This window comes from Protopterus annectens, chromosome 6.part0, assembly GCF_019279795.1.
Source record: "Protopterus annectens isolate FY-2018-M chromosome 6.part0, PAN1.0, whole genome shotgun sequence".
NCBI classification, from domain to species: Eukaryota; Metazoa; Chordata; order Ceratodontiformes; family Protopteridae; genus Protopterus; species Protopterus annectens.
In genome coordinates, this window is record NC_056737.1 from 998905197 (window position 1) to 999049375 (window position 144179).

The 144179-nt window shown below is 40.8% G+C and overlaps 1 protein-coding gene across 2 annotated transcripts; it reads left to right on the forward strand.

The window, feature by feature from the left end:
• Positions 1 to 27816: 27816 nt before the first annotated feature.
• Positions 27817 to 117327, forward strand: VRTN (vertebrae development associated). 2 transcript variants are annotated; one of them, XM_044073741.1, is made up of 2 exons: positions 27817 to 28223; positions 114656 to 117327. In XM_044073741.1, the coding sequence occupies exon 2, from the start codon at positions 114658 to 114660 to the stop codon at positions 116680 to 116682; it is 2025 nt and encodes a 674-aa protein (XP_043929676.1). In that variant the 5' UTR covers positions 27817 to 28223; positions 114656 to 114657; the 3' UTR covers positions 116683 to 117327. The 2 variants fall into 2 exon arrangements, with proteins under 2 accessions (XP_043929676.1, XP_043929677.1); XM_044073742.1 differs by having other exon boundaries at positions 27817 to 27990.
• Positions 117328 to 144179: the final 26852 nt, after the last annotated feature.

Genomic DNA, 144179 nt, shown 5'->3' on the forward strand with positions numbered 1-144179 from the left:
CCACACCCTCTAACCACTCCTACTTCCTCACAAACTTTCCTATCACCTCTCACTTCCTCTGCACGCAGGACCTCCTCCTACATATAGACCTACCTCCAACTCCCTCTCCTCCTACCTCTACCTTATAATCCAACATGTTACATCTAGTCTTCACTACACCTCTGCTATATATTCTGTTTGTCTATACCTCCTACTATCACACTCTTATAAACACAGACATCACCCCTATACTCACCTACCCACAAATCCATCACTCAACCACTCAAACATTCGTTACTGCCCCTGCACTATTCAGTCACAATGACAACCAGTTACACAAAATAAAATTATTCCAACAGACCTTTCTATCACCCATATTTCAGGCACAGTATCACTAAGTTAACCCCAACTACCCATTAACTATACTAAACTTAATACACTCAGGTGATATACATCCCAACCTAGGACCTAATACCAGCTCCTTTCTTCCAACCCATCCCTCACCACCCACTGTCTCCGACACATTTTCCTCTTCTCAGACTTACTCCTCCAGATCAACCAAAAACTTAACTATACTATCTCTCAACACTCAAAGTATTCTAAGCAAAGTCGCTGAACTACACTACTGGATGACTCATCACTCCCCTGCCATTCTCAGCCTCTCTGAAACCTGGCTAAACTCCATATCTCTAATAGTGAAATCTTACCCCCTGGCTACAATATCATCCACAAGAATAGACTAAAGAAAAAAGGGGGAGGTGTAGCTATCCTGTATTCTGATAAACTCTCCCTCTACCCTTTATCTATCTCACCTCCCAGTCTCGATCCTACGGAAGTCCTCTTAGTAAACTGCAAAGTAAACAATCAATATATACACAGGGTTCCTATCACATAGTCAAACTTTTACAAGTTCGAACCTCATATGGTCGAGGCCATAAGTTCGAATTTGTAAAAGTTTGAATGTTACAATGGAAATCTCCATAAGCAGAGATTTCCATTTTGTTCAAAGGGGTGCAATCTCAGAATTGGTATATTTAAGTAACGGGGGTGGGGGGGGCACTGCCCCCCTGTGGGGAGTGCATGGGGGCTTGCCCCCTGCTTAAAACAGCTTATTTTGTTTTCCATTGGGTTTTTTTAGCCATAGTCGAAGTTTTGTAACTTCAAACATAATGGTTCGAACATTACATGTTCGAAGTTATAAGACTTCGACTATGTGATATAGACCCACATATATATATATATATATATATATATATATATATATATATATATATATATATATATATATATGGGTCTACTTTGTTTCATTGAAAGCTCATTTCACTGAATTTGAATTCACCCTGACAAAATCGCTGAAAGCTCAAATGACTGAAAACTCATTTCACTGAAGTGAAGTACTGGCACTGTGTAGAGTACTGTAAGGCAAGTAAAAAGTATATGCCCTTTTCCTCACTGTAGTGCAATCCTGTAGTTAGTATATATAGTTGGGGGTGAGGGGCATAGCCCCTACATTGGGGGCCGTGGGGTGTAGCCCTCCACCTAGTTTGGTTTTATATTATATTTCACCGAAAGCTTCAAAACAATACATTTTAAACCATAGACATGCATACTTACATCACCAATGACTAACTCTTTGCAGAAGACAATATAAACCCAAACTAATTGGGTGGCTACGCCCCACACACACCCCAATGTGGGGGCTGTGCCCCCACACCCCCCAACTATATATACTAACTCCAGGATCACACTACAGTGGGGAAAAGGGCATACACCTTTTACTTGCCTTTCAGTACTCTACACAGTGCCAGTACTTCAGTTCAGTGAAATGAGATTCGGTGAAATGAGTTCTCAGTAATTTGAGCTTTCGGCAATTTGGTCAGGGTGAATTGAAATTCAGTGAAATGAGCTTTCAATGAAACAAAGTACACATCTATATATATTTATATATATATATATATATATATATATATATATATATATATATATATATATATATATATATATATATTCCTCCAGAAAATAACATCCCTGCCCTTGTACCCTTGAACTTCTTCTTTCCTGGATCTCACAAACCATCTCTTATGAAACTATTATACGAGGAGATGTTAATATTAATTGGAAATCTATAATCACCAGTTCCCCAAATGGCAGTATTAACCTCTATGGCTTCTCCCAACTAATCACTTACTCCCACTCATTCATAGGTTCATAGGTGTGTACTAGGCTAATTGCCCTGGAGCCTTTATAAGCCTAACCCATAGGATTACCCTGGCATCATGCCACCCGACCTTAGTTCCTAATGCCTCTGTCGAGTAGAGCCACTGGAGTGACCCTCGGGGTGAATTTAATAAAAGCACTAATTCTAGCACTACACTTGACTGGCTCCTTATCTCCAGCCCTGTCCTCTACATACTGCTTGATACCCTTATTGATGACCTCCCCACCTTTATTCAAAGACAGTTCCCCAGTTGTACATATCCCTTCAATACAAAGACTGTCACAAACTTTCTAACTTCAACCAAGACACCTTTAACCATGTACTTGCCTCAATCGACTGGTCCTTCCTCCATGCCCCCCCCCCCCCCCCGGAAAAAAAATGTTGTTCTTCCTAAACATCCCTAACTCTCAAGCCACCCATCAGGAAAATTAGAATAAAATCTAATTATGTTCCTTGGATAACTCAAGACCCTCACTCCCTAATGTTCAAAAGAGATAATACTTGGAAAAACTGGATAAAAAGCAAACCCCTTCCAATCTACAATGTTACAGTGACATTTGTAATTCAACCAAAAAATAAGCCAACGTTCAAAAACGAAATTTCTGCCTAAACCCTCAAAATAACCCTCACATCAACACCCAAAAAATTCTGGAATACAATTAACAAGGTTCTACATCCAGGTAAGCCCTCTACTCCCTCCTCCAATACTTCTGACTTAGACACTGCCACTCTTCTTAACTCCTTCTTCCTTGACTCCACTCAGAAGTTAACTAAAATAGACACAAGTACCTATCCCACTACTTCCCCCTCCCTGTCCACCCAAGGAACCTTTTTCTCTATTAAGCCTGTCCCCACTGTTTATATTACATCATTTCACAGTAAATTCAAAACAGGCTCCCCATCTGCTGATAACTTACCTCATCTTTTTCTTAAACTAGCTGCAAAATCCATTGCATATCCCATCTCCATACTAACCAACCATTCTATCCAAGAAACCATAGTCCCAGACATCTGGAAGAAATTTTATGCAACGTCCTTACATAAAGAAGGTAAATCCACTGACCTCCCTAACTTAAGGCCCAAAGCTATTTTCTTATTTCTATCAAAGATTCTTGTAAAGTGCATTCGCAGGCAGCTAATAGATCATATTCTACAAGAAAATCTCCTAACCCCTATCCAACATGGCTTTCACCCAAACCACAGTACTTCCACAGCACTAATATCTTTCACACAGGCTATCTCCAGATCATGTGACAACAATCAACTAGTCTCTTGCCTATTCTTCGATCTCTGTAAGACCTTTGACACTGTCACACACAACCTACTTCTGTTTAAACTATCCAACCTTTATCTCTTCAACTCTGCTCTTTCTTGGTTTACTCGCTACCTCTCCAACAAATTTCAGTCTGTAAAGTGGCTCTCTTCATCCTACCCCTTCCTTCCAGTGCAAACCGGGATCCCCAAGGCTCTGTTCTTGGACCCTACTATTTAACATTTTCACTAATAACCTCTCCTCTAATACAATATGCTGATGACTCTACAATAATTTCCTCTTCTGACAATCTCCCCCACTTCCTCACCCTTACCCAAGAATTTCTCCTCTCAGTAGAAAAATAGCTGACAACCAACCAGCATCTACTTAACCCTAATAAAATTAAACTCCTCTTCGTCCTTCCTAAAACTCTCCAACATCTCAAATCTACCTTCACTATCTCCTCCCTCAACAATGTAACCGTCACAGTAGAACCCCACACTAAACTATTGGGGGTCAAAACTGATGACAAACTAAAATTCAATCTTCATATCTGAGAGTCCATTAAAAAGACTCATATAAAACTTCACCTTCTTTACAGAAACAGAAAAACCCTCACTAATACATCAAAACTCTCTCTTGCACAAACCTGTTTCCCTTCATATTACAAGCTGCCCCAATCCTTATCAACCTGCAAAATAATCTTTTAACTAAGTTAGAACTAACATACAATATCAAGGTTTGCATCAAATCAACCCTGCCGCTCACACCACTGACTGTCTCTAAAAACCTACAGTGGCTAGAATTGCAACAAAAACTCCTGCCTCAACTACAACTGACCCACTCCATTCTAAACCAAGCCAACTCCTGCCCTGCTCCCCCTACTCTCACCTCTCTCTATACTCCTAATTGTACGCTCCTTAGTTCTGACCAACACCTCCTGGAAGTCTATATGCCCAAACAATTCACTGGCAAACTTCTCTGCAATCATTCTGTTGCTAATGCATGGGATAAACTACCTCTACATGTAAGAATGATCACTAACTCCAACTGTTTTAGAAATACTTTAAATGCACACCTATTAAACTCATGGTCCTGCCCCTGCCATCGCCATACTTAATCTTCCTGTCTACTCTACTACAACTAACCCCTCCTTTACTCCTGTTCTTTTTCTTCCCCTCCCTGCTAGTTTCCTTTCAATCCTTTGCTTGTTCCAAAATATAGTCAACTCTACAGACTCTCTGCCCCGAAGTGTTGTTATACCTTATCCTAATCCTACCTCTTACCTCATATATATATATAAGCATCTACACAACAGTGATTTATTCATGGGAATTAACTGTATCCGATACCTTCACTACTTAATTTCTTTTATCCACATTATATTATGTAAGTATGTCATTTGTAAATATGTCAACATCAAAGTAATTGCATTCTGTGTTTGTAATTGTATGTGACAATACTAATACTAAATTATGTCATTTTATATCATGTATGTATCTTTTGGAGCTTTTCTCCTCAGGTGTCCACTGAAAAAGGGAATCTGCCCAGTCAGACTAACCTGGTCAACAAATGTCAAATAAATAAATAAATAAATAAATAAATAAATAAAGATGAGATGTTAAACTGAGGTCCCATCTGCCTGAATGGGTGGTAGCTCGGGTCGATGTAAAAGATCTCATGACACTTAATGAAAGGAATAAGAGAAACAAAGCCTAACTAACTAACCAACTAACCATCTAATTAACTAACTTACTAACTAACTAACCAACTAACTAACTAACTATCTAAAGTCTGTAAGAAATTACATAAGTAACCCCCCCCCCCAGATATTAGCAGTGTCCTAGAGTGTTCAACCCTCCATCCTTGGGGGAACAAATGGGCCAATGGACTCTTGCCCCAGGGGGGAAAAAGTGTCTGTAGCAAAAACAAGAAGAAGACCAAGAAGGAGGCTTGATGGTTGGATGAAGACCTGTGTAAAAACGTTGCTTGGTACAAAGGAGAATTTTGAGGACAGATGCAGTCAGCAGTCACTAGGATATGCAGTACCAAAAATGCTATTCTGTGTTAATATTCACTGTATATACTTTATATTTGTTAATTTTTTTATTTGCACTTTCTTGACTGGATTAGTCAAACTCGGCCAATGACCTCTTTTCAGGGGAGAACTGAGGTGTTATTCATACTAACTAGTAGAAATTTGGCCAGGGCACCAGGAAATTCCCCTATTCTTTTTATAAGGGGAAACTGTTAGCACTTCTGGCTTCTGGTATAAGCATGGAGGCACCTCGGGGAAGCTGGGAGAAGAGATTTTTTGAAAATAGTGTGTTAGATTCATGTAAAAAAGAGTGAATCATTTACGGTAGAAGGAGAAAAGGAGATGAGGAGTGAAGAAGTTGTGTTTGAGTAGCGAAATGACAAGGTAAAGGGGGGTGAGCCTTTAAAGGAAGAAGCCATAAATAATAATGATGTGAAGGCAGTCAAGCCTTCTCAAGAGCATTTTGTGGCAGAAAAGAAAAAATGGTTGTGCATGAGATGGATTCTGAGGATTTCTTTTAGCAGAGCCTTTTCAGAAAAGAAGATTCAACACGTGTGTGTTGTTCCAACCCTGCAGTTGGGAAGGTTGAAAGATGATTTACCAATGGACGTAGTGAATGTGAGGGAACCAGAGAGTGGAAAGGATATTTTCTGGGATGAAATTATGGACAGAATACAGCAAGAACATGGTCAATACGCAGAATCTACTGTGAAGAAGTTGTATGCAGAAATGGTAAAAATAAGAGAGTAAAAAGAAAAGGAAGAAAGATACTACTGTTAAAAAAGAAATTATTTACAGTAAGAATAGAAAAAAAAGATACTGAACTGGATAAATGCAAAGTATGGGATGAAATAATTACACCTTTATGAACTAAAGCAAATGAAGTAAGAGCATTTATACAAAGAGACTTATTGTGACATTATGTTTGAAACTGGTCAACTGATTGAGAAATTATTTGGGGAATATGAAAAAAAGAAAGATTGTTTCCCTTGGAACCAGTATGTTTTACAGACTTTTCAGAGAAAGACAAAGAAAACGATTCATATACAATTTAGAAATGAAGTAGAAAAAAGAGACGTTAAAAAGACATTTGTTAAAATGATGTAAATATGTATTAAAAATGTCAAAAGTGTATGATAAAAGAGGCCTATGGACTGGGGCGTGGGATTGTCCTGTGACACTCATTGTAAAAAATGAAAAAATTGTGCACATTCCTAACATTATAAATGTGGAAGAGGACGAAAGTATGGTGAGATATTGGGGTCAACTTAAAATGAGTTTTCTTTGTGGTAAATCAGATCATCTGATTAATAATTGTGAAAAAAGAAAATGTTATATATGTAGAAAGATGGGACATGATATGAAGAATTGTAAGTTAAGATGTTACAAATGTAAAAAAAATAGGGCATTGAGGTTCAGAATATGAAGAGATAGAGTCAAATACTATAGATATAGAAGCAGATCAGAAACAAGTCGATAATCTATATATAGATATAATTGGGGGGGTGTAGATACACAAATAAGACTAGTACAGATATATACTACAGAAGGTGAGCAAGAAAAGCAAGAATCTAATAAAGAACAATTTAAAAAATAATAACAGAAGGAGAAGCTTCAGATGTAAGTGATATGGAAGACATGAAATGGAATGTGGTTAAAAAAAAAGGAGTTCTATTAGTAAAATTGTACCGGGGAAAAAAAGAAAAAATATATATGGTCATAGTAAAGAAAAAACGAAAGGTAAAGGATAAGACAAATAAATAAGACATTGTTACTTGTAAAATCTTAGCAATAAATGTTAATAGTTTAAAATGTTTAGTAAGAAAAACAACCATTATTAAATGGTGTAAGCAACTAAATACTGATATTTTATTCTGGAAGATTCTAGATTTTTAACTTAAGAAGAAAGATGTCAAACTAAAATATGATGGTGAAACAATGTAATTTAGAATGTAGGGAAATAGACTTCTTCAGTGATTATTATGCATAAGGATATGATAAAAGTTTTAGATATTACTACTGTTGTCAAAATGGGCAGAACTTCTATTCTTGATATAAGATGGAAAGAACAGATTTTGAGAATTGTTGCAATTTATGCATATATAACAGAGAGAGAGAGAGAGAAGACATGTTTAAGAATTTAGTTCAGTATGTTGTCATAAATACTTAGATAATTGTGGTAGGTGACTTTAACCGTAATTTAGGACTTCAGAGAAAGAAATACTATGATGTTAAAAAGTACCAGATATTATAAAATATGGGCAAATGTAAATTTGGGATAAAAGCATGTGCACATATAGTAGAGGAGAACATAGAATGGAAATAGATTATTTTCAATTTTCATCAGGATTATCATTACTAGAAGAAGGTTTTTTTGATAACAGTTTTTTTCTGATCATAGAGATATTTGGATTTGAGCAAATGGGATTAAAAGAATATTGAAATTAAATGGGAAGAGATATGAAAAAATAATATATTAGAACTGTGGAAAGATCATGCAGAGATGAGAGTTTTTATATAAGTATTCTTCAAAATGGTGGTTCTATTTTAAATAATAGTATGAAATGCTATATACAATAATGTGAACAGGAAAAAAGAAGGGAAGAAAAAAATGAAGTATAGAAAATGAATGAATGAAACATTTGATAGTATAGAAAAAATTATGAAGATTTTTTTTTTTTTTTGTTAAAGAACAGGAAGTTTATCATTTGAATAAAGCCAAGATAAAACATTTTTTGTGTCAGCAAAGATATTTATGCATGGGAAAAAAGAAGAAATCATACCTTATTTGAGTAAGTTCATTAAAGAAAATAATTAGACAAATGAAGGATACAGATTTTGTAATATATAATATGCAGAATATGGAACTAGTAGAAAACTATATAAAAGATTTATTTAAAGGACAAAGTATACAAAGTCATAATGAATGGAAAGTAGGGTGTTTTAGATGCGGATAGCAAGGAAAATGAAAAGAATATTGTGATGGAGGAACTAGAAAATGTGTTAAAGGTGATTAAGTTGGAATCAGCAGCCAGTCTGGATGGAATAGAATACAGGATTTATAAAAATATGACAAGATCACAAAAAAGATATTTTTAATGCTGTTTGTTAAATGAATGCTTAAACAAAGGATTTCTATATAAAGAGTTATGTAGTGGGGTAATTAAATGTATATGGAAAAAAGTTGTAAACAGGAAATCCAAAAATTGGAAACCAATAGTTTTGAATAATATGGATTCTAAAATATTTATGAAGATTCTACAGAGAAGAATGGAAAGTAATATATATATGTGTATATATATATATATATATATATATATATATATATATATATATACACACACACACACACACACACACACACACACACACACACACACACACACACACAATATAAAAGGAAAAAGACTCCAAGAATTGCTCTTAATTAATCAGAAATTGGTATACAATGTGTTACATAGAAATAATCAAGTTAAAATTATGGTAGATGATGTAAACACAGCATTCAATTCTATTCAGCACAAAGTGTTATGGGAGATACTGCAAGCATATAAGTAACACGATTACAAGGGTATGTATGACAACATATAAATTTAATATAGTAAGGGCTTTGGTTAATGTTTGGTTAAGCAAGGAAATAGTGCTTCAAAGAGGTAAAAGACCAGGGTGTCCCCTGAGTAGTATAATACTTTCCTTAGTAAAGAATGCAGTATCTATGTATATAAACAGAATGGAAACAATGAGTTATATATCTAACGACAGGATAGTTGTGTCAATCTTATCTTCCATAGATGATATTATAATTATTGCAAAAAAACAAAGCTTGGGAATGAGTAAACTAATAAAGTCTTTGCAGGATTATTTAAATGTAATAGACTTGCATATAAATCGAAAAGCCGAGGATTAGGTTTTGATAGTATGTTGGGAGGTGTTAATTTTAATTTGATGAACATAAATGTATTTGGTATATATTTTGGAAAACAGGAAAATACGCAACAATTACGGAAAGAAATAATAGAGACTCTGAAAGATATGTGTAGGTTTTGGAAGACATTTAGATTGTGTTTTAGAAAGAAGATTTATTTGATTAATTCTATTTGTTTAGCAAGAATGCCATTTTTAGCAAATGTTTTCAGTATCCCTGTTTTGTTTGAAAAGGAAGTTTACAATATTGTCTTTTCCTTTATTTGGGTTTCTAGATTAAATCTGGTAAAGAGAGGTGTATTATATGTTAATAGAGAAGATGGGGATTTAAGACTGATTAATCTTATAGTTTATGCAGCATCATTACACTTATATAACATATTTCAATGTTTAAAGCAAAATGATAATTCATTAACACAAATACTGAACTTTAAATATAAAGAGGAATAGTATATTTTAAATAATAAAAGAAAGAGGTCATGGACCAATTATGAAATAAATAATTTCCAAGAGAAAAATCTTATTATGGAAAATAAAACTTGATGAAATAGAAGATGATAGAAGAAAATGATATAAAAATGTAATGACAAACATTTTTGCGTATACTCATTGAAGAAGCTGCCTAGAGACAAAATTGCAAAAATACAAGCTAAAATGGGAAGATGTAAGGAAATGGTTGAATGCGAAGATTTTTTAATGGAGACTTACTACACAAAAGCTTCCACCAAAAGCAAATGTGCCATATAAGATTAAAAAAGACAGTATGTGTATTTATTGTAAATAATTTGAGATTAATGAGTATGTGTTTTTAGGATATAGATGAACCAAAACATTATTGAAAAAGGTTGTTGATATGAGGTATTCAGAAGGAATTTTAAATGTAAATGAATTAAATATGGATATGCTTGAGTATGGTTATTAAAAAGGAAAAGGCAGAAACTATGTAACAAAAAATAATAAAAAATGTTTTGTATTACATGGTTGATTTGGAATCAAAAAGTAAAGGATCTGCTTCCTTTCTACACCTCACAAAACTGAAAAAAATAAAAAATAAAAATATACATAAAACAACACAAATCCATATACTATAAAGTAAATCATGCAAAGCCATTACCAGGAAGTTATACTTACAGAGGTGTATGCTTTGATCATGGGATTTTAATGATATATACCGAAGTACAAATTCCTGGCAAACTTGTTCTAGTAGTTATTACCGTTCTTATTTTGTATTGATAAACTAAGGATTTCCTGTCAGTTTACAACTACTCAAAAAGATATGAATATATTTATTTATTTATTTTTGATTGATGAGAAAGTGAATTGGTCCAAAGACCCTTTTCAGCCGGGCCACCTGGGCAAAGACAATGCAAAAGTCAATCAACAATACATCCAGGGTTACATACATCCTATGCAACAAGTGAAATAGGAATGCAGCACCCAAAATGTACAAAAATGTGTATACTGAAACTGTTCATGCTTAAAACAAAAGTAATTCTCTTTATGCTACCGGTGGATGAAGACTGAACTCTCAAGCTTCAGTTGCTCATGGTTCAACTCGCCGACAATCAGAGTTCCTGCACAGAATTTCCCCTTCTTCGAGTTGCTGTGACTGTGGAGTGGCCTCAGAGGTTTTCACTAAAAAAATACAAAATGTAAGAGGGTCTATATTCAATTCTAGAAAGCTGACAATGTTGAATCTGACACTGTCAACACGAGAATAGCGTAAGTGCATAACATCTAACGAGTAAATGGAAATCTCTGTAAGAGGAGATTTCCATTTACTTCAATGTAGTGTGGTCTTGGAGTTGGTCTACTGAAGTAGTGGGGGGTGTGGGGGGTGCAGGGGGCAAGCCCCCTGCCTACACCCTTTAGTTTTTTTTTTTGTTTCTTTTTTTTAATTTTTTACGAACATTCAATGTTTTCATAGTTCGATCATTAAGGGTCAACCTTTAGTGATTCGAACTATGAAACATTCAATGTTCTAATATAGACCCAGTGTAAGAAATATGTCTTATACAGACTGACTAAAGGCCATATCCCTTTACTCTATTTCATATTGTTTATTGAGAGGGGATTATGCCTTACCTACAAGGCATTGTCTGATCCAGCCCTGGTGAAAATGTTAAATATTCACAAAAAAAAAAAAAAATATATATATATATATATATATATATATATATATATATATATATATATATATATATATATATATATATATATATATATATATATATATATATATATATATATATATATATATATATATATATATATATATATATATATATATATATATACATACATACATTTCATGGACCTGAACCTTATCTGTGACTCTAACAAAACTTGCTGGGGAGATGGATTTGTATCCCAAAGGTCACTTTGTCTATGAAATAAACTTCCTATCTTCATAAAGCAAAGCACGTCCCTCACTCTCTTCAAAAAGAATATGGATAAATGGATGGGGAACTGTACATTCATGCTTGGAGTACTGCCCATGTCCCTTATGGACAGAGGCAGTCTGTAAAATGACTCAGGGCTCCCACACCCAAGGACCCACTATCCTGATCCTACCCCATCCCATATCTGAGAAATTAAGATATAATATTGTCATATCCTGGGTATTACTAGCTAGTCTTGTAAAGGTTGTTGTGCCATTAGCCTAGTAATCAACTATGAACCTATGGAGTTGTCATATATAAGTTCAGGAGTGTGTGGGCTTGCCTCCCACAGAAGGGAAACACTTAAAAAGTGTTTTTTTTTTATTATTATTTCAGGGAATGCAGTTCAGGGCATACCTCTCAACCATCAGCACAAGAAATCTGGACAAAGCCAGAAATAATGGGGGACAAAGGCTCAAAAACAGGGGCAATTTTTAAATATCTCTCTTATAAACTTAGTTGATAGAATAATAATTTTATTAGCAATCATTTTCTGAGGGTTATGAACTCTGAATCTCAATGGTCTGTCATTATTTATTGACTTCAGTCTTCAATGATTTACCTGAAAACATCAAATTTTATGAGGAACAGACCAAAAATATGAGGCAAAAATCTGGACATTTGAGGAGTATGGGTTGGGGATTCTGATTCTTGGTGCATTCACTTTGGTCCACTCATAGTGGAAGCAGTAATTCTGCAGATGTGTGTTAATGCTGAATACTGTAGGAATGCATCATATTTTTATGGTGAGTGCTAGAAAGACAACTGAACATATAAGTGTGTGTGTGTGTGTGTGTGTGTGTGTGTGTGTGTGTGTGTGTGTGTGTGTGTGTGTGTGTGTGTGTGTGTGTGTGTGTGTGTGTGTGTGTTTGTGTAGGGCAAGACCCATTACTTAAGGGTCTATATTATATTCTCGAAAGCCGACAATGTTGAATCTGACATTGTCGACACGAGAATATTAATCGCTCAGAATCTCGAGCGTGTAAATGTAAATCTCTGTAAGGGGAGATTTCCATTTACTGCAATGTAGTGTGGTCTCGGAGTTGGTATATTTAAGTAGCGGGGGGGTGTGGGTGGTTCAGCGGGCTTGCCCCCCTGCTTAAACTCATTAGGGTACTTTTTTATTTTCTTTTTTTTGTCTTTTTATAAGGTCGATGTTTGACGACATCGACCATATGGTGTCGACTATATGTTGTTCGATGTTTTCAAACATCGATCTTATAATATAAACCCTTACTTAAATAACACGACATAGCAGACTGTGTGTGTATGTGTTGTGCATGCATGTCTATATGTATAATATTTTTCATCTTAAAGTCCTTTTGTTATAAAATGTGGAAAAGATAATCTTAAACACATTTTGTAGAATTGCATTCCATAGAAACATTTCATATATAGCAAATTCACCTTTTTTGGCAGGGGAGCATGCACCCCCATTCCCCCTTACTTAAATGGTCAACTCCATGGCCCAACAACCACAAAGAAAAGAGGAAACACAATACACAGGGAATCACTGCTGCCGTACAAATACACACTTCTCCAAGAAGGGCACAACATCGGCTGGGAATTAGCAGTGTACAAACAGTACTCTACACTAATTTACTTTTTATTTTCTACATTTTACTAACTCCCTTAAGTACACCAACAGTAATTACTTACAGTTTGTTACACTTTCTAGGAAATGTGATTTTATCAACCATGTTTTAGATGATATGTGATGTAGATATCTTCAGCACTTTGTGATTAGATGAAATATATATTTATATACAGATCTACTTTATTTATCTATTACTACACTCTCTCTTCTCACAAAAAACGTACTCAGCTCTGGGGACATCCATCCCAACCCAGGCCTCCTTCACACTCCCCACAGCCACATACCCCTCATCCACCTCACTATCTCCACACACTGCTCAGCATCCACAGCCCCACACACAAAACTCATCATTATCCAAGCACCTGTCTATATATTCATTAAATGTCCAGAGCCTAAGAAACAAAATCACTGAACTGCACACCTGGACATCCCATACCTCCCCCCACATCCTTTCCCTATCTGAAACTTGGCTCAAGCCACATATCACTAACAACGAAATACTCCCACCTGGCTATAACATCTTTACATCTGACAGACTCCCAAAAAAGGGGGTGTGGTGTAGCCATCCTCTATAACAATAGCCTCAAGCTCTCTCCCTTGTCAGCACCTTACCTGACTTTCATCCAGCTGAACTCCTCACCCTAAAATGCCACCTTACTCCTCATAAGAAATTTGCTATTGCCTCCATCTACATCCCCCCTGGGAATAATTTGTCCATCCTAGAGAACATCTTTTCCTGGTTTTCCCACAATATACCATATGAAACCCTCATCTTAGGCAATGTCAACTTAGACTGGTCCAAACTTACAACTGACTTTCCTCAACTCAGTATCAACCTACATGGTTTCCATCACCTGATCTCTTCCCCTACCCACCTCCATACATGGTTTCCATCACCTGATCTCTTCCCCTACCCACCTCCATACATGGTTTCCATCACCTGATCTCTTCCCCTACCCACCTCCATACATGGTTTCCATCACCTGATCTCTTCCCCTACCCACCTCCATACATGGTTTCCATCACCTGATCTCTTCCCCTACCCACCTCCATACATGGTTTCCATCACCTGTTCTCTTCCCCTACCCACCTCCATACATGGTTTCCATCACCTGATCTCTTCCCCTACCCACCTCCATACATGGTTTCCATCACCTGATCTCTTCCCCTACCCACCTCCATACATGGTTTCCATCACCTGATCTCTTCCCCTACCCACCTCCATACATGGTTTCCATCAAATGATCTCTTCCCCTACCCACCTCCATACATGGTTTCCATCACCTGATCTCTTCCCCTACCCACCTCCATACATGGTTTCCATCACCTTTTCTCTTCCCCTACCCACCTCCATACATGGTTTCCATCACCTGATCTCTTCCCCTACCCACCTCCATACATGGTTTCCATCACCTGATCTCTTCCCCTACCCACCTCCATAAAAACTCAACATTCGGCTCTATAATTGGCTGGATTCTCACTAACTCCCTCCATCACTATCACAGCCCCACACCTTTACCTGACTCCCTCAGTGATCACCTCCCCACCGCTATCCTAAAACATTGCACCCTACCTCCCAAACCTCACCTTTACAGAGACTGCCGAAAACGCTCTAACTTTAATATATCCTAATTTAACTCCATTCTTTCTAGTACAGACTGGTCCACCCTTAAACAAGTTCCTCTCAATGACACAGTCAGCATGTTCAATACCATCTTCCTGAATACCCTAAACTTCCTGGCTCCCTCTAAGAAGATGAGGATTAAATCAAATTATGCTCCCTGGCTCTCCAAAGAAACTAGCTCCCTTATGCACAAAAGCGATAGCACTTGGAAAGCGTGGCTCAAAACAAAAGAACTACCCCTGCTACACAAATACAGACACCTAAGGAATCTTACAAGGAAATAACACCAAGAATGACAAAAAGTCCTACTATAACTCTGCTCAGCTCAATAGCAAATACAACCCCCGAAGGTTTTGGTCTACTCTCAATAGAATTCTTTCTCCTGGCTACCCCTCAAACCCCTGCCCTTGCCCTAATACATCCCCTCAGAAAACCACTACCCTCCTCAATAAACACTTTATTGATACCATTCAAACACTCATACCTTCCAGCTGTAGCACAACATCTCTGCCAACCCCTCCCAACCCCCCAAACAAAAGTCTGTTCTCCTTTCACTCTGTTTCAACTTCGTACATCAAAACTCTTCTCCTAAAGTTCAAACCCTGCTCTGCCTCCACTGACAATCTACCTCCTACCTTCCTCAAACTTGCTGCAGAATCCATTGCCTATCCTGTATCTATTCTAATCAATAGATCTAGTCAAGAATCCACAGTTCCTACCCTTTGGAAATCTTTCTTTACTATTCCTCTGCATAAAGGAGGAAAGTCTACTGATCCATCTAACTACTGACCCATCACCATCCTATCCCCCTCTCTAAGATTCTTGAAAAATGCATTCACTATCACCTTCTTAACTACCTCCTTCAACATAACCTTCTCACTCCCACTCAGCATGGCTTCTGTCCTAACCACTGCACAACTACTGTCCTCCTATCTTTCACTCATACCATTGCTGAGGCCCAAGATAACAATAAACTCATATCCTGTCTCTTCCTAGACCTTTCCAAAGCTTTTATAGGTTCATAGGTTCACAGGTAGGTACTAGGCTATCTGCCCAAAGGCATTTATAAGCCTAGCCAGAAAGTGTTGGCTTTCGACACCCCCTTAGATTAGTTCCCTGTGCCTCTGTCCAGCAGAGCCATTGAAGTGATCCCCGGAGTATACTTTCTGTTTCCTATCCACTCGTCAAGGTTTCTCTTGAAGAGGGTTAGCGAGGAGCTCTGCCTAATGTAAATTGGAATCCTGTTCCAGAGTATGGGAAGTCTCTGGGACAGGAATCTATCCCTCCGGCACGTCCTATTTATTGTTGTGGTGAGGTTTAGATCCCTAGAGCATGTGGTTCAAGGGGATATGGTTTTCTTTAGGTGGAGCATGTCCATCAATTCTGGGTTGGACATGGCCTTGTATGTCAGGCAGTGATCACCTCTGAGTAGGCGGTATGCAACTGAGTACAGCTGGAGTTTCTTAAGTCGAGCTGCATAGGGCATCTGTTTGAGGCCAGTGATCCTCTTGGTGAGGTACTTCTGTGGTCTTTCCAGCTGTTGCAGGTGTCTTGTAAGATACATCCCAAATGGGGCGTTGTACTCTATAATGGGTCTGATGAGTGATGCATACAGGGGCACAATGACCTCCTTTGATCTGGATGCAAACCCTTTTGTGATTAGGTGGGCCACATAGAAGGATTTTCTAACCACTTTGGCAATGTGATTATCAAAGGAGAGGTTACTATCTACTTGGGTCCCCAGATCCTTTATTACGTCTTCCGTATTTAGGGGGCTACCACCTATGTGGTAGTTTGTGGGTACTATGTTTTTTCCAAAGGGGATGACTATGCACTTTTTGGCATTTAGCTTGAGGCCATGGTTTTGACACTAGATGGCTGTGTCAGCTGGAGAGTCAATTACAGCTGCTAGTTTGCAGTAGTCTGCGAACTTGGTCAGCCATAGTCCTCCTGTGCATGCCTGTACCTCCGAGAAGTACATGCCGAACAGGAGAGGTCCCAGGACTGAGCCCTGGGGAATGCCACTTGTAACTGGTTTAGAGTCAGACCTAGCTCCTGCAACTCTTACCATGTGGGTTCTGTCCATGAGCCAGTTGGCAACCCATCTCGTGACATACGGGTTTATGTTCAGGCTGGTGAGCTTGTCTATAATACCTGAATGGGGAATGGTGTCGAAGGCCTTTGCGAAGTCTAGGTAGGCTGCGTGGACCACCTTTCCCTTGTCTATAGCCTTGGTAACTGTTTCAAAAAAGTTCACTAGGTTTAGGAGGCATGATCTGCCCTTAACAAAGCCGAACTGGGTATGGTCCAGTGTTTGGAGGTTCCTAATGTCTCTGTTAATGAGATCCATGATGATGTGCTCCATAGCCTTGCAGACCAAGCTAGTCAGGCTTATAGGGTGATAGTTCCTGGGGTCTGTTGTGGCTCCACCTTTGTGGAGTGGAATAACCATTGCTGTGCACCACTCTATGGGTACGTAGCCTGTGGAGAAGCTGAGTTTGAACAGTGTGTTTAGGTGATGGGTTAGTTCATCTTTGAGCTCATGTAGGACGCAGCCTGGAACACCATCCAGTCCCATTGATGCTGTGTTTTGTTTGGCTTTGGAGAGGGCTGTTTTAACCTGAGTGTCTCTGATTTCAGGGGCACTACATTCTTCTGGCATGGTTATGGGCCCTTTTTGGGGTGAGAGGGGGCTGAAGTTTGCACTGAACCTGTCTGCCAGGATGTTGGCGATATCAGTCAGTTCAGTGTATTTTGTGCCATTCTGCACTAACTCCGAACAGATCTGAGACTTGCCACTTAGATTCTTGACATAGCTAAAGAATGCCTTGTGGTTATCTTTGGAGTCCTTGGCAATTTTTCTTTCGAAGCTAGTCTTGGATGATTTTATGAGGGATCGTAGTTTCTTGCTAATACTGATCCAGGAATATCTTCCCTTCTTGGGATTTTACTCTTTTCTGTACTAGTTTCCTCCTTCTATTGTATAGCTTGTTTATTGCAGGGGTTCACCAGACTTGTTTCCTTTTCTTGGAGGAGTGAGTCTTAGTTTTGCTTGGGATAGCATGATCCATGCATTCTTGTAGGTGCCCATAGAGTGCATTTGTAAAGGATTTTGCAGCTTGGACAGCATTATTCTTTAGGATGGGGGCTTTGAAACTTTCCACTTCGGACTTAAGTAACATGAAATTTGCTTTTGAAAAGTTTTTCATGGTGGTTTCTTTGACCGGCAGTGGGGGCGGAATGTGGATATCCAGAGTGATTAGTTTATGGTCAGATCTAACCAGCGAGGGGTTGACCTCTGGTGTGGAACAATGATCACCCATGTTGGTGATGACCAGGTCCAATATGTTGTCACCTCTGGTGGGGGTGTTGACCAGTTGATCCAGGGCGTTAGAGTTTATAAATTCTAGGAAATGTTGGGCAAGGGAGTTAGTACTTGAATAGTTCTCCCGGTTAATATTTGGGTAATTGAAATCACCCAATATCAGGGTGTTTGGTAGGACCTTTATGTTTCCCAGTGTTTCCAGAAATGCAGAATGGGGGTCCTGGGATATGGTGGTTGATCTGTAGCAAGCTACAATTTGGATTGCAGTTTTGACCATTGTTAGTTGCACGTGGATGATCTCTGAAGCATCGTGCTGAGCCACTAACCTGGAGGTGTGGTTATCCTTGATGAATATGGATACGCCCCCACCTTTTGTATTTTGGTCCAGGTTTTGTGGCCAAAATTAATGGTATGATTTGTTGCCTGGTAGTGCTGGGGTGCTCTCTGCAGCCTTAAACCAGGTTTCTGTTACTGCACATATATTGATTTTCTCCATACTGAGGAGTGCCTCGAGTGTGTGCATTTTGAGGTTTAGACTTCTGGCATTGAGTAGCATTACCCTCAGTTTTTTGTTACTTGTGCTATTTATGGCAGTGGCTTTGTCTTTTGAAGCTTGCCTAAAAAAGGCACTATGGGGGTGGCAAGAGTCTTTGCCAGTATTTGAAAGCCTAAGGGTGACAGGTGCAAGCCGTCTCTAGTGAAGCAGCATGGCTTGTCGAGCATGTCATCCCAGGCTGACCGACACTGGATCCCCTTCCAATGACACCAGAAGCTTAGCCAATTGTTGAAATTGATCATTTTTTCTTTATACCATGGTATCATTCTTGGTGAGGGCAGAATGCTACTCAGGGTCAGGGTCATACCGGCCTGGGCTATGTGATCAGAGAGCTCCTCCATGTCTCTTTTCATGTAGTCCAGGGAGATATGGCTCAGGTCATTCACACCAACATGGACAATGACAGAGTCATATTTGTACTTGTTCTGGAGTGACCTGAGTGCTTGTGTTATGTGGCGGATCCTGGCACCCAACAGTTAGCTAACAGTAACCTTCTCCTTGTTCAACCTAGTGAGTGGGACGTCAGTGTGCCTGACTATAGAGGCACCTATTACTAGTGTATTGGGTATGTTATTTTGCCTTGGCACACTGGTTTTGTGAAGTATGTGTTTCATGGTTTGTGTTGGAGGGGTGGAGGTTGCTTGGATGTCTGCTTTGGAGGTCTCTGTTGCTTTTGCAAATTTTTATTTAGAGCCTCCGAGTATGTTTTTGTGTATTTATGTGTGTTTTTTGCTGATCCTGGTTTCATAGGTCTATATGAGACTGGTGGTGTGATGCAAGTAATTCCCTTCTCCTCTTGACTGTCTGGTCCAGTCTTGAGTTGAGAGAGCTTAGCCTCCAGTTTGGCTGTATAATTGCATCTCTCACATGTATTAGTGTTTGGTGGTAGGAGGAGAGGGTTGTCTGTGTACATGAGGCAGTTGTAACATTGCTTCAAAATGCCCAGATTCACTAGTGGGACAGGAGAGTACACCTGAAACTGTCCTTTAGACATGCCTGGATAGGTACAGAGAACTGTTTTACTGCTTGGCTGGTAAGGTCGAATAGAGAGCCTTGTCCTTCTCTACAGTATAGGGGGGGGGGTTTAGTGCTAAGGTTTATTAGTGCTTGCTATGAGTTTTGAGCCGGGCTGAGAAGTGAATGGTTTGAGTGCTTAAGTTGAACGTTTGTCTAGTTCCAAGGGAATAATTGAAGAGTAGACTTTGTGGAGCCAGGAATACAGTCTCCCACCCCCTACTGCTATCTAAACTGGCTAATCTCAACCTATCCTCTGCCTCCTTTCCCTGGTTCTCTAGCATGTGTGCCTGCAGGCAGGTTCAAGGGGGTGCATTTGCACCTCCTTCGATTTTCTTAATCTATCTGTGAATGATGTGTTGAAATCGAAAAATGTACTGGCAAAACCAGACATTTTTCGATTTCAACTTACTTTTTTTTTCCCATTAAATCATTTGGAGGAGATGCTATTGGGGGTTTCAGTCATATGATGCATATGGCAGCCTCAATTCCTCCTCAAACTGCATCTCCCTTCTCTTTCCGACCATTGACAGAGTTATCCAGATTGACAGAATGTGTGGCAGCAACTAGACTGAATGAGAATGAGTTTTGTGACCAGGCTCTTTTGCCTGTTTAGCTCAGATTATCGGATTTGTGTCGTGTGTGCAGCACTTAAAGTACGTCGTTGACATCATGTCATTGACAGTCAAGAAAGAAGCTCCTGGTACTGAAAGCGACACACCTGAGAGATGAGTGTGTCAGTAGGCAGTGCCAGTGTAAAATAAAAATATTTACAGATTTTATTACATGGTTTTATTATGTTTGTGTCACAGTATTTTATTTGTTCGAGCGCCCGGCCGCAGCCCCACTCAGAACCGTAGCGTGAAAGTGCTGACAAGAATAGAATTCTTAGGCAAGTACCAAAGGAACCAAAACATAAACGCATTTGACAGAGAGAAAGTGTACAAAACAACGTGGAAAAACAATCCCTGGTATTAATTATCTACTCTATTTTACATTAACTTCATTTTACTGGTTTCAGCAGCTGCAAATATTTTCCTGACAAAAGCGAGCAAGGCAAAGAAATGCCCAATCTGTTCCAACAAAACGTTCACTCTGTGCCTTAGCAATTAATTAAAATGGAACTCATTAACAGAACCACCAGCATAGCCAGCCTTAGACATAGGCCAACTAGGCGGCCGCCTAGGGCGCTGCTCTAGTAGGGGCACTTTTCCAGTATTTATTTGGTGTAGGTAGTCCAGGATAGGGGCACCAGTTGGTGTGATGGGGGCGCCGTGGAGCCCTTTTGCCTAGGGCACCAGTTGACCTAAGGCCGAACCTGACCACCAGGGTTTCTTCACTCAATGGTCAAAGTCTTTTGGGAATAATTTTCTCAAAACTTCTACCGTCTGGTCTGGTATCTCCATCGGTTATGTTTTATTTTAGACTAAATAACTAATCCGGGGTGATGAAGAACAAGCAAAAAGCGCTTAAGAAAAGCAAGCCAGCCCAGTGGGACATCACTAAATGATTTGTCTGAAACTACCAAGACAAAAGATGGAACTAATGCTTTCTATTAACAGGTTGTGTAAATCTGCAATTTACCAACTGGCACAGTTCCCCTAATGAAATCCTCCAATTTTCACTATCTGTGACTGTTTATCTTCCTTAATCTCCACTCTAGTAATTTTTCACTCACAGCACATGTGTAAAAGGAACACGTGTTCATGAGATGTGTGTGCTCCCGTAGCACTGCGTGGTAATAATGACAGTGCAGTTTGTATGAGCGAGGGAAGTGGCTGCTTTCAGCTGTACACCAATTTCATAAGAACAAATCTAAGCGATTTGCATGCACCTACCTGATGCTGTTTGGTTTATAGGCTGAGAAAAAGAAAGCCCACGCACACCCTCCCCATGCGTTGACAATTTGATTTTAACATGTGCAGGAATTCAGTATCAGTGCTTTTAATTCATTCGGGGCTGGATAATGAAGTTGACCCACGTGCTGCAAAGCCTTTTTGCTTTTTTTGTCTATCCATTTATGTCTTTATTTATTCATTTCTGTTGGACATATAACTGGATCTGGCCTGATCATTGGCCTTTACGTTGGTGACATGATTACAGTAATTAAAATATCAGGGTACAATCCTGCGATGGACTGGTGCAGTCTCTGAAATTATTTTCTCTGACTGGCCCCCACTGAATGCCAGGATGGTTTGCAGTTTCCCAAACCTCATTTAGAGATTTCCATCTTCAATTATTTTCCAAAAGACCACAACTTTTATAAGAGACAGGCTGAAAATGTGATGCAAAAATGTGGGCATTCTGTGAAAAGTTGGACATTTAAGAGGTATCTAGATTTTTGTCTAGTATTTTTGGTATCCCACACCCACTGACTACAGTGTGTTGGGTACAGAGAGACACAAAGTCATAAAATATCAGGATTTGCAGCAGAAATGAGAGCAATGTGGAAGAAAGATACCCAGACAGTTGCAACAGTAGTAGGAGCAACTGTTCTTATAAAAAATAATTTATAGTCATATTTAGATATGCTACCAATACATGTAATCCCATATGAATTGCAGAAGGAGTCATGACTGGGTACATCGAGGGTGCTGCAAAGACCACTTCTGGCTGACATCAAAGACTGAAACAATACTAACTTCATGAACTTTAATCGTACTTTGACTTAGGAATGGGGTCCATTCCCGTCATGATATTAGAAACCCAAAAAATTTGATCTATCTACTTTCTAAGGAGGTAGGGGGATTTACATGTGTGTTGTACCTGTCAACTGTACAGATTTTCAGAGAATGTCCAGATTTCTGCTTTATATTTTTGGTCTGTTTGTCATAAAAATTCTGTATTTTTTTTTTTTTTGACAAATCATTCGGATGAGCTAAGGATTAAAGTTCATAAATAATGACATGCATTTCTGTTTTAGACTTCATATCCTTCAGAAAATGCATTCTAATGCAAATCATTTTATTCTAGCAACTTTGCTAAATGTGTCACTGGTTTTGGGCCTTTGTCCCCAACATTATAACAGGCTTTGTCCAGATTACTTGTGCTAAGAGATTGACAGGTATATTGTGTGTGTGTGTGTGTGTGTGTGTGTGTGTGTGTGTGTGTGTGTGTGTGTGTGTGTATAAGAGGAAGGTAGTATATCCCTCAGCTATCCAGATTTTTGCAGAATGTCCAGATTTTTGCCCCATATTCCACCTAAAAAGGATTGCAGTTGCTAAATAGTGACAGACATTTTGAGTTTTAGGTGTCATCTCCTTTAGAAAAATGCATACTAACACATATCCTGTTATTCTAGCAATATTTATAACCTGACTGTCCCTATTTATTTTAGGCTTTGTCCAGATTTTGTGCACTAACAGGTTGAGGTGGGTGGGTGTGTGTGTGTGTTTATTTTAGGCTTTGTGCATATTTTGTGCACTAACAGGTTGAGGTGGGTGTGTGTGTGTGTGTGTGTGTTTATTTTAGGCTTTGTGCATATTTTGTGCACTAACAGGTTGAGGTGTGTGTGTGGGTGGACATTTAAGAGGTATCTAAGAGAGAGAGTGAAATGACCTACTTAGAGTTAGCAGGTGGAATTTATTTTCAAGTGCATTTTCAAGGAATTGTGAGCTTCAAGGGAGAAGTTTACCGCTGCTCATGCTAGGTCTGCTTAAACTGTGCAGCTGGTTTTGTTTAGCAAATGGTACCATTATTGTGGTATTGATTTTTAAAGCAGTGTTAGTAGCACAACAGGTTGCATACCTGTATCTTGATACAGAGGGCTGTAGCTTCTACTCCCACAGCATATAAATATGTATTTTAAGGGGGTGGGGTACTGCAGTCCTTAGTATGCCCTCCTTTGGATGAGATGCCTAGTAACTTTTAACCTCTTTTTCAGCTTGTCACCCATTCCCTATTGCAATATACCAGCTTACCATTTATTTTAATGTAACCTAGGCAATTTATTCTTCAAGGGCAACAGGCATTGACTTTATAGATGAAACTCTGAAACATAAGTTGTTTTATAGCAATAATTTCAAAAAACAACCCAAAGGTAAACTTAACCAGCCACTGCCCAGATGCATTCTCTTTGAATGTGGATTTCAGTGTTGCTTCAGTGAATGTGAGCTTCAAACGCAGAGAAGTTTTAATGCTAAATCTGTTTTCATTGTAAGACTATTGCTTTGTTTAGCAAATGTCTCAGTGTTTGTGCTATAAAATTTGAAATAAATGTAAATTAAATCCAAATACCTTTAGTCATTGTAGAAGTAAAGTATAAAACAGTATTGCATACTGAGTGTTTTGAACAGTGTTTATGGCAACTGGGAAGAAATAGCCAAGTAATGGGACACTGGAATGGCTGCATGTGTGTGGGGGGGGCTGCTTGGCGGGGCTCTGGGTTTGCACCCCCCTGCAAAAAATCCTGTGGGCTCCCTTGTTCTCTAGTTACCTATCCGGTAGACAGCAATCTGTTAAATGGCTCACATCCTTCTCTTCTTTCATTCCTGTCCCAACTGGACTATCACAAGGTTCCATCTTGGGCCCCCTCCTATTTAATGTCTTCACCAATGATCTCTATACATCTTGTAGACAATCCTCCCTCATCCAATATGCTGATGACTCAACTCTTATCTTTATTTCTAACAACATCTCTGAACTCTATACCCTAACCCAAAACACCTTTCTGTCCACCGAACAGTGGTTGTCTGATAACCTACTCATCCTTAACCCTAAGAAGACCAAACTCTTGCTCTTTCTCCCCTGTTCTCTTACTCACCATAAATCCACCTTTACAATTACTAACAATACAATAATCCAACCCGAAACCCACACAAAACTCCTTGGAGTCATCATTGACGAAGAACTCAAATTCAACCTTCACATACTCCAATGTATAAAAAAATTCACCAAAAACTAGGTTTACTGTATCATAACAAAAGATTTCTTACCCCTAATACCCGACTCTCCCTTGCACAGGAACTCCTTCTCCCCTCCCTACTATATGCTGCCCCAGTTCTTACTAATATTCAGGCCACAACCTTGAACAAACTGCAACAGACGTACCATAATATAGCTAGATTTATCACTAACTCCCCATACATTACACATCACTGCCTCATCCTAGACTCTCTTCAATGGCTTGAACTACCTCAACAACTTCTGCTATCACAATTTCAAATGCTACACTCCATTCTTTACAAACCCTTACCCTGCCCTACCCTCTCTTCCTTTGTCTCTATTTATTCTCCACCTCAGACCCTCCGTACCGCTAATCAGCAACTACTAGATACCTACCAACCCAAGAAAACAGTTAGCAAACTTCTATATAAATACTCTGTTGCCCAAGTTTGGAACAAACTTCCCCTAAACATTTGTTCCATCACCCACCATTCACACTCTAAAAATGAACTCAAACGTCTTCTATGTAATTCCAAAACTTGCCTTTGTCAAGATCCAACCTAAGCTTCCCATATCCCTTATACACATGTAAATAACCCATCCCATTTCATCTCGATCCTTACTGTGCTAACATTTACTTAATCAATCATGCAGTTGGACAGAATTTTTATTGTAAATATGTATTACAGCAGTGCTTTGTAAATACTTTAGGTGTACCTCTGTTGTGCATGCATTCTGTTTTGTGTGTCACTTGCTGTATAACAAGTTTTTTGTTGTAATATCTTAACTACTGTAAACTGTTTAGTGAATTGGAGCTTTCCTCCTCTGGTCTCCACTGAAAATGGGCCACAAGCCCAGTTGGACCAACCCGGTTACAAATGTCAATAAATAGATAAATAAATCTAGACACATCTAGATCTGCATATAAATAGGTGCACAAATAATGTGTCTAGATCTATATCTAAATATATATTTCATCTACTTGACTTACATGCATTTGATATACTATGTCTTACTGAAACTTGGCTAAAACCCTCTATTCAAGATCGGTGGAGGCATTGCTATTATCTATAATCTAATCTCCAAATCACCTCTATAACGAACTTCCATCACTAGACTCCAAAGCTGAAATATTATCTATCAAAAACCATAATACTGGTGTGACTTCAACATTGACTGGAAGACCTGTTCATCCCAGCACCCCCCAGTCTATAATAATTTTTGGCTTCTCTCAATTAATAAACACTCCAACCAGAATCCATAAACAACAAACTTCTAAACCAGGCCATTCAACTACTCCTACCCCTTCAGGCTTTAACGAAGCCATTCAAACACTAGCTAATTCATTACCCTCTTCCACTACCTCCTTACCTAATACCTCTAACACCTCATCCAATGCCTTTTATATTCAGCCAGTTCCTTCATCCCTTATTTATAAACTTCTTAAGAAACTTAAACTTGCACCCCATCCGCTGACCAACTCCCATCAGAATACCTTCAAATAGCTGCAAAATATCCATTCTTATTAATAGGACTGTCTCTGAAGGAAAAATCCCCACCTCATGGAAAATATCTTATATAATACCTCATTAGCTAAGATTATGGAAAGATGCATACACAAACAAATTCTCAACTACCTTCTACAAAACAAACTTCTAGCAATAATAGTCATGGTTTTAGACCTTCCCACAGTACTACAACTGCCCTCCTTTCCTTCTCTGATGCCATAAATAATAATAGGAACAACAATCTCTTCTCATCAGCATTATTCTTAGACCTGTCATCACCCAAACAGTCTTCCATGATGTAGAAAATGATCCACCCTTCCTTCCCAAAAAAAAAAACTCTTCTCTTTCCCCCACTACAACAAACCACCAACCTTTTCTTTCACTATCTCCTCCAACAACACTACCTGTATTAGTCCAGATATGACCACTGACTATTAGGTGTAACCATTGACAAAGTTAACAAAAAAATTACTTTATACAGAATTAAACCCTTGATTGGTGAAATCAACAACCAATTACTCTATCAACAACTTATTATCATTCATAAAACCCTTTACTTTTCCTGATGCTACCCCTAGCCTTACAAAACTGATTTCAAAGATCTGATCAACTAACTCCAGAAAATTACAAACCTTGACTCTATCATCCTTTCAAAAAGACATATCAAGAACATCTTAAAACTCAATGGCTGTGTCCTTATCTTGAAAATGCCGCTAACATTTTTCTTTTTCTCTCCACCATGTTATCACATCTTAAATTTGTTCGGATATTTGTCCAGTTAGACTAGCCCGGTCAACAAATGTAAAATAAATAAAAAATAAATCTAATCACAGTGTTGAAGATATCTACATCACAATGAATGTGAGAAAGCGAATCGTGAAAATTGTGCTTATTTTATTTATTTGTTTTAACCAGGGCTGAGCACTGACCCTGGTGGACTGTCTTCTGGCCTGTGTTTGCTTCCAATCGCAGAATTTCTAATAAAACAAAATCTACCTTCCCCAAGACAGAACTTAGAATGAAGACCATCTGCGAAGCACAATGTAAGGAAGGTTTCTGCCGGTTATATTTATTTACAAACATCGTGTAAAACGTTACCTGCCACTGCCTGTTTAAACGTTTATAAATGCTTATACTGATAACTAACTAACTGGCATGCAAGATGCAAACACATCTTGTCTAGTCACCTAAAAAGTTATTTGGTAACTGACTCTGAATGGCTGCTCTTTTAGAAATGTACCTCTGCAGAGGTGCGTCCATTTGAGCAGAAAGCACAAAAGGGCACATTTACACGCCTCCAATAATCAATAAGAAACAGCCCATCATGATGACTCTTTGCAGCATCTCAAAATAAATCAATAAATAGCTGTTTTAAGAACATGTTCCCCCTTGGATTTGTCTCTTTAACTACACTTTGCCTGCCCCCGCCCATGCCATTATCACTTAATCTTTTGGAAATGAATTGCTTTTGATCCCAAGTTGCTGAACAACTTACTGATGGGTTATTTCCTGATGGGGGAGGACGTTTAACACCAATTTGGAATCACTCTTCACCTCCCTTTCAGAGTGCAGATTTGGGACTGGGTGGTTTTAATCTTTATTTTTTTGGTGGATGTATATGCTGTCGCTGGTTAGTATGATATCTCCAGATTTAATTATGAGAGGGACCTCTTTTTAGACTGAACTTTACTTAAACGGGTGTGTCAGTGCTGAAAGGGGTGTTTTCGGTGAGATTTGGGTCGGACTGGACGTGTCTTGATTTTTGGTGGGGTTTGAATCGTACCGACTTTACTGATTGCTCCAAGCGGGTGTACACCCTCGGAAAGGATTATATTGGTGGTGATAAGGAAGTGTGCAACACAAGTGAGTATGTCGCTCACAACATTTTATATTGTTGTCTCATTAGAGTGTTATTGTTGGCTCATTTAGCTACCGACCCTTTAATTGTGTTGTAACGTGTGGTGGGGTGGTAGCTCCAAAGTGTGTACACATAGTGAATTGGTTTTGTTTTGGGCCCTATTAATGCCGGTGGGTGGTTGGTAAGTCATAGGAAGGTCTGAGGGTGAGGCACAAATAGTATGGATTGACAGTTAATACAAATGTTATTATGTCTGGGGTAATGAGTTAAAAAGGAACAGCTGATAGCTGCGTGCGCAAAAGATAGCAAAAGTGAGAACAATATCCCCCGCCCCCACATCCAGCAGATTGCGGGGTTTTATAGAGCGTTTTAGGGAACGAGTTTGGAGTAGGCAGTAACATCTCCTCTCTCTATTTTTTTTTTTTTTTTTTGCGTGGGCGGCATGTCTAAACTTGGAGACTTTTTGCGCACAGCAGGGTTTATGGTGACCGTTTCGGTTAGCAAGGATCCCCTTATGGTTTACTCTTGTATAAGATTCCCTCGCTCCTTAAAAAAAGCATTGTTAATGGAGCTTTTTGTTTATCTATGTGTTCGTTACTAATCGACTACTTTGGTTAAGGAAAAAAAAACGTATCGCACAATGCTTCCTCTCTTATGCGTAACCTGTTAACTTTTTGGCGCATTGGAATGTGGACAGTGCCTCATATGAACCAAAGACCTAAAATCTAAGACAGATTTTAAATGTTCTTTTCGGGTTGCCATCTCATCAGATTCCAAAAGTTGGACATTTTTTGGAACCGTGGTATTTTGTGCATCATAACTTTTCCACATCCAGTGCAGAGGATTGGTATTATTATGTCTAGGTTCATGGGTGTTTACGACCACAAGGGCCTTTTTAAGCTTGGCCATGCATCCCAAATCTCTAACGAGTTTTGATACCCTTGATAAGTGTAAGCATGGGCCTTGGAGATGAACCATTTATAGGCTAATTCTGTCCAGAGACATAGGTGCCAAACCAGGGATGAATTTCCGGTTTCCCATCCAGTTGTCCAAGTTGTACTGGAATTAGATTAGGGAGGAACTCTACTTCACATGGATGGGGAGGCCTGTTCCATAGACTGGGTAGTCTCTGGGATACATGCCTCTCTCTCCAGCAGGTCCTATTTATATCACAGGGAAGATTCAAGTCTTTAGAATGGGTAATTCTGGTACTGTTTGTTTTGTGGCTATGCAGGAGGCCCATCAGAGTGGGGTCTGACAATGCCCTGTATGCCAAGTATAAATCTCCCCTCAAAAGCCTCTAGGAGATGGATAGGGCCTTGAGGTGGTCTGCATAGGACATACAGTGGATATAAAGTGTACACACCCCTGTTAAAATGCCAGGTGTCTGTGATTAAAAAATGAGACAACAATAAAAGTTTTGAAATGATTTAATGTGACCTATAACCTGTACGATTCAATTGGAAAAAACTGTTGGGGAAAAAATATAAAAAAATAAAGTACAATAAGCTGGTTGCATGAGTATGCACACTTTTAAACTAATACTTTGTTGAAGCACCTTTTGATTTGATTACAGCATTGCCTTCTTGGGTAGGAGTCTATCAGCATGGCACATCTTGACTTGTCAATATTTTCCCACTCTTCCCTGCAAAAGTGCTCCAAATCTGTCAGATTACGAGGGCATCTCTTCTGTACAGCCAGATTGTCTATTGGATTTAGGTCTGGGCTGTGGCTTGGCCATTCCAAAACTTTAATTTTCTTCTGATGGAAGACATTCTTTTGTTGATTTGGCTGTATGCTTGGGGTCATGGTTGTGCTGAAAGGTCAAATTCCTCTTCATCATCTGCTCTCTAGCAGGCACCTGAAGGTTTTGGGCCAAAAGTGACTGGTATTTGGAACTGTTCATAATTCCCTCCTCCTTGAGTAAATAGGTTCATAGGTTAATACTAGGCTAATTGCCCCTTGTGGGCCATTTTAAGCCTAGCCAATTACCCCACATGAGAATCAAACCCTGCACCTTGTGTTTGCCAGGTAAACACCTAAATCATTATGCCATCCTCCCACCACTAAAGCTGCAGTTCCAGCTGAAGAAAAGCAATCCCAAAGCATGACACTGCCACTTCCATGCTTCACCGTGGGGATGGTGTTCTTTTGGTGATGTGAAGTGTTGTTTTTGTGCCAAACATACCTTTTGGAATTGTGGCTAAAAAGTTCAACCTTAGTCTCATCAGACCATAATGCATTTTCCCACATGTTTTTGGGAGACTTGATGTATTGTTTTGCAAATTTTGTCTGGGTCTGGATGCTTTTCTGTGTAAGAAAAGGCTTCCATCTTTCAGCCGTATCCCATAGTCCAGATATATGGAGAATATGGGAGATTGTCACATGTAGTACACAACCAGTACTTGCCAGAAATTCCTGCAGCTCCTTCAGTGTTGCTATAGGTCTCTTGGCAGCCTGCCTGACCAGTTTTCATCTTTTCATCAATTTTGGAGAGAAGTCCAGTTCACTGCAACTTTACTGCCCCATATTTTCTCCACTTTTTGATGACTGTCTTCAGTGTTCCATGGTATATACAAGGCTGTGGAAATTTTTTTGAAACCTTCTCTTGATTGATACCGTTCAACAATGAGATCCCTTTGATGCTTTGTAAGCTCTCTGAACCATGGCTTTTGCTGTAGCAGGCAACTGAGTAAATGTCAGGAAAATCCTGCTAGGACAGCAGAACTTTATTTGGGGTTAATCAGAGTATCTTTAATTGATAGCAGGTGTGCACCCAAGAAGACTGAATGCTGTAATTAAATCAAAAGGTGCTTTAACAAAGTATTAGTTTAAGGGTGTGCACACTTGTGCAACCAGCTTGTTTATTTTTTTATATTTTTCCCCTAACATGTTTGTTTTTCAATTGAATTGTACAGGTTATAGGTCACATTAAAGGTGGGAAAAGTTTTTTGAAATGATTTATTGTGGTCTCTCTTTTTGTATCGCAAAAATCTGGTATTTTAACAGGGGTGTGTATACTGTTTATATCCACTGTATTACTTATGCCCTGTATTGTTTTAGTGAGGAACCTCTGTGGACGTTCCAGTTAGATATGCCTGGTTAAGTACATTAACAAAGGGGGCATTGTACTCCATGATAGGTCTGATGAGTGATGAATACAGTGGAATAATGACTTCCTTGGACTTATGCCATACCTTTGTTTATAAGTTGTGCAACATATAATTTCCTCACCACTGTAGACACGTGATAAGGACACACCGATAGTAATCTAGCCTTTAAGTCCCTGACTACTGGGTCAACTCTGGGGGTGTGTGTTGTCAATATGATAGTAACCAGGGATGGATGACTTCCCAAAGGATACTATTATGCATTTCTGGCATTTAGTTTTAGTCCATGACTCTGACACCAGTTGTTTTTCTGCGTCAGCCCCTCCTGGAGACCATTTGTGTCAGTGTGAGATTCAATGACAGCTCCTCATTTGCAGTCATCTGCAAATTTAGTCAGCCAGAGACCACTGACATTGTCCTTGATTTATGAGATGTAAATGCCAAAAAGGAGCGGTCCAAGGGACTGATCCCTGAGAGACTCTGCTTGTGACTGGCCACTTTGTAGAGGTGGACTGCCCAATTCAAACTTCCTGGGTCCTGTCTGTGAGCCAGTTGGGTATCCACTGGTTGACATACGGGTTTGTACCTAACCTTTTGAGTTTGTCAACAATGCCTGAGTGGGGTATTGTCAAATGCCTTGGCCAGGTCAAGGTAGGCAGTGTGAACAATTTTGCCCTCATTTGCTTTGGTGACCTTCTCAAAGAAGTCCACCAGGTTGAGTAGGCATGATCTGTCCTTTACAAAACCAAACTGGGTTGGGTCCAGTGTCAGGAGGTTTACTATCTCTACTGATAATCTCCATAATTCTTTCCATGGCTTTACATATGACTAGTGGGTCTGTAGATGACTGTTGCCTTTCTCCATTCCTGAGGCATGAAGCCTATTTGGAGGCTTCAGTTAAACAATAATTCCAGAGGCCCTGATAAGTCATGTTTCATGCTATTTAGAAGGCATCCTGGGATATTGTCTGGGCCCACTGATGCAGTGTTCTTGATCTTGGAGCATTAAGGACCTGTTCCCTAGTGAAAGTAGGGGGAGTTATATTTGATAGTCCCTCAGGGAAGGTCGAGGGGGGGAGAGAGGAGTAAAGTTGGAGCTGAATTTATCGGCCAGAAGATTTGCCCTATCTTCTGGCTCAGTACAGGTGGCTATATTTACAAGGAGATCTGAACACAATTGTGTATTGCCTTTGAGGTTGCGGACATAGCTAAAGAATGCTTTGTGGTTGTTCTTGGCCTATAATAATAATTTTATCCAAATAAACAGCATTGTTAAATCAGAGCTATTTCTATTGCTTCATGTACATGGATGCAAAATAAGTATTTATGCAATTATTAGTGGAACCTTAGGAAGTAAAATACTGGGATATGTCACTTTTCTCCCCTTTTTGTATAAACTGGGATAGGTGGTAACCCAATGCTATGTACACTTGTATTTTTTTATTTTCTGTATGGTATCAAGTCTGAAATCTGTGGCTGGTAAGCAAACTTTAATAATAAAAAAAATATTAAAATAAACTCTGCCTTTTCATTTAGTGACTTAAATTCTCAGTGATCGGTTAAAAAAAATCTAAATGAGGAACAGACTAAAAATATGAATCAAAAGTCTGGGTGTTGTGTAAATTTCCAATACCGATATGGGGGAGGACCCTGCAGAGAGAGAGAGAGAGAAAAGTTTGGGTCAGAGCTGCATTTCCTACGTGAGGACTGTCGAACTAGTGGTGTCACCCTTGCAGGGATCAGCCTAGGACACCAAGGACAACATTTGATGTGGCCATTTTGTATTTGTTAATTGACAGTTGTGTGGAATGGCTGCATGGTGGGTCCTGGATAGGTTCTGCACCATAGAATGGTGGTGTCCCTCCTCCAGTTCAGTGCATTTAAATTCTTGGACATTTTAAACACGCACTTAAATCTGGAGAAACCAAAGCCAGTCTGTTTTTGATAGTAAGTAGGGGGTCTGGTTAGAACAGGTTATGGAGATGAGCTTGTGCTAACAGTATTACATTAATCATCTGTAGGACGATTGGTAGCAGGCCATGCACATTTCCATGGTTATAGGGGGATATTCCTTTCACTCTATTGTCAATTTTGTGACTGCCCCTTTCATAGCTGATATGAGTTATAAGGCAACATGAACTGCAACATCATTTTCACCTTGCCAGCATCCACCATTAAGCCTTACCCCCCCCAACCTTTAAATGTTAGGACAAGACGGTCATATCAGGGGTGAATTTATGAATACCCATCCAGTTGTCCTAAGGCAGTGTGTGTCTCACTACTAAACTTTGAGAGGAAGTTTATTCCAGAAAGGCTAGGGGATGTGACTAATCATCTTCTTATCTTGTTTTAATTGTTCGCATGGATTTAGATCTTTCACCCTATGGATTTAGATCTTTCACCCTACTGTTACTATAACTGTCTTGATATTTCAAGGTGTAAGAATTCTTGGGCTACTTTATCTCCTATGGCACTGTATAAGGGGGCACAGACCACCCTAAGGAGTCTGTATGTTATTGAATAGCTCCTTGTCTGTCTCTCTCTAGGCAGGTCTTTTAAGCACTTTATTTCTTTAGTTAAAACTGTGGCCTCTTTCCAGTTGCTTTATGTGCTTTGTAAGGTGCATCCCAAAGGGGGATTGACAGGTCTAATTAGTGCAGAATACAAGGTGATGTGGAGCCTCTATCTATTAAAAAAACACCTTTTGTTAAAGAGTTTTGCAAGGTAAAATGATTTATCGGGTACCATTACATCATGATTTTCAAATGAGGGGGCAAACCACAGAAATAACCATGTCTATCACTAACTTCTCATTTTGAAGTGGTGTGTTCGTAGGTGGGTACTAGGCTATACGTAAGCCTAGTCAACAAGGTTCTCTGGCGTACGCCACCCAAGAAAGTTATTTTCCTGTGCCACTGTTGAGCAGAGACACAGAAGTGATCCCCAGTGTGTATTTCCTATTTCCCATCCACTCACCAAGATTCTTCTTGAAGAGTACTAATGAAGAACTTTGCTTGACATAGATGGGTAGCCTGTTCCAGAGTATGGGAATTCTCTGGGACAGGAATTTATCCCTCCAGCATGTCCTGTTTTATTGTGGTGACAGGGTTTAGGTCCCTAGAGCGTGTAGCTCGGAGGGATTGGGATTTCTTTAGGTGTAGCATGTCCAACAGCTCTGGGTTTGACACAGCTTCGTGTGTTAGGCAGAGATCACCTTGGAGTAGGCGATATGTTATGGAGTAAAGCTGGAGTTTTTTGAGGCGGTCAGTGTAGGGCATTTGTTTGAGGCCAGTAATCCTCTTTGTGAGGTACTTCTGTGGCCTTTCCAGCTGCTGCAGATGTCTTGTAAGGTACATTCCAAAAGAGGCGTTGTACTCTATAATGGGTCTAATGAGTGTTGAGTAGAGGGGAACAATGACCTCTTTTTTTTTTTTTTTTTTTCCTGGATGAGAACCCTTTTATGATGAGGTGTGCCACGTAGAAGGACTTCCTAACTGCTGTGGCAATGTGACCATCAAAGGGGAGACTACTGTCCACCTGGGTCCCAAGGTCTCTTATCACACATTCAGTGTCAAGTAGATTGCTGCCTATGTGGTAGTTCGTGGGTACAGAATTTTTACCAAAGGATATGACGCACCACTTTTTGTCATTGAGCTTGAGGCCATGGCTTTTGACACCAGGCATCTGTCTCGGCGAGGCCCTTCTGTAGGATGTCCACATTTGGGGACTTGACTATAGCTCCTAGTTTGCAGTCATCTGCGAACTTCATTAGCCAGAGGCCTTCTGTGTTAGCCTGTACTTCAGAGAAGTAGATACCAAACAGGAGAGGTCCCAGGACAGAACCCTGTGGTAATCCACTTGTCACTGCTTTGAGGTCAGATTTGGAGTCTTCAACTGTGGGTTCTGTCAGTGAGCCGGTTGGCAACCCATCTTGTGACGTAGGGATTTACACCTAGTTTAGTGAGTTTAACTATAATTCCAGAATGGGGGATGGTGTCGAAAGCCTTGGCGAGGTCAAGATAGGCTGTGTGAACCACCTTACCCTCATCTACGGCTTTGGCAACTGCCTCAAAGAAATTGATCAGGTTCAGGAGGCATGATCTGCCTTTCACAAACCCGAACTGGGTGGGATCCAGAGTTTGGAGGTTACCAATGTCTTTGTGAGTTCCATGATAATACGTTCCATGGCCTTGCAGACCAGGCTCGTCAGGCTAATAGGTCAATAGTTCCCGGGATCAGTGGTGGCTCCCTGTTTGTGGAGTGGGATAACTGTTGCTGTGTGCCATTCAGTGGGCACAAAGCCTGATGTGAGGCTATTCTTGAGCATTGTGCTTAAGTGGGGAGCCATGTTGACCGGTCCCATGGATGCTTTGTTTTGGCTTTAGAGAGTGCAGCTTTTACCTGCGTAGTTGTGATTACAGGGACTCTGCATTCTTCCTGTATAAATATGAGCCCTTTAGGGGGTGGGGGGTAAAGGTAGCACTGAACCTATCTGCCAGGATGTTGGCAATATCAGTTGGTTCTGTAATTTTTGTGCCATTGTGCTGTAACTCAGAGCAGATCTGGGTGTTGCCATCGAGATTCTTGACATAACTATAGAATGCTTTGTGGCTGTCCTTAGAATTAGTGGCAATTTTGTTTTCGTAGCTAGCTTTGTGTGTTACTTTTTTTACTAGAGGGTACTTGTTGAATCAACAATGTTTTACTTTTTGGTATTGTTTGAAATTTAGTACACCAGCTATTGTGAAGTGTAAGCTCCAGTTGGAGTGCCTGTATGTTAGAGGGGGACTTGAGTATTCTATGCTTTACAGTCATCTGAGAACTTTAATCGGAGATCTTCACTGGACATGTGAAGAGCTGCAGATATCCTAGCAAAGATCTCTGAGGAACTCCACTGGTCACGTTCATAATCTCAAAGGACAAATCTCGTACTCTTACTGTGAAAGTTCTGTCTCTAACCACCCATCCACATATGTGTTGAGTTGGACCTCCTTCAGCTTATTTTATTATACTTATTATTATTATTATGCAGTCTATGGTATCGAACGTCTTGGCAAGGTCAAGATATGTTGTGTGGACAGCTTGCCTGCAGTATGGTATCGAATGTCTTGGCATGGTCAAGATATGCTGTGTGGACAGCTTGCCTGCAGTATGATATTGAATGTCTTGGCAAGGTCAAGATATGCTGTGTGGACAGCTTGCCTGCAGTATGGTATTGAATGTCTTGGCAAGGTCAAGATATGCTGTGTGGACAGCTTGCCTGCAGTATGATGTTGAATGCCTTGACAAGGTCAAGATATGCTGTGTGGACAGCTTGCCTGCAGTATGGTATCGAATGTCTTGGCAAGGTCAAGATTTTTGGTATCCTAGTTAATTTGTCACTGTAAGTGACACCCCAACCCCGTGTGCAGAATGAGGGAAGGGATGGATGGAGTTAATTAAGCCACATTTCATGGGTTTGCATACAAGATTCAGATTGACAGGGTTTATCAGTGGGGACACCCTTGTAGAGTGACATCACAACAGCTGTGTGCCACACCTCCTCGACAAATCCAATTGCTAGGCTAAGTTTAAATAGGTTGAGGAGCGAGTCCCCAGTGTCTGACCTGCATGGTTTTATTAAACAACCATATATGCTTTGTGACCTCCTAACAAAGTGTATTTCACACTGAAGTGTTTGTCCTTTTGTGACAGTTGGTGATTGTATTCTGTCTGGGATAAGCAGGCTTGGAATGGATATTCTAGGCTAAAGCTGGCACTAGATTATTTGCTAGTATGTTGTCAATATCCTCTGGATTGCAGTAGGCAGTGCTATTATGAATAGCAATGTTGAGTCATTTTCATACCCTAACTAAATAATTTGTAGTTGTCTTTGGATTCTTTAGCTAGTCTTGAGTTGATGGATACCTTAGTTTTTCTGCTTTTATTTCTTTTATATCTTATCAAGCTGCTCGTCCTCTCTAATTTGGAGGGTCTTTTGTTATGCTGTATAGGTTTATTCCAGAGTAGAGTTTGTAAGAATAATTCTTTGCAGTGTCAGCATTTTGACTGCTTTAGTCTTAACTTGGAGATCTCATCAAAAAAACTGTTGGATTTTTTTTTGTATGTATGTGAATACTTGAATTCTGTGATTTGCTTCTGACAGTTTCGAGATTTTAATGGAGAAGGTTACTTGTTTGTGGTTCAACTTGTCCACGGAGAAGAACAGTGGTACGTACATGTGCTAGGTTTGTTAGGACCAGGTCAGATACATTTGTTTATCTAGTGGCTTCCTTAATAATCTGGTTTAAGAAGTGGTTCTTTGTGCATATCTTGTTGGTGTTTGGTAGTAAAGTTACATAAGATAATGTTCTATTTTGAATGTTGCATGATTTTCTGGAGACCTTGAATGGGGTATTGCATCATTCTGTGATCTGATATCTCATCTTGTTTAATCTAATTCTACTTGGTGCGAGTCTCTGGGTATCTGTCTTGAGGTAATGTTGTCTCCAAATATAGATAAATCACCAGAGTTTCCATGTGGTCTAAACAAATGAGCACAAACCCAGGTACTGAGGGGTGTTCTTTGTGCTCCTAAGGTCAGGATTTCTGTAACCACACAAACCTGGATGTGCTGCACGTGCAGGAGGTCCTCAAGGTCTTGCAGTTGGTTTTAGCATTAATGCTAAAACCAACTGGTCTGCTCCAGTGACGGACTTGTTTTTAGAAGATAGATTAGAAAGTCCATTAGTCGAATCCTGCCTAAAAATGCACAATGGAGGCAGCAAAAGCTTTCACCAAGATGCAAAAGCCTTGGGTTAGGGGTGCAAACTGCCCTTTGTGTGTGTGTGAAGAAAGTATGGCTGTCGAGCATTTCACCCCATGTTGAATGACGCCAGGCATTTAACCAGTTGCCATTTTTTTCATTTATACATCAGCATCACTGTTCCAATCAGTACTAAGGCCTGCATTTGTGGCATGTGTGAAGAGCTGTGGCGTGTCTCTCTGTCTGTGTCTCCGTGAGTGTCTCCATTTCCCAAACAGGTGTGAGATTGAAAACAAACATAATTTTATTTTGAGTTTAAAATGATTGAAAGCAAAACAACTTTTTTTTTTTTTCTTTGCTGGAGGGGTAAGCCCCCCAACTATATACCAACTGTAAGATCGCTCATCCCTGGGATAAAGGCAAGTTTCCTTATCCCACGATTTCATACCAAAGACTGCTGGCAAACACTCCATAGAGGAGTGATCAGTCATATGAGTCAGTCAAAGGTGCAATTGGACTCCACTCAAGTACTTTGACCTAGGTGATGCAGGGAACCACTTTGATTTATTAATCTTAGATGTATTAAGTGCACATGACCCTGTTGGAGTAAAATCAAACTATGCCCCCTGGCTAAGCAGAGACACTAGAGCCCTTCTGAAAACTAGATATAAAGCCTGGGAACTATGGAGTAAGATAACACAGTAGTTTCTAAACAACAGTATCAAGAACTTAGAAATAATTACAAAAAAAAAAAAAAAAACATGATAAAATAAATTAAATTTCTATCCTAACATTCCAAACTGATATCAAAAAACCCCTCAAATTCTGGCCGGCTATAAACTCGGTCCTTCACCCAGGAAAATCGACTACACTAACGCCAAACATCCACAACAATTCCAATAGCATAGCTACCATTTTTAACAAACATTTTACTGAATCTGTATACAGCAAACCCCTACTTCCTGATACCAAACCAGCCAGGTCTACAACTAGCAATGCCTCATTCTTTCTCTCCCCAGTTCCTACAGCCACTATAAAAAAACTACTACAGAAACTAAAACCTACTACACTTGCCGTAGATAACTTAATCAGTGAATACCTCAAAATTGCAGCTGAATCTATAGCCTTCCCAGTATCAATCCTTGTAAATAGATCCATTCTTGAAAACAAGGTCCCTCAACTGTGGAAAATGTCCCATGTAATCTCACTTCATAAAGGGGGACTTTCCACAGAACTGACAAGCCATCGGCCAATTGCTATTCTTTCAACTCTTTCTAAGCTACTCGAAAGGTGTATTCATCTCCAGGTCATGAAATTCTTACTAAGAAATAACCTTCTTACAAACACTCTGCATGGGTTTTGCCCATCACATAATACCACTACAGCTCTCGTATCCTTCACTAATACCGTAAACCATCACAGGAATAACAACTTTGTATCTGTCATCTTTCTAGACCTATCAAAAGCTTTTGATATGGTCTCCCATTCCAAACTAATAGATGTACTAATTGAACTATCCTTCTCACTGTCTGCCACAGCATAGTTTCATAACTATATTTATCTGGCTGTCAACAATCTGTTCTATGGCAGGGTGACCTATCTCCACGCGGCAAGTGAAGTAAAAGGTCATTGTGTGTAAGCATCAGACAATTTTACATTGTTTGAAAATGTTATCAGTTATAACGCACTAGACCAGCTTGTCTCATCCCCCACAAGGGGAGATAACATTCTGGACTTGGTTCTCACTAACATGGGTGACCACTGCACCACTCCCATAGTATGTTCCTCCCTAGTGAGATCAGATCATTGGACTGTCTCTCATTCAAAGTTTCTATCCCCCCTGCTCCCCCAGCCGTAATCAAGCTAAAAACTGATTACAACCTCCTAAGGGAGAGTATCAGCAGCTTCACACTACCACCCCCCTCAGAGGATGTAGACAACTATGCTGAACAGTACGCCAATGCAGTATACAAGCATGTGGACAAGTGCATTAACTCAGCCATACCCAACAGAACTAAAACCTGCTCCTCAAGGAAAAACAAACCTGTTTGGTGGACATCCTGTATCAACAGTCTTGACAACAAAAGGAAGAAACTGTTGTCCAAAGGTAAAAAAGAACAAATTCCAAATTGGAAAACTTCCTCATTAGCCTCAACAAGCAAATTAGATCACTAGTGAAAACCTCCAAAGCCAATTATGAATCTATCCAAGGCAAAGAACACAGCTTCCATGCGACCTGATAAATATCCCAGGCTGTATTCTGCACCATCTCTAGCAAAAACTGGCTTTGCCATTGAGCACCCTATTTAACCACATTCTAAGTACATGCTTCATTCCAGCAGAGTGGAGAACTGCCAGTGTCATCCAGTTGCACAAAGGTGGTGCCACTACTGACCCTGGAAACTATCTCCCCATTAATTTGACAAGTCTGATCTGTAAAGCCATGGAGTGTATAATTTATGGATCTCATAAACAAGGACATAGGCAATCTCCAAGCACTTGACCCCACCCAGTCCAGATTCGTCAAGGGCAGGTCTTGCCTGTTGAACCTGGTTGACTTCTTTGAGACCCTCACCAAGGCCTTGGATGAGGGAAAGTCTGTACATACAGCTTGACTAAGCCAAGGCCTTTGACACAATCCCCCCACTCTGGCATCATTGAGAGGCTAACACAACTTGGCATAAATCCCTATCTCATCAGGTGGTGGCCAACTGGCCCACCAACAGGACCCTGAAGGTCAAAATAGGTGCCTTCACCTCACACCTGTCACTAGTGGAGTTCCCTGGGGATCTGTCCTAGGACCCTGCTGTTTGGAGCTACTTCTCAGAGGTCCAGGCAAAGACAAAAGGCCTGTGGCTGACAAAGTTTGCGGGTGACTGCAAGTTGGGTGCTGTCATTGACTCCCCAAATGATAACCTATACTGCAAGAGGGTCTCACATCACCTAATGACTGGTGCCAATGTCATTGCCTCAAGTTAAACGCATAAAAAATGTATAATCATTCCGTTCAGCAAAAACATGGCCCCTGCTGATTACCACATCAACAGCAACCCCCTAAGCACACAACCTGTGGTGAGAGACCTGGGTACTTGGGTTGATAAAAATCTCCCATTTGACCATCATATATAGCATCCAGTGGTCAGATAATCCTTTTACTTGGTTCATCTCATAAGTAAAGGGATTGCATCCAGCAATCAAGAAAAAGTTATCAACTCTATACTCGCTCATTAGACCAATAGAGTATAATGCCTCGTTTGGTATGTACCTCTCTAAATATCTGCACCAACTGGAATGGCCACAGATCATGCAGCCCAGGCTGGTATGACCCTGACCCTTTGTAGCATCCTGCCCTCACCAAGAATAATACCTCAATATATAGAAAAAAATGATCAATTTCAACAATTGGCTAAGCTTCTGGTGTCATTCAAAGGGGATCCAGTGTCTGTCAGCCTGGGACGACATGCTTGACAAGCCGCGTTGCTTCGCAAGAGACTGCTTGCACCTGTCACCCCTAGGCTTTCGAATACTGGCCAAGGCTCTTGCTGCTCCCTTAGTGCCTTTTTTAGGCGAGGCTCAAAAGTCAAACCCACCTCCATAAACAGCGCAATAAACAAAAAAACTGAGGGTTATGCTACTCGACGCCAGGAGTTTAAATCTCAAAATGCACATGCTTGAAGCACTCCTCAGTATGGAGAACGTCGACATCTGAGCAGTAACTGAAACCTGGCTCAAGGCTCCAGGGAGCACCCCAGCACTACTGGTCTACAACTCATACCACACGTTTTGGCCACAGAACACGGACCGAAACACAAAAGGAGGGGGTGTATCCATATTCATCAAGGATACCTACACTTCTAGGTTAGTGGCGCAGCATGATACCTCTGAGATCATCCATGTGCAACTAACATTGGGCAAATCTACAATGCAAATTGTGGCCTGCTACAGATCACCCTCCATGACCAGGACCACCACTCCACCTTTCTGGAGACACTGGAAAACATGAAGGTCCTACTGAACACCCTGATACTGGGCGATTTCAATTATCCTACCATTCACTGGGAAAACTACTAGAGTACAAATTCCCAGGCCCAGTGCTTCCTGGAATTCATAAACTCAAAACACCCTTGATTGGCTGGTAAACTCCCCTACCAGAGGTGAAAACATATTGGACCCAGTCGTCACCAACATGGGCGGTAGGTGTTCCACACTGGAGGTCAACCCACCACTGGTTAGATCAGACCATAAACTAATCACTCTGGATGTCCACACCCCACCACCACCCCCAACTAAGGAAACCACAGTAAAAAAAAACATTTCTAAAGCAAACTTCACCTTATGTAAGACAGAAATGGTAAGTTTCACAGCCCCCACGCTAAAGGATAACGCTGCCCAAGATGCTGAAACCTTTACAAATGCACTCTGAGCACCTACAAGGATGCAAGGATCGTGCCATCCCTAGCAAAACAAGACTCACTCCTCTAAAAGAATGAAATCAGTTTGGTGGACCCCTGCAGTAAATGGGCTTATACAATTGAAGGAGGAAACTAGTTCAGAAAAAAAGCAAATCCCAAGAAGGAAAGACATCCCTGATCAGTGTCCATAAGAAACTAAGGTCCCTCATGAAATCATCCAAGGCTAACTTCGAAAGAAAAATAGCCAAGGATTCAAAAGAAAACCACAAAGCCTTCTTTAGCTATGTTAAGAATCTAAGTGGCAACTCGCACATATGCACTGAACTATTGCAAAATAGCACAAAATGTACTGAACCTACTGCTATTGCCAACATCCTGGCAGATGGATTCAATGCAAACTTCACCCCCCTCTCACCTCCAAAAGGGCCCACAACAATACCGGAAAAGTGTAGTGTCCCAAAAATGAGACACACGGGTGAAAACAGCCCTTTCAAAAGCCAAAAATACAGTGTCAGTGGGACCAGTTGGTGTCCCAGGCTGCGTCTTGCATGAACTACAGAACTAACTAACCCCCCACCTAAACATGCTGTTCAACCTCAGCCTCTCCACAGGCTACGTGCCCATAGAATGGCACACAGCAATGGTTATTCCTCTCCACAAGGGGCCACAACTGACCCTGGTAACTATTGCCCCATAAACCTGGTCTGCAAGGCTATGGAACACATAATCATGGAACTCCTAAAAACATTGGGAACCTCCAAATACTTGACCCGACCCAGTTCGGCTTTAAGGGCAGATCATACCTACTAAACCTGGTTGACTTCTTCGAGACAGTAACCAAGGCCATAGATGAGGAAAAGGTGGTTCACGCAGCGTACCTTGACCTCGCCAAGCCTTTTGACACCATTCCCCACTCGGGTATTACAGAAAAACTCACCAGCCTGAACATAAACCCCTATGTCACGAGATGGGTTGCCAACTGGCTCACAGACAGAACCCACATGGTAAGAGTTGCGGGAACTTGGTCTGACTGTAAACCGGTTAAAAGTGGCATTCCCCAGGGCTCAGTCCTAGTACCTCTCCTGTTTGGCATATACTTCTCAGAGGTACAGGCAAGCACAGGAGAACTATGGCTGACCAAGTTTGCAGACTGCAAATTAGGGGCTATAATTGACTCTCCAGTTGACATAGACATCCTCCAAAAGGGTCTCACTGAGACAATGGCCTCAAGCTAAATGCCAAAAAGTGCATAGTTATCCCCTTTGGAAAAAACAAAGTAATGACAAATTACCACATAGGTGGTAGCCCCCTAAATACAGAAGACGAAATAAGGGATCTGGGGACCCAAGTAGATGGTAATCTCTCCTTTTGAAAATCACATTGCCAAAGTGGTTAGAAAATCTTATGTGGCCCACCTAATCACAAAAGGGTTTGCATCCAGATCAAAAGAGGTCATTGTGCCCCTCTACGTATCCCTCATCAGACCCATTAGAGTACAACTCCCCATTTGGGATGTACCTTACAAGACACCTGCAACAGCTGTAAAGACCACAGACGTACCTCACCAACAGGATCACTGGCCTCAAACAGATGCCCTATGCAGCTCGACTGAAAACTCCAGCTGTACTCTATTGCATACCGCCTACTCAGAGGTGATCTCTGCCTGACATACAAGGCCATGTCCGACCCAGAATTGATGGACATGCTCCACCTAAAGAAAACCATATCCCCTCAAGCCACATGCTCTAGATCTAAACTTCACCACAACAATAAATAGGACGTGTTGGAGGGATAGATTCCTGTCCCAGAGACTTCCCATGCTCTGGAACAAGATTACAGTCTACATTAGGCGGATCTCCTCACTAACACTCTTCAAGAGAAACCGTGACGAGTGGATGGGAAACAGGAAGTTTACCCTGGGGATCACTTCAATGGCTCTGCTGGACAGAGGCACAGGGAACTAATCTAAGAGGGTGGCGAAAGCCAACACATTCCGGCTAGGCTTATAGATGCCTTTGGGCAGATCGCCTAGTATCTACCTATGAACGTGGTAAGCCTTACAAAAGTTGGTTAGTTTTCCATTTGATGCTCTGCCAGTCTGGACTGTTAACTGTGTACTTGTAGATACCAGAGGCATTCTGCAATTATAGACTTAGTGGGCAGAACACCCCCAGATCTGTGGAGGGAGGGGGTCCACGGGCATACTTCTCCGAAAGGGGGGTGAAATTGCATGTTGCCCTTATTTTTAGTGTTCTTATTGGAGAAGTAAACTTCAGCAGTTAACATAAAGAGTTTTATCCTGTGTCTTTGCTGTACTGACTTTTTTTTAAAAAGGGTGTGGAATCGCCCTAGAAAATGTGTTTATCTCTGAGAAATTAAACACGGACAACTCATGATCCTCCTAACTCGTGTACTGCTGGTTGTCAGTTGAGCCACAGAGGGGACCAAAGTCTGTTTGCATAGACATTGATTTATGCCACCTCCCAAAAGGGGTTCCTGTAACTTCCTACAGGTGACACAACTAGTTTTTATAGAGGCTGGCAGCATAGACTTGTATACTGCAGGTAATGCACAACCTTTTTTACAAGTAAATGTAAAAGATTAATCACAAAGTATCTAATACACCTGCTTGAAATGCATCAATTTGCATGCGAAATTACTTTCTTTTGCCAAAGGAAGCTTCCAGTTAAGAGCTGTGGAATGAATCGGTAGAAAATGATATTAGAAGCTCAAGACCTTATACAAACATGGCTGTCGGCAGACTCTTGTATTGCACTTTTTTTCCTTCATACAGCCACGTCAAGGATGGATAGGGTGCATTATATCACTCTGTGCATACACAATTGTCTTATAAGGCATTTAAATAGGAAAAAGGACGGAAAAAAACAAGATGAAACAAATTACTAATAGTTGCGAAAATTTACTTGCACAGTACTGCCTTGGTAAAGAACCTGCGTGTTTAGAAAGTTAGTAATAAATTATGCAAGGTTATGGTGTGTCCTCTACTTCCCTTAAACTACAAGAAAGGAGAGGATACAGTCTTATTTTTAGTGTAGATGTTTCCAGCATTTCACAAAGCTGCTTGGCGCTTGCGTGCAGCAGCAGATTTACAGGAAACTGATGCGTCCCTTAGCTTGCTGCAGATAAAAAATGGCATAAAAGCCTGAGTTTGTATTATTGGGTTTGACCTACTCTTCTTCTTTAATGGCCTGTTTTCATAGGGCAAAAATGATTTTTCATTGCTAGTCCAGTAATGAGACCTCTACTAAAATCTTTTTGAGACAGAATATGCCATTCTATGCATATGTTTACATACTGTTTGGTAACTGACTAGGTGGGCTGGTCTTTGAGCCTTCTCAGCCATAACCCAAGGTCAAAGCATGAATGTAAATTACAGTTTATAGAAAATACCCAAGCATTTATCACAAAGGAGACTTGTAGCAAATTGTGCAACCAGCTGTTATTTTGGTACATTCACAGAAAGCTGAACAAAATACAGTTAATATGAATGTACACAATATAATGGTTTTAAGATGTTAGCATAATTCAGAGGTAGAGTACAAGCCATGTTTGCATGAGATGTGGTGTCATGGCTGCCAGGCATTGGGTGAACACCACCTAGGGGACTGCAGAGGTTTAAAAAAAATGGTAGGACTGTGAAGGGACCCAGAATAGCATAAGTCTCCTAGACTCCTTGATGAGTAGGAGTGCATCCTGTAGGTTGAAACAGCGCACACACATCATGGAAGGACACATGGCACCACAACCACCCAACTCTTCCGTATGAACTAGGTTTTGGACCCTTTGTCATTTTCAGGACCAGAAAGAACTTTAGTAATATCTGAGCCCTCTGTTTGGCAAGATCTCAAAAACAAGTGATGCATAGGACCCCCTTTCTGCTCACTACCTTCTGTCGGTGTAGTAAAGGGATTGGATAAGTGGAGGGGGGATAAATGTGGTAGTATAACATGTGGGTGCAATTTTCCCTTATCCACTTGCCCTGCACGAAGCTGTGATCCTGCCACCCTGGTTACTTGTCAGCTTTTTGATTACGATCTGCTTGTAGAGTTCTACAATGCTGTTTGTCATTTTTCTTTTTTTTTCTTTTATTGGCTAGGTTTGAAATGGTCTGCAGAATGATTGCCTGCTATTTATGAACTGATCAGTAAATCGACTGATACAAAATCATTTTGTAGCAAGATGTTTACTATTCAGAATAGCACTGACAGCTACTGGGATTACACAAGGATGAGTTTGCCATGGTAGACCACATGAAACCAAGCACTAGCCAGCTTAGGTGGTACTCTATAATCACAGCTCTAAACTGACAAAGATAATGCAGGCATCATCTATTGCCACATCAGACAATTAAATTTACATAGTGTGAGAACACTCTGAAATTTTCCTTTGCACTAAAAATGCTGCATTCACCACAGAACTTGCAGTAAAGGCAAGGACAAAATATATTGGCAGATTGTTGTGGCTTCTAATTGCTTCTCCTAGTGCTTCCCCTGTGTAAGCAGTGTTCTGTAATATTTATTTCTTTACCAAATAGAAGGCAGTCTTCTCCTTATCCCAACTCGCAACATGTAGCTACAGCACTGTCATGCAGAACACACACGTTTTCTGGCCTAGCTTGCTTAGAAATGTCTGAAATCTGCTAGAGAAAATGCACTCTGACACAAGTATTTCACCCCACTTACACTTGTAGTGTAGCTTTCCTGTTCAGGTTCCCATGTAATAACTGCTTCAATGTCTGATACGTGTCCTGTGTCAATGCACACTGAAAATGTCACATGTCTGTCCCCTTAATGTACTGGATGCATGTCCTTTCCAAAGCAGTCCATCACTTGGGATCCTTTATCCATAGGGTGATCCACAGAACTTTTTCCAAAGGGTTCCTTTTGAAAGGCTGCTGCCACAAGTGTTAACTCAGTTGGGTGAACTATATTCAGTATTCCCACTCCCTGGAAGCTGGAGGATCCTGTCTGATCTCCTTTGTAAGTGACACTATCCTGACTTAGATGGGGTCTACTGGCCAATCTTTCTGAAGCATTTAACTCAAGATCTCCCCATGTTCATGCTCCCTGAAGAGACTTGGGTGAATTCCTCCCACTGTCTATATTTGTAAAGAAATTGGCACCAATTAAAGATGAAAGGTCAAAAGGTTCATTAGTTTGGTTGGCCAACACTGAAGCTGAACCCATTGCAGGATCTGTCAGGGCATCTCAACAGATTGTCTATCTATCCATGGTCAATTTTAGAATCTGAAAGCTCTTTACCAAAGATTTCCAGTGATGAGGAAGGTCTTTATACTAATTCTCTCTGACCTCATAGAGGGAATCAATACCATCACTGCCTTAGATGCCAATGTGCTTAACGCAGACAGCAGTGACAGACATTAGTATCCAATGCAGACAGCAGTGACAGACAGTATCCACGGCAGAGTTAACTGGCTAGTGTTGACCACTTGCAAGAAGGATCCTGTAGCTACAGGTGCCGAGTAGATAAATGCTGACACCTGAAGCAGAGGAGCAAGTACCTATATTATTATTTCCTTCCCTTTCTGTATAATGCCCAGGTTGATCTGGGAGATTAGTGGAAATATGTTCAGCTCTTGAAATTTTAGAGGAGACGGTCTGTCAGAATATCTAGGTGATATCCATATTGTCACAGTTTGTATTTGTTTAGGGGTTGAGCACTTTTGTGCTCATCATGAGAAGGGGATTGTGCCCACATTTCAAGCACAGGCTATTTCTTCTGCAATTAGCTGGCATACAGTCTTGATGTTGAAAATGACTATACTTTGAAATTTAACTACGGTAATAATAAACTTGGCAAAATGACACAAAACTAGTAGGAATATCCAGAAAGACTACTACTAAATTTTAAAATGCTTTACAGAAAAATGCAACCCATTGGGTCTTAAGGTAGACAAAACTAGTAAACTTCTCCACATCTGCACATACTTTTGTAGTAATGAACGCTCTGTCTTTAAAGTGTTCCAAGTCTTCCAAAAAGTATCCACAGAAACTGAACATATTTTTCCCTTTGAAATATACATTTCAAAAAAGCCTGGATCATTTTCTCAGTACAGGTGGCTCTGTTTAAAAAGATCAGGAAAACAAGTCCTCTAACCGTGTGCAAGCTGTCTAGTAAGAAATCAGTCCTTTAATGGCAATTCAGGTTCAGACTCTGTGGTTTACTTCCTGCAGGTTGGTGCATGAGACAGATGTCCTTCATTCCACCCTAACTCTATGGTGCATGGGACAGGTGCTATTCATTCCACCCTTCCTGTGGCACAGTGTAATCTGTCTGGCCTCCCTTTTATTATTAAAAATAATAAGCTGTGGCACACAGACTCCAGGCAGCTAAAGGCACTTCCTTAATCCACTCAGTCAGATGCAAAGTTCTACTTCTCTAAAGGGAGAACAAAATAATGTGGGCTGTTTTTAAAAGATAAGTGCAAATGCACGTTTGCAGCTAATGGTGTATAAATAGACTAAAATATTTCAGTAGTTTGTATTTTGTTTACCAGCTTTTGGAAAGTGACTCAGTAGATGCCCTGACGTTGTATAAGACTGTAAGGCAAATGCAGAAAGACAAGTCATCCAAATACCATAAGAGACAATACCCCTCAAGTATCTAAAATTTCACAAGATGTCTAGATTTTCTCAGTTTAGATGACTGTAAGTCACTGGATAACATTGAATTTCAGACTTCATGTCCTTCAGAAATGCATTTTTAAATCTGCTAGGTAGACTATGTAATTTTATCCAATTCTCTCACTGAATAACACTACCTGACTATTTAATTTGTGCTCTTCTAATCACTGAAAATATTCTGTATGTAATTTGTATCGTCTGCCCATCTAATCTCTGTAAATAATATATTTTGTTATTTGTAATATGTGACATGTTATGATGATTTGTTTCTCCCTGGGCCTCAGCTGAAAATGGACATGCATCCAGTCAGACTATCCCAGTCAACAAATGTAAAATCAAATAAGTTTTAACACACAGCCTGTTAGTCTACCAAATTTACAAGTTTATTAGTGTAGTTCCTAAACTGTGTATACATTTTGGGCCTATTTTTGGCTATGTCTCAGAAAAAATTCCTTTTTATTGTATTTTCCACAAATACAAAGTAAAAATAAGCGTACATAATAACAAATACAGCATGTATTGCATAGAAGAGTAAAGGTAACCAGACTTTCCAATGAAAGAAAAAACATTTAAACAACATTGAGACTAATAGTTGACATGATTCCAGTAGAGCAGAGTTATGGTAAAATGTTGTGTTTGGTTTGTACATGCAGGGTACCTTTAATTTCCAGAATGTAAGAAAAAGAAACATAAAACAAAAAGAGAAAACTTAAAAGCTAAAAAGGCTAATTACATATTTACAGTATATACAATGTTGGAAATGTCTCATATTATCAAGAGATATGAATTGTTAATCTAATATGAATTTAATTGAAGTTACTAAATTTGATTCAGATAAGGAAGCTTACCTTTAAGAAGTTTCATTTCAAACCTCAATTTTTGAGGAGAGGTTTGTTTTTGTTTTGTTTATTTTTTTAACCTAGTCTAATATTAGTTTGAATTAATTGGTTGGAATAAAAGCAAACATCCCCAAGATACAACATTCATTCTAGCATTTCAAAACATGAGTAATTTAAATTGAGAAGATTATGAATTTTAAACAGTTTGAAATCCTTTCTCATAAAAGGAAGGGAACTAGATTTCACCCATAATTTTGAAGCGGTTAGACCAAATGGATAATCTGATTGGACTCCTGATCATCCATGGAAGGATAACTGACTTAATTTCATTAACTGTCTTTAGTTTTACTATGAAATAATAGATATTAAGTAGTCCAACCCCACAAGTAGTTTAGGTTCAGTAAGGAGCCCAAGATTTAATAAGGGAATAAGTGATGGACATAAATTGTTTGTACATTACTACTGCATTACCAGCACTAAATAGCTTTTGAGAAGCTTGTATATCTGTGTTTTTTTTTTCTTTTTTTTTTCTTTTTTATTATAGCAACTTTGATTTTTAGATAATCTTGTATTTTATCCCGGGTTTTAATAATATTAAGTATATTTTTTGTTAAATGTAATGCCTAAATATGCCATGCATTGACTTTGCTATATTAAAAAGAATAAAGCTTAAGCAACTTATCTACAACTCTGATTTAAAGGAAATAATATGGATTTGTATCATTTTAAATTGAAAACTTGAGCTTTATGGAGTTTGTAATCTGGGGTATATCAGAGGGCAAATTAGATTATAGTTTTACATCAGCAAAAGCTTTCAGTGATATTTTTTAAAATTGAAATGTTGTGGTTTGTGTTTTGGGGGGGCAACTTTGCTTATAACGGTCTAGTGGGGTTGGAATGTTTTGTAAACGAGGCTGAAAAGACAAATTTAGACAACTGCATATAAAGCCATGTATCTTGCTGAAAGCGTTGGCATCAAGGGCGATGCAAACACTTTATACAAATCTTATCAGAGTTCACTAAAGTGCTAGAATTTACTTCAGATCTGTCTGAACTGAAGAATACCTGATTTGAAATAGAGAATGAGGTAATACTGAGACGTGTATCTTGGATCAAAATTAATGAATAATTTGAGGGCAATAGGCCTATAATGTTTAGGGTCACATTTATCTACATTTGCCGTGGGAATTGGAGAACGAATTGGAGAACAATACAACATTCCTTTAATTCTAATATTGAAAATCCAGATGAGAATTTGAGCTTTATTTGGAAAGCTTAAGTCCAGCAGTGAAACTATTAGGACAGGGATCTTTGCCATTTTCATATTTATAATGCTAATTTTGTTTAGAATCTGGACTATGGAGGGTCAATTGTTCTAGAATAATAGTAGCCAAGATCACCATTAGAAACATTTTAAGTATTGAGGTGTGTGTGTGTAATATGTACAAACAGCTTATCTTTTGAATTGAGTATTTTGTATAGTTTTGTAATTGCCTTTGGTGGATTGTACATTTTTCAGACTTGCTAATACAAGGCTTGATTTACCATCAGAATTAGAGTACTAAGCCATATTTGTTTCATACCTAGATGTAAAGGATTGAGCTCTTTGTATTTTTAATTTGTATGTATGTATTTTTATGTTTAAGTGAATAGCTTGCTTGACTTCTAAATTGAGAAGCTTTTTATTATGTAAAGTTTTTCTTGTAAAAAGTCTTCTAAGCAATGGCTTGAGTGTTGCCCATTGGATATCCTATCATCTCCTCCTCTTCATATTGTGAAAAGATCCAGTAAAGATAAAAAGTCTTCTAATTTCTCTAGTAGTGTTATTTCTTATCTTTCTATTATCAAGGATAACTTTCCAACATAGGTTTAATTTTATTCTGGAGTGATCCGAAAATTGGCTAGGGTCTACTATGTAACTTGTTTGAGCACATGATGATTTGCTTGAAATAAGGAAAAAGTCAATTTCTGGACTGGATTGATGAGAGTAAATATCTACATTTTCTGACGCACTAGTTTTGTGTAACTTAAAGGGATCAGGAAGATCACATTCTGTTACCAGGTCCAGAATAGCCGAGTATGCTTTCAAATTTTAAATATCTATCACTAACTAGGGCTATGACTGTCCCCCATTTACCTCCATTGTAAGATTTTGTCAATTAATTTAAAAATTGTGTTTATAAAGTCGTCATAAATAATTTTTGCCAAGGTGCACATGAATTTCAAGAAAAGAATGGTGCGCACACTCAAAAATGGCATGGCAGCACCGCTGGAGTTTTCTGGTTACCATGTGTGACATGCACCATGGCTATGTACAAATAACTTATACAAAGGAGTTATTGCTTTAGTCATCATAAGCGAATATTTAACCACTTAAACTTGAGCCTGAGTGGTTCTGCAGAGACATGGGTCAAAGGGACTTCGATGTTGTGTCTCTGTGTTTGTGGGAGGCTGCCATGGGGCAAAATGGCTATAGTACTATTCAAAGTGTAAATGTGCTGCAGCTGCAACCACTGGGGAAATCGATGAGAGGGTCAGGAATTATTATAAACTAAGAATGTTTTGTCACATCTCCAGTCCGCTGCACCAGAAATTGACTTCTCAGTATGTCTTGCCTCCATTATTCAGGGCATGTATACAATATGCTGCAATCATCATAATAAGCAACTCTGGTTTTGCAGACAGGTGCACAACACTAAGGCTTGCCTTGGTTTTACTTTATAATACTGCTTTTGATTGCAGTTCTAGTTTAACTAATTCCAGTTAATTTAAGTCTCTAATCAGATTTGTACTTTAGATATTATATTTAGATGTAGATATGGTGTTTTTGTGGGGGATAGCAAAGGGTTTTAGATGGCATCCTTTAGCAAGGGAGTTGGAGTGCAGAGGATGTGGATAAATGTGACAACAGTGTGAGCAAGTGTTAAATGTATGAAATATGATTTTAAACTCTGATATCAAGGCAAGTTAGTATATATGTACACATATACCTGGCAATGAAGATTCACAAAAGGATGTTGTGAAATAAATCCTATTTATGATTGCCAAATAACCAAGGTATTTCATGCATGTGTGTGTCTGCACACAATAATAAGTTCTTACTAAGCTTATAGACAAGACCATCAGGAATCTCTGCCACATCACCCAGTACTAGTGGAGAAATTAGCAATGCCCCCATTAAGTAGACTTACATCCCGTGTTTCTTTAGTCTTCCATACTAGCTTTATAGGTTGCTAGGGAAGTACAGTGCTTGATGGGCAAGGGTAGCTTATAGAGAAATTGGATATATGTTGTACTAGGTATCTGATGCACACTCTGGTCTTATGATTTATGTGTTTTTTAGGTCTGTAGAATGGACGTTTGAACTCCTTCACCTAAATAGATCAAATGGTAAAGCTAAGTGATTCTATGACGCACTGGGCAGTGTAGATTTTGGCACAACTCCAGTGTTAGTCCTAACTGAGCTGAATTATGCCTGTTACTAAGGTGAATCATGGTTGTCAAAGTAAGGCATACAAGTGCAATATTATTGCAGTACTACATCACCCAAAAACAAAAAGTTCCATACCTTGCGCTTAATGGCAAGAAAAAGCCTGCTTTTGTTACCCTGTGGACACAGATTGACCGAAACAAGTGCACATACCTGACCCGTACTTTGCATTATCACTCTCCTCATTCATCCTAAACCATCTCCTCCAAGATATTTTGGTGTTTAACCTGTTCCACTACTTCCCCATCTGTCTCTGTGTTCAGTTTCTTCAGGTTTCTGCCAGTGCTGCAATGACCACTGTCTTCTGTGTACTCTTTCATCTCTTGTGCCTTTTTTGCATTCCATTCCCCTATCTTGAAGTTCTTTAGAGTCTGCAGAAATGCTACGTCATCTCCATATAGTAGCTTTATCTGCCCCATACAACCTGTTAATGTGTCCAAGCTGAGCGCAGATGGATACCTACTTCCACTGGGAATCCCTCTGCGAGCCCAAACGCTGTTCAGTTTGCATCATTGTGTCCTTGTGCATAACTTGCACTAATTCTACAAATGCTTCTGGGACTTTTATCTATTTCACTACTGCATAAAATAAGCTTTGTTGAGATCTTGTATGCTTTCTAAAAGTCTAGAATGCCCGTTTTGGAACTTTCTGCACCTCCATGATTTGTCTTGCTGCAAACATCTGAATCCAAACTGCACCTTTAACATTCTCAATCTCGCACGTGCATGCAGTGTGATGGGACTTTGATCTCTGTATTAGCCACAGTTGTGAATGTCCCCTGTGTACTTTTATATTGGTACAAGAATGCTTATTCTCAAGTCATTTGGGTATGTCTTGGGTACCCTCAGAAGCTAGTTTTTACTGATGCACTCAACATCATCCATCTGCTATTACTTCATTTTCTGTAATATTTTTGGGTTCTTCCTCTTTCATTGCAGGTAGTGCATGGGGTGGTACAGTTTTGGTAGTTTTTTTTTCTTTTGTTTTAAGCATCTTGAGATATTCTTTGTTTGCCTTTTTGAGCAAATAGCTGCTGACATCTGCCAGCATTTTAATTCGAGAATCTGAGAAATGGCCAAATATATAGGGGCAAAAATTGCACTTACAGTGCAGGATATCCATGTTAGTTTGTCTTATGAAGTCTGAAATTCAAATGTCTGTCATTTATTTAGTGACTGCAGACATTTCCATCATTTAGTGAAAGCAGACGGAGCAGTGGTGCAACGGTAGTGTTGTTGCCTCGCAGAAAGGTTCTCTAGTTCGATTCTTGGCCAGAGTGCTTTCTGTCTGGAGTCTGCATGTCCTCCTTGCATTCGTGTGGGTTTCCTCCAGGTGCTCCAGTTTTCTCCCACATTACAAAGACATGCATCTGGAGCATTTCTCCGTGGGCTTCCACTGAAAATTGGCTTAGTTCCAAGTTGGACTTTCCTGGTAAACCAATATTAAATAAATAAATCAGTTTGCCACAAGACCACAAACTTTGAGGGACAACTAAAAATTGAGGCAAAAATCTGGACATAATGGTGTCTGACAACCGTCGTGTCTTTCTATACTTATTTTTGCTACCTTAGAGCTTTTTCATGTCATCTGCGGAGGCATGTTCCAGAAGTTGGTAGTGGTTTACCTTGGCAAACCAGTACAAACACACTTTTATAGGAATTGGAACACTGTTTAATGTGCAGTGCTTGCATGTAGTTCAGAGTCCTGAGAATGTTGACATTTTTTTGTGGAATTTTATTTTTTCATTTTATTTACTTCCTTGTGGAATGCAGTCATGTAATATGACTTGTCCCAGCTACTACAGATTATAATGCAGGTCAGATAGAGGACACCATTATCAAACTGGTTTGGTGTCAGTAAATGCATTTGCTTAGCATTCGGGCTTTATTCAATGTTGGACTCTGAGTGGAAGGAAGTTTCAGCAGTTTATTGCTTTAAGCTGCTTGAGGTCTGTGAATGGCAGTATGCCGCACCTTCCTCCTTTAATAAAACAGAGCCTAGATAGATTGCAGGAAGGGTGAGGTGAATGAGATGCCTACCCCATGCACCAACCTGCGGGGGATAAAACTATAGAGTTTGACAACTTAGCTGCCATTAAAAGAATTGTGATTTCTTACTAGACTACTTGCATGACCTAGTCCATCCACTTGAGCCAATTAGTCCTGTGACCTTATTTTATTTTCCAGGATCCAGCTCCTCCCATTGTCCCCATAATGCTCTGCACCTCCCAGACTCTCCAGTCCTCCTCTATTTAGGATATCACACTGAGATATCGATCCAGGCTTTTGTTTTCTAGGATCCAGCTCCTCCCATTGTTCCCACAATGCCCTGCACCTCGATCTCCTCTGTTTAGGATATCACACTGAGATATCGATCCAAGCTTTTGTTTTCTCTCTCATGGTGATACACATTTCAAATGTTTCAGTTTTTTGCTGATCCTTTTGGGAAAGACTTGGATTATAACCCTTCAGGACAGAGCTCTCTTTTCCTCCACCCCCGCATTGAAATTTTTTTGAAGTGATTAGCTTACTTGGTTTGCCTCCCCTAAGGCACATTGGGCTGACACTTTAATTTGAGACATTTTAGAATTTATTATATTTTCAGAGTCCTGTGGCTGTGTATGTAGCCATATTTGCAGTAGTTTACAGCATTGTGATTTGTGTGCCAGCTAATTATGGAAGAGTCTGAGAAGGCAGACTTAAATATTTACCCATCCAAAAGGAAGTGAAATAATGCCTCCAAATGAAGTGTGAAGTATAAATAGTCCAAATAGTTATGTTATTTATGGCCGAAAGTGCTTACCTTGGTTAATAAAGGAGTATACAAGTCAACTTCGGCAGTGGTTTGTGTTTTTTGGATGGTTATCCTGCAACTATTTAGATTAACCCACAGAAATTCTGGGCTGCAGTGAACAACATCCTCCAGCCTGGTAAAGCCACCACACCACCCCCAGATATCACAGGTACTGATCCACACATAGCCTCTAGTTTTAATAACTGCTTTACCTCTTAAATACTGAACCTGGTAAGTGCAATATCACCCACAACCCAACCTCAACCCTTAAAACTACCAGACTTAACTCCACCCCTTTCACTTTTAAACCAGTTCCAACTACAACCATTCAAAATCTCTTAGCTAAACTCAAACCTACCACCCTAGCTGCCGACAGTCTCCCAGCTCAATATCTCCAAATTGCATCCAAGGCCATCGCCTACCCAGTCTCCATAATCATTAACAGCTCTATCTCCTTGCATTCCATTCCTTCATTATGGAAAACCTCATATATCATACCTCTCGACAAGGGAGGTCCATCTACTAACCTCTCCCAACTACCATCCCACTACTAACCTCTCCAACTACCGTCCCATTGCTATCCTATCACCCCTCCCAAAAATTCTAGAAAAATGTATCCACCACCAAATCCTTACCCAGCTGTTAACTAACAACCGTCTAACTAAAACCCAACATGGATTCAGACCTTCCATAGCATCAACACTGTTCTAATTAACTTCTGCAATACCATAAACTCGCATAGGAACCAAGGGAAGCTGGTCTCTGCCACCTTCTTAGACCTACCCAAGGCATTTGATACAGTTTCCCATAGCAAACTCCTCACCTGCCTAGCAGAACTCCACCACGATGACTCCACCCTAAAATGGTTTTACAGTTACCTAAACATCCGGTCACAATCTGTCAAATGGAGCAACTCCCTATCCTCCCACTCCCTGTCACATGCGGTATCCCACAAGGTTCAATCCTTGGTCCCCTTCTCTTAAACATATTAACAAATAATCTCCACCTAGCTACCACTAAAGCCAACATCGTCCAGTATGGGGATGACACTACTTGCTCAGCACCAAACATCCAATTACTACAAAGTAAAGCCCGGGAATCCTTCACTGAGGCAGAGAACTGGCTAAACAACTACCAACTAATACAAACCCCCAAAAAAACACAACTAATACTATTCTACCCAATCAGTCACTCCTCCGCCACCTTTGCCATCACCAATGGCACCCTCATCATCCCAGTAAGGCCAAACTCTTAGGCATCACTGTTGATCAACAACTTAAATTCAACAAGCACGTATCCCAAACTATCTCTAAAGTCCATAAAAAAAACTTGGTTGCCTGTATCGTTGCATACTATTCCTAACCCCCGAAACTAGAACAATAGCAAGAACTCTTCTCTTATCAACACTACTATCCGCCCCTCCAGTCCTCACCAACATTAACAAAACTAACCTGAACAAACTCTCCACATGCTACAATAAAATAGTTAGGTTCACTGCCAGTAATAGATCACATTCCCACCACTGCCAATCCCTAATTAAACTGCACTGGTTAGAATTTCCAAACCGCCTGTGCTACCACCAACTGATCATAGCCCAACAAATACTTTTTCATCCGGGGAAGAGCCCTGCCCTAGCTGACATACTAAACTTTCACAACCTCAAAAGGGAACTACATTCATGTAACAAAAACCTGATTGAAATCAACCCATGCAATAACAGCGCTGGGGAGGCCCTATTATCTTATGATGTTGCTAAAGTATGGAACACTCTCCCACTTGAACTCAGGCTACAAAATCACACAAGCACCTTCAAGGGCCTTCTTAATTCACACCTCTATGCTAACCCTCTCTGCAACTGCAAAGAACCCCCTTGAAGACGCACTACTCCATATAAGTGACCCGCTAAATGCCTCCATTGCATACACTATATTCTCACCTGATATGTACTTTTGTTTGTAAATATTGCAAATAGGGGTTCTACTCTGAGTTACAAAATTGTTCTTGTACTTCTGTTTCTCTTACCTTGTACACCAATTTTTTATTATCTAAACCATGTATGTACTCTTAACTTCCTTGGAGCTTTTCTCCCCAGGACTCCACTGAAAACGGACACTTTGTGTCCAGTTGGATTTATCCTAGTAAAATAATGTTAAAATACATATTTAGGCTCCAAGAAGCGCTTGAAATGTGAGTACAGTTCCCTTCAAGATGAGAACACTTAGTATTACAAACTATGACAATATGCTGGATATCCCCTAGATATTCTGCCAGTCTGTCTCTTCTGTCTCAAGAACGGAGCATATTTCCACTAATTTCTCACACAAACCTTCCCTTTCTGAATTTCCAAGGTTGAAGTATGCATAGTGGCAGAGGTTCCTTTTGAGGAAGAGTGAGTAGTCGTTCCTCAGTTTGTGAGCAGAAGCTATTTTCTTCAAAGCCTTCAGCGCACTCATTGAATTCCCCCCATTTTCTCTGTAACACTTCTGTTATTCTGGACTTGGGAGATGATGAGAAGGAACAGAGAGGATAACTTTGAGAGCTGTGATAGAAATGGTGCTCTCTCCTTCCTCTGTCTTCAGGGCAGCTGGAGAGTTGTCCTTTTGCCCTGCTTGCCATCCCCCCCCCCCTGCCTCTCATATGCTGGTACTTTCTCCTTCTCCTGTGTTAGCTTTGATCTTCTATTCGCTGCTCGTGGCCAAACCCATCCTTTGTTTATTTCCTCTGTGAGGTCTGAGAATTGGTTTCAAGACCTATATCATTGTCAGTTTGCTCTAGGACTTCAGTATCGACAGCTGAGCAAAGAGGGTTGACACCAGAGCAGTAATCCATTGAGATGCATCTCCAGGGATCCCGCACTGGGTTCAGCTGTGGTACTGGTTACCTAAGTTGAGCCTTTTAACCTTCCATCTGGTGCTGATTACTTTATTCCCCAACACAGAGACACAGAGACGCACCTTGAATGTCTCACCACACTAATTCTGAAGAAGTGATGGTGTAAGAGGAAACGTTTGACTCCTGTATGTAATTTCCACCCTAGATACAGATCTGTATACTGGAAGGACTACATCACACTCTGTTTGGAAACCCTGAATGTGGGGAGATCTGGAAGTCCTATCAGAAAGGAGATTAGGTGGGGTATACTGGCCAAAGAGAGTCTGAGGTTTTCCATTCTGTCTCCCCTTTATTGTTGGTGATAACCAAGCAGGATGGTGTCACCTGTACAGAGGTCATAGCAGGTACCAGGTGTCATGGATCCCTGTGCAGAGATGACTGGGAAGGATCCTTCAGCTTCCAGGGAGTGGGAGAACTGGCATAAAGCTCCCCAGCTGATTTGATGGTTGCAAGAACATCCCTTCAAAAGGAACCCCTGTGACAGGAGTTCTGTGCTTCACCCCACGAATAAGGAGTCCCGAGTGATGGACCATGTTGCGCATTAGGGGTTATAGGGGTGATGAACTGTTTGACATGTGACCCATTTTCAATGTGCATTGACAGAGGCTATTGCCTAATATTTGAAGCGGTTATTACAAAGGGAACCTGAGAAGAAAGCTGGAGCACCAGTGATGGTGGAGTGAAATACTAAAATGGAAGAGTCCAGAATGAATTAACTGTTTCATTTTTCTCTAGTAGAATAACTTATAAGCAAGCTGGTCCAAAAAAATCTTTCTGTTCTGAGATGTGGCGCTGCATATACATGTTGCGTATTTTGGATTAGGAGATGCAGTGCTGCCTTGTTATATTATGTATATAATATGGAACGATTTTGGAACATTGCTTGCCTAGGAAAAGCAGTTCGAAACAGGACAGTCTCCCATTGTATTTTGTCTTTGCCGTTATTGCATGTCCTGTAATGACTGCAGCATTTGTGTAAAGGAAACTTTACAGACAGAGTGTGAGAACATTCTGAAATATAGCTGTCTTGTTCTGGCACTAGAGGATGATTGCATTGTTTTCCTGTCAGTTTAGAGTTTGTGAATTATAATTGGAAAAATATTCCAGAAAGTATCGCCTAAGCTGGCTAGTCCTTTATTTTCACGTTGGTCATTCTAGTCTGCCATGTTAGACTTGCCTTTGTTTACTCTGTCAATACGATCCTGAATGATAAACTTTTTGCTACAAAACTATTTCGTCACCATCTGTTTTTTTTTTTCATCTGTCTGCACATCTAATTGGAATGCCGACAGTGACCAGAGTGACAGGGTCATGCTTTCATGCAGGACAACTAGATAAGGGGAAACTATACCATTCCATGGGAGAAAAGCTCCAGAACAATTGCTAACATAATATACATAAGATATTTATATGAGCATTATGGTTTACATACACAGTTATAAAATATAGCAGATATGTGATTGCATAAGATATTTACATAAGCATAAATGGTTTTGGTTTAGACATGTAATTAAAGGTATAGTGGGTGGTAACATGATTGTTGTATATTCCCAAACTAGAAAGGGTTGGCATGCTACCCAATGTTATTTCTGGTACTGAAAAAGGGAAGGAACCCCAGACCTAGTTTCTGCATTCTTTGTCAGATCAGTTCATATGGGTGGTGGTGATGGTTTTATTGCAGTCTATCATCCCATGTGTAGAGAAAACAGCCTTTGTATATTTGATGGCTAGACCTCTGGAATGCATTCCTGCCTATCATGATTGGAAGGGAGTTTTGGTGTTTTCTGCTGTTATGGGTTGGAGACGGTCACTTTAGGTTCAGAGCCCTACCATTTTTTTCTTGCTGCAGTGCCTGGGTCTTTACCAGGTGCATGGCAGTCATGACTGCACATCTCGGGCTGGTTGATAGCCAGTGCAGTCCCAAGTCATGATGACATTTGTTTCTTGGTTGCCCCACTAGAAGTCAGTGGTTGAAGAGAGATGGTCTTCTCCCGTTGTTTATATTCTTTGGAATCCTAGTTCTAACTTCAGTCTTGTGCAGGTCAGAATTGTTCCTTTGCTAGATGATGATTATCATTTTCATGTCCTGTCGGTCTGTCGTGGCAGATGCATTCCTGGAAGTTCTTTCCTAATGGTAGCAACTGTCTCCGTTATCAAATGAGGATATTGCAATGAACCCTCAAAGTTTAGGGATCTCTAGTTTTTGATCCCATGTCCATCCACTCTGGTGGGGGGGTCAATGTTTTGGCACACAGTCTTTCCTAACGAGCAACATTCTTGGACTGATTTACACATCTTCATCCTGGAGATGAAGGCAAGACTTGTGTTGCAAGATCTACAAGATTTCTCACCTCCAAATGTTTTCACGATCCACGCTCTGTGGTGGTGGTTGGTCTGGATTTATGGAGCACAGACAAGAGTGCCCTATTTGTAACACCGCGTTCCATTAGCAGTTCTGACACTGAAGGAACCATAACTGTGAGAGAGGAGTGCATGTGCAGAGCTTGCTTTAAGGGGGACAGTAGAGATGTGTTCATTCGAGGGGCACATTATCCGGGAAATGCCATGGGTATGACTGGAAAATTATATCCTCCAGGACATTTTTTGCTAGTTTGCTTCTATTTGGAGAAATGAGGGACAGCCTATCCCTGAAGCTCATTCATACAGCACCTGCAAGTTGCTACTAAGCATGGATAGGAAAAGTAGGAGCATAAAGCTAGAAAAATACGGACTCCCAGCACCGATGATTGGTCCTGCTCCTGTTGTGAACCCCACACCTTAAAAATCCTACAGTATGTATTGCAGTGATCTGGTATATCCAGCAGGTGCAGGTGGACTCTATTCTGTGCCTTTATATTACGAAGCTGTGGGTGTGGGTTATGTTGCCTTATGTTATGAAGCTGTGGGTGTGGGTTATGTTGCCTTATGTTATGAAGCTGTGGGTGTGGGTTATGTTGATTCTGTACTATCTAGTTGCACTGCAAATGTCCATTAAATTAAGCCCCTTAGCAGACAGGCTTGGGTCAGTCTCTCAATTATCCCCTGAGTGGTCATCAGTGGCAAATGCAATTTTTCACATCTGGGAACAAATTGTGACATTGCCCCCCCCCAACAATTTAAAATCTAGCAGGGTCTTTTCCCTCGTTCCTCGTGGTTAGTCAGACATCCCAGGGTAGTCTTATCCAGGAATATCCTTTATGAATCTTCTACACTGTTCCCCAGTTTTTTCTTGTGATGATCATCAAGAAAGCCAAACAGAACAAAGCTAGTCTTTTTATTTTTTCATGGGTCTGTCTTGCTTCTCTGCAAGCCTGGCTTCCCCTGCTGTGGTTGCAACTCTAGAGAGAAAGCTTTGTCTCGGATCCTGCAAAAGTATTGACTTGTCGGACCTGAGGTCACTGACACTGCAGATGGCATGATTTATCTCCAATGCTGCTAATGGGCAGGGGACCCCAGTTGTCCACCCATTGTATACCAGATTCTAGCTTCTGACAGAAGCTGTCTACCAAGCTATCTGCTTTCTTTATGCCCTTATGGCCCATTCTCTCAAACCTTCCCTGAAAAACTTTCTTGTCTCCTATTCCTTATTTTTACATTTATCCTTAACCTACTCACTCACTGCATATGAACACTACACTCTAAAGCACAATGTGACCTATCTACAAACACTCCCCACAGCCTTTTTCATAGCAACATCACCTCTACTTCAGCCTATTTGCTTCCAAAGTTTCATAGAAACACCCATGTTTCTTACCTCCCCAATAAGCTTACCCTACCCAAGTACTATAAATACTTAAAGATTTCATCCATTCAAACCATAAACATTCTAACAGGTGGAGATATTCATCCCAATCCTGGCCCATCCCCATCCCCACCAAATACCAATCTACAGAATCCATCATTTAATAATGCCACCTCTTCTTTAATAACTCGGAACTCCCTCAGTATAGCACATCTTAATATTCATAGCATTAACAACAAAATTAGTCAATTGCATGCTCTCCTTCAGGTTTATCCATTTGATATCCTTTGCCTTACAGAAACTTGGCTAAAACCTTCTACTCATGACCTAGAAATAACCCCTCCTGGATATAATATCCTAAGATGTGACCGTACATCAAAAAAAGGTGGCGGTGTAGCTATCTTCAAATCTGATCTTCTGGTTTCACTCTATGATGTATCACTACCCTTAAATACCAATGCTGAGACCCTTACTATCAAACTCCAAATGAACAGCTGTAAAGCAATCTATATAATCTGCTCTTGCATCCCTCCAGGAAACAATATTAGCACCCTTAAACATTCTCAATAGCCTTTCTACCCATTTATCACAGGAAACAATTGTATTAGGCAATTTTAATGTAGACTGGACCTTATGTAATTCCCCTACCCCTAACACCCATATTAATCTATTTGGTTTCAATCAAATAATAAACTTCCCCGCTAGGATCCACAAACCAAGTAACAAAGAAACTACTCTTGACTGGATCCTTATAAATAGTCACCCGGATACCTATAAGGTAGGATCTCTCCCTGACGACATTAGTGATCACATTTTAACCTTTATTACTAAACAAAAGAAATATAGCCCAAAAAAGTTTTTGTCACCTATCGTTCTAAAAAACACTTCCAAGCTGAGAACTTTATTAATGAACTAAAAGCATGTAACTGGTCATCTCTAAAACTACTTAATCTAGAGGAAGCAATCTCTTACTTTAATTCTACTTTCCTTCAAATTCTAAATAACCATGCTCCTTTCCGCTCCTCCAGAATCAGGACAAAAATAGCCCCCTGGCTCACAAAACAAACCAAAGAAAAAATGTTTCTACGAAACAAAATATGGGCAAGATGGAGAACCTCTAAAAGCTCTGTAGATCATATATACTTTAAACAACTAAGAAATGCTGTCAAAAAGGATATAATCTCAGATAAAAAAAACTACTACTCTCACCTGCAACATTCACACTCTAATAATCCTAAAAAATTCTGGTCTAGCATTAATAAACTTCTCAAACCAGGACATGCCACAACTCCTTCCCCCTGCTCTATTCCCAGTAGTAATCCTCTGCAAATAGCTAATGCCTTTAACAATTACTTCATTGAAGCTATTCAAACTTTAACTCAAACTCTAGTTCCCATGACCCCCAGTCCTACACTACACACTAACAGTCCCGTTCCCTCCCTTCATTTGCAACCTGTACCAACCTCCTTTATCTGCAAACTCCTTCAAAAACTCAAACCCTGCACTCCCTCGGCTGATTGTCTCCCAGCAGAATACCTTCAAATTGCAGCCAAAGCCATAGCATACCCTGTTTCTATCCTGATAAACAGATCCATCTCCGAAGCCTACATCCCCTCTATATGGAAATTCTCTCATATAATCCCTTTGCACAAAGGAGGTAAATCTACTGAAATCTCCAACTACCGTCCTATTGCTCTACTCTCCCCACTAGCCAAAATTATGGAAAAATGTATTCACCATCAGCTACTCCAGCACCTTCTCCAAAACAACTTGCTTTCTAACTGCCAACACAGATTTAGGCCCTTTCATAGCACTACTTCTGCCCTTTTAACTTTTACTGATTGCATAAATAGGAATCGTAACAATAACTGTCTCTCAGCTGCTCTATTTATTGACCTTTCCAAAGCCTTTGATATGGTCAGTCACCACCTACTTATTAATGTGCTAAAAGCCCAATCTATTGAAACACAAGCAATCCTTTGGTTCAAATCTTATCTGGAAAATAGACAACAAGCAGCACTCTGGGACAATAATCTATCCACACACCTCCCAGTGAGCACTGGAGTTCCTCAAGGTTCTATCCTAGGCCCTCTTCTTTTCTCCATCTTTATTAATGATCTCCATACTGTTTTTCCACAATCCACCTGTATACAATACGCTGATGACTCGACTCTTATCTGTACTGCCAAGTCTTCTTCCTCTCTCCACACCCTTACACAAAATGTATTTAACACAGTTGAAAAATGGTTCACCCAATGCTGCCTTCTTCTTAACCCCAAGAAAACTAAGCTACTACTCTTTACTCCCACCATAAAATCTCCTCAGTTCCACTTCACTATTACCTCTGACAATGGAACCTGCATTTCCCCTGATTGTACTGCTCTACTACTTGGTATAACTATTGACCATAACCTCAGCTTCGATGCCCATGTTAATAATATTATAAAACTGTTAATAAAAAATTAGGCTCCCTGTATAGAATAAAACCCTTCCTTACACCACTAGCTAAGAAATCCATTGCCCAGACTAATCTTACTTCCACCCTATTCTATGCTTCTGCCATTTACACCAATCTATCAAAGCATAACCTCACCAAACTTGAAACTAGCTACAATAACATAACCAGATTTGCCACTGGCTCTCCGTACAGAACCCATAATTGCCTCAACCTTAAACAACTCAAATGGTTAGAACTACAAAATCAACTACAATACAATCAACTTGTGATTGCACAAAAAATCCTGCACCACCCTACTAATACTCCCATCCTCACTAATCTGATCTCCCCTCATAAAAATCTTTCAACACTACACTCAGCTAATAAGCTACTTATTGCCAGCAACCCTTCTAATAACAAAGCAGGCAATTCCCTCTTCTCCAATGTTGTGGGTAGAATCTGGAACAAACTTCCTAATACACTCACCTCACTCTCATCCTCTCTAATATTTAAAAAACACCTTGGAGACCACCTTAAAATACATTGGCTTTGCCCCTGCTCAAAGCCTGATTTGAATCTACTTTTCTTCTCTTCCCTCCCGTGTTTCTTTTTCTCCTGCTTCCTTAACAATTACTCCCCATATCTTATGAACAACACTACTAAATAGTTTTGCTAATGTTCTAATGCTTTAGATTTTGATTGACTTCACATGAACCCTACTAAAGCATTAAGACTTGTTTATTTCTTACTTCTACTCTAATGAAACCTTACATTGTTCACAATTTATTAATTTTTTTTTTCTTATGTCTTATTATGTAATGTGAAACTAGTCATTCTTAGAATATTTTGAATGTATTAAATCACTCATGTTGGAGCTTTTCTCCTCGGGCCTCTACTGAAAAGGGATATGTATCCAGCTAGACTAGCCCGGTCAACAAATGTAAAAAAATTTATGGACTCCACTCTCTCCCTTGATCTTTCTTTCACTCTTCAGTAGCGCTGAAATACTATTAACATTTTAATCATATTTAGTTGCCATGTATAGGAGTGTGTGGGCCTCTTTTTAGCAGAGGAAACATTTGCATTTATCTACATCAACAAAGCACAAATTGAGTAACTGAACTCATGCTCTGAAAGTATCCTGTGGCTTTGCAATTCTACATGTGTAGATTCATTGACTACATTCAGAACCTGTCTGAGTATGTATGACCCATGCCAAGCAAGGACTTGAGACAGTTGTAGAAAACCATGGTGAACTTAAAACATTGGCCAGGAGTACCACAGCAAGGATCTAAAATGTGTCATCAGTAATGCAATAATAAGAATGTAAGAGACAAGCAGTGCCCATGATGTTGCAATAATGCATTTCTTCTTCCTAAAGAATGGTTGGCCAGAAAAGTACAAGGACTGAATGAAACCATTGTTTCCAAGGTAAGTAGTAGTCTCATGGACTCTAGCTGTAAGCGTTTATAGGTCCTTGTAATGCACCTCGTTGATTAACAATGGTTATCAGAGGTGTGCGTGTGTGTGAGCATGCGCACACGCATATGCGTGGTTTCTTTAATTCACTGAAGATGGTAGTCTGTAGGTAGTTGCTAGGCATGCAGTCCAGGACACCATTAATGAACCTTGGCCAAATTTCTAGTTGTTCCTAAAGTACTGTGGTCACATGACTTGCTGCAGTAGACAGATGAAGGCTGAGGAAATCAAGTCCCATACTACACGAAGTAGAAATGAAATTTATTCTCCATGTTTTTAGCTGCCATAATGAATTTTTACTTCACACCAGTCTAAGGAAATATTTTACTAAAGAGAGACACTAGACTGCATGCATCTTATGGAAATTAACTTTGTTCTTTCACACTTCTAGCAGTTCCAGCAAACTTTTATTCCAACAAGACTAAAAAATGTGCTCACAGAGTGCACGCTAGAACATGTGTGGCTGGAAGTACAGTGCAGAACTTTGTTCTCCCACTCTTCTAATTGCAAAAACAAGGTTTTACTTCTCACCAGACTAAGGAAAGATTTTTTAAATGCACACTGGAATCTGTGTAGGTGGAAGTAGAGAACAAAATGTTCTCCCACACATCTGGATAATAAGATCACGGATTTAACGAGGCAACTCAGCCTGGAGGCTGTTTCTGCCTTGCTAGTACCCACCCTTGGGCCTCCTGTCATTGCAGTCGGGCCAGTAATACTGTGTGTGAATTTATGAACACCCATCCAGTTGTCCACCTACTTTTTTAATAGGAAACGGTGTGTCATACTGTGTAACTTGGAGACGGTTTGTTGTGGGGTGGGGTTGTAGGTGCTGCATGACAAACCTATCCCTTCTCTCGATCTTACTTTTGTTTGTTGGAGTAGATTTAGATCTCTGGCTGTAGTGTTAGGACTATTTGCTTTATTGCAGTGTAAGAGTTATTGGACTACTGGATCCCTTGTATTCCAGTAAGCAAGACATAGGTCACCCCTTTGGAGTCTATATGAAACCAAGTAGAGAGAGAGCGCGCACCTGCAGTCTTTTTGTAGTTTAGATAGGCCCTTGATCTTTAGTTACAAGTCTTTGAAGTCTTTCCAATTGCTCGATATGCATAGCCTGGTCCATCTCCTCTATTTCCTACTTTTTCCTGCACTCCTCTAATTATTTCCTGGGCTTCTGCATTCTGCCACCAGCTTTCCTTTTGTATCTTCCACACGTATCTGTTTTATAGGCCTCACACATGCTTTGAGGCTCTGCAGTTCTTAGTCTACTTATTTTCTCCTCTTCCTAAGGTACGAGAGCCCTGAATAATAACTTCTGTGCTTTCTCTACAGTCAACTTCCAGGTCTTCAGCCTGGCCTCTGACCCTTCTGTGACCATTGTTTGCATCTAATTGTGGCAAGCAGTTTATGCTGTGTGCTGACTGTTTCATTGGGGGATAACTTTTTGCAGTCACTAATTCTACCCTGTGCCCTTCCTTTACTAGTAGGAAGTCTGAAAGTCACATGTTGGCCACTCTTGTATGTGATCTTGTAACTGACTCTCTTTCTGAATCTTGTGTTGGCTACTATCAAGCCATTTGTCAGAGAGAAGTCTAAAATGGCCTTTGCTTTTTTATTCCTGCTGCCCCATCCATGTGGACCCAGGCAGTTCTTGTCTCCTGTTACTTGTCCTGATATGTGCATGGTCACCCAACACCAATTCACTTTTTCCTGCTTTATCTAGTAGGTCTTGCAGTTGCTGTCTGAATTCATTCTTTCCTCACTACCACAACCCTGTTGTGGGGCATAGGCTGAGATTGACTAGTGCCCTGTCCTTACACTGGAGACTGGCTTCAGTCTGTTACTAATTCTCACATCCCCCACTGTCTTCAGAAGCCTCTTTCACAATTACTAGTTTGTCCTCCTCGTAGACTCTGGATCCCAAGCCAAGTGGCTTTGTTGCACTGCCCTTCCATTTTGTCTCCTGGATGCAGAGTATGTCCAGCCCCTTCCTTCCCTTCATGTCATCCACGTCCAAGCGGTGTCCTGTCAGTGAACCTACACTGAGTGTAGCAATCCTTAGTTCATGTTTGGCAGGTTGACTGGTTTTATGTCTAGCTTTCACTCAGAGCTATCCCAGGTAACCCAGGCTGGGCAACTAGACACCAGCCAGTAGCTTTTTGACCCAGGACTACAGGGCTTTATGGTGGGCACATACTGGCAACAGAGGCACACATACCCCTCCCACTGTTGACATGGGTCCCTGAAATGGTTCAGACTAGGCCAGGTCCAACCCACTTATCACTGGTAAATACCCATTGAATCCCCTAGAGACAACTATTAGCTTGTCAAGTGGCTAACCCTGGCTCTACATGCAGTCTGATCCATGTTCTTGTATCTGGAGAACAATGCACATCAGAGTTGATGCTTAAAGTGGTTGGTCTATATAACTCTCTCTTTTTTTTTTCCCTATAGGGCACCATCTAGAGTCTCCTCCTGGCCACAACTCCATTCTTGGGTGAGTTTTTGAGGTGGAGACACGGCATGTTTTACGAGGTGAGAGGCACCCCAGAGGGACACTGGGAGGACATGTGAGCTCCATTTGGGTATTGTCCATAGGTCAGGATCAAACTTTACACCTTGTGCATGAGAGGTGAAGACCTTGGCCATTATGCCAGCTGGTGTATTATAGTGTGTGTTTTGGAAAATGGCCACCCAGGCTAAATCAATAAAACACCACAAATCACTGACTACAGGATAAGCAATTGGGAACATATACTTTGGGCAACATATTATTATTATTTTCTTATCACCTTTGCCACATGTTGGTCAAAGGCCAGATTACAGTCTATACAAGTATGGATATGGCATTCTCTTCCTTGGACCTGGATGCCATTTTTGACCCTTATCAGACCCATCACTGAGTATAGTGCCCCCTTTGGCATGTACCTAACTAGACATATGCAGCAGTGTGAATGTCCACAGAGGTTCCTTACCAGGAGAATCCTGTGTAGAAATGCATTGTTCTATACAGATCACCTTAAAGCCCTTTTGCTGTACTATGTCTCCTACAGGTTACTGGGAGGTGATTTACACTTGGTGTAGAAGGCATTCCTGGATCCAGTTTTGACTGACCTTTTGCACATCCACAAAATGAACAGCATCAGAACCACTAGATCCAAGGATTTAGATGCTTGTCTCAGAGGATCCCTATGGTCTGGAACAGGCTGCCCATCCATGTGAAGCTGAGTCCATCCGTAACCCTATTTAAGCATAACCTTGACCAGTGGATGGGAAAATATGAAATTCACCACCGATCCAGCCTTCATGTCTCTGGGCATAGTCTCTGTCTGCCTCTAACACCCCCCCATAACCGTTAGAAACTTCCTAATAAACTCCCGTGATACATAGGGACACATTTGGGTTGGGTTGCACTGCTGGGCTTAAGGACCTGGTGGTCATTAGCCTAGTATATACATATGAACCTATAATGTTCTTGCTGGACTTGCATGCATCTTAGGGGGGGGCTAATAATTCCTCACTTTTGTCCACAGACTATATAACTAAAGATTCTCTTATCCAATGCCTTGGTGGTGTCAAGTTATGCTGTGCAGTCAGCTTGTCCACAGTCTACAGCCTGAGCAAACCTTACCAGAGATGTTTTTGCAAGATTTATTGGACAAGCTCTACCCTTGACAAAGCCAAACTGCAGGGGTCTGAGTATTGCAATGCAGCTCAACTCTAGAGCCACGTGACATTCTGAATGGATTTCAGTGGTAGTGGCAACTCGCTTTAAATTTCAACTAAAACTCCAACTATCAAATCAATGGATCTGCTTCTGAACATTTCCGGGAAAAATACCACTATAATCTTCAGTTTGCCATATCAAAGCATTTCGCTTCACTTGTCCCACAAGCAGTCTTCAACAATACCTGAATATTTTTACTAGCCTTTTCCTGTCCTATACATAGGTTTGTGATGCAGCTCACCACCCCACATCTTTACTTTTAATATAGACCATCTAATAGCCATTATGTTTGTGTCTTTCGGCTTTTCCTGGTTAGGGGTTGCCACAGCTGAACTCCGGTCCGCTAATGATTGGCAGTAGAGTTTTATGTGCTGGCTTGCCGGGCCTAACACACAACCTTCAATGAAGGAACGCCCATTCACACATGTTGCCACACAGAAGACGCTCTAACTGAGAATCGAACGGGCAACGTCTAACTGTGAGGCGACAGCGCTACCGCAGCACCACCACCGCAGTATATAATGTTCTTTAACCAGAAGATCTGTTATCTGAAAAACCCACTAATACTTCAAATGCTCAATGTTCAGCACCTACTAAATACATAAGTATCTGTTATACATACGCTTTCTTTGTTTCCTATGAATATAATCCAATAGGCAAATGTATGTGTAATTGTGTGATGTCTGTTCTTGTAGATCACCAAATGTCTTGTTTAAAAATGTGTTTTCTCCAACCTCATTTGATAAGGGTTGTTTGACAAAACCAAAGTAAAGCAAAAAATATATTGGGTCAGTTATAATTCATCTCATGGCTTTGCATTTATGACTAATTAGGTTGATTTGGCAGTGGGGGGCTACCCTTGTGGAGTGGCATTGTAGAGGTTTAGGAATGGAATCACTAATGCTTAATGTTATTGGACAATTGGGTATCTTGTCAAACCTCATGGGTGAGGTATTCCTCATTTTGGAGAGCAGCACCAATACATGCCCTTTCATGATGGATGGTGGGTTGATTCCATTAGAAATAAGTGAGTTTGGAACAGATGCCTTTGTGTGATGCCTAAAGCCTTCTGGATCTGATAATTTAGTGCCAGTTATGAGTAACCTGCAACATTGCACCAAGCTCATTTCTTATTTTCCTGACATAACTAGATAAGGATCTGTCTTTGGCTTCTTTAGCTAGTTTGTGGGATGCCTTTGTTTTTCTCCTGTGGTATTTTATTGTAGAACTCGAGTGAGTTTGGAAAAGGATTTTGTTAGCTTGTAAGGTGATCTGTCAAGTTGTCATCTGCATGTATGAATGTATGTAAAGTGTGTCTGGATTCAAAACTATCTGTGTCTGCTCACACACCTGTAGTCTGCTCACAGCTTGCCAAGAGCAGCAGGTCAGATATTTCAAGAGTTCAATAACTGACTTCCCCAAAGCCATAGAAAGGATATGAACAGGACAAGGGTAATGCATATTGCCGCAGTTGGGAAAGCATACAGTGCAATGAAAAAGTATTGCCCCCTTCCTGATTTCTTATTATTTTGCATGTTTGTCTCACTTAAATGTTTCAGATCCTCAAACAAATGTAAATGTTGGACAAAGCTAACTTCCAAGTAAAATGCAGTTCTTAAATGATGATTTTATTTAAGGGAAAAAACTATCCAAACCTGCATTGCCCCATGTGAAGAAGTAATTGCCCCCTAAACCTAATAACTGGTTGTACCACCCTTAGCAGCAACAACTGCAATCAAGCTTGTGTGATACTGGCAAGGAGTCTTTCACATCGCTGGTGAGGAATGTTGTCCCACTCTTCTTTGCAGAATTGTTTTAATTCAGCCATATTGGAGGGTTTCCGAGCATGAACCACCTTTTTAAGGTCATGCCACAGCATGTCAATTGGATTCAAGTCCGGACTTTGACTAGGCCACTTCAAAACCTTTTCTTTTTCTAAGCCATTCAGAGGTGGACTTGCTGGTTTGTTTTGGATCATTGTCCTGCTGCAGAACCCAAGTGCACTTCAGCTTGAGGTGACACTTATGGCAGGACATTCGCCTGCAGGAATTTTTGGTAGAGCAGAATTCATGGTTCCATCAAGCACAGCAAGTCTTCCAGGTCCAGAAGCAGCAAAGCAGCCCCAGACCATCACACTACCACCACCATGTTTGACTGTTGGCATAATGTTCTTTTCTGAAATGCTGTGTTACTTTTACGCCAGATGTAACGGGAAGCACACCTCCCAAAAAGTTCAACTTTTGTTTCATCAGTCCACAGAATATTTTCCCAAACGTCTTGGCTATTCGACGTTTTTTGAAAAAAGTGAGATGGGCCTTTGTTTTTATTAGTCAGAAGTGGTTTTCGCCTTGTAACCCTGCCATGCATGACATTTTTTCCCAGTCTCTTATGGTTGTGTCATGAACACGGACCTTAACTGAGGCACGTGAGGCCTGCAGTTCTTTAGATGTTGTTCTGGGTTCTTTTGTGACCTCTTGGATGAGTCGTCACTGCACTCGAGGTAAGTTTTGTAGGCCGGCCACTCCTGGGAAGGTTCACCACTGTCAGATCAAACAAACCCCCTTCATCAGTGTACTTCTGTATGTTTGTTTGACCTGAAAGCTTTGTTTTATTAAACACTTGTTCAGTATCAGCATTGCTTGGTTTGTTTCATACTACAAGGTTCACTACTGTTCCGGGTTTGTTTCATACTACAAGGTTCACTACCAAGTTTTCTCTATTTTTGGATAATGGCTCTCACTGTGGTTCACTGGAGCTGCAAAGCTTTAGAAATGGCTTTGTAACCTTTTCCAACTGATAGATGTCAATTACTTTTTCTCATCTGTTCCAGAATTTCTTTAGATTGTGGCATGATGTCTTCCTTTTTGGGATCTTTTGGCTTACTTCAGTTTGTCTGACAGGTTCTATTTAAGTAATCTCTTGATTCAACAGGTCTGGCAGTAATCAGGCCTGGGTGTGGCTAGTGAAGTTGAACTCTGCTTTCCCAAAATGTAATTAACCACAGTTGCTCCTTGATTTAACAAGGGGGCAATTAATAGGGTCATGTAGGTTTGGATAGTTTTTTTTTTTTTCCTTAAATAAAATCCTCACTTAAAAACTGCATTTTGTGTTTACTTGGCATATCTTTGCCTAATATTTAAATTGCTTTGATATAAATAAGTGTGACACATATGCAAAAAAATGAGAAATCAGGAAGTGGGCAAATATCACTGTATACAGTTCAGCATCCAGCCATGTGTATGGCACACATGGTACACGACATAAAACTCTCTGGAGTCTAGGGTTGTGGGGAGAATAGGAAAAAAAATGCAACAGCGTGGGTGTAGTGGGGGCATAGTGTGAAAATGCAATATGGAGGGGTAATGGGGACATAGTGTGTTTTTAAAAAAGGCAACATGGGGGTAGTTGATGGCATAGTGGATAAAATGCAACACATGCTAGGAATATATTGTTACATTTAGTATAGCTGTTGTCTAAAGCTCCTTAGCATATTCTGTTTTTCATCCTGGCAGCCTCATTTTGTCACTTTTGCACTGCATAGGCTAATGATTGAATTGCTTTCATTCTTGTCTCCTGATTGGTGTATTATTTGAAAATATCTAAAAGTATATAAACGGACTCCAATTATCCAAGTAGGATTCCCTGTGTTCTCGTACACCAGCAGTAGATTTCCCTGTGTTCTCGTACACCAGCAGTAGATTTTCCTGTGTTGTCATACACCAGCAGTAGTATATGCTTATTCTCCACTTGCCCTCATGGGGGGTTAGAAGCCCCCTCATTACTTTTTGTTCATGCAGGTTCCTTTGTGATATCGTGTTTGGTCTTCTGACCTGTCACAGTGCCCTTTGTCGACAAGTTTTGCATTGGGATTATAACCCCAACCTCACTTCTTCCACCTAGTTGCTTAACCGCTACCACTTTGTGCATCCTCCATTCCTCCCAAAAGATTCTTTTTTTGTCTGACATGACTTAATTTTCAGTTACTTGGATGTTTTGTCCAGCCCAGACACTGTAGTGCAACATGAATGATGATTCTGTGTTTTGGTGCCATGATGCCCTTTATCGGTGGCTAACATGGGTATTAAATATCCCATGGCAGTTGAGATAAGGTCATTTGTTAGAAATTGTCCACCTTCAGTAGTCCTATAATTGGAATAGACCCTGCCTTTACTCTATCAGCCGGCACTAATGACTGCAAGAATGGCCACCCCTAGTAAGTGTTCATTATTCATGTCAGAGTAGCGCACCCCACATGCCTATAAACCTGTATCCAAAAGTCCAAAGCTGGCACACAGTGGCAAGGTCGTTCAAAACTTTAGTGGATTAATGCTAGGGTTTCAAGTCCCCAGGGTTTGTGGTCAAGTCCTTTCCTCCCTTTTTGTCTCCCTAAGCACCTAGTCAAACCATTTCCGTGTGCTGGTTTATTAGATGTTTGGTTTGAGAGTAGATGGAAGTCTGTTGGCAGAAGGCAGGGTTTGAAGCCTTGTACCTCTGGCCTGCTACCCATGTCTGTATTGGGAACAAGCAGCATATACATGCTGTGCCACTCTTCCCAAGTTATACCCGGAGTAAAATTAATGGTATAGTGGTGCCCAGGTTATACCTGGAGTAAAATTAATGGTATAGTGGTGCCCAAGTTTATATCCTGAGTAAAATTAATGGTATAGTGGTGCCCAAGCCATAAGAATGCATATTTGTACCCTTTTGGGAAGTCAACAATCCCGGCCAATTACCATGTTGATAATACACCCCTAAGAGTAGACTCTGGTCAGTGATCTGGGTATGCACATAAACAGTAGCCTTACCTTTGACCACCAGTTGGCCACAGCAGTGAGGAAATCCTTTTATGTTACACAAATTATAAGTGCATAGCATCTAGATTCAAAGAGGTTATTTATCCAACTGTACTTCTCCCTTATCAGATCAACCATAGAGTACAGTGCTCCCTGTGGTTCATAGGTGTGTACTAGTCTAATGGCCCTGGAGCCTTTACAAGCCTAGCCCATAATGTTACCTGGCCAGGCATATGCAGCAACTCTGAGGTTCCTTACAAAAAGAGTACAAGGTGTAACTAAACTGCCTTGTGCAGAGCACCTTAAAACCCTTTCCCTCTACTCAGTCTCCTATAGATTGCTGGGGGGTGATCTATGCCTGGCTTACAAAGCATCCGCAAACCCCCCACTTATGAATCTCCTACATATTCGTAAGTAAGAATATTCAAGGTCTAGGCTCCTGAATTGTATGTGTAAGCTAAACAGAACATGAAGAGAGAGGTGTGTTCCAGACACCATCCTCCTTGTGAAGTTGTTTGCTTACTGGTTTAAGTACAAGCTAGACCAATGGATGGGGAATGGGAAACTGAAGGCCAGGCATTTATAAGCTACTTATCAACATAAGGGACATGGATGCCAGGCCCGGTGTAAATTTCCTGTTTGGATATAGGACATCATTATTCTTTTGGGAAAACCTGGCTAGGCTTAGAACCCCCACACACACACACACACACACACACACACACACACACACACACACACACACACACACACACACACACACACACACACACACACACACACACACACACACACACACACACACACACACACACACACACACACACACACACAATCATTAATCCTTATCTATGAATACGAGTCATAAGCTGTGCAATACATTTGGGAGGCATGCCTAGGTTTAAAGAGGTCCCTTTACAGTTGCTGACCCAGTAATCCCCTATGAACCTATATAGTGTTTATAGCGGACTAAGATAAGTAAGTGCAAGTCAACAAAAGCTGCTTAATTCAAGCACAAAGTCCTCTCATTCCATCCCCCACTGGCAACGCTGTGCTTATAGTAAGTGATTCACAACACAATAGCACACAATGGGACATGAAGGTGCTAATGGGGGTGTGAATGCACATCAGAAATGTGCATACATTAAGCAGTTAAAGGATTGGCAGATGTTCAGTGACAGTTCAGTTAGCACTGTTGGCCAGGAATGCAAGTAAGCCATCATTTTACTATTCTGTGATCATAAGAAGAATATCAGTCGTGTGTTTCCCTTGGGAACAGAGGCAGTACATTTGCCTGGCTTGCATACTGTTTTATTAGAAATGCAATATGTACTGTGTACTGCAGTTCCTACACCAATTATGGTGGTCACTGATTTCTAAGCATTTCCATGTAGACTGCACTGCCTATTTCTACACTTCAGCACTGACACCCCCTGATATTCTTGTGCTTTAAACTTGGGCATGACTACCTCTTGAACCTATACCCTCTAAACCTGGAGGCGTGTTTAAATCACTGTGCCATTCTCCCACCATATTTGTTGTTAGGGTTACTACTAAGTACTACTTTTGGGTCCTGGTTCTAGTGACGAGAATATCCTGTACATTTAGGCTCCAGTATCCCAGACATACTACAGATGTACACCAATAATGCTGATATGTCTACCATCTTCACCAGTACAATGGCAGCTCAACTTCTGTTACTTTACTTGGCCTAGTAAATGCCTGTGAACCTAACAAGGGGAATGTGTGCTTTCTAAATATGGGTTTTTAGTGTTCCAGCAATCTGTACCACTTCTACACCTGGGCAGCTGACCTCAAGGGCTACTTAATCCTTTTGTACCCTGCATTTTTGCATATATAGCGTACCCAGAGTTACATAATGACCTCTTGGTACTGCTGTGGACGTGTACCTTTTAAGCCAGTGCCGCACACCTCTAACCCACTAGTGCTCCTGATGTCTCCCTCTCGTATTGGTAACCCATAATTCTTAACCTTTTTGGCTTTTCATAATGGGGAAAAACTAGCACCTGCATTGTGTAACACAGCACTTCTATCACCGGACGTGCACTTTCACCACATTGGTACTAATGACCCTCACCACACTGGTACTAATGACCCAGTCCTGTTTCCTCTATCCCTGAAAATGGCTGCTTATCATATTTTTTGAAATTTACTTCTGGAGTATATTTTTATACTTGTACGCTTTTGACTGCGAGCCAACTGGGCAAACAGTTTTCTGCAGATGCCCACAAACATCCTGGTACATGCATGAATAGAGTATTGAAATGACTATACTGTTGTTGTTGTTGTGTCTTTCGGCTTTTCCCGGTTAGGTGTTGCCACAGCGGAACTCTGGTCCGCTAATGATTGGCAGTAGATTTACCGAGTTGCCGGCTCTGACGCACAACTTTCAACGAAGGTACGCTCATTGACGCATGTCTCAACACAGAAGACGCTCTAGCTGAGAATCGAACAGGATGTCTTACTTTAAGGCGACAACGCTACTGCAGCACCACCACCGCAGTTGAAATGACTATATAGCAAATTATTGAAAGTAATGCAGTCCGTATGAGACTAAAAGTACTCTTGTAGAGCTGCAGCTGTACATAAAGTCCGACGACACTGAAATGGTTCTACTCAAATTAGACTTAAATGCAGCATGACAACACTGGTAGTAAGTTGCTGAACTAATCCTTATAAAGCTTGGTGTACTTCGTATTTTTTCCATCTACATGATCCTGCCCATTGGCTCACTTTCTTGCTCTCAGCTGGCTTACTGCTCCCTACATATATGGGGTGGGGCAGATAGTCCTGTCCCTTTTCCGTGAAGAGCTTGCCTACATTAACAGTCCAGTTGTGCCATAGTGGTGAGAGTCGAGAGTTAATTTGAAGGTCAATCTGTCAGGTTTTGTTGACCCCCTTTTCCCACTGTGTCGCTACTGTATGTTACACCTGGGTGCCCTGGTTTGTGCTCCAGTGCAGGACTTCTGGTTTCCTACTGAGTCAGTGTCCACTTGATACTGGTTTCCTACAGAGTCAGTGTCCACTTGATATTGCAAAATTCACCCATAATTCTCCTGTGTGGGTATCTGTCAGCAGCCAGTCCAACAGCCTGCCTCCCCAAATTAGGAAGGGCAAGCCATCAAATGTTCAGTACCACCGTACCCACTTTTATTTATCTTTATCAGGTTAGTTGAACCAGGCTAGTGCCTTTTTTTTGAGAGAAGACTCTAGTGAGTTTTTCAAAAAAATCACTAGGAAGGTGGAGGATAAAATCAAACATGGAGAGACCAGTTGGATGAACTTTCTAAGGGGGAGAACAAGGTTTTGTGCCCATTCATCTTCAGCCTGCAAAGCATGCATCCTCCCTGTGGCCAGCATCATTACTGGTGGTCTAGTCAGCAACTTGGGTGGGCTTAGGAGCTCCACGGGGTGTCCAATAAGCCCTGAAGTCTGGTCTGGGCTACCCCAGCCCCTTTCTGGAGGAAGAAATGGGCTGATTAGGCTGTATAGCCATGAAATGGACTGCGGGGCTCTTGTCTGGACTGGATATTGCCCAGCTGTTGATTCCCAAGAGAAGAATAAATGTCAGTTGGCTGACAGAAGCGGGACCACTGGATTGGGAAGAAGAAAGTTGGGAGAGGGGAAAGTTGAGGGGCATAATGCATTTCAGGGGAATCCATAGAGTGTAGTTGGGTATTATATTTCAAAGATGGATGATAACTGAGGGCAGTGTGAGGATAAAAGATGGGATAAAGGAAAGTGGACAGCATATTGCTTCAGATAAAGGGTTGTGGGTGATTTAAAGTAACCTTTTTGAACAGATATACCGTGACTAGTTCCACAAATCCATACAAGCACAATCTGACGCTATAAGACTGGTGCTTCAGGTGAAGAGGAAGAAATATTTTACATAGTCTAGTGTGAAATTGAATTAGCCTTCCTGAAGATTTGTACAATGATTGAAAAGTGTAAGGCACAAGCTCAAGAATCCCCCTTACAAAGCCTGTTTGGGGGGGGGGGTTTGCATGACTGCATACCCAGAAATAATGGGCAGACTGCATGGGTCATGGGATTCCTATCTGCTGTAGACATGCATGCATCTTTGTTCTCCCTCATTTGGGGCCTTATGCTTAACTGACTTTTGTTTCACTTTGCTTTAGCAACAGTGCTAGAGTTTATTTATTTTGTATCTCGTCTGTGCCTTAAGCAACGACTGCTCTAAACCTTTTCTAGTAGCGTCAAGCATACCATTCCCATAAGGAGAATGGGGCAGTCTTGTATCTTAACATGTGGGCAGGCTTCTGTGAAGTAGTGTTTCTCGCAGTAAACACAGGTGTTACAATCACATCTGCAAATTGTAGTACCAGACATTAACTGGATTAATATTTTATCATATGGGAGTCTGATGAATCTGCTGAGGGTGCCAATCTCGCTCCTCTGTGATATAAAATAAGGTTGCTGTAAAGATCTAGACAGACTTGGAATACTGAAACAGGTAACTGCAAAAACAGGAATACAGGCAAGAGGGCTTGAGGCATGCACACAGTAGTAGTTTCCAAAGCTTATTCTTCAGACTTTACTTCAAACAAACGATAAAAGCAATAAAAAACAGTAACCATAAAGCGCTTTTCGTCTCACCCCTTAGTGAGACTTGACAGTTGCAACAAGAATGTTTCAAACAGTATATACAAGTTCAAACCACATCAGCTTCCTCCAAGCAAAAGGCAAACCCGCCCCCAAGGTAAGCAGGAAAGAACAATTAACCCATTGTATGCTTTAAAAATCCAGCTTCTTCAAGTATGTAAGCAGTAAATATATTTGTAAATATAAGTATAGCTCATCAGTTCAAAAACACTCTTAAAAGACATTTTAAAAGTATATTCAGAAAAATTTAAAAACCTTGCTAACATTAAAACCAATAGTTAAGATAACAGTAAAAAGTGAGAAGTCAAGAATGAAGTGTAAAATTGAAAACAGTATAAAATAAAATACTTTACCACTGTGTGAAAAAGTATTAAAATCTTAAATAACTTTCAATAGTAGTTAATAATGACAGTTCTAAAAAGTAGGAGAAAGAAATATATAACGAAACATTTATATTAGCCCCATGTTGTCTGAATTTAAAACCATCACGCTATAGACTGGAGCAGAGAAAACCATCCTGTAAAGGGTGAATATGATAAAAGATGAAATGAGTGTACACATTCACATAAACAACTCTAAATGCAAACACATTCATGTATTAATAACAACTAAGTGAATGTGAATAACCATGTATACGTATAAACATGTATATACCTAACTGAACAAATAAGTACATTTTTGACTATTTAGATAAATATTTAACATACCCTGTTTAAGCAAAAATATGAAGCCTTTCTTGCAGGCTGAAGTGAATAAGGTATATATTCACCTCCTTAAACTGTTTAGCTTAAGGATGCAAGATATGGAATAAACTTCATTCAGTCCTGGCGGGTAGCAGGCCCTAGTACGAAGTTGCCATATTAATTCCAGTTTTTCTAGGAATAATGAACTAGGGCCATCCCTTCCATCACTTGTATCCTGGTCAATCACTCTAAATTTAAAAGAGTGTAATGGGAAAGCACTCGCATGTCTAGCCCCAGAGCATTTTCCTGCTTTGATGTTCTAATGCTGTAAAGGTGTTCGTAAACCCTTTATTTTAGTTTCCTGTCCGACTTCCCAATATAAAAAGCTGGGCAGGCTTGACAAATAGACTATACTTTTAGTATTACAGTCAAATTTTCCCTTTGACGCATAGGGCACTCCTCTGATCGAGAAGTTAAATATTTATGTAAATAGTCAAAAATGTACTTGTGTTTCGTTATATATTTCTTTATCCTACTTTTTAGAACTGTCATTAACTACTATTGAAAGTTATTTAAGATTTTAATACTTTTTTTCACACAGTGGTAAAGTATTTATGTTATACTGTTTTCAATTTTACACTTCATTCTTGACTTCTCACTTTTTACTGTTGCCTTAACTATTGATTTTAATGTTAGCATGGTTTTTAAATTTTTCTGAATATACTTTTAAAAGGTCTTTTAAGAGTGTTTTCGAACTGATGAGCTATATTCATATTTACACATATACAAATATATTTACTGCATACATACTTGTTTTATAAGAAGCTGGATTTTTAAAGAAGCGTACAATGGGTTAATTGTTCTTTCCTGCTTACCTTGGGGGCGGGATTGCCTTTTGCTTGGAGGAAGTTGATGTGGTTTGAACTTGTATATGCTGTTTTGAAACATTCTTGTTGCAACTGTCTGATGAAGTCTCACTAAGGGGTGAGACGAAAAGCGATTTATGGTTACTGTTTTTTTATTGTTTTTATCGTTTGTTTGAAGCAAAGTCTGAAGAATAAACTTTGGAAACTACTACTTTGTGCGTGCCTCAAGCCCTCTTGCCTGCATTCCTGTTTTTGCTGTAAAGATCTGTTATGGACTCGTGATGTCCTTGACGGAAGCTCTTCATTTGCCTTCATCAGGATCGGAAAGCTTTTACTACTTCCATTGCTGCTCATCACAAAAGGTAGATAATGTTTGGTTAGATATCTGGTACACTCCTGAAGAAACCTTTAACTGGAAACCTCTCGGGCATTCATATGGCTATTGTGCATTAGTAGTATCCAGGCCTCATGTTTGCAAGTATTAGGCACCATATCCTATTGCACAATAGTGGGATGGATGTCTAATGGCCTTGATACAGTAAGCAGCTGTTCTGTAAAAAGGATTCAAAGGAGTCTCTGTCCATCCTAGCCAGATTGTGAGGAACACCAATTGTGGATGACTGGCAACTTGACAGTTCACGGAGTACATTATCAAAGGTGAAAAATACTGAATGAAACATGGCTGCAGTATGCTTATCTTGGTAGCTACAGATTCCTGGCAGAGTAACTTTTTCACTGTAAGGTTTATTTAAAACAACTTTGACTTGAACTAATCCAGAAGAAATGAGCTCTTGGCTTTCAAACGGGGGGGTTTTATCTTTAAGCAAGGGGGTGGAATTCTTTGTAAACTTTTATTCTTTTGAAATCTTTTGTAAAATTTTAGATATTTCCCTTTTTTTTTTATTTCTTAAATTTTGGTTCCTTCCATTTAAATTAAAAAATCCCCCCTGTCATCCCAAAAACCCCAAGTAAAACTGGGTTTTTTAACTTGTAAAAACCCTTTCATTCTTTAATCTTCCTGTTCCTCCTAAAACCTAAAAGTCCATCCCATTTAAATCCAAATTAATTAGTTTTTTGTCCCCCATAAATTGGGTTCCTCCTACCATGCTCCCCATCACACCCCTTTCTGCTTATTAAAAAAAAACAAAAACCCCCTGAAAAAAATTTAAGAAAAGGGATTTTGTCAAAATCTCAATAAATTTTTTGGGTTTTCCATTTTCCTCCTTTTTTTTTTTATCCATCTTTTTTGGCCCTCCCAAAAAACCCCCCAAATTGGGTTTTGGAAAAAAACAATTAAAAATGGGCTTATCCCCTTTCCCTTGGGCTTCTCTTCTGCCCCCATTGTCCCCCAAAATTCTAAATTATGAACATGTTTGTTGCCGTGGCTCCGATTTCCGGAAGTCTTGGGGGTTGGATTCCCCTTTCCCCTTCTCCTCTCCTTTTTTCTTCTAATCCCTCTTTTCTCTTCCAATCTGTTTTTCAAAAATTCTTTCTTCCTCTATTCTTCCCCTTTTTTCCTTTTCCCCCCTTTTCAAAAAAAAACCCCCCCTTTCCCCTCCTTCAATTTTTCCTTTTTTTCCCCTTCCAATTTTCTTCTTTCTTTTCTCTTTCCAAAAAATTGTCCCCTTTTTCCCCCCCCTTTCCCTTCTAAACCCTTTCATTCCTTCTAAAAAACTTTTTTCCCTTCCAAAAAAAACCCTAAAACCCGGTTTTAAGGCTTGCATTAGTTCTCTATACTTTTCCTACTAAAAGGATTTGCCTGTGTCAACTCCTTTAAGCTTCAAAACCTTTGTCTTTCAAAAAAATCATCCTTTATGTTGTAATTTTTTCTACCAAAATTTTAGTTCTTTAAGGGGGGGGGGCCCCCCATCCCGTTGGGTTCCCACCCTCCCTAACGTAACCCCCGGGAATACGTCAACCGTAAATGCTTCCTTCCCGGCCCAATGTTGGGGGTTTTTTTCTTTGTCCCCCCCTTTTGGACGCTTTTTAATTCACTGGGCCCCGCCCCCCCGTCCCTCTGTTCAACCAGCCCCCTGTTTGGGCCCCCTGGCCCCCCCCCCCCCCTTTCCCTTTTCCTCATTTCCCCCCCCCTTGTTTTCTGCCTTTTTTCCCCTTTTTGTGCCCTTGGGGCCCCTTGCCCCTTTTTCCCCCCCCTTTTGGTTTTTCCTTTTTTTCCCCTTTCCCTACCCCTTCGTTTTTTGGGGTTGCCTTCTCCCTTTCTTTTCCCCTTTTTTTTTTTCCCCCGGGGGCCCCCCCCTTTTTGGGGCCCCCGTTTTGGGCCCCCTGCTTCAAAACCCCCTTTTGTTTTCCTTTGGGGTCTTTGCCTCTCCCCGTTTTCTCCCCTTAAATTTCCCTTTTTTTTTTTCTTTCTGGACTTTTGTTTTTTTCCCTTTTTGGGTTAATTTTTTTTTCCCCCCTCCCCTTTTTTTGGGTTTGGTTGCCTCCCTTTTTTTTTTTCCCCGTTTTTTTTAAAAATTTTTTTGTTCCCCATGGTTTGCCTTTTTTTTCTTTTTGCCTTTTTTTTTTCCCGGGGTGTTTTTTTTTGGTGTTTCACCCCTTTTTCCCCCCCCGTGTTTGGGGGTTTTTTGGGGTTGGGGGGGGGGGTGGTCCGGTTTTTTTGTGCTTTTTTCCCGGGTTCTTTGGGTTGGTTTTTGGGGGGGGCCCCCCCTTTTTGGGTTTTGGGGGGCCCCCTTTTCCCCTTTTCGGTCCCTTTTGGCCCCCCTTTTTTTTTTTGGGGGCCTGTTTTTGGGGTTTTTGGGGCCCCGGTTTGGGTTCGTTTTTTTCCCGGCTTTGTTTCTTTTCCCCTTTTGGGGGGCCCCCCTTTTTTTTCCCCCCCTTTTTTGGGGGCTTTTGGGTTTCCCCGGGGTTTAACCGGGGTTTCCCCGGGCCCCAAATTTTTTCGGGGGTTTTTTCCCCCCCCCTTTTTTTGGGGCCTGGGGGGTTGTTTTTTTTTGGGTTTTGGGTTTTTCCCCCCCCCGGGCCCCGGGTTTTTCCCCGGGCCTTTGGGTTTTTGGGGCCCCTTTCCCCTTTTGGGGGTTTTTTTCCCTTTGTTTTTTGGGGGTTTTTTCCCCCCCGGGGGCCCCTTTTTTTTGGGGCCCTGCCTGGCTCCGGGGGCCCCCCCCCTTTTTTTTAAACCCTTTTGGGGGGGCCCCCCCCCCCGGGGGGGCCCCCCTTTTTTTTTTTTTTTTTTCCCCCCGCCCCCCCCCTTTTTTTTTTTCTTAAGTTTTCCTTGGCCCCGGGGGGGTTTTTTTTTCCCCCCTTTTTTTTCCCCCCCCCTTTAAAAAATTTTTTTAAAAAATTTTTTTTGGGGGTTTTTTTTTTTTCCCCCCCTTTGGGGGTTTTTGGGGGGGGTTTTTTCCCCCCCCTTTTTTTTATAAAAAAATTAAAAAAAATTTTAAAATTTAATTTTATTTTTTCCCCCAAAATTTTTTTTTTGGTTTTTTTAAAAAAGGGGAAAACTTTTAAAATTTTTTTTTTTTTTTTTTTAAATTCCCGGTTTTTGGGGGGGCCCGGGGGGGTTTTTTTCCAAAATTTTTTTTTTTTAAAATTTTTTTTGGTTTAAAAAAAAAAAAAAAAATTTTAAAAAAAAACTTTTTTAAAACCAAAAAATTTTAAAAAATTTTTAAAATTTAAATTAAAAAAAAAAAATTTTTTTTTTAATTTAGGAAAAAAGTTTCTTAAATTTTTTAAATTTTTTAAAATTTTTTTTTTTAAAAAAAAAAAAAAAAAATTTTTTTTTATAAAATAAAAACCCCTTTAAAAAAAAAAATTTTTTTCCCCCCCTTTTTTCCCCTAAAAAAACAAAAATTTAAAAAAAATTAAATTTTAAAAAAAAATTTTTAAAAAAACTTTTTTTTTTTTTAAAAATTCCCGGGGGGAAAAAAATTTTTTTTCCCCAAAAAAAACCTTAATTTTTTAAAACCTTTTTTTTTAAAATTTTTTTCAAAAAATTTTTTTTAAAATTTTTTTAAAAAAATTTGGGAAAAAAAATTTTTTAAAAACCCCTTTTTTTTTTTTTCACCCCCCTTTTTTTTAAAAATTTTTTTTTTCCTTTTTTCCCCCAAAAATTTTTTAAAAAATTTTTTTTGGGGTTTTTTTTTAAAAAAATTTTTTGGGGCCCTTTTGTACCCCCCCCCCCCTTTTTTTTAAAAAATTTTTTTTTAAAAAACCTTAAAAATTTTCCCCCCTTCAAACCCTTTTGGTTTGGTTTTAATTTAATTTTTTTAAAAGGCCCCCAAGTTTTTTTTTCCCCCCAGGGGTTTTTTTCCTGAAACCAAATTTCCCCCCGGGTTAAAAATTTTTTCCCCCCCTTTTTTTCCCTTTTTTTCCCCCCCCCCCCGGGGGGGAAAAATTCCCCAACTTTTTTTCTTTTTGGAAAAAAAATGTTTAAACCCCCCTTTTCTTTTGTTTTTTTGGGGGGGCCCCCTTTTTTCCCCTTTTTTTTTTTTTGGGGGGGCCCCCCCTTTTTTTTCCCCTTTTTTTTTCCCCGGGGCCCTTTTTTTTGGGTTTTTTTTTCCCCCCCCCCGGGGTTTTTTTTTGGGGTTTTTTCCCCTTGCCCCCCCCCTTTGGGGGGGGGTTTTGTCCCCCCCTTTCCCATTTGGGGTTTTTCCCCCCCCCCCTTTTTTGGGAAAAACCCCCTGTTTTTAAAAAAAACCCCCCCCGGGGGGCCCCAAAAAAAATTTTTTTCCCCAAAAAAAAAAAAAATTTTAAAAATTTTTTTAAAAATTATAAATTTTTTAAAAAAAAATAAAATACATATTCTAAAATATTTAACTTTAAAATACTGGTAATACTAATAGCTTCATTGATCCCTGGATGTACAGTGGCATTAAGTCTCAGTTGCCATCTTTAATTCACTAATATCTAAATGTACATCCATACATTTACCCTGTGGGTCTTTTTGTAAATAAGTATGCCTGCCATGCTTAATATCTAATAGGTGCCCACCTGTCCGATTTTTTTTTTTTAAATGCCTACTAGCTTTTCCTGTATAAAATCCAGGCATTTGGCTACATGCACTATATTCTGAGTGTTGCAATTGTAATGTCCATTGATCATTATAGTTTTTCCATTCAAAATAAACTTATCCCCGTCTCTAAAATGTATGAACAAAAATTACATAGGTAGATACTAGGCTATCTGCCCTAAGGCATTTATAAGCCTAGCCAGAGTGTATTTGGCTTCCGCCTCCATATTAAATTAGCCTACTGTGCCTCTGTAAAGTAGGTCACAGAAAGTACCTTTTTAAGATTAGTTTACTGTGCCTCTGTCTAGCGGGGACACAGAAGAGATGCCAGGGGTGAATTTGCGATTTCCCATCCACGCGTCAAGATTTCGCTTGAAGAGGGTGAGCGAGGGGCTATGTCTAACATGAATTTGGATTCTATTCCAGAGTGAGGGGAGCCTCTGGGAAATGAATCTGTCCCTCCAGCATGTCCTATTTATTTTTGTGCTGAGGTTTAGGTCCCTGGAGCGTGTAGCTCTAAGAGACTTGAATTTTTTGAGGTGGAGCATGTCCATTAATTCTGGGTTTGACATGGGCTTTGTACGTCAGGCATAGATCACCTCTAAGTAGGCGGTAAGCAACTGTGTAGAGCTGGAGTTTCTTTAGTCGAGCTGCATAGGACATCTGTTTGTAGCCCATGATCCTCTTGGTGAGGTACTTTTGGGGTCTCTCCAGTTGCTGCAGGTGTCTGGTAAGGTACATCCCAAAAGGGGCATTGTATTCAATTATGGGCCTGACGAGTAGAGGGGCACAGTGACCTCTCTTGATCTAGATGCGAACCCTTTCGTGATGAGGTGGGCTATATAGAAGGTCTTTCTAACCACTTTGGCAACGTGATTATCAAAGGAGAGATTACGGTCTACGTTGGTCCCCAAATCTCTAATTACTTCTGTACTTAATGGATTACCACCTATGTGGTAATTTGTGGGCACCTTGTTTTTCCCCAAAGGGGATGACTATGCACTTTTTAGCATTTAGCTTGAGGCCGTGGCTCTAGCACCAAGCATCCGTCTCTGTGAGACCCTTTTGGAGGATGCTTGTGTCAGCTGGAGATTCGATTAGGGCCCCCAATTTGCAGTCATCTGCGAACTTTCAGCCATAATCCCCCCGTGTTAGCCTGAACTTCAGAGAAGTATATACCGAACAAGAGAGGTCCCAGATTGTAACTGGTTTGGATTCGTACATGGCACCTGCGATTCTGACCATGTGGGTTCTATCTCTGAGCCAGTTTGCACCCCATCTTGTGATATAGGGGTTGATATTTAATCTGGTAAGCTTATTTATGATGCCCGAGTGGGGTATTGTGTCGAAGGCTTTTGCGAGGTCCAGGTAGGCTGTGTGGACTACCTTGCCCTCATCTATGGCTTTGGTAACTGTTTCAAAGAAATCAACTAGGTTTAAGAGGCAAGATCTGCCCTTAAAGCCGAATTGGGTAGGGTCCAGTGTCTGGAGGCTTCCAATGTCTTTGTTTATGAGTTCCATGATGATAATACGCTCCATAGCTTTACAGACCAGACTAGTCAGGCTTATGGGGCGATAGTTTCCGGGGTCCGTTGTGGTACCACCTTTGTGGAGTGGGACCACTGTAGCAGTACGCCATTCTTTGGGTACATATCCTGTAGTAAGGCTAAGTTTGAACAGTGACTTAATGTGAGGGTTCAGTTCTTCTTGGAGCTCGTGTAAGACATAGCCTGGGACACCGTCCGGTCCCATAGATGCTGTGATTTTTGCTTTGGAGAGGGCAGCTTTCACCTGTGCATCTGTGATGTCAGGGAGGTTACATTCAGTTGGGATAGGCATTTGCTCCTTTGGGGGGAAGGGGGTGGAGAAGTTTGCACTGAATCTGTCTGCCAGGATGTTGGCTATGTCTGTAGGTTCGGTATATTTTGTACCGTTATGCAACAATTTAGAGCATATCTGGGAGTTTCTGCCCATGTTCCTGACATAACTAAAGAAGGCCTTGTGATTATCTTTAGTGTCTAGGGCAGTTTTTCTTTCGAAACTAGCCTTTGATGATTTTATGAGGGATCGAAGTTTCTTGCTAATACTGATCAGAGATGCCTTCCCTTTTTGGGATTTTGCTCTGTCATGTAATAGCTTCCTCCTTCTGTTGTATAGCTTATTTATGGCCGGGGTCCACCAGACCAGTCTCTTGTTCTTGGAGGAGTGAGTCTTTGTTTTATTTGGGATAGTACGATCCATGCATTCCTTCAGGTGCTCATAGAATGCATTTGTAAAGGGTTCTGCAGATTGGGCTGTATTATCCTCTGGCCCAGGGGCTTTGAAGGATTCCACCTCAGTCTTGAGAAGTGAAAAGTTGGCTTTTGAGAAATTCTTTACAGCGATTTCCTTGGCTGGGGGTGGGGACGGGATATGGATGTCCAGGGAAATTTGTTTATGGTCTGATCTGACCAATGAGGGGTTTACCTGTGGTGTGGAACATAGAGTCCCCATGTTGGCGATGACCAGGTCCAATATGTTCCCTCTTGTGGGAGTGGTGACCAGTTGTTCCGTTGCGTTAGAGTTTATAAATTCAAGGAACCATTGGGCGAGGGTGTTTGGGCTTGTAGTTTTCCCAGTCAATGTTTGGGTAGTTGAAGTCACCCAGTAACATAGTGTTTGGAGAGACCTTCATATTCTCCAGTGTTCTCAGGAATGCCAAGTGGGGGTTCCTGTAATAGGGAGGGTGTTCTGTAGCAGGCTACAAACTGAAAGGCAGTTTTGCCCGCTGTTAGTTGCACATGGATGGTTTCCGATGCTTCGTGCAGTGCCACTAACCTGGAGGTATAGGTACCTTTGATGAATATAGATACTCCCCCTCCTTTTGTGCTTCGGTCCGAGTTTTGGGGCCGAAACGCATGGTATGAGTTATAACCTGGTAGTGCTGGGGTGCTCTCAGGAGCCTTGAACCAGGTTTCTGTTACTGCACAGACATCGATTTTCTCCATACTGAGGAGAGCCTCGAATGCATGCATCTTGAGGTTTAGACTTCTGGCATTGAGTAGCATTACCTTTAGTTTTTTTTTATCCTTGGGTTGTCTATGGAGGTGGGTTTGTCCTTTGAGCCTTGCTTAAAAAAGGCACTATGGGGTGGCAAGAGCCTTGGCCAGTATACGAAAGCCTAAGGGTGACAGGTGCGAGCAGTCTCTAGCGAAGCAACGTGGCTTGTCAATCATGTCATCCCAGGCTGACAGACCCTGGATCCCCTTTGAATGACACCAATACTTTAGCCAATTGTTGAAACTGATCATTTTGTCTTTATACTGTGGCATCATTCTTGGCAAGATGCTACTCAAGGTCAGGGTCATACCAGCCTGGGCTACATGGTCCGAGAGCTCCTCTGTCTCTTTTCATGTAGTCCAGGGAGGTGTGTCTCGGGTCATTCATACCAGCATGGACAATGACGGAGTCATACTTGTACTTGCTTTGGAGTGACCTGAGAGCTTGCGTTATGTGGCGGATCCTGGCACCCGACAGGCATCTTACAGTGACCCTCTCCTTCAGTCCGGTGAGCAGGACGTCAGTGTGCCGGACAATAGTCCCCTATAACAAGTGTATTTGGTGTGTTGTTTGGCCTTAAGGGCTGTGACTGTGAGGCACACTGATTTTGTGAGATATGTGATTCGTGGGTATTGTTGAGGGGTGGCTGTTGCTTGGATATCTGCTTAGGAGGTCTTTGCTGTTTAGGCAGATTTTTATTTAGAGCCTCTGAGTATGTGTTTGTGTTGGGTATGCAGATGCAATAGGTCTATGTGAGACTGGATTTGTGGTGTGGGTGGTTACCTTTTCCTCCTGACTGCCAGTCTTGGGTTGAGAGAGCTCTGCCTCCAGTATGGCTGTGTAACTGCATCTCTCACATGTATTAGAGTTTGTTGGTAGGAGGAGAGGGTTGTCTGTGTACATAAGGCAATTGTAACATTGCCTCAAAATTCCCAGATTCACCAGCTGGACTGGAGAGTAACCTTGAAACTGACCCTTGGACATACCAGATTAGTATAGGGAACTGTTTTTTTTACTGATCAGATTAGGGAAGGGAACTGATTTTTCACTTGATCAGGAAGGACCAATCGGGAGCCTAATACTTAAGAAAAGTCAAGGAGGGTGTAGTGCTTTAGTTAGTGTTTCCTTATAAGAGCTGAGCAAGTGCAGGGCTTTAAAAAGAGAATATAGTGATTACTTTGAGAGTTTGAACAGTTCTAAGGGAAAAAGTGAAGAGCAGACTTTGTGGAGCCTGGAATAGTTTAAACCTGTTTAGGCGGCGCTGTCTGACGCTGCTCAGTCTTAAAACCGTGCAAAAAGAGAGTTGTAGGGTTTTAAGAGAGAGAGATCAAGGAGTTTAGAATTGACCCAAAATGGCCTTAAAACTACAGCTTCTAGGTAGTAACCACTCCTCCAGGGACAGGCAGGCTGTTCAGTGTTGACCATTGCCACTGGTGAACACAGGGACTTCCCTTTAGCCCAAGTAAGCACTGGCCTTCTAGAAACTTCCAAACAGTTCAGAACAGCAAATCTGTAACTGAACTTTCTTAACTTTCAGAAAGTGGGGAAAAAGTAAGACTTTTTTTTGTTTTTTTTTCTTTTTGCTGTAGTTTAAAGGTAACAGAGATACACAAGCAGCAAAATAATCACAACAGTGCAATAAATGACCCCACACTTGAGTGCTGGGCCAAAATCAGGAAAAATGCAGTTTTTAGGGAAAAAAACTATTTTAAATTTAAGTGCAACACAGGAAATGCAGTAAACAGGCTCTAGATGTGTTCCAAGTACTGTTACTGTTACAGATATAAACTTTAGCAAGCCGGAAAATGCCAAAAAGTAGGCATCTCTTACTTTTAAAATTCCCTTTAATTCTGTTGTTGGAATGCTGACTATATTTGCCCATTTCCAATATGTTTTTAAAGGACCTATCTTTTTTTATACACTATTTTCGGTCTCTTTCCAACCTTTTGTCCCACATTTTGGTCAAATTGTAATATGCCCCAGTTATGAATTATTTAAACTACTTTCCATGCATCTTGATTTAAAAATAGTTAACCCTATATTAAAATATTCGGTCCTATTTTATGTTCCCCAAAATGTTGGCCACAATACTAGCACTGTACGTATGATCTCCTTACTGATGTCATCCAGTAATTCTGGAGGGTACCTCTGGCTTTGAACATTTTCAAAATTAAATTGAATTTCATCCATAAAGGTGGCATCCGAGCTGATCATCCTGGCGGCCCGTACCAACTGTCCCTTTACTATGGACTTTTTTGAAAATATGGATGTCCACTAGTGAATTCTAAATATGAATTCGAAAAAGTTGGCTTTCTATATATCCCAGATTCCAGTTTATTCTCCCCAGTAATAACTAAATTCGCATCTAAATATGAGATGTTAGTTGTACTGTGTGTGGGTAAACTGTAAAAAAATAAAACTCCTGGTATGATAGATATATTCATCCAATTCATCCTCATTACCATTGCAAATGATGAGAGTCCTCCAAAAACCTAGCCAAAGATATCTGGAATGGGGTCCCTGCTAAAGCTCTGACTGGAGTAGACTGCCCAAGCAAGTAGTGCTCCTCTGTAACCATTGCAGACTTCACAGTAGTTACGTCGATGGCTGTGTCTTTCTTGGCAGTGGCCTCTTTTTCATCCACTAAGATAGGATATAACTTCTTTTGGTAGTTTGCTACCCTTGTTGTCTTGAGACAACTCACTCCTGGCATTTTGTCATTCCCACTTACTGGCTCTCCCACCTTTTGTTCCCAGCACTGCCTCTGTGGACATCTATATGCTACATGGCACCACTGGTTGCATTTAAAACATTTAACCCTTGGTCCTGGACATGTACCTGGACTAGTGGCTTCCCTTGCTACTGGTGGACTCTGGGGCAGTCTGGGTTGCCAACCATGGGTTCTCAAGTGCTTAGTTCAGCAATATATTACCACGCACTTTCATCTGCCTTGCATCTGTGCTCATGAAACTTTCTTCTATAAGCTTCAGGTATTCACTTAAAACATTCTAACAAACAACATTTTGACTGTATTTTAATTTAAGCAATCTGTTTCAGACTATTTAGAAAGTGCAGTTACAGCTTTACCATGGGGTAAGGGGGTCAGGAACCATACCCAGAGCCCTTGGTGAACATCATACTGCTTACATACCCTCAAAATTACCCCCCCCCCCGTAAATTGTGGAAGACATTTACTGACCTTTGTTGCTTCTGGGGTTCGGTTACTCCCTTCCCCATTACCTCCATGATCCTGGTAGAGAGTCAGCATCTCCTTTTCATCTTATCTCTGCCTGTTATTCTCCTCAGCTTCCAGGTGTCAGTTTCTCATTTTCCTCTGCCTCTGTTTCCAAAAGCTTGACCTCCAGCTCAAGTCTCTTAACTCCAGATGCATTTTTAAGTCCTCCTGTGGAAAGGCTGACCTGTCAGTTTTCTGAGAGATGTACATTTCCAAGGCCAGTCTGATTGTACTCCTTGTTGGTGTCCTGTAATGCAGCTGTGACTAAAGCTTCAATCATGTCTGCCTTAGTCAGGTTTCCATGCACAAGTCCTTTTAGCTGGTATATCTCAGCCAACTGACTCCTTGCCAGCTTACCATACTCCTCTGCTGACATGCTTGCCCGCTCTCCCTGACTGAGTAAGCTAACACAAATAAATAAAACCATTGTGCTTGCCCGTTCTCCCTGACTGAGTAAGCTAACACAAATAAATAAAACCATTGTGATGTTGAAATTCTGTACTCTCAATCAGCCATGCAATGAACATTCAAAACACCTTCAGTGACCACTGTACACAGACTACAGGAATTCAATATTCAAATCACTACAAGCCAATTAATATGCGGTGTAGCTATCTCACCACTGTCAAACAATTAATATGTGATGTGGATATCCATATCCCACCACTGTTCGCAATTAATATGCGAAACCCCTGCACTGGCCCAGTAATCAAGGAGCCTCAATCCTCACTAGTGAGGGACGTACACACTGGGAGGATAAGTACACACACAGTAAAGTGCAATGTCTGTTAAGAGCACACAGAGATCAGTCACTCTGGGGCTTGTTTCTCCCTCTTTCTCCAGATCCTCAATAAGACTCCCCACTGGCGCAGCTATAGGGTTGAGATCTCAGCTGAGTGGCCAAACCAAAACCTCCAGCACCCTCTTTGTCCAAACCAGTGCTTCGTGTCCCTGCTCAAGTAGCACAAGCACACACTCGCACACACGTCGCAATTTGATATATACACAAACACACACCTGGGGAAGGCTGGCACAGGTTTACTAGCTATGCCCCCTTCTGGCCAGACTATATGGTAGTTCAACTGCCACCAGCCACCCTTATCCATTACTATAAGGCTCTTAATGAAGGGTGTCCAATCCTACTGTGCAACGTTACTATTATCCAAATGGTAGTTTTGGCCAAGACTTGCAAGGTTATTTAGGAGTGGCCTTTACAGTATCACCAAATACATATGCAAATACTCTAATAAATTTGTCTCACAAATACCAGCCACAAAGATGGATTTAAATATATTTAATAATAATAATAATAAAAGAACAAGACAACACTCAGTAACTTCGACACAGTTACGTCAGAGTTCAAAATCACAGGAAATATTTTAAAACAACATTGCAGGACAGTCTCTGTCTGAAATAAATACAGAAAACATCTAAACTAATCTTTACTATATTCCTAACTATATCTAAAAAAAATTACTGTATCCTAGTTACTATTAGCAAGGTGAGTGCAGATGATGAGTGAATGTTCTTGCTAGGTCCAATTCAAAATGCCCAGTCTCTCTGTCAGAGAGTTCTTAAATAAATATCAAGTATTACTGCTGAGTTAGCCTGGATGACATTACTTTGCCACCTGACTTCTGGTTTCCAGTCTAACCCAGAAAGTTAATATAATTTTAACGTCTCTGTGTTAAAAATACATATCTCAGATGTTTGCCAGATCTTGGAAGTCTTAAAACGATAAAACACTTTACATTTTAAAGCCTAGTAATTACTTTTCTTTTCAAGGCAATAGAAAAACTTCTAGCTCTAGACATTGTCTGCTATTGAACTGAAACTGAGAGATAACTCTTGTTTATGGCCCAACTATATCTTAACCTCAACTGTTAAGTTTTGCAAAGTTAATCTTCTGTGTTCCAGTAGGGTATGCTGTTACATTCTTGAAGCTCAGTACATAACCTGCAGTTCTGTATAAATCAGTATTCAACAGTGACATAGAATTATTTAAAAAATTCCAGATAGCTGGACTGGCAATATTTCCCTACATAATCCCAGAAGGTTTGATTCTGTTAGCCTTCATTTTCCTTTGGTTAAGTGATTTACAATAGGTCACAGACACTGCTTCTGGATTGCCCCTGAAAAGGGGACTGTGTGCCTAGTGGGCCTGTCAGATTAACTGTTGGATATATGTGGCAGTTTGCACAGAGGACTAAAGCTCTGACCTGATAATTGGCTACTTCCTGAGGGTGCAAGGTTTGAATCTTTGTGGTTCGGGGTTGGCATAATGGTTACAGTGTTTACCTGACAAACACAAGGTAGAGGATTTGATCCTCAGCTTTGAGGGAAATTGGCTAGGCTTAAAATGGCCCACAAGGGCAGCAAGCCTAGTACTTGCCTATGAACCTGTAAAATTTGCTTGGTACATAAATAGAACATGTAGGTGAGAGAGAGAAGTTTCTCGGAAGATTGCATTTTCTGGAATTGGCTTCATTCATGTGAAGCAGAGTCCCTCCCTAACCATATTCAAGCTTGACCTTTATTGATGGTGGGGAAATTGGAAATTCACCCTGGGTTTGGCCCCTATGTCTCTGGACAGAGGTGGACAGTAAATTATGTCCAAGCTAACATACTCTGTCTATATAATGTCCTAACTGACGCACGCCCTCATAATATACAACATACAAGGGGGACACATTTAGGTTGCACAGGTAGGTGGTAGGCTTATAATGGTCTGAGTGGTCGTTTGCTTAGACCTGTGAACCTAGGATTTTGTGGAGGTTCTCCAACTAAAGTGTATGCAGGGTTTCCCTTCCTTCTGTAAAAGCAAGGAATTTCTACTTCCAAGTTAACAGCATTTTTATAAGTAATAGTACATTTTTCAGATGCATCAACTTGATGTCTTTCACATAAACAAAAGTGACACTGCAAATGCTAGTTATACCTTTATTGAATTATCACTTGACATAGGCAGGCTACATTTAAATCAAAGCAATAAAACCATATTAAAAGTTCACGTTTATAAACATTATATATAACATATTATACTGTTCCATGCAATATAATCAAACTGACATTACATAAACTGTTCAGTTCTTGCCTTCTCATAAATCTCATTCCTCCTTCAAAACATTTTTCTGCCTGCATCGTTCCACAATTTCCACTTTTTCTATGTAATTTACTTCCACCCCTTTCTAAAGAGCCCATTACAGTATTCACTACTCCCAAGTATAGTTTGTTTAGACATTGATTTCAATTTTTTAGTAAGGGCTTTTTTGGCAGCCACCAGAATTGAACCCAACAAGGCCTTACCATGTCTAGGCAATTGAGATTTTGTATCCCAGCTCAAAATCCTTTTCTTAAGTTACACTAATTTGCTCACTCAATATTTCTGACAGAGTACTCTGTACTGAATTTTTAGTCTGCCGACTTGTTACAGTCTGAACTTATGCTCCCAGGTACCTCTTTCTTCCCTCACCACACCAAGGAGTCTGTTTTGTTGTAAAAGATGCAAACACTCCAAGCAAAAATCTTAAATCTTATAGACCAGGGGTGTTCAACCTATTTAGCTCCGGGGCAACTAACTATACTTGGCAAAGCTGGAGGGGGGGGGGGGCACATTACCATGTCCATCATAAATTTCCCATTCAAAGCAGTGTGTTGTATGACGTACTGATGGCCAATTGCAGTGGAACTCCTATTTTAGACATTGTTGCATTTTTGGGAGCCATAGATGTGTCCTCCCATTATTTCTTTGCAAATTGTGGATTTAATCTCTCTTGCCAGTCTTTTCTAACCACCTCTGATGGATTCCTATAGTTACTGTGGGATATTTTATATGGCCTACTAATTATTTTCTGTTCTGGAAGCCTTCCACTTAGGATTCTCCTATCCTTTTCCCTGTCTGTACTTTGCCTCCCGGTCAGGGATTGATATGTCTATAACCCATAGTCCAAATGTCTCCTGACCTCTTTCTCCCAGTCTGTTGCCTTTCCTCTAATTATTTTTCACAATACTTTGGTTCCTTTGCCAGCTTTCTCCAGTAAATTCCAGCCTCCATTTTGCCTATTCTGTGTGCTGCAGTTGCAGTCATCAGTATCTGCAGAATCCCTTTTCTCCATTCCCATGTCGGTGCAGTTCTTGCTATACTTTCTGCTACTTAATGAATATTATGCCTGCTCTTATCCTTGAGGATCTGTATCCCAAATACCATTCTTGAATCCCCCTGCATTTCATCATTGAATCTTCATCATGTACATCACCCTTTCCACTTTGACTGTTTGCTTTCTGCTTGTTATGTAAAATAGCCTCAACTGTGGTGCTGTAAAATATCCCATCAGATCAGGTAATCCTAAATCTCCTTGTCGTATTGGAAGTATAGACTTATCCGACTTATATTGCGGAATCTCAAACTGTGAATGGAGATTGTCGTACAGTATGGAACAGGAACTTTACCATTCTGTCCACTGTAGTGCAATCTCAGAGTTGGCATATTTAAGTTGCCGGGGTGTGGGCGGCTCCCTCCTACAAAAACAGTTATTAGTGATTGTTTTGTGCGTTTTACTTCGAGATTCTGCAATCTCGACACTCTGGGTTTCTGCATTCAGAGAGTCAGGATTGTGGAATTTCGATATTTAGTACTGAACCTGTGTGTGTGCACACATAATGCATATTAAATATATATTTTGTATTACCTGCGTATGAAACTAAAGCAACCAAATACTGCTTATATCTTGCTATCCATAAACAAAAACTGCCAGTTCCTCAGTTTTTGTATCATCTTTTTAGTCTCTTCCCATGTATCCTTAGTTGCCATAACAGAATCCTTTTTAACCCATACTCCTGAATACTTCACTTTAACATGTCCCCATAAATATGGGTGTTGCTGAACCAATTCATATCCGAGTTGAGAGAGAATCTTATTTGCCATAAGTACTGTTGTCAATTAATTGTACTGGCTTTTCCAGGTTAAAATTGCCCTACTAACAAGATTATTAACTGGCAAACTCTGAAAGACCATTTATTTTAGTGCTGTCAGATTTTCACAAGGAAGGAACCAATGAACTGGCAAAGCTAGACAGTCACGGTCAAAATCAGAGCAGCTCTCCTAGTGACATGATGTTTTGGACACAAAATCCAACAAGGCCAGTTATGAGGTCAGGATTGCCTCCCAGGCTAAGGACAGTCCTAAAGCTTTCTTCGGCTATGTCAGGAATCTTGGATAATACTCGGCAGTATGCAGAACTGGTGGAAAATGGCACAGCCTTCACTAATTAGGATGACGCAGCAAATCTGGCTGATAAATTTAGCTCACCTTTCACCCCTGCTAGCTCCTGTCAAATCCCTTCTAATATTTCCTTACCCAAGGGGCAGGTCCTGGAGGTGCTCAGTAAGGCCAAAAACACTGTTTCAGTGGGCCCTGAAATATCCTCAGTTTCCTCCTGATAGTCTAAAACATGACCTAGCAGGACCACTTGAGGCACCCTTCAACTACATCTTCAAAACAGACTATGTGCAGGTGAATGCAGGGCCAAAATCATCATCCCTCTTCATAAGGGTGGACCATAAACTGACCCAAGGAACTACAGACCCATCAATCTAACAAGTCTAACATGCAGAGAGCCATGGAACTAATTAATCTTGCCAATGTCCTTGTTGATTATTTCCAATTTAGACTCTGGACCCATCCCAGTTTGGCTTTAAGGCAAGGTCTTGCCCACATAACATTGTAGACTTCATTGAGGGGGTCACCATGGCTACACAAGAGGGGAAATTGGGGCATACCACCTGCCAAGACATTGTCAACAATACTGAGTGGAGTACTGTAATGAAACTCTCAGAACTAGGCATAAATCCCTACATTATTTGCTGGTTTGCCAGCTGGCTCATAGGATGAAGAAGTCAGGCTCAATAACACCACCTCCACCAAAATTCTGGTCTCTAGCAGAGCACCCTAGGGCTGTGTGTTGGGCCCCCTCCTGTCCCTAGGGCTGTGTGTTGGGCCCCCTCCTGTCCCTAGGGCTGTGTGTTGGGCCCCCTCCTGTCCCTAGGGCTGTGTGTTGGGCCCCCTCCTGTCCCTAGGGCTGTGTGTTGGGCCCCCTCCTGTCCCTAGGGCTGTGTGTTGGGCCCCCTCCTGTCCCTAGGGCTGTGTGTTGGGCCCCCTCCTGTCCCTAGGGCTGTGTTGGGCCCCCTCCTGTCCCTAGGGCTGTGTTGGGCCCCCTCCTGTCCCTAGGGCTGTGTTGGGCCCCCTCCTGTCCCTAGGGCTGTGTTGGGCCCCCTCCTGTCCCTAGGGCTGTGTGTCGGGCCCCCTCCTGTCCCTAGGGCTGTGTGTCGGGCCCCGTCCTGTTTGGAATCTACTTCTCTGAAGTCAAGGCTAATGTCAAAAGCCTCTGGCTCACCAGGTTTGATAGCTCCCACTTTACAGTTACTTGCAGAGTTCCCCATGATGCCAACATTCTACAAGAGGGTTTAATAAATGACTGGTGCTAAAGCCATGGATTAAAACTCACTGCAAAGAAATGCCTTATAGTGCCCTTTGGGAAAGCATCCATTTACTTCATTGATAAAACACCCAAAGAGTTGACCTGATCTGTGAACATGTGTATACAGTAATCTGGTATTCACCCCAACCTGTAGCTAAGATGGTAAGAAAATCATTCACAGTCACCCAACTCCTAAGCAAAGGTATTGGAAGGTGCAGGGAAGTAGTAGTACCACTCTATGCAGCCCTGCTCATATCCGTAGAGTACAATGCCCCTTTTGGCATGTACCTAGCCCGGCACTTGCAGCAGTTGGAATGCCCGCAAAGGTTCATCACAGATTGCCTTGAGGTCCTTTCTCTGTACTCAATCTATGCCTAGTGTATGCTCTAGCTCTGATTGGCTGTCTTGCACATCCACAAGACACACCACACTAGACCAAAGGACCTGAACTTTTTCTGAACCATAAACAGAACTTGCTGGAGAGACCAATGTGTGCCTCAAAGGATCCCCACATTATGGAATAATCTGCTCATCTGTGTGAAGCAGAGTTCATCTCTGACCCTTGTCAAAAGAAACCTTGATCATTGGATGGGAAATCACACACACCCCCCGGCCTCTCCCACATGTCTCTGGGCAGAGGTCAACAGTAAATTAATCCCCCAGTAATATACATGTGCGTGCACACAGCCTTTAGCTACCTCTTTACTAACATACCCCACCATATAGGCATCCAAGGAACTTTGGGATGAAACTGGGTTAGGTTGCACTGCTCCGCTTGCAAAGAACGTGGTGATCATGACCTTTGGGTATAAACCCATTAAAAAATTACTTTGACTTTTGAAACTTCTGTGGGCTATTCCCTCCTCGACTAGCTTGATCACAGCAAGATAGGTAAGAGGTAATATCCCTTTCCCCGGGACCTTTTGGCTGTTTTCAATATCTTTCTGGAAGTCTAATATCTGCTTGAAGCTAATCCTCCATGTTTTGAATGCCATGTAGCAGAGATCCTTATAAGTAACTTAGTGGGTAATGCATACTACTTAAAGCACTCCGAGATGAAGCCAGCTGAAGATGAGATGGTTCAGCAAGGAACTTCAGAAGAGAGGCCTCCTAGTGTGTCACAAATATGAATATCTGAATAATCCTAATCCTCCCTCTCAAAAAAAAAAAAAAAAAAAAAAAAAAAAAAAAAAAAAAAAATATCCACCCCAGGGTGACTGTTAAGCAATGTGAACCAGTCCTCTGAATTAGTTTAGTAGATGTTTACCTTGCTTCAAGGCCATGTTTACAGAAATTTTCCTAGGATTCAGTTAACAAATGTGTGTAGTCTTTCAAAGTACACCACAGGTCAAGGAACAAGTAGTTCAAAAAATTTCAGTTTTAATCCACAGAGTCGAAATACAATAAAAAGTTGCTTTTAATCCACAAACTCAAAAATCAGTAAGCGCTTTCATCCAACTCTGACTTCCTCAGACTGAATTAGTGGGAGGGCATGTGATAACAATACAAGGAAAATATAGCTGCAAATTGAGATTTATTGTTTAGGCATATGTATGTCCTGCAATTCGTTTTATGTGGGGTGGACAACTAGAGAATTAAATAGACGCATTTATGAGCATAAATATGCAGTATCTGTGAAAGATGAAAAAAATGCTTTTGGTAAACATTATAAAATAATGCAAGTTGTCAAGTGAATTTCAAGTTTATTGTGTTAGATGAAGTGATAAATGTACATAATAGATTTGATGCTGAAGATGAGCTCGGGTGGAAGGAATCAGTTTGGCAAATTAAACTGAATGCATGCTATCCACCTGGAATGAATGATAGGTCTGACTTTGCATATTTAAAAAAGAGGAAGTTACATCATAATTAAATGGTCATTTGTTTGTTTTAGTAGTATTTTAAGTTAGTAGTATTGTACTATATTATTCAGTCTGAGGAAGTCCAAGTTTGATGAAAGCGCTTACTGATTTTGAGTCTGTGGATTAAAAGCAACTTTTTACTGTATTTTGAGTCTGTGGATTAAAAGCAGAAATTTTTTTAACTACTTGTTCCTGACCTGTGGTGTACTTTGAAATGTGTGTAGTCTGTTAGCACAGGTGATTAAGGCTATGAGCTATGAATGAGCTTCATCGTATAGTTCAGGGTTTGATTCCCTCAGCTTCCAGTCAATTGTCCAAGTTTAAAAAGACTTGTGTTGGTATTTATACACAGGTCAGGTATATTTTTACCCACCAGGGGAGAGGTTTTGTACAGTAATTTAATAGAGATGAAGAATTTTATTTGGGAGGGGAAGACTACAATAGTGGGATAAGTTGATCCTCTGAGCAGAACAAGGAGGTTTAGGGTTGCCTGATTAAAAGGGATATTTTAAAGGTACACAGTTAAGGCTGTTGCATATAACACAAGCAGAAAGCATTCAAAGTAGAAAGGGATGGTGATGAAGCTGGGGGGTTATTCAAGAAATAAGGAAAGAATTGGATTTTGTACCCCAATCCTTAAGCAGAATAACAGTCCTACAGAATTATATTCATAAAGTAGCAAGAAGTATACTAAAAACAACACCAACACAGGAATGGAGATACGCGATTATGCCAATAGCGATGACTGCAATTAGGGGTACGGAAAATAGGCAAGAGGAAGCTGGAATTTAGTAGAGAAAATGGGCAAAGGAACCAAGGTATTGGGAACAAATAATTAGGAAAAAGTAATAGAATTAGAAGAGGCCTAGAAGACATTTTGATTGCCTATACTCTGTTATCAATCCTGGATAGGGAATGCAATCTAGTCTGCAAAGAGAAGGGGCTAGGGGAATCGTAAATAGAAGACCTGCACTAGTGAGTTTTTAATTGAATCTAAAGCAGAAGCTGCTGTTAAAAAGAGATAATTGTTAGGGCATGTAAAATATCGCACTGTAACTGTAGGAATCGATCAGATGATGCCAGAAAAGATTGGAAAGAGAGATTAAATGTGCAATTCAGAACAAAGCTGTACATACTAAAGCACCCCGCCCAAGCTAAACAGGAAGATATACTTCAAAGGCTAAATTTGAAATAAAAATAGCTTCTCGGGCAAAGGACATCCACACAATTTTCTACAGCAATGTCCATAACCTCGAGGGGAAATGTGCAACAATATGCAAAACTTACTGTAAATGTCATTACCCACACTGAACCAGAGGCCATTGCTAACCTTTTGGATGATGGGTTCAGCTCAAACTTCTCCCCTTAACGATAGTCCAGAGGAAATGCCACATACCACAATCCCCCAACTGTTATTAGGGAACAGGTCATCACTGCACTTTCCAAGACCAACACCTTATATCGATGTGCCCCAATAACATACTGGGATGTTTAATTTAATAGCATGAAACATGCCCTCTCTATTCCACTTGGCTTACTCTTCAACTGGAGTCAGGTTTTGTACTCAAGGAGCAGAAGATGCCTACAGTCATTCCTCTGCACAAAGGAGGTCCAACCACTGTCCAGGTAGCTACAGGCTGAAGTCTTACCAGCCTCCTATGTAAGGCCTTGGAAACCATCATCATGGACATAAATGAGGACATAGGTAACCAGCAAAAGCTGGACCCATCACAGTTTGACCTTTGTTAAAGGAAGGTCATGCCTATTAAGTCTGGAGGACTGTGCACACAGCTTACCTCAACCTGGCTGAGGTTTTTGGTGCAATACCCTAGTTTGTTATAGCCAAGCTGACTAATTTTAGGTATAAATCCTTTTATCACCCACTAGGTAGCCAACTAGCTCACTGATGGGACCCAGGAGGTCATAACAGGTGATGCCACCTCTACCAAGAGGCCAGTCTGTAGTGGAGCCCCAAGGGCTCCATACTGGGCCTGCTCCTTTCTGGCATCCATTTCTCTGAAATGGAAGCAAATTCAGAGGGTTTATGGCTGACTATGTACAGATGATTGCAAGTTGGGGTTGTTCTTGTCTCCCTTGCAGACATTAGTATTCTTTAAGAAGGTCCCTCTCTGAATAACAAATGGTGCCAAAACATAGTCTTGCACTCTAGTGCTAAGAAGAAATGCACAATGTACCCTTTGGAAAGTCAACCATTCCAGCTAATTACCATGTTACTACACTCCTAAGAGCCAATCCAGTGATCAGGGTATATACGTAGCCAGTAGCCTTGCCTTCTATCACCACATGGCTACAGTGGTGAGGAAATCCTTTTGGGTTGCACAGCTTATAAGTAAGGGCATGGCATCTAGGTCCAAAGAGGTCATTATCCTGCTGTACTCTGCCTATATTAGACCGATTGGAGTACAATGCTTCCTTCGATTATACTAGGCATATACAGCAACTAGAGCAACCTCAGAGGTTCCTTACAAAAAGAATACAAGATGCAACAAACTTGCTTTATGCGGAGCACCTTAAAACCCTTTTTCCATTCCCCTTGACTCTGTCTCCTGTAGATTGCTGTAGGGGTGATCTATACCTGGCTCACAAGGCATCCACAAACCCCACACTTATGAATCTCCTACATATTTGTAAGTCAGAGTACCAGCAATGCAAGGACCAGGGACCTGAATTTCATCTGTGACTTGAACAGACATTACTGGAGAGACAGATGTGTCCCAGAGACTGCCCCTCCTATGGAACAGGCTTTCCATGCATGTGAATCAGAGTTTCTATTACCCGGTTTAAATGCAAAATGCAGCCTACACAAGTGGGTGGGGAATAAGAAATTTACACCAGGCCTGGCACCCATGTCCCATATGGAAAGGGGCAGCTTTTAAATACCTGGCCCTCATTACCTATTTGGATACAGGACATCATTATTCTTTTGGGAAAACTAGGCTTTAGAAAGGGTCCACCCTCCTGGGTTGTTGGCATAGTAGCACTCTGAAATGAATGACGGGACATAAGTATGGCTCCCAAATATGCAAAGTCTCGAAGATTTAAGAAGAAAAAATGATGGAGCTGGACAGTAGTGATAGTAATACTGGTGTTTAGGACATTCTGGGGTTAATTTAACAGAACACAGATACAAATCATATGTTTGGAAATGTCTGTGCATGCTATAGTACTATACACAGTCCTTACTATACTGACAGTATACACTAAAATGTCTGTTTATACACCAGTACAGATATGTTGTGTATATATAAAATAAAATTATGGGGCAGTCCAACAAAGTACAACCAAACAATGCCAGAAATATATTTTTAAATGTAAATTTTATGGAATAACTTAAGCATAAAATGAGAATTACTCATACACTGCAAAATGTCCCACACAGCCCTCCATGCACAACCACACCCTGCATCTATTCTACTTATCTACCAACATCTGCATACTCTGTCCTATTGCACTTACCTTCACAGGAAATGCTTCTTGCTTTCCATGTCACTAGTGTTCAACAAATCATCTTCAGCCACATTCCACCATCAACACTTGTCAGAAGTGACTCGTGTGTTTGTATAGCTAGAAACATCTACACATACATATAATACAGGCGTATAATGTCTAACCCAAGTGAACTTAACTTTTCAATGGTGCAACATTTAAACCATAAGTTAGCACTAAAAGACCTGTAAAAAGGAAATCTTTCTCTGTCCAGGTGACACAGTTTAGGTGCGTTTTTCATTCTGTGGATACTCTGCCAAATGAAGTCAGTGATCCCAGCAAGGAGGTAAGTTTATCTTGGTAATGAGTGGATGAAAAATTGTTGCCAAGAATAATGATGTAATTTCTGGGTTTCAAGTACCAGGATGGTGTGAGATACTGTGCCTTCCCAGGTCTGCATAATATGTAGTCAGTATTGACATACAACAGTCCCTCTGGTATTTACACAAAGATAAAGACCCAAGGATACTAAGAGTGTAATCCATCTGTTACTGGAGCACATGGTCCTGCTCCTTGAAAAGGGGACCACAACTCACGTTTGTCAATCCAGAGGTAATCTGTCTTTCTGTAGAATATTGAAAGTGCACATAAACCATATCATCTGTTGCTTACTGTGCATTTCTAAATGGGTTTCCTTCACTCCAAGAAGCTTGCCACTGCATTAACTGATTACTACAAAGACCTGTACAGAAATGCTTATTCCCGCACAGCCTCCTCAAAGGAGGGAATGTGCAATGGGTTTAGGTGATCTAGTGGGTTCTTCCTGCTGGTTTAACTGGTGACCATCCATGATGAGAACAGCCTGCACAGGGGTGTCCTCTGAAGTCACCAGATGGTTTGTCAGAACCTGTCTGTATGTCCCACAGCCACATTCTCCATCACCTTGCCAGACATTTCCACACTTTTTGCTTTGGTGGCTGCCACAGCCACTGCCTTCTGAGCTCATAACTCGGTGAAACAGCCAAGTAAACAGTTTTTAAAATTCTGTGCAAGGCGTTTTATATAGAGCATTTTGATTTTTTGGTATTACAACATAGTTGTGTGGGGGGTGCATTAAAAATGCATAGGGGTGCAGTAGGGGGTGCATTAAAAAATGCATAGGGGTGCAGTAGGGAAGAAAGCGATCACAGAAATGTTTCCGTTACCCCTTTAAGGTATAAATAGCATTTTCTACATTGGCCACAGTAATATAGCAAGAGATCATCACATTAAATCAGCACTTGGTAAACAAAATACCGTCTTACTGCAGTTAGTGTTTACAAATGGTCTGCGATCATTAGTTCTGTTGAGCAATATAGTAGTGATTCAAACATTTGGGTTACTTTGAGAAAAAAAATCTGCTGTGTGTATTTATAATCTCAAAAAAAGAAAATAAAAGATTTACTGGAGATGTAGCTCTGGGAATAATGGTTCTTAAGAACCTTTTTTATTTAGTTACTTAAGTAATTAAAGAAAAAAAAAAAACATGAATACTGTCTGCAGCGTGAGTGGAATTGTCTTGTTTCAAAGGTCACGTAGTGAATATGCAAGAGTATAGTCACATGAGAATTTTATTTATTTATGTAACATTTGTTTACTGGGAAACTCTGACTTGGAACAAAGTCAATTTTCAGCGGAGGCCTGGGAAGAAATGCTCTAGACACATATCTTTGTAACGTGGGAGGAAACCAGAGCATCCAGAGGAAACCCGCACGAATGCGGGGAGTACATGCAGACTCTCCACAGAAGGCAGTCCAGCAAAGAATCAAACCCGAAGAACCCTTGCTGTGAGACAATGCTACTACCACTGCGCTGTCCACAACATGCAGAATGAAAACAAGAAATCAATTAAACATACCTAAAATCCATGAGAATAATCCCATTTTGGGGCACAGTGTTCAAAGAAAGACTTTTGAGTAAGAAAGTAACATAAGTTGACATTTTCAGAACTGTGGACAAACTAGCACAAAATAATGTGTTTTAAAACCTATATGTGGGGTTACGGTGTCATGTTCTCCAGCCTTTGGAATGCTGAAACTAAAAAGTTAATTTACTTATTGTGTGTGGGTTACCTGTTTAAGTCACGGAATATCACCAAATGGCCAAATTTGCTTGTTTGTAAATGAGAGAGAATACATGATTCAGCTCCGTATAGTTGCAATAGAAATGTTTTCTAGACTGTATCTTTAGACATGTCAGAAACTTCGAGTGGTGAAAGAAATACGTGATATGCATATAAAAAAGTGATGGGTTTGCCAGGAGTTTCCATATCCAAATGGATCTGCCATTTTACTAGTCATACATGCTCCAAACACATCAGTTAGCCATGATGACAAAAAGTGAACAGGAGGTGAGCAAAACGGAGAGGATAGGTTTAATTAAAAAAAATTGGGGGGTGTCAAGATGCTGCAAGTGCAGGGGGGTGTCTGTGTACTGCTTTGCTCAACATTGTTTATTTTGTGTTCTGTGATTACTTATGTTTCACTCAGTTAAGCTAGAATGACTCCATAGCTATGGATAGGTTTTGTCTCGTATGTTTTAACTTTAGATTTTTTTTTTTTTTTATTGAATCCTCCTTTTTTTATTATTGAGAATAGAAACCTATACAAGTAACAGTAGCAAACAAAAAAAAAATGTTTTAAGAAAATATACCTGGTCATCAAAATAGAATATTCATGAGCTTAATAGACAATTTTATCCATTAGATGGGTGCAGAGACAACCTAATTAATATGAATTTTATATATAAATATTACAAGTAACAGTAGCAAACAAAAAAAAATGTTTTAAGAAAATATACCCGGTCATCAAAATGGAATATTCATGAGCTTAATAGAAAATTTTATCCATTAGATAGGTGCAGAGACAACCTAATTAATATGAATTTTATATATAAATATTACACGGATATGTGCAGTAAATGAGAATATACAGTCTAGACTTTTGTATGTTGATTTGTGCTGGGTAATATTGCATGTCGGCTGTTTGTGAGTAGAAATGGGAAAGGTCCTCGTAATGCATTGTACAGGTCCAGTCTTGTGTATAAAACAAGGTGAGCTTCTTGAATTTTCATCTCTGTGGTTCATTTGGCACTGTGTATAACTGGGATAATTAAAAGAGTGGAAGAACGATTTGACAGTGATTTAGTTTAGGGTGCCCCATTCCCTGGCCGCACTGACAGTTGGTGGGGTCAGTTGAGTAGCAGGATGAATTGAGTGCAGTTTTGAGTGACAGTGGTGTACTCTAGAGATGTCAACATGCACTAAAACTTGGCTGACGTTCTCTAATATCCCTAAGTTCCTGTTGAGAAATAATTTCCTCCCAGGTGCTTGCTTAAAAGGATTAGATTTAAAATGTGTGAATTGAACATTTAGTCATTTTACAGCACCAGTTTAATTGATTAGATAGCATTATTTTGCTAGTAGTATTTTATTGTTCCTTTTCTATGAAGTAGCTATGTGCAGTGTCAAACACTCATGCATGGGTGTCATTTGAAATAAATACATTGTTGAGAAATTTTATTTTGGTATATTATTGTGCTCCTTTCATGGTGCAGAAACTGCACCAGTGTTATAGAAGGGGTGGGACAACACAACACAATGAGACACTCCCTACAACATGGTGCACCTTAAACTAAAATCTTGCCAACTTATCAATTTAGAGGGTCGCATATTCACTTGGGGGTTTACAGTACTCATTGCACATTCCCTTTGCACTCCTCTACATATGAACTGAAGCACTTGCTACCCTCATTCCCCTTTCATTATAACAGAATGGGGAGTGAATTCATGGAGTTAACCAGTAGTGGGTGGGCATTTGAGTAATCCTCAGCGAATGCTGGTAGGAGTAAAGCTGCTTTCATTAGATCTGCTTCAAAACCTATTTGTTAAATATGGACAGCATAATGACTTTAGGTCTGGATCTAGTGTGCGCTAGCACCAAGTGGTTTCAGATTCAGCAGTCTAAAGAACTGTTAAAACTGCTTTGTTGCTGTTTTGAGTGTAAGCAGAGTTTTGCATTTTACAATTCATTTACAGGCATTACATCAAATAGCCACTGGATGGCAGTGTTAGCATTTTTATTAAAGGCTTACTTTGTAGGCTAAAAACAAATGTATTCCTTCCCTTAAATGTTGGCTTGCTTTTAAGTTGTCTTTAGGTAATTGTTACAGACTTTACTAGCACTGTAGTATTCAATATGAATACAGTATCTTCGTTGAAGGTTGTGCGTCAGGGCCGGCAACTCGGCACGTAAAAATCTACTGCCAATCATTAGCGGACCAGAGTTCTGCTGTGGTAACCCTTAACCGGGAAAAGCCGAAAGACACAACAACAAGTGACATTGAAGCAGTGTCTCAGTCAGGACTGTAGCAGAAATGGATTTGGCAAGTTCAGATAAACTTTGTGTGTGTGTACGGACTGACCTATACCGCTCCACTTTGATTCAGAGAGAGTCCTGTGATTTATAACCACCTATTAGATAATTTACTGTTTTTTTTTTCTCTCATCTTCCTCATAAAGACAGACCTGTATGAGGGTGGATGCATTGTTTAAACAACTGAAATAAGCTTGTACAAAGACTCTACCACCAGTTATATGGAGTCTAGTATGATTGTATTTGAAGGACCTCACCTTCTATTCCAAAAATTAAATGAGCTTCTCTCTCTGTCCTACATTATATTTTTTTGTTTATGCTGTGATTTCTAAAGGCCATATTTTGATTTTTTGTTTTTATGCTCAAAGCTTGAGACGCACAAGTTCTTTCTTGCATTCTGATGGGATCCGCTGTTGCATATCGTCTACTCAGAGGTGATCTCTGCTTAACATACAAGGCCATGTCAAACCCAGAGCTGTTGTGCATGCTACACTTTGAAATCCCAATCCCTCAGAGCCACACGCTCTAGGGATCTAAACCTTATCACAATAAACAAAACATGCTGGAGGAATAGGTTCTTGACCCAGAGACTCCCCAGACTCTGGAATAGACTGCCCATACATGTCAAGCAGAGTGCCCCTCTGGCCCTCTTCAAATGGAACCTTGACAACTGGGAGAAAGGAAATTCACCCCGAGGATCCCGTCTGTCTCCCTGCTAGACAGGGGTCCAGGGAAGTAAATAGTGTGGGATGAAATAGCCAGGGAATTGTTATGGCTAGGCTTGTATAGGCCCTAGGGCCGATAGCCTGGTACCGACCTATGAACCTACAACCCTTCATTCATCTGAAAGGGAATGAGAAGGAGGAGAAGCTGATGGCGCGCTATGGGGACTCCAGACTTTCAAAATATCCTTTAAAGGGGAGAAGAATGTTTACCCTCTGCCCCCCCCCCCCCTATAAATGCTCCACATAACCTGTAGAATGCGTTTCTGAACTGCACCTGATAGTTAACACATCTGTAAAATCTTTATGGACAGCTTTCTGCAACAGTCTCATATTGATCAAGATTTGAGACAGGAATTGTTAAGGAGAAATTTAATTAAAACCAAAAGATTAAAGGTTAGAAAATCAGGGAGAAACAAAGGCTGGTTCTGTAGAAACTAGAAATGGTTGTACATTTTGTTGCTGGGTGCGATGCACTCAACGCTGAGGGTTTGTATACTGAAAGGCAGAATAATGTGCTAAGAATGCTGGATTGGGGATTGTGCAAACACTACAATGTAGAAGTGGCTGAGAAGCATTGGAAACGTGAGCCTCAAAGCATTCTAGAAAATGAAGTGTATACCGTTCCAAAAATAGGTGTGAGAACTAGATGTTGTTGTCTTTCAGCTTTTCCTGGTTAGGGGTTGCCACAGCGGAACTCCAGTCAGCTAATGATTGGCAGTAGATTTTCACGAACGCCGAGGTGCCAGCTCGACATTCAACCTTCAACAAAAGCACGCCCATTTACGCATGTCTTTCGAATGCCCACGCAACTGCGGGGAGGACATGCAGACTCCACACAGAAGGCACTCCAGCCAAGAATCGAACAGGAGAACCTCTTGCTGTGAGGCAACAAGCCAAGCGCACACACCATGGATAATGTGAGAAGAAGATGTGAGAACTAGATAACAGTCCAAAAAAAAAAAAAGACAAGTAGCTCTGATCATTGAAATTTTACACCTGGCAATTATAGTGTCTTGAGATGCAAAGTGTTATGTGCAGATAGCTGCTCTCACTTCTGCTTGCAGTGTGGAAGAAAGTTACTTAGACAGTTTCAGTTGTAATAGGAGCAAAAGGACTACTAAAGAATTTATGGACTGACTTAAGTATCTTACCAATAGGTGTAACAGTGTTTGAACTACAAAAAGAGAATTCTGGGCACATTTGGAGTGCTGAGAATGTTCATGACAAACAGAGTGAAGCGACACTGATTTCATTTACTGTGCCTTTGCTTTGGAATGGGGTCCGTTTCTGTCAAGGTATGTAACAAAATTACTTGGAGAAATTTAACAGGCAGCCTTCCTTTGGTAAAAATATTTCATTTGACATTCACTCCAGTGGAACTCTGGAGGTTTGTAGTCTTAACTTCCGATGGTTTGCAATTATAAATTGTTCAGCAGATATCTTAACTGCAGTAGTGTTCCTTAGAGATATTATAAATGGTTTACAAAATGTTTGACTTGGATTCTATATACACAGTATCAGCAGTGTTTTATGTATCCATCTGTGAGCATTCCCATGAGGCTCTGCAGTTCATCTGTTACTACTTTCGGGATTTAGAAAAATATGAAAATTATTACAATATGGCGTATGAACAACAATGTGTCTCGAGCAGTAATGGTCAGAGCTCAACGTGACATCAGTGCAGTTGTGTTGCCCGTTATATATGCTTTAAGATTAAATATTTCAGTACCTTCTGTGTAGCACGGTTCTGGAACCATTAATGCTAATATGAATAGGCTATATTTGATGCCTAGACACATCGGTAGCATGGTTGTGGAACCATTAATGCTAATATGGATAGACTGTGTTTGATTCCTTGACATATCAGTAGCATGCAACTACAAAAATACCCGGAGGTAACACAAGTTGACTTAACTTGATCAGTAGAAATTCGATTCCTTATGGTAATATACAATGGAGGTGTAAATGGAAGAGTTTATCACTAACTTTTTTTTTAAATTAAAACCTTTATTTTATTTGTGTGTATGTATTTCTGCTGAATCTATTGGACGTCCTTAGATTCACTGTGAAGTAACTTTTCAGTCTTTCCTATCCAGTGACCAAAATGTTTGCATCTGCATACTCTAGAGCATGTGAGCTCTCATGGGTAAAAAGGATGGTACTACTTTTTCCAAATCAAATGTGAAATTTTTCAAGTCTGGCTTTTTATTTATTAGCTATAATTGAGGGCACATCTGAGTTTGTATTTCTTTAAAGATCAGATACAAAGGATCAATATATATCTGCTTGGCTCCATGAACGTTGCAACGGAGTTTAGCAAGCATACTAGTCCCTCTTTAGAAGGGTTATACATGGTTTTCGTTTTGAAATAAATTAAAATTACTACTTTGTCCCAGAATGTGGCCTGCAGCTTCACTTGCTGTCTGAATTGGCTCGCGGTGCAAGGGAAAGTGTTCAGCGTGCTGCTCCTGTCTCTACAGGCCAGAGAATCCTGATGCAGAGCTAAACCATAAACAACAATTTTTGACGACGACAATGTTTGCTCAAAACAAATTACTGGGGTTAATTTAGTGAAAGGCCCAAGACTGCAGTTTAAATTTCTTCCAGTACATTCCGCTGAATATTCAGGACTGTATTGCTTGGTTCCACAACAAGCACGTGCACATCATACAGTAGCTGATTCACAGACATACAGCCCTTTAGGAGCTAATCTGATAAGTAGGTGGGAGGAACAAACAGCTGTGCTAACAATGAAAAAATAGTAAATGCTATACAACCTTTTATGTGAACTTCTACACAGTCTGTACTCCTGCATGTCTTCTATTCCTGATGCCATGCACCTGGATTGACATCAGTACCTTATTGGGGGGTGTCCCTTGCTGAAATAGCTGCAACTGTGGGCAATGTTACTTCATTTTCAGCATTCTGGGTATTCACTGCATCTTTCTGTTGCAACCCCTTGTTCATTGGGGGGGGGGGTTGAAAACAAAATCCCACGGACATATCCCATTCTGTCCCTTTGAACTTGCTCTTTAAGGGTTTGCGATTCCTCTGTTCTGGAATGTATGCAAGATACCTCTGTTAAATCCTGTACTTGTTTTGTAAAGATTTTTTGCTTTAATAGTCTCTTCTTGTCTGTTCAAATTCTGAATCTTGAGTTTTGAAAATTGACAATCTTTTTCCCTGTGGGCTGTGGTAGTCTGTAGGTGATTCAGAAGTCCTTGTTTTCAGAAAACAGTTTTCAGAAAACATTTTTAAGATGTGAACAAAAGCAGCCTTAACTTTTTGTGGTAGGTTTTAAGTGAAAATTGTGCCCTACCATTCTGGTTTTGAGAGTAATCCATTTGTGGCTTCTTGATGGTTTTCCATTCTGTTTGTTTTGTTATTTGCCTTTCCCTCTGCAGTGGGGTTCCCCTTGCTTGCTTTAGATTCTGTTTTGGTTGGGTGTATTTTTGCATCTTCAGGCATATTAAATGATGCACGTTGGGCAGTTGTACATGTTTTAAGACTTGCTTTCACTGAGTTTGTTTTTAATGCCATGTTTGTGGCTGTGGAAAACTGGGTTCATAATGCAGTTTTGTTGTAGTTGATGATGCTGTTTTGATTTACAGTTGCCATTTCATCTCTTAAAGGAATTCTGTATTGGGATTCTGAGGCAAATTATTTTGTAAAACAAAACCCATTCTTGAACAGGTTCATTGCTAGTCTGAAACAACTTTATATTATATACTTGTTTGATCAGAAAGGTACCCCTGCAGGCTAACCAATACAAAAGCAAGTAAACTTTTAATAAAAGCGAAGTGTGTTTTTATTTATTTTTTGCTCTCTCAATTTTTGCATTTTTGTCTTTATGATCAGGTCTTTTTGGTGATGTCGGGTACCTGAATTCGAGCTTGTGAAGATGCGTAAAAAAAAAAGACAGAATTGTATGGATACAGTCACAATAACAAAAAAGAAAACGAGTCATGATGATATTGTCCTACGTTCATGCAGTATACATTTTCATTTAATAGTCATTCACTCCAACATAAATTTGCTCAGTTCCTGCTTTCCTATAAACCTCACTTTTGTCTCTAAAGATTCTTCCTGCAAATTCCATTGATTTTGTATTAATTTGCTCTTTCCCTTTTGTACAGATCCCATCTCAAGTTCTTTTATCTGCTTTACAGTATTCAGTATGTCAGTTATAGTTGATTTAGCTTGCTTTCCACTGTCTGTGTGGCAGCCAAAAGCATTAAACTTAGCTTTACTATGTTTAGGCAATTCAGAGTTTGTCCCAACTCAAAAGGATCATTTCATTAGTTTATAACCATTTACGCTCTCAACATTTCTGATAAACTTCTCTGTAAAGAAAAATCGCCATCTCGTTGCACTCTCAAACTTGCCTCTCTCTTACCCATCACACCTCCAGCATTTCCTATCTGCCTGAGGGAAAAATCTCTGAAGTCTGCTTGGGATATATAAATGTTTAAAATCCTAAACCACTTTGTGCTTACAATGGGATTTCGACATCTCTCATTTCAAATTTCTTTGTTCTGTAACCTCTTTCTTTTAAAAGTGTAATGTAAACTTATTTTGACTAATTCAGGAGCAGATTTATTTCCCAGGTGTGGCTTTTTTTTTTTTTTTTGCGACTGTTATTTACCTGTGGAGTATTGGAATATATAATTTGCTCTAATGATGTTTTTTATTAATTGTAATGAAGCTAATTAAATGAGTTAAGAAATCCTATTTATAGCCATCTTTCTTAAATATGCAGTCTTTATTCTTAATTTTTGGTTATAGTTGTATTTTTGCAGTGGGATGGGTGTCTCTCTTAGGCATAGATATGTAGTACTTGAGAGCTAAAGTTGTTGTGGTTAGTGACTCTATTTATTTAAAAGGTGGCTTCTGCATCATTTTAGATTTCTGTTGCCATTGCAGTTTACTGATGGTTTGTGTTTATTTCCACAGGTATGAATTCAAGGCTGGAGGTAATGAAATCTGTGCTGGAGGAGCTGCAGGATGCTACGGAATATTTTGGGCTGGATGAACTTTACAGCACTGCTCTGAGAGCGGAGAGGGAGCTTTCTGCCTATCCTTTACCTCAGGGGTGCATGAAGCTGTCCCTTGACAGCATCGAGGTTGACCCTGTTGCCAGGGGCCTCTACCCTGAAGATGCCCCCAGAGATATGCTTCCACTGGTCTGTAAGGGGGAAGGCAATCATCTTTTTGATGCTGCCAGTGTGTTGCTGTTTGGCGATTGCAGCCTTTCGTTAGAGCTGCAGCTCAGGACCACGGTTGAGATGCTTCTGCATAAACAATATTATTTAAAGGGCATGATTGACTCAAAGGTGATGTTGCAGGCTGCAAGGTTCTCCCTCTGTACTGAAGAATCTGCAGAGAAAATGAACTTACCAATGGCGGTTCTGGAAGCAATTTTTGATGCAGACATTAAGGCAACATGTTTTCCTGGCACTTTTGCAAACATGTGGCATATTTATGCCCTGGCTTCTGTACTATATTGCAACATTTATTCCATCTACCCAATGAGCAACCTGAAGATAAGACCGTACTTTAACCGTCTCATTCGCCCAAGAACATGTCTTCAAGCATCAGAGTTGTTGACCCTCCATATTATGTGGTCTGGAGACCAGTTATCTCTAGCAGTCTTTAAACCTCAGTACTTTGTGCCTGTAATTCCTACCATAGACTTGGACAGCACAAATCCTGACTCTGCAGTTCTGCCTGTAGCAACCTTAGAACTTTTAAACACTGATCCTGAAGTCACTTATTCCAGCCTTAGAGACCGGTATAGCATCACTAAAAGCACCTTCTACCGCTGGAAAAGACAATCCAAGGAACATCGGCGCAAGGCAGCAAGCAGGTATGAGGCAAAGCATGTCCTTCAGTCATGTTTGCAGGCAGGCTCCATCATTACCCTACAGCATTTCAAGAAGATGTTTCCTGATATATCTCGTTCTACGTACTATTCCTGGAAACACGAAATGTTACAGAGTAGCATGGATGGCCAAACAGTACTCGATGAGAATTCATATTTCAACATTGATAGCCAGCTAAAACGTGAAGCGGAGATGAATAAAGACTATATTGAAAAGCTAAAGAACAATCTTGTTAATGGCTGTATACAGGATCGGGACCAAGCAGTAATTATGCAAGATGCAAAGAAGTTTTTGTGGGAGGCAATTTCGTTAAACAATTTGGTTCCATATAGGAATTTCAAGAGGAGCTTTCCTGGAATTTCCAGGTCCACCTACTATAACTGGAGAAGAGAAGCCATCCGTGCAAACCCAAACTTCCAGTTCTCAGATGCAATAGTTAATGGTAGCGATTCTCATAGTATTGACAAGAGCCCGTCTAGTGAATATATGTTTTCACCAGTGCAAAAACAATCCCAGAACTCAACTAATGGACAGCAAAGTTTCATAAATCATTTCAAGAATGCATTTTTCAAACTGAGGCTGTCCTGCTATGAGAGGCACAAGAAAATCCGTGAGGAGGCTAGGAAGAGAGTTCAGAAGTGGAAGATGCCTTTCTGTCTGTTTCGTGCAAAATATCCATCAATTTCATGTTCATCATACTGGTTCTGGATGAAGGAAGCACAGAGAAAGGCCAAACCTTTCAAGTCTCCAGAGGAAAATGTGGTGCCAGTCTTCTCTCAGCCAACTAAAATGGTACCTGTGACCCAAATTTCAGCGGCTGATAAACTGCCGGAGCAGAAGTCACTCAGTCCCTACAACGCCACAATTTCTGGATACAGTGTGCTAGAGAATGGGGGAGGGGACAAAATGTTTGTGCAAGAGATTATGGCTAGTGAGCATTTTAAGGCCAAAGCAAAACTCTTTCTTCAGGAGCGTTATTTGGCAAGCAAATTTCCCACATACAAGGAGTTTCGAGCCCACTTCCCCTTCACACCACGATCCACATACTACATGTGGAAGAGGGCACTTTTTGATGGGATGGTCTTGGTAGATGCATAAAATGTACTGAAAGAAACCAGAACTTAATCTGAAAAGTCTTTAAGAACTTTTTTTTTGAATTTAATGTATGTACATACACTGTACACTTTTTTTCTTTTTTTTTTTTGTACTCTCTAGAGTTAACACTTGGAACATAAATATGAGACCAGAACCATGATTTACATTCTTTGGTATCTACAAGAGTATTGTTAACAGTACTTTGTCAAGCCAGCTGGTGATTTACTAAACAAAGCTTGTTTCATTGTGATTTTCATGTGGGACTTTAACATAATTGTGTTCAGAGTGTTCAGAGTGCTTTGACCCACATTATGATGATGAAAAATTCATGTTTCCCCCGTATGCTCACTGTGTGAGATGGGAGTGTTGAGTTACGATGGAAATGCCTGTGAAGAGCCATTTACTCTTGAGTGAGAGGAATCGTAACTAGTTCTAATTCCATGCCACCAAAACTGTCTGAACACTCTTATTCTGATGCCCGCTGAGGAGTTTAGTGTAAGGATGCAGTCTGCTAAGTGCTAACAAATGTTTGAAAGTATGTAACATGACATAAGTGGTAGAAAAAACGCTGTGCAGGTGCACAAAGTCAAAACGTAGGTGAAATTCTTGTATAATTTGAATAAATGGTTTGGATGAATTTGCTTTGAACTTTCTGGTATGCCAATTTGTGCTGTTCACTAAGCTCTAGCTAGGTGAAGATCTTGTGATAAGTCACAGAAGTTTCTGGAATAGCTATATTAGTGAACCTGTGGCCAAGCTAACTAGCTGGCTTTAAGGGTACAATATGTAGTTTGATAGAGGTCTGATATTGAGACGACCTTTAATAGCGCAGCTGGGTACCTTTGCCTAAGCACATGGGTTTCTCCTGTGATCTGATTAGTCAAATGAAGGTGGTTGCTTGTGTTTTTTTTTTCTCTGTGGCAGTAAGTATGTGCAATTTGAGTGCTTAGTGAGTCTAACCAGTGTGATAAGCCTGCTTTTATGCGAGAGTCTAACTGGTAAGACCGAAGCTACCTTGCAGTGAAACCTAACCAGTTTGGTGTTGCTCCATGTAGTCACCAAGCAAGTTAGGTTGGATTTTGGTCACAAAAAGAACATGGTCCAAATGGATTGTCATAATGGTATTGCATGTGGTCTTATTTTTAATTTATAAATACTACAGATGCAGTAACCTTTTTCAGAGTGCAATCTTTAAAAGACTTTACTCTACCTTTTTTCCATAAAGCCTGCCAGCAACAAAGCAGAAGTAAGTATGGGTACTTGCTTTGTTCTGTACACACACTTGTTTAAAGCAGCCTAACCTGTTAACAAAAAAGATGCCTGTAATTTGGGAACCACAATGTAGAGCAGAACTGCTGTATATTTAGTGAGAACAGATTTCAGTCTGGTAGTATACGCCTTGAAAAGGCAACTTCTAATTGCTGGAATTCAGTGCACACTTTAGCTCGTTTGTAAAACGGACCTTTACCGTTCATTAGAGCATGCCATTTTTTTGGGGTGCTATGACCTTGTGAATCTGTGAGGTAGAGTATGCCTTTCACTGCATAACTACAGTAAGTGTTTTTGCAATGCTGCTCAGTAGATTTACTAGAACTTTAAGTACTTAGAAGTAAATTGGAATCGAGATGCATGAACATTTAAGGTCGTGCAGTTCCCTGGTTGAATCAGGTGTACGCTATTCTTATGCACCTGTGTCTGTGTTCTGTGTATGTTGTGCATGTCTCGTAAACTGGCAGTATGTGGCTTGCTTTAATCTCTGTAGCACCCATGATACAGATATTGGGAATAAGTGCACAGTATGCAGAGAGACTTGTAGGACTTTGTAGGTGGGGTTTGTACAAGGTAGTTTGGGTTTGTACAAGGTATGTGGGGTTTGTTTGAGTTGGGTGTGGAACAAGCAGGAGGATTGTTGTATGAAAATGGAGGACAGAGGAGTGGAGAAGAGGTTGAGGCCAGTTAATGTTTGGAGAGATGGATTTAACTGAAATTATGTTGAACTTGCTTCCATCTTGTGGGCCGTTAGCTGAAGACCTTTAAGCCTATTATTACCAGTGGCCCACTGGAGTCCAATTTCCACTATTGTTCAGTATCCAGTAAATCTTGCTGCTTTGAATCACTGGAATGGACTGTGTTTTCATTGATTTTAAACTTGTAAGGGAGGACACTTTGGGGGGGGGGGCAAGCCCACCATGGTCTCAAAACTTGTATACCATTTCTCGGATAGTTTTTGGGGAGTAGAACCTTAAATGGTGATTTACCTAATCCTGATTGGGGTTGGGAGGATGCACATAGGTGCTTGCTGAAACTGCATTTAGCTGAGTGGTGGAGCAGCTGTTTTGCTTCAAGCAAATAATTTTTGTTCTCCTCTCTTGCACTCCCTCTTTCTGACTTGCCCTTGCACTCTTGTGCACCCTTGCACTCTTGTTCTCACACTCTTGCCCAGTCGCTCGCTCTCCTGTATTATTCACACTAAATCCTTAACTTCTCTTGTGTGCTGTGGCTGCCATTTTTAAGGTGGAAGATTAACTGTAAACTGTATCTTACTAACTGGATTTTTAAAAATTAAAATGCAAATTTTACATGAAATGTATGAATGTTATAGTGGACAGTGTGGATGACAGGTTATAGTAGGAGGAGTCTTCCCTCCCCACTAGTGTTCCAAAACTGTACCCGATACTTGAGTGAGTTGTGTACCTAAAATACAAGGTAAATATTGGTTTTAGATTGGGCAGTCTGAAAAACAAGTTAATTGTTGGTTCTAGAAGACCGGGGACAGTAGGACATTATGAATTAACTGATTTTTTTCAATAGTACCACAGTTTGTCCCAGGTATTTTTGGTGTGCATCACATGAATGAAAATGGTTCTTTATTGTGTGAAGTAAACCGTACAAGTTGATGAAATGAATGAACGAAAACTGGTTTGAATCAGAGTAAGAAAGATTGTTTCACGTATTTATGAATGTTGTAAGTCTACATTTAACAAAATTGGTAGATGTTATGAAATACTCAACACCAGGTTTCCAGGATAGACTATTTCTCTACCTGTTTCATAACAAATGCTTGCATTACCATTCAGCATAAAGTATAGTTGTGTAAAAATCTTGCCATAAAGATGTCCTTCTGTTTGCTGTTGCTGTATTCATAACATGTGGAATTCCCTGCCAAGGGCAACCTGATGTCCAGCCAGTATACCAAAGCCTTTTAGTACTTAGTATGTGAGACACAGCACATATGTTCTGTGCACATCGGCCATAAAAGCAACGTCTGTAAGTACTATCCTCAAAACTGAATGCCCCAGAAGGAATGCCAGTCCAAGGAGAAAAGAGGTGAATCATGCATCCATAAGAAAAAGCAAAAACCAGGGGGTTAGGAGTGAGAGAATACTGCAACAGTGAAAAGGACATCTGTTATTTTCAACTGTTTTCTGCACTTCTGATTAAAACCATTATTTTTTAGGCGTAGTGAATTCAGTCCTTACCTCTCTTCTGATCTTTGTCTGTCTGTTCTGTGCATTTTACTTATTGCTATACTTGAACACTAGCATAGAGCTGAATACCTGTTTGTACTAGCGCACACTTTTGTCTTGGGAGGCCTAGCTGTTTCCTTGTGGGAGGGGATACAGGCTGGTCTGATCTGGCTAGAGATGATACATAGGACACTCTTTTGGATAATTTGGCTGGTTCCCGTTTCTCTGCTTTAGCCAGTGTTTAAACCAGTTTGTACTTGTTTGCTCAAAGCTGAAGTGAGTTAGGCCTTCTGCCCTTGCTTTGTTGTTTTATGCTATGAGACTACAAAAGACAAGTACTTATTTCCAACCATTTTCTGCACTTCTGATTAAAACAATATTTGCCGCATATCTGTTTAAACTGTGCAACTGTTTTTTAGGCTTGGTGAATTCAATCCTTGCCTCTGTTCTGATCTTGTATCCCAGCCACCCACCCACCCATCCAAGTGGTGTGTGTGTTAAAGCTTGGTGGCTTTTGCGTTGCCTGTCTCTAGTATAAATTTAATATCAGACACCCCCCCCAGTCCCATTACATCAGCTCATTCTACCGAGTACAATGAGATCAGTTGTGAAGTCCACCCTTTAGTTTCTTAACCTTGAACTTATTTTCTGTCTTCTCACTTTCCACTAAAAAATGTGCCTCTTCTTACTTCATTTTGTTGATTGTGCTTGAGTGTTAAACTGCATTTAGTTTGCTGCATTTGTCACTACTTGTCAGTAGCCTTGTACCTTATATATTTGCTGTTTTTACTGTTGTGATTGTGAGCTAATTTATCACAGTTGCACTATTTTAAAGCAATTTACTAACTGCAATTCATTACTGATTAACTGTATTTTTCATACTGAGTTCTATTTTTGTCTGTAAATGGTTAATCTGTGTTTTTTGTGAGTTTTACTGTATTAACCCTTAAATTGAGCAGGATAGTCTGATAACTGCAGCTGCACTGTTTTTAACCCTTTGTGATGTGTTCCAGCTACGAAATTTCCCTTAGTAGCACTTGTGTGATCACCTGGTAGTACTACTCCCTTTACCTTCTTGGCTCTCTTTGGCCGTGTGATCACCTGGTAGTACTACTCCCTTTACCTTCTTGGCTCTCTTTGGCCGTGTGATCACCTGGTAGTACTACTCCCTTTACCTTCTTGGCTCTCTTTGGCCGTGTGATCACCTGGTAGTACTACTCCCTTTACCTTCTTGGCTCTCTTTGGCCGTGTGATCACCTGGTAGTACTACTCCCTTTACCTTCTTGGCTCTCTTTGGCCGTGTGATCACCTGGTAGTACTACTCCCTTTACCTTCTTGGCTCTCTTTGGCCGTGTGATCACCTGGTAGTACTACTCCCTTTACCTTCTTGGCTCTCTTTGGCCGTGTGATCACCTGGTAGTACTACTCCCTTTACCTTCTTGGCTCTCTTTGGCCGTGTGATCACCTGGTAGTACTACTCCCTTTACCTTCTTGGCTCTCTTTGGCCGTGTGATCACCTGGTAGTACTACTCCCTTTACCTTCTTGGCTCTCTTTGGCGTGTGATCACCTGGTAGTACTACTCCCTTTACCTTCTTGGCTCTCTTTGGCCGTGTGATCACCTGGTAGTACTACTCCCTTTACCTTCTTGGCTCTCTTTGGCCATGTGATCACCTGGTAGTAGTACTCCCTTTACCTTCTTGGCTCTCTTTGGCCATGTGATCACCTGGTAGTAGTACTCCCTTTACCTTCTTGGCTCTCTTTGGCCGTGTGATCACCTGGTAGTACTACTCCCTTTACCTTCTTGGCTCTCTTTGGCCGTGTGATCACCTGGTAGTACTACTCCCTTTACCTTCTTGGCTCTCTTTGGCCGTGTGATCACCTGGTAGTACTACTCCCTTTACCTTCTTGGCTCTCTTTGGCCGTGTGATCACCTGGTAGTACTACTCCCTTTACCTTCTTGGCTCTCTTTGGCCGTGTGATCACCTGGTAGTACTACTCCCTTTACCTTCTTGGCTCTCTTTGGCCGTGTGATCACCTGGTAGTACTACTCCCTTTACCTTCCTAGCTCTCTTTGGCCGTGTGATCACCTGGTAGTACTACTCCCTTTACCTTCTTGGCTCTCTTTGGCCGTGTGATCACCTGGTAGTACTACTCCCTTTACCTTCTTGGCTCTCTTTGGCCGTGTGATCACCTGGTAGTACTACTCCCTTTACCTTCTTGGCTCTCTTTGGCGTGTGATCACCTGGTAGTACTACTCCCTTTACCTTCTTGGCTCTCTTTGGCCGTGTGATCACCTGGTAGTACTACTCCCTTTACCTTCTTGGCTCTCTTTGGCCGTGTGATCACCTGGTAGTACTACTCCCTTTACCTTCTTGGCTCTCTTTGGCAGGATCACCTGGTAGTACTACTCCCTTTACCTTCTTGGCTCTCTTTGGCCATGTGATCACCTGGTAGTACTACTCCCTTTACCTTCTTGGCTCTCTTTGGCCGTGTGGTCACCTGGTAGTACTACTCCCTTTACCTTCTTGGCTCTCTTTGGCCGTGTGATCACCTGGTAGTACTACTCCCTTTACCTTCTTGGCTCTCTTTGGCCATGTGATCACCTGGTAGTACTACTCCCTTTACCTTCTTGGCTCTCTTTGGCCGTGTGATCACCTGGTAGTACTACTCCCTTTACCTTCTTGGCTCTCTTTGGCCGTGTGATCACCTGGTAGTAGTACTCCCTTTACCTTCTTGGCTCTCTTTGGCCGTGTGATCACCTGGTAGTACTACTCCCTTTACCTTCTTGGCTCTCTTTGGCCTGTCTTCCCTCAGTTTGACCAATATGGATGGACAATTTCCTATGCTTTCTCCTGCCAGTCTGATTGATATGGGTATCCTGAGACAGTATAGTAACTGCCTCACATACATGGACAGCGGTACTACTACCTACTACCACCTAGGACCACCATTTCTGAGAGATGCGAGATGCAATTACATATTAACCTAGAGTCAATATGCTCATCCTTGCAAGCCAGTATATCTGGTGCTGAGAAGGTTGTCAACATACACACACACACCTCAAACACCACCCACACCTACACAATACGTACCCACATATATGGAGGTCCTCATCAAAAACATACCCAAACGAGAGAGATCTCGGAGACAAAAACACACACATGAACTCCACTGCCCCCCCCCCCATACACACCACACATAGTCCACACACCTGTCTCTCTCCGCCACTAAGGCCTAAACATAAACCCAACGTATTAGTCATAGGCGACTCCATTGTGAGATGCACGGATGTGCCCCTCACCAGGCTGGATAAGGAGAAAGTCACTGTTAGTTGATTGTCAGGTTCCAGAATCCGCTACATCACCTATGCACTCAAGTTTCTCAACAACGGGTGCTGTTATGATTCTGTCAGTCCATGTTAGCATGAATGATCTGAGACATACCCACCTGGACTATATGAAGAGAGACATGATCAAGCTCGCTCAACATATCCCTGTCCTAGGCAGGAATGTACCTAGCCTTAAGCGCAGTAGTCTACTGTCACCCGGAATGATGCCTCAATACAAACGGAACATGATTGACTTTAAAAATTGGCTTAGTTTCTGGTGTCATTCCAAAGGGATCAAGTACCTGACAGCCTAGGAAGATGTGATTGATGAACCACGATCCTTTGCCAGAGATGGCCTGTATCCGTCGCCCTTGAGCTTCAGGTTCCTGGCAAAGACTTACCTCTCCCATACTGCCTTTTTTTAGGCAATCCCGTGAGGTCAAAACTACCAACATGAAAATTTTATCAAAATGCAAATTAAGGGCCATGCTGCTAAATGCTAGGAGTCTAAACATGAAGCTGCACTCCTTAACAAACATTCTTAACCCTGGAAGAAGCTGACAGTTTTGCAGTCACAGAAACCTGGTTCAAGGTTGCAGAGAGCACCCCAGCCATACCAGGTTACTCATCCTATCATACATTCAGACCCCAAACTGTAGGCAGCAAAGCACAAGGAGGTGGAGTAGTAACTATTGACAGGATCCCTATTCAAATCATAGCTAGATACAGGCCCCCAACTTTGACTCAAGATGCCCACTCCACCTATCTGGACCTCTTCAAATCTATCAAGATTTAGCCCTTTACCCTGATTCTGGGTGACTTTTAACTATCCAGCCATAGAATGGAAGACCTACTTGTGCCAAAACACAAACGCCCAGAGATTCCTTTATTTCCTCAGTGCAAATGCCTTGGACCAGCTGGTGGACACCCCCACAAGAGGTGAAAATATCTTGGACTTGGTATTATCCAACATGAGTAACCACTGCAGCATCCCTACAGTGTCATCCTCCTTATTAAGAACAAAGAGGCCACTTTCGAAGTCACCATCTTCCTCGACCCCCTCTTCCCCCAGATGGGTCAAACAAAAGCTTCAAAGCTTATTACAACCTCCTGAGGGAAGGTATAAACAGCTTCACAGCCCCCCCTCTGTAGAAATGGGCACATATGTCCCAGTACTACACAAGCATTTATATAGCTGCATGGAATCAGGAATACCTGACAGGACAAAATCCTCCTCAAGGAAGAGTAAACCTGTCTGGTGGACTTCTGCAATAAATAAACTCTATAATAAAAGGAAAAAAATTGCCGTCCAGGGCCAAGAAGGAACAGGTGCCTACTTGGAAGCAATCTCTCCTTAGCCTGAGCAAGCAAATAAGAGCACTTGTGAAATCCTCAAAAGAAAACTTCAAGTCCAAAAGAAAACTTCAAGTCCAAACTGGCCACATCTACTACTAAAGACGATCACAAGGCTTTCTTCGCATATGTCCGCAGTTTCAAGTGAAGCATCCAGATCTGCTCAAAGCTGCTGGTCAAGGACACCACATACACAAATGCCATGGATATAGCCAACCTGCTGGCAGACAGGTTCAGTGAAAACTTAACCCCTCTATCCCCCAATCAGAAAATCAGAACTTCAGCACCTGCCCCCACCACTTATCTCTTGGGAACAAGTCATTACTGCCCTCTCGGTCAAAAAATGCAAGCTCCACGGGACCCAGCCCCACCACTTATCTCTTGGGAACAAGTCATTACTGCCCTCTCAGTCAAAAAATGCAGGCTCCACAGGACTCAATAACATCCCAGGCTGTATCCTACATGAACTCAGAGGAATCTGCAGTACCATTAGGCACCCTAGGCACCCTATTCAACCAAAACCTAAGTAAGGGCTTCTTCCCAACCAAGTGGAGGACAGCCACTGTCATCACTTTGCACAAAGGTTTGGCATCCACCACTCCAAGAAATTTAGACCCATCAGCCTAACTAGCCTGATCTACAAGGCCATGGAGCGGATTATCATGTCCTTTATTAATAAGGGCATTGGGGTAGAGTGTTTGGAAGTTACCACACAGTTTGGTTTTATCAAGGGAAGGTCATGCCTGTTAAATCTGGCTGACTTTGAGAAAGTCACCAACACCATAGACGAGGGGAAAACCGTGCACCTTGACCTGACCAAAGCCTTCAGTACTGTTCCCCACTAGGGTATAATGGGTAAACTTTAAACTAGGCATCAATCCGTATGACAAAATGGGTAGCAAACTGGCTCACTGATAGCTTCCCTTACTTTGACTAAGTGAATTCTACCTCAAGCAGTCAACCTGTAACAAGCTGTGTAACCTAGGGATCAGTCTTGGTCTTTGTTGTTTGGATATACCTTTCTGAGGTGCAGGCCAAAACCAGTTGGCTATGGCTGACCAAGTCTGCAGATTGCAAGCTGGGTGCTGTCATCAATTCCCCTACTGATGTGGACATCCCCCAATGAATTACCACATATGTGGCAGTACACTAAACATTGAAAGTGTGATGAGAGACTTGGGGACACAGGTGGACAGTGGTCTCACCTTCGATAACCACATTGCCACAACAGCCAGGAAATCTTTCTATGTGACACACCTCATCACTAAGGGTTTTTCATCCAGAAAAAAGGAGGTCATTGTCCACTGTATTCATCCCTCATTAGACCCATTATAGAGTATAACGCCCCGTTTGGTATGTACCTCACAAGACATCTGCGACAGCTGGAAAGGCCGCAGAAATGCCTCACTAAAAGAATCGCAGGCCTAAAGCAGATGCCATATGCTGACAGTCTAAACTCCAGCTATACTATGTGGCATATCATCTACTCTGAGGCGATCTGTGCTTAACATACAAGGCCATGTCAAACCCTGAGCTGTTGGACATGCTCCACTTAAAGAAATCCCAATCCCTCAGAGCCACATGCTCTAGGAATCTAAACCTTGTTATCACAATGAACAAAAAATGCTGGAGGGAAAGGTTCCTGTCCCAGAGACTCCCCATACTCTGGAATAGACTGCCCATACATGTCAAGCAGAGCGTGTCCTTGGCCTTCTTCAAAAAGGAACCTTGGTTGGATGGGAGATAGGAAATTCACCCCAGGGATCATGTCAGTCGCCCTGCTAGACAGAGGTCCAGGGTAGTAAATATTGTGGGAAGAAATATCCAGGGAATTGTTATGGCTAGGCTTGTATAGGTCTTGGGGCCGATGGCCTAATACCAACCTATGAACCTAAGAGTGTCTTGCACAAACAAATGACTGGTGCTAGAAACATGACCACAAACTGAATGCCAAAACTGAATGCCAAAAAATGCATCATCCCCTTTGGAGAGAGTGATGTTCCCACAAATTATCACATTAACAACAAGGTCCTAAGCACGCAATCAGTCATGAGAGACTTGGGGCACTCAGGTTAATGGCAAACTGACTTGACCACCATATTGCCTCCGTTGTATGGAAAGCTTTCTACATGGCCCACCTCATTAGTAAGGGTATCTCATCCAGGGACAATGTGGTCATAACATCGCTGTATTCTTCCCTTGTAAGACCCATTATTGAGTACACTGTACCTCACAAAGCACATGCAGCAGCTGGAGAGACCACAGAGGTTCCTCACCAAAAGAATCTAGGGCCTCAAACATCTACCCTACACATATAGGCTAAAGGCCCTGTCCCTCTACTGTCTCCTCTAGACCCCTTAGAGGTGACCTCTTGTCTGACATGCAAAGCAATCTCAGACACCGCCTTGGGGACTGCTGCATGTCCACAAGTCATGGTCCACTTGAGTAACCCACATGTGTGACCTCAACCTGGTCTGTGACATCAATAGGACTTGGTGGGACAGATTTTGTCCCAGAGACTCCCCTTTCTGTGGAATAGACTCCTGCTTGACTTCAAGCAGAGTACCTCATTAACCCTTTTTAAGTGCAACCTGGATGACTGGATGAGAAACAGAAAATACACCCATTGGATTCCACCTGTGTCCCTGCCAGGGGCATTGTGTGCTGACTTGTCTGAACATGGGATAAATTCTTGGCTAGGCTTGTAACTGCATCAGGGCCTCAGGGCCAATAGCTTAGTAACTTCATATGGTAAGATTTTACAGAATTATATTGTTTTTCTATTGTACTGTTTCAGTGTTTGTAACATGAAAGACAGTACCAAAGCTTATGAGGAAAATTGGATGGTGAAAGTGACAAAAGTTCTGTAGAAAGCCATGGAGAATGGCTCTAGCAAAAGTAGGTATAGCTCTGGTGATTCCATCCAACTTGTGTTTTTGGTGAAGGTATGTACAGAAGTCCAGGTAACTGCTTCAAGAATGGTATTAGTGTCCAAATCATTGAAAAAGGCACCAGAAGAAGCCACAGACCTAGTAGAATTGAGGGGAGGATGAGAAACATAGCAAAAGGAAATAGCCTTAGAAATCCAAGAAGAAATGTTCTGCTTGGAAACAAGCAACCCCAAAGTCCTAGGATGAAAAGAAACAAAACGCTGATCAAATTTCTTCATAGCCTTGGTTTTATCCAAATAAAACTGAGTAGTCTGTGCACATCTAAGGTATGCAGTACCTTCTCACTAGGTGATTGTGGAGAAGGGAAAAAGGTGGGCAAATGAATGGATTAATTGACAACTCATTCACAACCTTGAGCATAAAAGAAGGGTTAGTATGCAAGGACTTCATGTCCTTATGGAAAACCAGAAAAGGAGGAGAAGCCATAAGAGCTTGCAGCTCAGACACCCATCTAGCTGCAGTCAGTGCTAACAGAGTCTACCAAGGGCAGTGCTGCAAAGAAGCTGTAGCTGCAGGCTCAAAAGGAGCCAGTCAATTTTTCCAAAACAAAATTAAGATCCCAAGGAGGAGGAACAGGCTTACTTGGAGGTCTGATATGTAGGACATCTTTGAGGAATTGTTTAGCCTCAAGCCTAGAAGCTAAAAAGAGATTAAAGGCAGACCAGCAGAAATAGCTGACAAGTGGGCCTTGACAAAGGGGGTAGGCCCACCCAGCATTGAGCATCTTGCACAGTTAAGAGAACCAATGGAAAATCCAGTCAATGAATTCAAGTTTATATGAAAGACACCAGACAGAAAACCTCTTCCATTTATATAAGTAGTATTGGGTTTTCTGGCCTCCTGCAGAAACCTAAGCACATCCTCAAAAAAAAAAAAAAAAAAGTGTCTGATAGTATTTTGATTCCTATCACAAATATTCAGTTGCAAAGTCAACAGGTGGGGATGGATGCAAGATCCTTTATCTTTTGGGAGAAGGTCCATCCTGTGAGGTAACTTGTGGTTATTGCCCTTGGCTACTGCAGAAGAGGTGGGAACCAATGTTGTTTAGGCCAAAAGTGAGTCGGCAGCAAGAATTTTGGTTTTGTTCTGCTGAATCTTGAACAGGACTTTTTGGAGTGAGAGGAAGGGAGGTGTGCATAAACATCTCCTTCCAAGAAAAAGATAGGAGTCCACCTTCCTAACCAGAAGACCTGGGACTGTGGCACAAAATAGAGGAAGTTGCCTGTTCAGAGAGGAAGCAAATAGATTACTTGAGGAGTAACTCACTGGTGGACAGTGTCTAAGCAAACGCATTCTGTGAAGCATCCATTCATGGGATTGAGTCAAGGGACCTGCTCATAGTGCCTGCGACATGGTTCTGACTGGAGATGATGTACAGTGCTTTAACTCATTAAATCCGAGTGATGCCTCCAGGTGCATATGGAGTTACCTCCTACTGACGCCTCTAGGTGTCAAATATTGCTTGTTCATATTTGCATTAATAACTCCAAAACCATGCTACATACAAGGTATCAGAAGATTTTATCTTGAAGCATACATGATGGAAAGCACAATTGTATTGATATTTAACCTCTGTCAATGAGTATTTGTTAGAACTGTAAGAACTTCATTTTTTTTAAAGGCTCAAGCCACACCCACTGGGAGTTAAAGGCAAACACTCAGAAGAGCTGTACTGGAGGGAATTAATTGAGTCATCTGATACTGATCTGAGCTGTACTGGAGGGAATTAGTTGAGTCATCTGATACTGATCTGCAAGTTCCCAAGCCATGAGAGCTAGCCTGCAAAGAAGGTAAGATTTTATCCCTCCTGTTTACATACAAGAGAACTGTAGTATTGTCGGTAAACTATTTGAGAGGACCTGGATGGAAAAGAGGATGAAAAGTCCGAAGGGCCAGCAGAAGACCACCATACCCCCCTGTACCTTTGTGGAGTCAAAGGCTGCTCCCCAACCTACATCTGAAGCATCTCTGAACAGCTTTTGAAAGGGAAGAAGATGATGGAGTGGGAGACCTGGGTTAAGGACCACCTGCTGAATCCACCAATGGAGTTCCTTCAGACAAGGAAGAAGGGGAACCAAAGCATCTAGGTAATATGCATGCTGCATCCAGACTGTTTTCAGGTTTCACTGTTTTTTCTTCGTGGAAGTTTGGCTAATGGTAACACTGGAATGGTGGATGTTGTGTATCCCAGAAGTCTTTAGGAACTCCCTAGTTGTGTCATTGGAGAAGACTTTTGAAGAAAGAAATGAGTGACTGAGCCTTTGGAGGGGGAAGAGAAGCCAGCATAATGTTTATCCAAGTATTGCACCTGTGGAAAACCTGATCCTGAGAAGGGGGGTGACATTGTGAAGTTTATGGTGAACCCCAGACTTTGCAGAAGGGAGATAGTGAAAGTGTAGGTTCTGCAACAAGATCTGTGGAGATGCCTGAAGCAGAAGGTCAACTAAGGAAGGGAAAACCTGCATGCCTTGAAGCCTGATAAAAGCAAGTGCTAGGCATTTGAATACCCTTTTGAACAGTAGAAAAGCCAAAAGGCAAAGCAGAGAACTGAAAATGTAAGGAAGAAACACCAAAATGTAAAAAATTCCTGTAAAGGGGGTGAATGTCAATGTGAAGGTAAGCATCATTGATATCCAGTAATGTCCAAAAAGCCTGAGGAGGAATGAGAGGAAATAAGGTCTGAAGGGACAGCATGTAGAAAGAAGGAGCCTTCAAGAAGGTGCTGAGGTAAGAGTGGTCCAGAATTGGTCTCCAGGGGCCATCATATTTCTGGGCATTAGAAACATCCTGGAATAAAACCCCTCTTCCTCTGTGGGTGATTGGAACCTCCTGGATTGTTCCTTGATTCAAAAAGTCCTGAAGGACCTCTGGGAATAATTGCACTTGTTCCTGGGGTGGTTGAGGAATGCCCATGAAGGGATGAAGATTTTTCCAGACCATGAAATTCACTTTTTGGATAGTGAAAGAACCCAAGTGACTGATGTGTCCTGAGTGATGTTTCCCCATACAGGAATAGGGCTGTGCCGAGAGTAATACTCTCAAACCATCTGGCTTGTCAAGAAAAGGCTGCTGCTGGGTAGGTGCAGACTGAAGTCCTAGATGGAGGAGGCCACCTTCCACCCTTTTTAGACTTGGGTGGTGGAGTGAGAGCATGTTGCACAAACGTCTTGGATGGGTAATTTCTGTGAAACTTTGGTACAGGTGAAACAAAACTGTGTTTCAGATCCTGGAGCTCCTTACCTTTCTCCTGCAGAGACTTAAGTCAGCCACAGCATATCCAGACAGAGATGAGTTATCCAAAGGAGCATCGAGTAACTTATCTGGCAGCGGTTGAAGTCTCAACCGTAAGTACCTTCTCAACGCAGCCTGATGCAGCGGCCATAGAAGATGCTTCTGCTACATTATAACTGCACTTAACTGACTGCCTTGCAACATGAGACGAAGCTCCTAGTAAGGACAAGGCATTAGTCTTCCCTTCTGAATCAGGAAGATCAGAATGGCTTGCATGTCTGGTCAAACGGGTCTGGTAATTTTAGAACACAGAAGGCTAAGGTGGCAGAAGTGTAAATCTTTTTACCTAGCCTTTCCAAAGTCCTGCTGTACTTAGCAGAAAGGAGAAGTTTAGTAGATGGCAGGAATCTAGGTTTGTCCAAAGCCACAGACACCACAGCAGGATCAGCTGATGGACATCTGAAGACTTGCTATCCTCCTGGCACTTTGTAAAAGCGGTCAGGCTTCTTAGGGGCTAGGGGCTGTGACTCTACTGGGATGCTAGGGGCTGTGACTCTACTGGAATGCTGAATTGAAAGCAACTAATAATGCAGGCAAAACTGGAAGAGCAGCAAAAGGAGAAGGAGACTCCATTTGCAGTAGGTCATAGTATCTCTTTGCACATCACTAACCCGGGAATGATTCCATTTTGAAAAACTCCCTCATTTTGGAAATATTTTCTGCAAACGTAAGCTCTTCTCTGGGAGTCAGTCCTATTGGACTTCTTCTGGAGACGCATACTGCAGAGAAGTAATCTGGGTGAATGGGCTAACTCGCCATACAAATCCTGTTCCCTAATTCTCTTTTTTGTGGTGAATATGTCAAAGGTGGAGTTGGGACAGACACCAGAAAGAGGGCTTAAGGACCATAAGGGAGGTGGTGATGGGCATTCCTCCCATAATATAGTTCCCTATACAAATTCTACTCCACATTTTGCCAATGCTGAAATTTTCATTTCCTTCATAAAATGAATTACTTTTTTTTTTTTTTTTTTCCATGGTCCTCTATATATTCCTGGATAACAACATACCCTTGCTTGAGCAAATCCTTGCCTGGATACCAACAATATCAAGAATGAAACCATTATCTTAAGCAATGCAAATTTTACATCAGCTGCCTAGACATCTATCCCAACATTCCATCTTCAAACATTAGTCTGTTTAATTTTTAGCCAGCTTATCACTTCTCCAACCAGACCTAATAGGAACAACACCTGTGTCTCCATTTTAGGTTGGATTTTGGTCAACAACCCCAATAAAATATCTTCTGCCAGTACCCTTCAGTGACCACCTCCATTGCACTACCCTTCATTCCAAAAGCCACGTCTATATAAACTAATAAGGAACTTCACAAAATTCAACCTATGGTGCTTCATAAATACTTAGATTAACTGGCACATGCTAAAAACTCCCCTGCTACATACACTAAATATCGTCAAAAGCAGATCAAAGCAAACCATGTCCCGTGGCTGTCAAAGACCACTAAAGAACTTATGGAAATCGGACAAAATCTGTAAACAATGACTAGCAAATAAAAACCCTCCAGACCTACTGAAATACTTCAAAACCAGGCAAAAAGACTGATCAGCAAAGACAAAAAAACACTACTACCTAAAATTTTAGAACCACCATAACTTAAATCCAAAAAAATTCTGGACTTCTATTACATCACTACTACATTCAGGCACAAAGAGCAACGCAAGTCCATATCTGGACAGAACATCTCAAAGAAACAGCCATTCTCTTTAACTCCCATTTTATCGATGTTATAGCTCACATCACCGCTTCTTTTCCCTGAGCCCATAGCAGCACAAACCCTGCAACTCCATCCATACTATCCTCTTGCTCCTCTTCCACCTCGACCCCCCCCCCCATTCTTTCCACAACTCCTCCACTCCTCTACACCCATGTCCTCTTTTCTAAGCCCATTCCAGTTACCACAGTAAAAAGATTACATCTCAAGCTCAAGCCTTGCTCCAACACTTCTGATTACCTACCTACACAATTCCTAAACTAGCAGCTGAATCTGTTGCCTACCCTATTGCCATACTTCTAAACAGATCTATCCAAGAATCTTGTGTCCCTAAGGTCTGGAAAAAAAAGCATTTATTTTCCCTCTTCATAAAGTTGGCAACAATTCTGATTCTCAAATTTCAGATCAATAGCCATTCTCTCTCCTGTCTTAAGGTCTGGAAAAAAAAGCATTTATTTTCCCTCTTCATAAAGTTGGCAACAATTCTGATTTCTGAAATTTCAGATCAATAGCCATTCTCTCTCCTGTCTTAAAAGATCTTGGAAAATGTATACACACAAACTTTCTACTTCACAATCAAATCCTATCCTCCACACAGCGTGGATTTAGGCCAAGTCATAGTACCACAACTGCCCTTGTATCCTTTATTGACACTAACAGAGCCTGAGACCGGTAAAATTGTACTCCCAATTTGTAGAACTCTAATGTTGGCTTTCCCCCTCCTCACTTAACTGGTTCTCAAGGTACCTAGCAGATAAGGACTTTTGAGATTTAACAGCTGGTTGACTATCTCCATATCTTATCACCTCTACTGGTGTCCCCAAGGCTCCATACTAGGACCTCTCCTATTCAACATTTTCATTAATTCTAATTCTTCATTAGAACAAGGATCACTTAATCAAAACACACATGACTCCACTATTATATGCTCCTCCAACTCTGTTTCAGATCTACACCAAATAACTCCCTTGGCCTTTACTTCTACTGAGACCTGGATGCATAAAAATAATCTTTCACTCAACCCAAACAAAACCAGGCTCGTGCTTTTCACCCCAAAGAAGACAACCCCCTTAAAGCACAATTCTCTACTTTCTCGGAATAACAGCAATCAAGGTTGTTACCTGCACACAACTTTTAGGTGTAATTGCAGACTAACACCTTGAAGTTTGGCTTACATGTATATCATAGTATCAGCAAAACTCGCCAAAAGCTAGGAATCTTCCTATAGGCATAAATAATTTCCTTAGCTCCTCCAATAAACAGGCTCTAGCTTCCACTTACCTATTACCATCTCTTGTATTAGGTCCTCCCTAAAAGCTAAACTCGGCACTTATCACCAAATTTGCAACTAACACCAAACGCTGTACCCATCACTGTACAGCACTTCACTCTCTCTCAACTAGCTTGAGCTACCTCACTACCTCTCCTACATGCAGCTAACAATGGCACCCAAAATAATCTTTAACCATCAGACTGTCCTGCTCTTAACACGATTCATTTCTTACCACCCAAGAAGGCCTCTGAAATCCAAAAATCGGCACTTTTTACTGGTACAAAAAAACAAACCTGCTAGCTGGCCAGCTTCTATGTTCTTGTTCAGTAGCCAAAGCATGGCACGTCCTACCATTAGCTATTATAACTGATCAAAATCCTTATAATTAGAAAATCAGTAGTTTTTTAGGGAGGTTTTTAATCTGGAATTGCACCTGCACCTTGTCTCCTTCTCTCAAAACCTAACTACCACTACCTTTGCTGACACTGTTCTAAGTGTACTATGTATTAATGCAAAATATTCGCCCTGCTAGTTCTGTCAGAAGTATCTATGTAAAGACTCTGTTTTTGTTGATCCTTTTGCATTTTTCAGTTTGCTAGTATATCAGTAATGCAACCGATTGTTTAAATATGTTACCTTTACTGTATGTAGTTTTGTAATTGTACTCTTCATAGGTATTCACTCTATATGTATACATTTCTTATTTGTGGAGCTTTTCTCCCTGGGCCTCCATAGAAAATGGGCTCATAATGTCCCAGTGGACTTTGGTAAAACTCTGCCATTCACATTGTGGATCTTTGGCTGAAGTGGAATACTTTGCCTTGTTTCTATTTAAGGTGTACATCCACTTTATGGAAGAGCCTGACATTGGCCCACAATCCACAATAGTAGTTGGAACTTCCTCCCTAGCTAATATTTGAGGGTTCCCCCTAGGACCTTCTGAAATAGTCTCTGTCCCCCTGGGCGTCCGAAGTGGCTGTCTGCAGAGCCTCCAAAGACGTGCCTGCCATTAGCTCCATAGTGACCTCTGAACCAGTTCCAGCCAAGGAATTCAAAGCAAGGACCGGACGGATCTCCGAGCCTTTAAAGGCCTTGAGAGAGATGTCTGATTTAGGAGGTGTGACCAAAGAGAAAGAGCTAGGCTGTTTGGCCTTTCTCTTCACTGGTATCTCCACAGAAGACCCAGATGTACCCTTCATAGCACCTTTTGCTAAGCATTTAAGATTCTGGTTTTCAATATAAATTTCTAGGGAGGAAAGTTTTAGGCATGAAAACCTGGCAAATAGAACAAGTATTTTTCTTTGTACACACCCCCCCACCACCACCATCTGGACTTGCACTAATACTGCTGGTGCCAGTTGTGGATCCTAAGGGTGTCCTGGGGGCACGGATGTCCGTGCTTCTGTCCTGTGGGGATTGTTTGCAACACCCATTCCCTACTCCTCCCACGCTCATCAGTCTCATTCAGGGGCAACTTTATTGAACCATGTCTAACCTATAGGAATGTCCTTCAAACAGGGACGGACATGCCCCTCTGCCACTCCAGTTGCTCGGGCCGATAATTGAACCTGGGTTGGACCATAGTCGAGGCTTTATCCCTCTACACCACTGGGGCAGCTCTACAATATCCATTTTGATGCCAACTTAAGATGATGATGGGTAATGAAAAACATGTGGATTGTGTGTCTGTGTCTATACGGTCACTAGTAAGCAAAGACATAATAGTGGGTCTTTCAGCACGCCAACTCGTCTGTTTCTCTAATTTCCATTTTGTCCAGTACTAGAGCTTAGTGGAGCTGGAGCTGATCAAGCACTCGATGGGCACGAAGCAGAGGAGGTAAGCCTAAACAGAGTACCAACAAATCACAGGAAACTCCTGCCAAATCTTCCCAGCCCCTGCACCTACAAACAGTTTGGTTTCCTCCCACATCCCAAACATATTCTTTAAGTGCACTAGTGTTCATCCAAAGTGATGGTTAAAATCTGCACAAGGATGTACAGAATCCACCCTGGTGTGTATCCATAATGTGGATTTTTCCATACTTCTGTAAGTTCTGTATCCTGCGGTTGTTCATTTTTTTAGCCAAAGTCTCCCACTGAACCCATAGCCCAGTTTCATGGAAAACCTAGAAGGGTTTAATTCACCACAAAGAATAAATGCCAGTAGAACAGTTTTCATCAACTTTAGGATGTACATAGGTTATCATATAGGTAAGTTAGACACGCAGTGCCTTAAAATGCATGCATTTGCTGCAATTTTAACACCGGTTTTTAGATTAAAGGTGAGCTTGTACTCTGAAGGTATATCTGGAATTCACTTGTGCTTTTTATGGACATGGAATCCTAGACTGTTGTTCTGTAAGTCCCATTTTTGAAATTGGAGAAAATGAAGAATTGAGGCACTGGAAGCGTATAGGTTAGGGGGTTGGAGTATCTGTTGAGGTGGTTAGATGAAGCAGGTGTAAAATCTGTCTGGGAAGGTCAAAGGGAACTGGTTATCAGCTTTTCAGTTAAGGTTTGCCAGTCAATCTTTTGTAAAGTGGCATACTCCTGGTTTCACAAGGCACTCCCAGGGCAAATTTTACAAATCTTGCTATTAGAAGCACAGTTGATTTTACTGATTATATTGAGGTTACAATTAAGGTGGATACAACTGGTAAATGGGAGCAAAGGTTCATAGGTTGGTACTAGGCTATCTGCCCTACGGCACATACAAGCCTAGCCATAACAATTCCCTGGCTGTTTCTTCCCACAATATTTACTTCCCTGGATCCCTGTCTAGCAGGGTGACTGACATAATGCCTGGGGTGAATTTTTTCTATCTCCCATCCAATCATCAAGGTTCCTTTTGAAGAGAGCCAAAGAGGCGCTCTGCTTGATGTGTATTGGCAGTCTATTCCAGAGTCTGGGGAGTCTCTGGATCAGGAACCTATCCCTTTAGCATGTTTTGTTCATTGTAATGACAAGGTTTAGATCCCTGGACCGCATGGCCCTGAAGGATTGAGATTTCTTTGTGTAGCATGTCCAACAGTTCTGGGTTTGATAATGGCCTTGTATGTTGAGCAGAGATCGCCTCTGAGTAGACTATATGTGACAGAGTATAGCTGGAGTATTTTTAGACTATCAGCATAGGGCATCTGCATTAGGCCTGTGATTCTTTTAGTGAGGTATTTCTGCTGCCTTTCCAGTTGTTGCAGATGACTTGAGAGGTACATACTAAACTGGGTATTGTATTCTATAATGGGTCTAATGAGGGATGAGTACAGTGGGACAATGACCTCCTTTTTTCTGGATGAAAAGCCCTTAGTGATGAGGTGTGATACACAGAAGGATTTCCTGACTGTTGTGGCAATGTGGTTATCAAAAGTGAGACCACCTTTCCAAAGGGAAAACTGATGGCAATTCTTTATAAGTGGTAGTGAGGGAACCTTTAAAATTACTTGGAAGACCCAAGTTTGAATGCCTTTGTCACTGCTGTATGATTTTGCCTGACTAAGTCCAGACTCAATATCTGCTGCTGAACAAGGTAGCACATTCAATTGTGATACTAAAGGAATCAAAGGCAGTGGGGTCTGCTCCCACACCAAATGCTTGGATTTATTTAATGCTTACTCTGTAGTGCAGCATGTGTGTATGGGGGGAGTGCTGCACTTCTGAGGTGCCTTCTTTTGGATGATGTTAATTTGAGGTCCCATCTGCCTGAGTTTGTGGTGGTGACTTGGATGGATCTGAGACTCCCATAGCACGCCTCAAAACAACAGTTGGGAGATAATTTTATCAAGGGTAAAAACTTATTTACAGACCTTAAACATTTTGCATTTATACAAATGATGCTACACTTTCAAATCCAACAATCTTTTGTGTAAAACTGTTCGATTTTCTTTAACACATTATTTACTTGAAATTGCTTATTGTTTAATCATTCATAACAATTGTCTTTCCAGAAAAGTCATATTCTTTCATCGTCTTGTGTTTCATCTACCCCTTACAAAACCATATTTTCATCTATATTCTTATTTTGAAATCCTTGTAATTTTGTATATTCTGGAAATGCATGCAGTGTTTTCTACAACGTCATGTCCTTCTCTTCTACACATCATCTTTGGTTTATTTCCACATCACCTTTACAAGAATCCTAGCTGAAGACGGTCTTGATAAGAAACAATGCATAGATGGGAAGATGCTGTTAAAATGCCTGCCTTTCTTCTAGTCCTTTTGAGCATCTGATTGTCTTCCATAATTCTTACATAATCTTTTTTTTTAATCCAGTCTTTCTATACATATTTTTCAATACAAAATGTATTTAGAGCTTTCTCATTTTCTCCTGACAGCTTTACTTTGTTTTCCTTGAATAATATCATCCCCACCCCTCAAAAATCTTCTACCTTATCTTTCTTAGGTTCAGATACCATTAGTGCATTATCCACTGCTGCACTATAACTACTTTATTTCCTGGCAGTTCTCACCCTACCTAATTTTAATACTCAAAATGATGCTTTGATCTCATTAAGTATTCAAGTTCTAGGGTCGTTTTTGCAAGCTGTAGAGGTACTATGCATTGTAAATTCGACACCATGAGTATGTTCTCTACAAATTTACCAAAGGTTGAGATGCCCACTCTGCAAGGGTGGCAACACCACAGACCTTGGGAATCACAGACCCTTGGGAATCACAGACCCTTCAGCTTAATTAGCCTAGTCTATAAAGACATGGAGCACCATGTAACAATCTTGGTAAGGTTTGACTTTAAGGGTATATTCTGTCCGGTATAGAATCTTCATTATTTTATTTTATTTTAGTTATTTTTTTTATTTTATTTATTTAAGAGGGTAATGCAAGCTGTGAACCGTGGTCACTTTATTCTTACAACATACATATTCCTTGAAAGGAATTTGATATCTACCAAATGCCAGTGTTATCAACAAGCTAGATGCACTATAAACTGATCTGTATGTAGTTAAACTGATAGCTCATTGGCTGAGGGACAGAGTGCATACTGTGGAGGTAGCGGTGCATACTGTGGAGGTAGCGGGTGCATCCTCGGGAGTGCATACTGTGGAGGCAGCGGGTGCATCCTCGGGAGTGCATACTGTGGAGGTTAGCAGGTGCATCCTCGGGAGTGCATGGGAGGTTAGCGGGGTGCATCCTTGGGAGTGCATACTGTGGAGGTTAGCGGGGTGCATCCTCGGGAGTGCATACTGTGGAGGTTAGCGGGGTGCATCCTCGGGAGTGCATACTGTGGAGGTTAGTGGGGTGCATCCTCGGGAGTGCATACTGTGGAGGTTAGCTGGGTGCATCCTTGGGAGTGTATACTGCGGAGGTAGCGGGTGCATCCTCTGTATGAAAATTAAGCTGTGGAATGTACCACAGGAATCCATGCTGGGAATGTCTGTTCAGAATATTCTACTTTCTCCTCCAATGAAAAACTGGGAACTCTATTTAATGAAGTTTGCAAATGCTTGTAAACTGGGTGTTGTACTTAAATCCCTTTCTGATATGCAGAAGCTACACAGTGAATTTACACATGTATGTAGCTGGTGCTCTGAAAATGGGCCAAAACTAAATGGTAAAAATTATTATAATGTTGTATTTGGCAAACTCAATATTTTGTAGCATAGCAAACGCACACCACTCCAAAGTGACAATGATGCAGGAGACCTTGAAACACTGGTAGAGAACTCCCTAGCTATTGATTATCATATTGCAACAGCTCAGGAAATAATCTTCTGTCCAGCACAAATGAATGGGATATTTTTGCAAGATTCATGTATTCGTTACTCCTATATATTCTGCACTGATCAGACCCATCATCAAATGCAGTGCACCCTTTGGGGTGTACATTACTTAACATAACGAGCTGTTGTAGAGACCCCAAAGGTTCCTGACAAAAATAAATAAATAAATAATGGGCCTAAAGGAGCCGAATTACCAAGAGAGGCTGGAGGATTTGTCTCTGTATTCAGTGCCCTATAAACTTTTGGGGGGTAATGTGTGCCTTGTCATCCCGGCAATTGGGGATCTGGAAGTCTTAAGCGTTTTAGTACACTAAACACCGAAAGTGTGATAAGAGACTTAGGGACACAGATGGACAGTGGTCTCATCTTCGATAACCACATCGCCACAACAGTCAGGAATTCCTTCTATGTGGCACACCTCATCACTAAGGGCTTTTCATCCAGAAAAAGAGGTCATTGTCCCACTGTACTCATCCCTCATTAGACCCATTATAGAATACAATGCCCCGTTTGGTATGTACCTCTCAAGACGTCTACAACAACTGGAAAGGCCGCAGAAATACCTCACTAAAAGAATCACAGGCCTAAAGCAGATGCCCTATGCTGACCACCTTAAAAAACTTCACCTATACTCTGTCCCATATCGTCTACTCTGAGGCAATCTCTGCTTAACATACAAGGCCATGTCAAACCCAGAGCTGTTGGACATGCTCCACTTAAAGAAATCCCAATCCCTCAGAGCCACATGCTCCAGGGATCTAAACCTTATCACAATAAACAAAACATGCTGGAGGGATAGGTTCCTGACCTAGAGACTCCCCAGACTCTGGAATAGATTGCCCATACATGCCAAGCAGAGTGCCTCTTTGGCCCTCTTCAAAAGGAACCTTGACAATTGGATGGGAGAAAGGAAATTCACCCCGGGGATCACATCAGTCGCCCTGCTAGACAGGGGTCCAGTGAAGTAAATAGTGTGGGAAGAAATAGCCAGGGAATTGTTATAGCTAGGCTTGTATAGGCCCAAGGGCTGATAGCCTAGTACCAACCTATGAACCTTACTTCTCCACAAACTGAACAATCCGTTCAATACTAGAACTAGTGATCGGAACTTGCTTCATCAAATAAATCAGAGAGACGGAGAGAGAGATGTCGCACACTGATTTCTCTCTTTCTAGAAGAAACTTCTCCAGATAAAGCAATTTGACACGCACTTCCTTTAAAAAGGACTGTTGGATGGGTTGCTCATTGAAGAAAAGGTAAGTTGTAAAAGTGGGTCCTACCAAATCTTCAACTGGGCCATGTGGCCATTTTCTTAAACATTCTAAGCTTATGTAAAAGACTTTTTTTTTTTTTTCTCTCCATAAGTGCACTATAAGCTAAAACCTCATCTGAAGGTTCATCTGTACTGAACATTTTGATTAACACTACCTTGTAGAGTACTCTTTTATGTTAATACTCAGTTTCAGTAATTTTATGTGACAAAACATCATATCTGCTTTTACCTCTTTCCTTTGTCCATAATGGAAACTCGTATTTCTGCCATATAGTATAACACACGCACAACTCCCTAGCCTACACAGTGTAGGGTAGATTAAACATTTTCAATTCTGTAATTTTTATTATTCCATTTCTGAACCATAAAAATGAAATAATTGTTCTTACTAGTTTAACGCCTTTACTTTTCTAGGTCATTAGTAACGCCTTTGCTTTTCTAGGTCATCAGTAACTCCATCTATATGCTAAATGTATATAAGATATACAAGTGATTTGAACGATTAAGGGAGACAGATTTAGGCATCTGTTCTGGTCAAGTTTCTGTAAGTTTGTATGAACATCACCTGAGATCTTCTGTGAAAACAGGCCATATCAAGTAGGCCTGACCCATTCAGCATAAGAAAACGAGCAATGCTTTATTCAGGATACTAATTTGTTCCACGTGGATAACCCATGTGGGACTGCCATCTCCCATCCCTCCAAAGTATTTTGAGGTTGCAATGTTGTTGGGATTTCTTCGTTCCCTGAAATGGGTGCAGCCTAGAAGTTGGTAGTTGAGTATGCTGGGCAGCTGTTCCCACTGCGAGCATGCTCTCCATTGTGAATAAGGTTTGCAGATGAGTGAGTTTTGTTCCATTATGATCCTAGTTCTGAAGGCCTCATTGTGCAACAGTGAAATATTTGGAAGAATTGTGAATTACCCATGTCTAATGCATCCCAGCTGTAAATCTAGGTGTTAAGATACTCCAAACTGCAAGGTTATGCTATACATTTGTTTTAGATGCATTTTTTGGTAAAATGTGGAAAAGGAACATTGCAGTTCAGCTGCCACCCTCATTGGAGAGGGTCAGAGACGACAAACATCACCTGCATTCTAGATAATGTGAACTTCACTGTAGTGTCACTACATCACAATAACGAAGAAGAATATTGGGGGGGGGCAGAGTTAAGCAGAATATTGGGGGGCAGAGTGCAGAACCATGATGTACACAATCTGTTACTGCTTTCACAGAGGAGTGTCACTAAACTTACTGTTGAAACAGCTGATATGAGTTGTTGACACAAATAAGCCTAGTCAGTTAAAGCAAGGAGGCATGAGATGTGTAGTACCAAACAGTAATGCTTGGAAGTGCAGGAAAAGTATGAATCTTCATTGACATCTAGTCAGGATGTAGTTTGGATGGATTGGTGCCAATTCTTCCACAAATTTATACCTGAATTAATGGCATTTAGTAGGTTGTTGCTGTAGAGAAGGAAGTAAGTTGTTGATATGCAACTTTATCGAATGGTTTTGCAAGTGAGCAGATACAAAGATGAGTCTGTCTGAATGACCAGAACCTTTTGACATCTGTTGAATAAGGGTGATGGGAGCAATTTTCTACTGTAGTGTTACACCCTGAATTAAAGAGCATCTTGGGCGTAGCTGTACTAAGGTTGCTGTTTGGGACAGCCACCTTCAGACTTCAGTGAAAGGTCATCTGCTCCAGCTGCTGATAACCAGTTCAAGACTGTACCACTGGAAGGAGGACTGAATGAGAGACTGTTGTGCAAACTGACACAAGGTCCGGCTGCTGGTTGTGTATGTGTGGGTGACCAGTATCCTGAAGAAGATGGGTGACCAGTATCCTGAAGAAGATGGCAAAACCATCAGTAGTCATTTGGATTTGCCATTATTCCTCTATAGTGTTCCTAAAATGTTTTATTTACTTGTTTATTAGACAATAGTTTACTGTTGGAAAAAGGTCTGTCTTGAGAGTCTTGGAGAGGATTACAGTTCTCTGCCAAGGCTTTCTACTTATTGTGGAGAGACCTGGGCATCTAGGGAGGGTTTGTTCCTGAACCTGCAAATGAGTAACTGGGCTTTTCAGTTTCTAGGATCAGGTCCTGGAGCTCAAGGAAGGTCAAACTGTTGAATACCCCCCTGAGCTCTATACCTGTTGTGGACAAGAAACACTTTGAAAAGTAGGTAAGTGCTGGTCAGTGTTGGACCACTAATTTATTATACATGTCCTTTTGATGCTTACTAGTGCATGTAAGATGTCTGAGGCATCTGTTAATTTCACGTAGCTGTGACCACAGGAGGTGGAACTTGTGTTTATTTGGCTTTCCAGTCAAATTGGGCATTGGACACTGGTCACTTTGGAGTCCAGACTGGTTGCCACCCAGTCTGGTACACAGTATCTACCGGTGGGTGATCTGTTCTTGTTACTGAAGATATTCTTTAACTTGGTCACTCCAGTGGAGCTCAGGAAGTTTGCACTGTAACTTCCAATGGGTGGAGCCTAAGCCTTTTTACAGAATCAAATTGTCCCCACATTTCAAACAAATGTTCATATCTCATAATCCTAAAGATTATGAAAGTAGTATAAATGGCAAACTCTTCAGCACAAACTACTTTTATAGTGGTAGTATTCTTTAGGTTCTAGGTCTTAAACCAAATTTTATAAATCACAGTAAACACAAACTATTACATGTGTAATATTTTTGTAAATAACTTACAATATCTCAGCAACCACTTGTTACATGCATACTGTCAGCAGTTTATTAATCTAACAGAGCTTTTATAGCTCACATAAACTTACTCCTAATGTCAATAAGGTTGTCAATAGTACACATGCTGCACCTATCACACACAATTCAAAGCAGACCTATAGACCCACATATACTGAGGCACTTCCTAAACCACAAAGACCTCCTAGACAAAGTACACATAAGAAATACCCTCAGTAGCCCCAAACACATTCTTTCAAAACAACACCCACATCAACACATAGAGCTACATCTCATGGAGCCTCTACCTCTAAGCCCATAAGGCAAGTCAACACACAATCCAACATTCTAGTCATTGGAGTCTCCATCGTGAGGCGCACTGAAGT

Coding starts and splice junctions, on each gene's coding strand:
- VRTN (XM_044073741.1), top strand. CDS start 114,658: ATGAATTCAAGGCTGGAGGTAATGAAATCTGTGCTGGAGGAGCTGCAG.